This window comes from Nerophis ophidion, linkage group LG05 (genome assembly GCF_033978795.1).
Source record: "Nerophis ophidion isolate RoL-2023_Sa linkage group LG05, RoL_Noph_v1.0, whole genome shotgun sequence".
Classification (NCBI taxonomy): domain Eukaryota; kingdom Metazoa; phylum Chordata; class Actinopteri; order Syngnathiformes; family Syngnathidae; genus Nerophis; species Nerophis ophidion.
Window position 1 is genome coordinate 16,822,308 of NC_084615.1, and position 112,026 is coordinate 16,934,333.

Consider the following 112,026-nt stretch of genomic DNA (forward strand, 5'->3'; position numbering starts at 1 on the left):
ATTAGTATATTGATAGTCAAGGACTAGAAAAAAAAAAAAGCGACGGCTCCGGGCGGCGGCAGTGTGAGCGTTTCAGATGTAATTAGACACATTTACGAGGATAATTCTGGAAGATCCCTTATCTGCTTATTGTTTTAATAGTGTTTTAGTGAGATTGTAAAGACATACCTCGAGGTCGGATGGCTGCAGTGAACACGCAGTGTCTCAGAGAGAAGCCGAGGAGCCAAGCTCACAGCTGCCTTTTTTGACAGCTGCTGCAGGACGACGAATAATCCAATGATGTCTCCGGTAAGATATATATCACAATTTTCCCCTCCAAAAACATGCTGGTTGACCGCGCTGCTTCACAACAAACTAAGAAACACCGGCTGTGTTTTGGTTGCTAAAGTCAGCTGCAATCCACCGCTTTCCACCAACAGCATTCTTCTTTATAGTCTCCATTGTTAAATGAACAAATTGCAAAAGATTCAGCAACACAGATGTCCAAAATACTGTGTAAATATGCGATTAAAGCAGACGACTTTTAGCCGCGAGTGGTGCAGCGCTAATATTTCCTGACAATCCGTGACGTCACGCGTACGCGTCATCATTCCGCGCCGTTTTCAACAAGAAACTCACGGGGAATTTAAAATTGCAATTTAGTAAACTAAAGCGGCCGTATTGGCATGTGTTGCAATGTTAATATTTCATCATTGATATATAAACTATCAGACTGCGTGGTCGGTAGTAGTGGGTTTCAGTGGGGCTTTAATAGTCATTGAAAAAAAGAACGCATTTATAGAGGAAAAGATGTGTCTACCCGAATGCCTCCCGAGGGAGATTTTTAGGGTACATCCGACCGGTAGGTGGCCACGGGGAAGACTATGTCTCTCGGCTGGCCCGTGAACGCCTCGGTATCCTCTGGGAAGAGCTGGATGAAGTGGCTGGGGAGAGAAAAGTCGAGGCTTCCCTGCTTAGGCTGCTGCCCCCGTGACCCCACCTCGGTTAAGCGGAAGAAGATGGATGGATGGATGGAAGGTGTGTCCAAACTTGTGGCCTCTACTGTAGGTCTCTGAAAGCACCAGCAGGGGGTGTTCAACTCAGGTCTCCCAAAACCAAACATCATTTATAGCAGGGGTCACCAACCTTTTTGAAAGCAAGAGCTACTTCTTGGGTACTGATTAATGCAAAGGGCTACCAGTTTGATACACACTTAAATAAATTGCCAGAAATAGCCAATTTGCCCAATTTACCTTTAATATATATATATATATATATATATATATATATATATATATATATATATATATATAAAAAAATGGGTATTTCTGTCTTTCATTCCGTCTTACATTTTTTTTCCTTTTACGTAAGGTTTTTTGTATGGAATAAATGATGAAAAAAAACACTTAGATAAACGGTTTAAAAGAGGAGAAAACAGGAGAAAAATGACAATAAAATTTTGAAACAAAGTTTATCTTCAATTTAGACTCTTTGAAATTCAAATGTCAACCGAAAAAAAGAAGAGAAAAACTAGATAATTCGAATATTTTTGAAAAAATTTAAAAAATAATTTACGGAACATCATTAGTAATATTTCCTGATTAAGATTCATTTTAGAATTTTGATGACATGTTTTAAATACGTTAAAATCCAATCTCCACGTTGTTAGAATATATAACAAATTGGACCAAGCTATATTTCTAACAAAGACAAATCATTATTTCTTCTAGATTTTCCAGAACAAAAAAATTAAAATAAATTCAAAAGACTTTGAAATAAGATTAAAATTAGATTCTACCGATTTTCTAGATTTGCCAGAATATTTTTTTTGAATTTTAATCATAATAAGTTTGAAGAAATATTTCACAAATATTCTTCGTCGAAAAAACAGAAGCTAAAATGAAGAATTAAATTAAAATGTATTTATTATTCTTTACAATAAAAGTAAATACATTTACTTGAACATTGATTTAAATTGTCAGGAAAGGAAAGGAAGGAATTTAAAAGGTAAAAAGGTATGTGTTTAAAAATCCTAAAATCATTTCTAAGGCTGTATTTTTTTCTCCAAAATTGTCTTCCTAAAAGTTATAAGAAGCAAAGTAAAAAAAAAGAATTTATTTAAACAAGTGAAGACCAAGTCTTTAAAATATTTTCTTGGATTTTGAAATTTTATTTGAGTTTTGTCTCTCTTAGAATTAAAAATGTCAAGCAAAGCGAGACCAACTTGCTAGTAAATAAATAACATTTAAAAAATAGAGGCAGCTCACTGGTAAGTGCTGCTACTTGAGCTATTTTTAGAACAGACTCATTTGGTCCTTACGGGCACCGCGTTGGTGACCCCTGCTTTATAGACATCACGATGTCTAAAGTCTATCGATGACGCAACAGGCCAGCCGCCCCAGTTCAAAATCCAAACAAAAACACAAATATTTGAGCCAGAATAAAAAACATAACAAAACACCATTTTCAAGCAATACAAAGTTATCTGCATCGGCTCATTTTTTTTGGGTCCGACACTCTTGTTCCGGCAGCGCCAGGTGCTCTTACGCTGAAAGGGCGTATACGGGAAGTGCGTTAACAAGGCGGCAGCGTCACGTGACCGCCAATGCGCGCAAACAAGTATGTGACTTTCTTCCGCGCTCAAACGAGCTTACCAATAACCAAAAATGGGCACTATTATGTTTTCCAAACGCCATTTTTCAAGACGCTGAGAATTCGGAACTAACAGAAGTGGACTGGGTAGGTATATTTTTATATTTTCCACGGCGTTTTAACATCATTTAGCGAGCTATTCGAAAGTGGAAAATCCCCGTCTATGTTTTTTTCTATCCACCTGTGATGCGTTCAAGGCGGTCGTGACTTTCGCCTCTGCAACTGACGTTTCCGCGCCAACTCCTCCCTCGCCAGTATATCTCCTCCCTTTTCCCCTCATCTCCGTCCGTCTAATGTCCATTTTCATGTCTGCTGTCTGTCTCGCTGTCATCCATCGCTACGCAGCGGGAGAACTGTCAGCCACATCGCAGCTGCTCCACGTTTATTATTGTGTTGCTTATTTTCCTTGGCGTCATTGAAGGCGTGTCCGCCGCCCGTTGAAGACACAGAAAATGACACCTTCGCCCACGTTGACTTGTTGGATTTGATGAGGTAAGAGCTGGAGTATCATCACGTCATGCTGTTGTTGTTTAAATGCATGGAAGTCGCACTTGTTTTCAATAAGACAGCCATGTCAGTTGCTGGTTGGCGTTATTATTGTGCATTGCTACAGGTTTCTCTTCTTGTTTTAAGCCTGGGGTTGGCAACACAAAACATTGAAAGGGCCAAATTGAACCAAAAATACAAAAAAACCCCCCAAATTACATAAGTATTATTATATAAGTGTTGTATTCTTCTGCTTATCCAAAGTCGGGTCGCGGGGGCAGCAGCCTAAGCAGGGAAGCCCAGACTTTCCTCTCCCGAGGCGTTCCCAGGCCAGCCGGGAGACATAGTCTGCCCAACATGTCCTGGGTCTTCCCCGTGGCCTCCTACCGGTCGAAGGTGCCCTAAACACCTACGGTGTGTATATATTAGCCTACTATCAAAATGACTTAAAAAGTATTTTATACGTGTTATAAATAAGACAACACATGATGCAAGTATCTATGTTATCCTACGATCAAAATGACTTTAAAAGTCTTATATAAGTGTTATAATGAAGGCAACACATGAAATAAGTGTCTATATTAGCTATATACGCCTACTATCAAAATGACTTAAAAAGTCTTATATAAGTGTTATAATGAAAGCAACACATGATGTAAGTGTTTATATTAGCCTACTATCAAAATTACTTCAAAAGTCTTTTATAAGAGTTATAATGAAGACAACACATGATGCAAGTATCTATATTAGCCTACTATCAAAATGACTTTAAAAGTCTTTTATAAGTGTTATAATGAAGACAACACATGATGCAAGTATCTATATTAGCCTGCCATCAAAATGACTTTAAAAGTCTTATATAAGTGTTATAATGAAGGCAACACATGAAATAAGTGTCTATATTAGCTATGTACGCCTACTATCAAAATGACTTAAAAAGTCTTATATAAGTGTTATAATGAAAGCAACACATGAGGTAAGTGTTTATATTAGCCTACTATCAAAATTACTTCAAAAGTCTTTTATAAGTGTTATAATGAAGACAACACATGATGCAAGTATCTATATTAGCCTACTATCAAAATGACTTTAAAAGTCTTTTATAAGTGTTATAATGAAGACAACACATGATGCAAGTATAAATATTAGCCTACTATCCAAATGACTTTATAAGTCTTGTATAAGTGTTATAATGAAGACAACACATGATGCAAGTATTTATATTAGCCTGCCATCAAAATGACTTTAAAAGTCTTATATAAGTGTTATAATGAAGGCAACACATGATGTAAGTGTCTATTTTAGCCTACTATCAAAATGACTTTAAAAGTCTTATACAAGTGTTATAATGAAGACAACACATGATGTAAGTGTCTATATTAGTTATATTAGCCTACTATCAAAATTACTATGAAGGTATTTTATAAGTGTTATAATGAAGACAACACATGATGTAAGTGTCTATATTAACCTACTACCAAAATGACTTTAAAAGACTTATATAAGTGTTATAATGAAGGCAACACATGACATAAGTGTCTATATTAGCTATATTCGCCTACTATCAAAATGACTTAAAAAGTCTTGTATAAGTGTTATAATGAAAGCAACACATGATGTAAGTGTTCATATTAGCCTACTATCAAAATAACTTCAAAAGTCTTTTATAAGTGTTATAATGAAGACAACACATGATGCAAGTATCTATATTAGCCTACTATCAAAATGACTTTAAAAGTCTTTTATAAGTGTTATAATGAAGACAACACATGATGCAAGTATAAATATTAGCCTACTATCCAAATGACTTTAAAAGTCTTGTATAAGTGTTATAATGAAGACAACACATGATGCAAGTATCTATATTAGCCTGCCATCAAAATGACTTTCAAAGTCTTATATAAGTGTTATAATGAAGGCAACACATGATGTAAGTGTCTATATCAGCCTACTATCAAAATGACTTTAAAAGTCTTATATAAGTGTTATAATGAAGACAACACATGATGTAAGTGTCTATATTAGTTATATTAGCCTACTATCAAAATTACTATGAAGGTATTTTATAAGTGTTATAATGAAGACAACACATGATGTGTCTATATTAACCTACTACCAAAATGACTTTAAAAGACTTATATAAGTGTTATAATGAAGGCAACACATGACATAAGTGTCTATATTAGCTATATTCGCCTACTATCAAAATGACTTAAAAAGTCTTGTATAAGTGTTATAATGAAAGCAACACATGATGTAAGTGTTCATATTAGCCTACTATCAAAATAACTTCAAAAGTCTTTTATAAGTGTTATAATGAAGACAACACATGATGCAAGTATCTATATTATCCTACTTTCAAAATGACTTTAAAAGTCTTATCTAAGTGTTATAATGAAGACAATACATGATGCAAGTATCTATATTATCCTACTATCAAAATGACTTTAAAAGTCTTATATAAGTGTTATAATGAAGACAACACATGATGCAAGTATCTATATTAGCCTGCTATCAAACTTACTTTACAAAGTCATATATAAGTGTTATAATGAGGACAACACATGATGTGTCTATATTAGCTATATTAGCCTACTATCAAATTGACTTTAAAAGTATTTTATGTTATAATGAAGGCAACACATGACATAAGTGTCTATATTAGCTATATTCGCCTACTATCAAAATGACTTAAAAAGTCTTGTATAAGTGTTATAATGAAAGCAACACATGATGTAAGTGTTTATATTAGCCTACTATCAAAATGACTTTAAAAGTATTTTATAAGTGTTATAATGAAGACAAAACATGATGCAAGTATCTATATTAGCCTACTATCAAAATGACTTTAAAAGTCTTATATAAGTGTTATGATGAAGACAACACATGATGCAAGTATCTATATTAGCCTACTATCAAAATGACTTTAAAAGTCTTATATAAGTGTTATAATGAAGGCAACACATGATGTAAGTGTCTATATTAGTTATATTAGCCTACTATCAAAATTACTATGAAGGTATTTTATAAGTGTTATAAGGAAGACAACACATGGCGTAAGTGTTTACAGTAGATATATTAGCCTACTATCAATATGACTTTAAAGGCCTACTGAAATGAGATTTTCCTTTTCAAACGGGGATAGCAGGTCCATTCTATGTGTCATACTTGATCATTTCGCGATATTTCCATATTTTTGCTGAAAGGATTTAGTAGAGAACATCGACGATAAAGTTTGCAACTTTTGGTCGCTAGTAAAAAAAGCCCTGCCTGTACCGGAAGTAGCAGACGATGTGCGCGTGACATTACGGGTTGTGGAGCTCCTCACATCTGAACATTGTTTATAATCATAGCCACCAGCAACAAGAGCGATTCGGACCAAGAAAGCGAGGATTTCCCCATTAATTTGAGCGATGATGAAAGATTAGTGGATGAGAAAAGTGACAGTGAAGGACTAGGAAAAAAATGACTTTACAGTAGGAGCGATTCAGATGTGATTAGACAAATTTACTAGGATAATTCTGGAAAATCCCTTATCTGCTTATTGTGTCACTAGTGTTTTAGTGAGATTATAAAGTCATACCAGAAATTCGGAGGGGTGTGGTGGCCGCCAGTGTCTCTGATGGAATCCATGGAGGAGCCAAGAAAGTCGCAGCTGCCTCTTTGACAGCTGCAGGAGGACGCAAGCTCCGCTCATGTCGCCGGTAAGAGCTGACTTATTACCACAATTTTCTCACTGAAGCCTGCCGGTTGACATGTGGTAGAGAAACATTTCCGCTTGACCGCTCTGTTCCATGTTAAAGCTTCACAACAAACAAAGAAACACCGGCTCAGTTTGTGTTGCTAAAGGCAGCTGCAATCCACCGCTTTCCACCAACAGCATTCTTCTTTGACGTCTCCATTATTAATCGAACAAATTGCAAAAGATTCAGCAACACAGATGTCCAGAATACTGTGTAATTATGCGATGAAAACAGATTACTTTTAGCCATGAGTGGTGCTGAGATAAAATGTCCGCTCCAACCAATAACGTCACAAGCACGCGTCAACATAAGCGTGCGTCATTATTCCGCGACGTTTTCAACAGGATACTTCGCGGGAAATTCAAAATTGCAATTTAGTAAACTAAAAAGGCTGTATTGGCATGTGTTGCAATGTTAATATTTCATCATTGATATATAAACTATCAGACTGCGTGGTCGGTAGTAGTGGGTTTCAGTAGGCCTTTAAGCCAGGGGTCGGCAACACAAAACATTGAAAGGGCCAAATTGGACCAAAAATACAAAAAAAAACAAATCTGTCTGGAGCCGCAAAAAAATTCAAAACCGTATATAATTCTTATAATGAAGGCAACGCATGAAGTAAGTGTCTATGTTAGCTATGATAGCCTACTATCAAAATGACTCTAAAAGTATTATATAAGTGTTATAATGAAGACAACACATCCATCCATATTCTTCCGCCTATCCAAAGTCGGGTCGCGGGGGCAGCAGCCTAAGCAGGGAAACCCAGACTTTCCTCTCCCCAGCCACTTCGTCCAGCTCTTCCCGGGGGATCCTGAGGCGTTCGCAGGAAAGCCGGCAGACATAGTCTACCCAACGTGTCCTGGGTCTTCCCCGTGGCCTCCTTCCGGTTGGACGTGCCCTAAACACCTCCGATGTGTCTATATTAGTGATATTAGCCTATTATAAAAATGACTTTGAAAGTCTTTTATAAGTGTTATAACGAAGACAACACATGATGTACGTCAGTGTTTTTTTTTAATTAAATCAACATGAAAAACACAAGATACACTTACAATTAGTGTACCAACCCAAAAAACCTCCCTTTTTCATGACAAAAAAAAAAAAAAAAATCCCACCGCCGGGCCGCGGGACAAATTATCAAGCGTTGACCGGTCCGCAGCTACAAAAAGGTTGGGGACCACTAATGTACGTTTCTATATTAGCCTACAATCAAAATGACTTTAAAAGTCTTATGTAAGTATTATAATAAAGACAACACATGATGTAAGTGTCCATATTAGCCTACTATCAAAATTACTTAAAAGGTCTTTTATAAGTGTTATAATGAAGGCAACACATGACCTAAGTGTCCATATTAGCCTACTATCAAAATGACTATTAAAAAGTCATATATAAGTATTATAATGAAGACAAAACATAACTTGTCTATAGTAGATATCTTAGCCTACTATCAAAATGACTTTAAAAGTCCTATGCAAGTGTTATAATGGAGGCAGCGCATGACGTAAGTGTCTATATTAGCTATAAAAACCTACTATCAAAATTACTTTAAAAGTCTCATATAAATGTTATTATGAATTCAACACATGCTGTGTCTATATGAGCTATATTAGCCTAGTATTAAAAATACTTTAAAAGTCTTATATAAGTGTTATAATAAAAGCAACACATGATGTACAGTAAGTGTCTATATTAGCCTATTATCAAAATGATTTTAAAGGTCTTTTATAAGTGTTATAATAAAGGCAACACATGATGTAAGGGTCTATATTAGCCTACTATCAAAATGACTTTAAAAGTCTTATACAAGTGTTATAATAAAGGCAACACATGATGTCAGTGTCTCTATTAGCCTACTATCAAAATGACTATAAAAAGTCATATATAAGTGTTATAATGAAGACAAAACATGACGTGTCTATAGCAGATATATTAGCCTACTATCAAAATGACTTTAAAAGTCATATATAAGTGTTATAATGAAGGCAACACGTGACGTAAGTGTCTATATTAGCTATAAAAGCCTACTATCAAAATTACTTTAAAAGTCTCATATAAATGTTATGAATTCAACACATGATGTGTCTATATGAGCTATATTAGCCTACTATCAAAAAGACTTTAAAAGTCTTATATAAGTGTTATAATGAAGGCAACACATGATGTAAGTGTCTATATTAGCCTACTATCAAAATGATTTTAAAAGTCTTATATAAGTTTTATAATAAAGGCAACACATGATGTCAGTGTCTATATTAGCCTATTATCAAAATTACTTTAAAAGTCTTGTACAAGTGTTATAATGAAGGCAACACATGATGTAAGTGTCTATATTAGCCTACTATCAAAATGACTTTAAAAGTCCTATACAAGTGTTATAATGAAGCCAGCGCATGACGTAAGTGTCTACATTAGCTATAAAAGCCTACTATCAAAATTACTTTAAAAGTCTCATATAAATGTTATTATGAATTCAACACATGGTGTGTTTATATGAGCTATATTAGTCTAGTATTAAAAATACTTTAAGAGTCTTATATAAGTGTTATAATGAAGGCAACACATGACATAAGTGTCTATATTAGTTATATTAGCCTACTATCAAAATGACTTTAAGAGTCTTATACAAGTGTTATAATGAAGACAACACATGATGTAAGTGTCTCTATTAGCTATAATAGCCTACTTTCAAAATGACAGTGTGTCGCAAGCTGGAGCAAATCTTCGTTGACAGGAATGTTGAAATGTAATATTTATTCTATTCTAATCTATTTTTAAAACATCGGAAAACATTAGTAAGGTGAGATAACTCCTGGAATAAGTTACCGGCTTAGAATGACCAAAGGTATAGATGTGTGTGTCCAAGTTAATAGAAACGGCAGTCTTCTTGTAATGGATTTATTACAATCTTTGCAGGCAGGGTAATGTTTGCTGTGGTCTGGAACAACATGACAACTATATTACATACAGATACTGTGTCATTAAACATGCAAATATAAATTAAATACGCAGAGGACAAGTAAAGGAAATTAAATGAGCTCAAATATACCGACAAATGAGGCATAGTGATAAAATATGTACATACAGCTAAGCTAAATAGCATGTTAGCATTGATTAGCTTGCAGTCACCAAAAATGCCAGATTAGCACTCCAACAAGTCAACAAAGCTCACCTTTGTGCAATCACGCACAGTATAGAACGTTTGGTGGACAAAACGAGACAAAGGATGAGTGGAAGATTTTTAAATGTAAACAAACTGCTGTGTCAAAGTCCGCACTATGGTGAGTTCAAGATCTGGCAAAATGAGAAGGACTAAAGGCTGTTCGCCAAATAATGTCATCAGCACACACACACACACACACACACACACACACACACACACACACACACACGCACACACACACACACGTCAACAGTGGTACTTCTAACAATTGGCAAGGGTCATGTTTGTCCTCAAAACAAAAAAAATATTTTCAAGTATTTTTAAAAAGTGCTGCAGGGAGCCACTAAAGCAGTGGTAGCCGACAGCAGGAAAGAGGATCCATGTGAAATGACTTGACTGTAAATCTCCTGGCAGCCCTGCAGAGGTAAAGAACACCTGCAGCTCGCACATTCTTTATGTCCGGATTCTTTCCGTCGTCTCTTCGTTTCCCCGGGGTCACGACGCTCAAGCCACCGTGGCACGCCTGTGTTGCCACAACTTGCATACGCACATTTCCTAAGGACGTATCGCCATGCTCTTGGCTCAATAAAGTAAAAAAAAAAAAGACAGTCATGACAAGTTGAGGCCCCCCCCACGCCTCAGGCCTGTGGACTCTGCACCAGTCAATCTGGTTTTTTTGCTTGACTTAAAATTAGGTGAATGTTTATTCTCCCAGGGAGATTCACTTTGGGTCTTTAAGAGGATACACCCTCACCTTTTTTTGATGTCCCTCAGGGCTAAATATGAAGTAAGTGGACCAGACCCATATACGTTAAACCAGGGGTCTGCAACCCGCGGCTCCCTTTGGCTTTGAAACACAACGTCAACAAATAATGGCTACTTAATTCATGTAGTTATTTAGAATTTAAATTAAATGGGTTGTACTTGTATAGTGCTTTTCTACCTTCAAGGTACTCAAAGCGCTTTGACACTACTTCCACATTTACCCATTCACACACACATTCACACACTGATGGAGGGAGCTGCCATGCAAGGCCCCAACCAGCACCCATCAGGAGCAAGGGTGAAGTGTCTTGCTCAGGACACAACGGACGTGACGAGGTTGGTACTAGGTGGGATTTGAACCAGGGACCCTCGGGTTGCGCACGGCCACTCTCCCACTGCGCCACAGTTATTTTGATAGTCGAACATGGATTCTGGAGGAACAGTGTGGTTTTCGTCCTGATCGTGGAACTGTGGACCAGCTCTATACTCTGGGTAGGGTCCTTGAGGGTTCATGGGGGTTTGCCCAACCAGTCTACATGTGCTTTGTGGACTTGGAGAAGGCATCAGAGAGTATGGGGTATCAGACTGTGATTGTGGCGGTCCGCTCCCTGTATGATCAGTGTCAGGACTTGGTCCGCATTGTAAGTCGGACACGTTTCCAGTGAGGGTCGGACTCTGCCAAGGCTGCCCTTTGTTACCCATTCTGTTCATAACTTTTATGGACCGAATTTCTTGGCGCAAGAGGGCGTTGACGGGATCTGGTTTGGTGACTGAAGGATTAGGTCTCTGCTTTTTGCAGATGATGTGGTCCTGATGGCTTCATCTGGCCAGGATCTTCAGCTCTCACTGGATCGGTTCGCAGCCGAGTGTGAAGCGACTGGGATGAGAATCAGCACCTCCAAGTATGAGTCTATGGTTCTTGCCTGGAAAAAGGTGGCGTGCCATCTCCGGGTTGGGGAGGAGATCTTGCGCCAATTGGAGGAATTCAAGTACCTAGGAGTCTTGTTCACGAGTGTTGTAAGAGTGGATCGTAAGATCGACAGGCGGATCGGTGTGGCGTCTTCAGTAATGCGGACGCTGTTGTGGTGATGAAGGAGCTGAGCCGGAAGGGTAAACCTCTCAATTTACCGGTCGATCTACGTTCCCATCCTCACCTAAGGTCATGAACTTTGGGTTATGACCGAAAGGACAAGATCACGGGTACAAGCGGCCCAAATGAGTTTCCTCCGCCGGGTGGCGGGTCTCTCCCTTAGAGATAGGATGAGAAGCTCTGCCATCTGGGAGGAACTCAAAGTAAAGCCGCTGCTCATCCCCATGGAGAGGAGCCAGATGAGGTGGTACGGGCATCTGGTCAGGATGCCACTGGAACGCCTCCCTGGGGAGGTGTTTAGGGCACGTCCAACCGTCAGGAGGCCAAGGGGAAGACCCAGGACACTTTGGGATGACTGTGTCCCCCGGCTGGCCTGCGAACGCCTCGGGATCCCCCAGGAGGAGCTTGACCAAGTGGCTGTAGTGGAGGCCCTTAGGGATATTTTCGTTCACTTTTGTCTAAAAGCGCCAAATTTGGCACAGGTGTAGCTCAGGGCATACTTAAATGATTTAGCTAGGGCGCGCACGCTGGTGACCTTTGGGGTCGCCACTGCGGCCAATCAAATATGGCCGCCACTTGTAATAGCTTGTGTCTCTAACATTTGAAACAGATGAGCTACAAATGTAAACTTGGTGTCTATTTCATGTGTTTTGACAATTACAAATACGCTGGAATGCCCATTTTAATTTTTGGGTGTGTCTAGACCCCTAATTTGCATATTTCCAAGTGGCGTTTTGCTATTCTGAAGACATTGGACGTAACTTGGGCATTGTTATGAGTAAAACCTGCCGCAACATGGCTATGTTGTCAGTATGGTGTCAAGGCGTGGACTTTGGTGTGGTTTGTTTTCCCGAGGTGCAAAACGACTGGATCGGACACGATGTGAAGTTAACGACATATTTTAATCTTAACTCAAAAAAGGAACAAACAAAAGGCGCTTACAGAGGAGGTACAACAACTTGGCTATGAAACAAAACTATTGCTACAACATAAACTATGGACATAAAAAAAAAACTTGCAAACTGTGGCATGAATAACAAAACTAACGGGGAACAAGAAAAGAGCATGGATCATCAGCATGGAGCAAAGGTGTGTAGAGGATGATGTCGCCAGGCTGACTGCCTGGCAACTACAGGCTTAAATAGTGCTGTGGTGCTTGAAAACAGGTGCGTGAGTTATAATGAATCAGGTGCGTGAGTCGTGAGGACAGGTGAACTGATTGGGAGGCATGGAAACAAAACAATGGAATGAAAAAGCGGGAACTAATGGAGTCTTGAAGTAATGTAACACAACTAAACAAAACGTGATCACAAGGACATGACATATGGAAATTAAAGTGCTCTAATAAATAAATGATCATAAATCTGATCATTCCAGTGTGTTTCTAATGTTTAAAAATAGTTTGCCAAAAAGTATCAAAAGTTAAGGTACACCTAATTCTTACATAGCCGCCATCTTGGAAATATGCTAATTAGGTGTCCAACACACCCAATCATAAAGATGATTTTTCCATCATATTTGTAATTGTCAAAAAACATGAAATAGACACAGAGTTTGGATTTGCTCATCTGGTTCAACTGTAGAGGCAAAAGCGTGTTCAGGTGATGGCCATATTAGATCAGCCGCTGTGATGACCCCAAATGTCACCGGCGTGGGCGCCCTAGCCAAATCATTTAAGTATGCCCTGAGCTACACCTGTGCCAAATTTGGCGCTTTTAGACAAAAGTGAACGAACACACCCTAAAATCTCCCTAAGGGCCTCACTACTGGGGAGAGGAGCTTCTCTGCTTAGGCTGCTGCCCCCGCGACCCGACCTCGGATAAGCGGAAGAAGATGGATGGAGTTATTTTGGAGAGTTCTGGGATCTTGTCATATGAAAACAAAACATTTTAATATATTGTCGATCAAAATGTACCTCACAGCTCCTATGCCAGACCTGGGCAAAATAGGGCCTCACGTGGCTCGTTAAGATTTTCAATGCGGCCCGCCCGACGTTCTATATAATATTTTTGATAATAATGATAATAATAATAATATATTTTATTTCCCCCTCCTCCTGGGGGATCCCGAGGCGTTCCCAGGCCAGCCGGGAGACATAGTCTTCCTGACGTGTCCTGGATCTTCCCTGTGGCCTCCTACCGGGTGGACGTGCCCGAAACAACTCCCTCGGGAGGCGTTAGGGTGGCATTCTGACCAGATGCCCGAACCACCTCATCTGGCTCTTCTCCATGTGGAGGAGCAGCGGCTTTACTTCGTGCATTAAACAAATAAAAAAAATAAAAACTAGGATAGGATAGGTCTTTATTGTCTGTGCACAAGTGCAACAAAACTTTGTTTTCAGCACAAACACGTTCAAGATTAGACAAACAAACAGTGTACAGGGTTACAGGACAGGAACGCTGATGGGTCGCCACAAGCGCCCCGTAAAAGATGGGAAAAAGGTCAACGCTGGGGAAGGATGATATCCTAAAAATAAAAACTAGAACAGCCTAATAACTAGAACTAGCACACATTTTCTAAAAAATTAAAAAGGTATTTTTTTAAAAGAAGAGTTTCAAGCCTTTTTTTAAAAGCATCCACAGTCTGCGGTGCCCTCAGGTGGTCAGGGAGAGCGTTTCACAAACTCGGAGCGGCAGAGCAGAAACCCCGGTCTCCCATTGTTCGGAACTTTGTCCACGGAGGTCGGAGGATGTTAGCCAGTCCGGAGCGGAGGTGTCGTGTGGAGGATTTGGGGGTGAGGAGTTCTTTGAGATAGAGGGGACCATTTCCATGGAGTTAGTGGGGAGACTTTGTATTCAATCCTGGGGGAACAGGAAACCAGTGAAGGGATTGGAGAACCAGTGTGATGTGGTCGTATTACCGCACTCTCACCAGGATCCTAGCAGCACTATTCTGTAAGTCCTGCAGCTTGTGGATGTTGTGGCTGGGGATCACCACAAGAAGTCAGTTGCAGTAGTCTAGCAACTCTTTTTAGACCTTTAACATCAAAACTGTAATTTACATATTGGGTTCCACGATGTAGAAGTGTTTGGAGTTACCGGGGTGGTATAGCTCGGTTCGGTAGAGCGGATATGCCAGCAACTTGAGGGTTCCAGGTTCGATCCCTGCTTCCGCCATCCTAGTCACTGCCATTGTGTCCTTGGGCAAGACACTTTACCCACCTGCTCCCAGTGCCACCCACACTGGTTTAAAATGTTACTTAGATATTGTGTTTCACTATGTAAAAGCAGTTTGAGTCACTAGAGAAAAGCGCTATATAAATATAATTCAAACTAGGGCTGGGCGATATGGCCTTTTATTAATATCTGGATATCTGGATGACATATCAAAACAACACTAAATTAAAGTGCACTTTTTGTACAGAACGCCACTGAAATAGTTTGAAACAAATAAAGTGCACTGTTGTGCATGATGTCACACAAGATATTTCAATAAGTGTCAAATAAAAATGAGCTGCATAATAGGAAATCAAATAGTGTATGTCCTTCACTATGTGGTAGGTTCCTGCGGACGTTATCTCCTTCTGTTGTTGACTATTTTTTTTATACGGTGGAAATGGTTGGTTGGGCATTTTGTGGGTGTGACACCGAACGGAGATGTTGACATGCAGAGTTTCAAGCATTCTTCATTCTCTAGTGGGTGACTTTTCAAACGATGATACACATTAGCAGTGATGTTACTTTTTGGAGCAACGCTTTTGCCGCACACTCGACATATTACTGATGTCTGTTCAACATGTTCCTGCTTGAAGCCAAATTGTTACCAGATTCGCACCTTCTCTCTCTTGTATTACCACTCCGCTAGCACAATAGCTAACGTTACCTATGCTGCTACCTCTCTGCTCGGCGAGGGCGTATGGGCCTAAAAACATGAAGATACCGTATTTCTTGAATTGCCGCCGGGGCGCTAATTATTTTAAAACCTCTTCTCACTCCGGCGTTTACCAAAGGCATGCCGTAAATTTAGGCCTGGGCTTAAAAATTTGAGTGTGATGTAAGGATACCATCTTGAAAAGCACATTTAATAAAAAAAACGTTATTATGATCCTACATTTACTTATAAATGAAGTCCATGCGCAGCTCCTTCTGATCAAAAGCATCGATAACTTGTTTATAGAAGTCTTCCTTATCTTTCTCCAGTTTTAAAAGTCTCTCTATCTCGACGGAGATCTTCCTTTATTACCTCCTGCTTCGATTGAAAGTCCAGTTTAGAAAACTATTTTATTTTAGATATGTAATCCTCCATGTTAAAAGTGCAAGTGAGAGGAAAAAAATAAACACACGCTGCTCACTCTTGCTGCTTGTTGTCACTTCTTCTGCAGCTGAGTAGTCGCAAGAAGGATCACTAGCGCCCTCTACCACCAGGAGGCAGGGGTCATTTAATGACTCATATTTGACACACGCAGCTACGGTATATTAATAAAACATAGCTCCTTACTGTTCTTTTTAGCATATTCAATAGCTTGGACTTTAAATCCTACTGAATAGCTCTTAATCTTCTTCCTTTTATGCGATTTCAAATTATTGAAATCAGCCTCCTCCATTTTGAAAATGATGACAGGTGACGTGTCACTTGTGACGTGACGAGTTTGACCCGGCGGAAATTCTAGGCATATGCTAATTATTTGGCGAAACGAGTTTAACCCGGCGGAAATTCTAGACGTGCGCTAATAAAAATAATATTTTGCGAAACGAGTTTGACCCGGCAGTAATTCTAGGCAGGCGCATACTTTATACCCGGCGGCAATTCAAGGAAATACAGTACTACTGATGTCTGTTCGATATCTTCCTGCTTGAAGCCAAATCACCGCCAGACGATGGCGTCCTTCACTTGTTACCAGGTTCGCACCTTCTCTCTCTCGTATTAGCACTCCGCTAGCATAATAGCTAACGTTACCTATGCCGCTACCTCTCTGCCCGGCGAGGGCGTATGGGCCTAAAAACATGGTGATATTAATAAAAGGCCATATCGCCCAGTCCTAATTCAGTGTTTTATTGTTCATAGTTAATTCTGTCAATCCCACTTTCTTTATTTTCATGTACATTTTGGGTGTTTTGGGTGTCCATTCTGTGTTTTTGAGGTGGTCTGTCATAACTTTTTTAGAATTCTCTCGAAAAATTCTATCGGGGGGATCCCCGCACAGCCCGGAGACAGGAACAGACCCAACAAGGCAACCAAGAGAGCCGACTTCGTCCTAGGCTGCCCACTAGCCCCCAGCCAATGTCCAGTTATGCTCATTCAGCCCAAATAATTAAAATGAGAGGACCTAAAGTCGCCAAAAGGCATGTGAAATGTCAGCGAAAATGTGGAAATACACATTTCTTAACATTATTTTTGCCTCAAAATATTGTTTCCGTGTTTTTTTTCGTAGTTAAACATTGCCTACTGTTATAAGAAAGGGAGGAGTGTGAAGATTTGGAGCTAATCGATTTAATGACATTCAGACTTTGTTTTCTTATCAGCAGTCGAGCAGCATCTGTACATCCGTGGTTTCTCAGCACAACACCCAGCATGGGAAATGTGTATCGTGAAAACCCGTCCGACTGGAATTTCTGTGGATGGATTATGTAAACACTACAATATCAAAAAATAGCATCTAAAAAATATTTGTTGAACTCTCGCCTCAAAGTCGACTGCCTTCTATTTGCTGCTAACCATATTTGGATGATTACGATCCCAACGCTGTTAGTGTTGTCCCGATACCAATATTTTGGTACCGGTACCCGTACCAAAATGTATTTCCATACTTTTCGGTACTTTGCGATACTTTTCTAAATAAAATGGCACCACTAAAAATGTCATAAATGTCTTTATTTGAACAAAAAATCTTAGGGTACATGAAACATATTTTTATTATTGTCATTTAGTCCTTAAATAAAATGTTGAACAAACTAGACAACTTGTCTTTTAGTAGTAAGTAAACAAACAAAGACTCATAGTTAGTCTGATGATACCACACATTTAGGTATCGATCCGATACCAAGTAGTTACAGGATCATACATTGGTCGTATTCAGAGTCCTCATCTATCCAGGGACGTATTTACTGACTTTATAAAAATAATATACATTTAAAAAATGGACGGTAAAAATATCAATGTAATCATAGTAGTATCGACTAGATACACTGTTATACTTGGTATCATTACAGTGGATGTCAGTTGTAGATCCACCCATGGCGTTTGTTTACATTGTGACGCCGGTGTGTAGGGAAGCATGTTTAGCTATTCCTTATCCTCCAGTGATAATGATACTTGTAAGAAACCTACTTTATTTGTCGCCATTGAGACCAGGATTAGTGATTTAGAAAAGGACGATAAAAAATATCGATGTAATCATAGTAGTATCGACTAAATACACTGTTGTACTTGGTATCATTACAGTGGATGTCAGGTGTAGATCCACCCGTAGCGTTTGTTTACATTGTGACACCGGTGTGTAGTGAAGGATGTTTAGCTATTCCTTATCCTCCAGTGATAATGCTACTTGTAAGAAACCTACTTTATTTGTCGCCATTGAGGCCTGGATTAGTGATTTAAAAAAGGACGGTAAAAATATCGATGTAATCATAGTAGTATCGACTAGATACACTGTTGTACTTGGTATCATTACAGCGGATGTCAGGTGTGGATCCACCCGTGGCGTTTGTTTACATTGTGACGGCGGTGTTTAGTGAAGCATGTTTAGCTATTCCTTATCCTCCAGTGATAATGATACTTGTAAGAAACCTACTTTGTCGCCATTGAGGCCAGGATTAGTGATTTAAAAAAGGACGGTAAAAATATCGATGTAATCATAGTAGTATCGACTAGATACACTGTTGTACTTGGTATCATTACAGTGGATGTCAGGTGTAGATCCACCCGTGGCATTTGTTTACATTGTGACGCCGGTGTGTAGTGAAGCTTGTTTAGCTATTCCTTATCCTCCAGTGATAATGGTACTTGTAAGAAACCTACTTTATTTGTCGCCATTGAGGCCAGGATTAGTGATTTAAAAAAGGACGGTAAAAATATCGATGTAATCATAGTAGTATCGTCTAGATACACTGTTGTACTTGGTATCATTACAGTGGATGTCAGTTGTAGATCCACCCATGGCGTTTGTTTACATTGTGACGCCGGTGTGTAGTGAAGCATGTTTAGCTATTCCTTATCCTCCAGTGATAATGGTACTTGTAAGAAACCTACTTTATTTGTCGCCATTGAGACCAGGATTAGTGATTTAGAAAAGGACGATAAAAAATATCGATGTAATTATAGTAGTATCGACTAGATACACTGTTGAACTTGGTATCATTACAGTGGATGTCAGGTGTAGATCCACCTGTAGCGTTTGTTTACATTGTGACGCCGGTGTGTAGTGAAGCATGTTTAGCTATTCCTTATGCTCCAGTGATAATAGTACTTGTAAGAAACCTACTTTATTTGTCGCCATTGAGGCCAGGATTAGTGATTTAGAAAAGGACGATAAAAAATATCGATGTAATCATAGTAGTATCGAATAGATGCACTGTTGTACTTGGTATCATTACAGTGGATGTCAGGTGTAGATCCACCCTTGGCGTTTGTTTACATTGTGACGCCGGTGTGTAGTGAAGCTTGTTTAGCTATTCCTTATCCTCCAGTGATAATGGTACTTGTAAGAAACCTACTTTATTTGTCGCCATTGAGGCCAGGATTAGTGATTTAAAAAAGGACGGTAAAAATATCGATGTAATCATAGTAGTATCGACTAGATACACTGTTGTACTTGGTATCATTACAGTGGATGTCAGGTGTAGATCCACCCGTGGCGTTTGTTTACATTGTGACGCCGGTGTGTAGTGAAGCTTGTTTAGCTATTCCTTATCCTCCAGTGATAATGGTACTTGTAAGAAACCTACTTTATTTGTCGCCATTGAGGCCAGGATTAGTGATTTAAAAAAGGACGGTAAAAATATCGATGTAATCATAGTAGTATCGACTAGATACACTGTTGTACTTGGTATCATTACAGTGGATGTCAGGTGTGGATCCACCCGTGGCGTTTGTTTACATTGTGACGCCGGTGTGTAGTGAAGCTTGTTTAGCTATTCCTTATCTTCCAGTGATAATGGTACTTGTAAGAAACCTACTTTATTTGTCGCCATTGAGGCCAGGATTAGTGATATAGAAGTAGCGAAAACATTGTGGATGAACGCTAGCCGCTAGCTACCTAGCCATGTCTAAAAGCCGCTCTTCCTGAGGGTGTTTCAGTGTTATAACTTCACCTTTATCTTTACTTTTTACACCAAAATGCGTCCATTCTCCCTTCTCTGTCTACACACCGTGCCTGCTTGTAAGTACTCTGTGTGCGCGCTGCTGAACATGCTCCTCTGCTCGTACAACCAGAAATGTCACGACGTGATAACGACTGGGGTGTGCGGGACCTGTACTTTTTCGAGGCAGTATAGTACCGAATATGATTTAATTAGTATCGCGGTACTATACCAATACCTGTATACCGAACAACCCTATTCCGAACCTGTTCTAGTTGTCGTCTTAGTCAGCGAGAAGGTATATTTTTGAAAGGAAGTACACTATATTGCCACCTGCCTTTACTCAAAATGAACACTGCAGGTCAGAGTCATACCAAAGCCATTACCTCCCTGCTTGGCACTCAGGGCTTGGAATTGGGAGTTAAATCACTAAAAATTATTCCCGGGCGCAGCCACCGCTGCTGTTCACTGCTCCCCTCACCTCCCAGGGGGTGATCAAGGGTGATGGGTCAAATGCAGAGAATATTTTCGGCACACCTAGTGTGTGTGTGTGTGTGTGTGTGTGTGTGTGTGTGTGTGTGTGTGTGATAATCATTGCTACTTTATCTTTCCAAGTTACTACGGTCATTGTGAACGACTCACGCTGTCGTCGCTCGGGTTCCACTGACCACCAAGGAAGGACGTTTCTTTTTCAGGTTTCATTCTTGTTTATTTTTCAATAAAGTTTTCGTCGTCGCCGTCTTGCTCTCTCTCCCTTCTGCTGCTCGCTCTTTGGTCGCTTTTCTCTCTCGCTCTCCGGTCCGCTCTTCAGTCGGCCGCGTCGCCGTCTCTCGCGTCTTACTCTCCGTCTCTTTCGCTCCTCATCCACCGCTGCGGGCTCTCCAACTCCTTCTGCCACACCCTCCTCTGCTGCTGCCCCTATATACGCACCTGAAGTCGATCGTGGCGTCGCTCCCGGGACGCCCCGCCTCTCCGCTTGGGCGCATCCTCCGCCTCCTTGCCGCCATCTTGTTGCGTGCCATCGGACCGTCGGCTCCGCCTCTCCACAGTCATCTAATGAGTTACTATGGTAATATAATGAGCTACTATGGTAATCTAATCAGTTACTATAGTAATGTACGTCACAGCTGCTCAGACCAGGCACCAAGCAATGTGGGTGGGGAGCGTTTCCACAGAGTCGGAGCTTGAAATGCTTTTTTTTTTACCCTTTGCGTTGATATTTTGTTGTTTTTGTTGTGTTTCACTTGATTGTAAAACATGTGGATGGAGAGGGAGTGTGACGTTCAAATGTTGTCAATATTCAGTGTTTTATCCTTCATAGTTAATATTGTAACATTCTTTATTTTAATGTACATTCTGGATGTCTAATTCAGTACAAAAAAATTAAAATTCCATCAGTTTTCTATTCGGTCTGTCATAACGTTCTTAGCATTCAATCAGACATTATTGTGAGGTTTTGTATTAGTGTTGCTAAAAATAGACACATTTTTTTCTCTAAATTTGGCCTCCTGAGTCAATATAATTGCCCAGGCCTGTTATACGCCGAGATAGCTCCAATCAGATAAACACATTATCTGCGTATGAATGAAGTGAAGTGAATTATATTTATATAGCGCTTTTTCTCTAGTGACTCAAAGCGCTTTACATAGTGAATCCCAATATCTAAGTTACATTTAAACCAGTGTGGGTGGCACTGGAAGCAGGTGGGTAAAGTGTCTTGCCCAAGGACACAACGGCAGTGACTAGGATGGCGTGAGCGGGGATCGAACCTGCAACCCTCAAAGTGCTGGCACGGCCGCTCTACCAACCGAGCTATACCGCCATGAAGGGCACTTGTGCAAAATACCACTTCTTTATGGACTCACACATGTAGTTGTGTTGTTTTTGGCAGTCACTTAACTGAAATAACAAAAATAAAACAGCTTCCTTGGCAGAAGCTTGGAAATGCGGCCAGGCTAAAATATGATTTCTACCAAGTGAGGTCATTTATTAGTCCTGTCTTCTGTGGCCAAGTTGAGATGAGTCATGGCCGCAATCTCCGAGTCTTCATACTTTACTTGGTTCAACGCCCTGAGAGACAAGTGTGCCTTTGATTAGTTAGACCTGAGAGGATTACTTTGACTTAAAGTCCTACTGACATGAGATTTTCTTATTTAAACGGGGATAGCAGGTCCATTCTATGTGTCATACTTGATCATTTCGCGATATTGCCATATTTTTGCAGAAAGGATTTAGTAGAGAACATCGACGATAAAGTTCGCAACTTTTGGTCGCTAATAAAAAGGCCTTGTAGCAGACGATGTGCGCGTGACGTCACGGGTTGTAGAGCTCCTCACATCTGAACATTGTTTACAATCATAGCTACCAGCAGCTAGAGCTATTCGGACCGAGAAAGCGACGATTTCCGCATTAATTTGATCAAGGATGTAAGATTTGTGGATGAGGAAAGTGAGAGTGAAGGACTAGGGAAAAAAAGACTATATAGTAGGAGCGATTCAGATGTTATTACACAAATTTACTAGGATAATTCTGGAAAATCCCTTATTTGCTTATAGTGTTACTAGTGTTTTAGTGAGATTATATGGTACCTGAAAGTCGGAGGGCCGTAGCCAAGGGTGTGGTTACCGCCAGTGTCTCCAAGAGAAGCCACTTTTCTCGACTAGGCAAAAGCAGCCATACTCCACGGTGTAAGCATCCGACGGTCGGGGGCGGCCGGTGGGAGGAGGCAAAAGAGTCGCAGCTGCAGGAGGAACGACGACATCCGCTCATGTCTACGGTAAGAGCCGACTTAATACCACCATTCTCTCACCGAAACCTGCCGGTTGACACGTGGTAGGGAACCATGTTCACTTGACCGCTCTGTTCCATAGTAAAGCTTCATCAGCTTTCGGGAATGTAAAAAAGGAAACACCGGCTGTGTCTGTGTGGCTAAAGGCGGCCGCAATACACCGCTTCCCAGCTACATCTTTCTTCTTTAACGTCTCCATTATTAATTGAACAAATTGTTTTCAGCAGGATAATTTGCGCGAAATTTAAAATTGTAATTTAGTTAACTAAACCGGCCGTATTGGCATGTGTTGCAATGTTAATATTTCATCATTGATATATAAACTATCAGACTGTGTGGTCGGTAGTAGTGGGTTTCAGTAGGCCTTTAACCTGATTACTTTCTCCCAGACTGCTTTTAAGTTAAAGTTAAAGTAGCAATGGTTGTACATATACATCACTTAGCTAGGGTTGTACGGTATAGTAGTACTAGTATAGTATCGCGGTACTAATGAATTTAAAAAGGTACTATACTCTGTTTGAAAAGTACCGGGTAGCCATATTTTTTTCGTAACAGACGTGACGGCGCGTTGTCACGTCATGACATTGCCCGTTTCTACGAGCAGAGGAGCATGTTTGGCAGCGCACACGCACAGAGTACTTACAAGCAGAAACAGTGTAGACATTTTGGTGTAAAGAGTAAAGATAAAGGTGAAGTTGTAACTGTAGACAAGTCCATGCATTATAAATCACTAATCCCGGCCTCCATGGCGACAAAGTAAGTTTCTTACATGTAGCGTTATCACTGGAGGACGAGGAATAGCTAAACATGCTTCACTACATACCGTAGAAGGATACAATAGCTCACCGGTGTCACAATGTAAACAAACGCCATGGGCGGATCTACACCTGACATCCACTGTAATGATACCAAGTACAAGAGTGTATTTAGTCGATACTACAATGATTACATCAATATTTTTTATCGTGCTTTTTTTAAATATTTATTATTTTTATAAAGTCAGTAAATACGTCCCTGGATGCATGAAGACTCTGAATATGACCAATGTATGATCCTGTAACTACTTGGTATCGGATGGATACCTAAATGTGTGGTATCATCCAAAACTAATGTCAAGTATCAAAGAAGAGACGGTTGAGTGATGATTACGTTTTGACAGAAGTGTAGATAGAACATGTTGAAACACAAAATAAGCAGATATTAACAGTAAATGAACAAGTAGATTAATATTTAATTTTCACAGTTTGTCCCTCATAATGTGTACAAAATAATAGGTGTATAAATGACACAATATGTTACTGCAGACTAATTAGGAGTCTTTGTTTGTTTACTTACTACTAAAAGACAAGTTGTGTAGTATGTTCAACATTTTATTTAAGAACAATAATACACATATATTTTATGTACCCTAAGATTTTTTGTTCAAATAAAGACAATAATGATGTTTTTTTGTGGTCCCCTTTATTCAGAAACGCATCGAAATACATATATATTGGTATGGGGACAACCCATTATGTTCATAAATGCACATCATTTGAACAGCCCAGCCCAAAGTAATGTTATGATTAATATAATGTAAATAGCATCACACTAATAACTGTCAATTAAAAAAAAGGCCCCATATACAAACCCCGTTTCCATATGAGTTGGAAAATTGTGTTAAAAACGGAATACAATGATTTGCAAATCCTTTTCAACCCAAATTCAGTTGAATGCACTACAAAGACAAGATATTTGATGTTCAAACTCATAAACTTTATTTTTTTTTGGCAAATAATAATTAACTTAGAATTTCATGGCTCCAACACGTGCCAAAGTAGTTGGGAAAGGGCATGTTCACCACTGTGTTGCATCACCTTTTCTTTTAACAACACTCAATAAACGTTTGGGAACTGAGGAAACTAATTGTTGAAGCTTTGAAAGTGGAATTCTTTCCCATTCTTGTTTTATGTAGAGCTTCAGTCGTTCAACAGTCCGGGGTCTTGTTGTCGTATTTTACGCTTCATAATGCGCCACACATTTTCGATGGGAGACAGGTCTGGACTGCAGGCGGGCCAGGAAAGTACCCCCACTCTTTTTTTACGAAGCCACGCTGTTGTAACACGTGTCTTGGCATTGTCTTGCTGAAATAAGCAGGGTTAGGGTTAACCCTAACCCATGATAACATTTCTTGGATGACAACATATGTTGCTCCAAAACCTGTATGGACCTTTCAGCATTAATGGTGCCTTCACAGATGTGTAAGTTATCCATGCCTTGGGCACTAATGCACCCCCATACCATCACAGATGCTGTCTTTTGAACTTTGCGCCTATAACAATCCGAATGGTTATTTTCCTCTTTGTTCTGGAGGACACCACGTCTTCTGTTTCCAAATATAATTTGAAATGTGGACTCGTCAGACCACAGAACACTTTTCTACTTTGCATCAGTCCATTTTAGATGAGCTCGGGCCCAGCGAAGCCGGCGGCGTTTCAGGATATTGTTGATAAATGGGTTTGGCTTTGCATAGTAGAGTTTCAACTTGCACTTACAGATGTAGCGGGCAACTTCAGTTACTGACAGTGGTTTTCTGAAGTGTTCCTGAGCCAATGTGGTGATATCCTTTACACACCGATGTCTGTTTGTGATGCAGTACCGCCTGAGGGATCAAAGGTCCGTATTATCATCGCTTACGTGCAGTGATTTCTCCAGATTCGCTGAACTCTTTGATGATTTTACGGACCGTAGATGGTAAAATCCCTAAATTCCTTGCAATATCTTGTTGAGAAATGTTGTTCTAAAACTGTTCGACAATTTGCTTACAAATTGGTGACCCTCGCCCCATCCTTGTTTGTGAATTACTTAGCATTTCATGGAAGCTGCTTTTATACCCAATCATGGCACCCACCTGTTCCCAAATAGCCTGCACACCTGTGGGATGTTCCATATAAGTGTTTGATGAGCATTCCTCAACTTTATCAGTATTTATTGCCACCTTTCCCAGCTTCTCTGTCACGTGTTGCTGGCATCAAATTCCAAAGTTAATGATTATTTGCACAAAAAAAAAACGTTTATCAGTTTGAACATCAAATATGTTGTCTTTGTAGCATATTCAACTGAATTTGGGCTGAAAATTATTTGCATATCATTGTATTCCGTTTATATTTACATCTAACACAATTTCCCAACTCATATGGAAACGGGGTTTGTACTATTCTGCTAGTAGTTAGCTTGTGAACTTGATGCCATTAGACGACATTAAAACGGACAAAAAGTGTTGTATTACAGTTTTAAGCACATAGCAAGTTATATTAAAGTAACTACTATTATTATTAACTGCCAATGAAACAATTGACAACCAAGTTCAGTCACTTCCACAGCTTGGTGATGCAATGGTGCGTTCACGGCCCCCTCCAGTATCGTAAAAGTGAACCCCACCCAAGCAAGCCAATGCCACAGAAAGAAAACAAGCGTTACTGAGTCAGCAAATAAATGAATGAGCTCCACCTTCACTTGGGGGCGCAAATGCTGATTTTTGTTGCAAATTTACAGTTGTTATATACGACACGTTATTAATTAGACAAATAACGAGATGAAGGTATTCATTGTGAGTCAAGAAGGCACAAGGCTGTTTGTCAAGGTTGCACCCAGCAGGGAGATCACACTCTTGCTGCGGGAATGTTGAGGTTTGACGCAGGCTTTTAGCTTCATTTTGTCAAATGTTGGCTAATTCACGCCTTATCCAGTGTTTCCCACAGGACTGCAATCTATTTGTGGCAGTGGGTGTGCACATTATCATCTACTCTGCATGATTGGCCATGTCGTTTTTTTATGAAAATGAGATTTTCTTATTTAAACGGGGATAGCAGGTCCATTCTATGTGTCATACTTGATCATTTCGACATATTGCCATATTTTTGCTGAAAGGATTTAGTAGAGAACAACGACGATAAAGTTCGCAACTTTTGGTCGCTAATAAAAAAGCCTTGCCTGTACCGGAAATAGCAGACGATGTGCGCGTGACGTCACGGGTTGTGGAGCTCCTCACATCCTCACATTGTTTACAATCATGGCCACCAGCAGCGAGAGCGATTCGGACCGAGAAAGCGTCAATTTCGCTTTGAATTTGAGCGAGGATGAAAGATTCGTGGATGAGGAAAGTGAGAGTGAAGGACTAGGGAAAAAAACATTTAAAAAAAATAAATACACGGCAGAGCGATTCAGATGTTATTAGACAAATTTACTAGGATAGTTCTGGAAAATCCCTTATTTGCTTATTGTGTTACTAGTGTTTTAGTGAGATTATATGGTACCTGAAAGTTGGAGGGGTGTAGCCACGGGTGTGGTGACCGCCAGTTTCTCCATACTCCACGGTGTAAGCATCCGACGGTCGGGGGTGGCCGGTGGGAGGAGGCAAAAGAGTCGCAGCTGCAGGAGGAACGACGACATCCGCTCATGTCTACGGTAAGAGCCGACTTAATACCACAATTTTCTCATGTCGTTTTTATTATGAAAAGTATAATATTCGGCACCGTAATTTTTGGGACCCGAGGAACGTGTATATTTAGGTCTATTTTCATACATAAGGCGCACCGGATTATAAGGCACACTGATGAGTAGCGTGTCTATTTAGGTCTACTTTCCATACAAAAGGTGCACCAGGATTACAAACCCTGTTTCCATATGAGTTGGGAAATTGTGTTAAATGTAAATATGAACGGAATACAATGATTTGCAAATCATTTTCAACTCATATTCAGTTAAAAATGCTACAAAAACAAGATATTTGATGTTCAAACTTATAAACTTTTTTTTTTTTTTTTTGCAAATAATCATTAACTTTAGAATTTGATGCCAGCAACCCGTGACAAAGAAGTTGGGAAAGGTGGCAATGAATACTGATAAAGTTGAGGAGTGCTCATCAAACATTTATTAGGAACATCCCATATGTGTGCAGGCTAATTGGGAACAGGTGGGTGCCATGATTGGGTATAAAAACAGCTTCCCAAAAAATGCTCAGTCTTTCCCAAGAAAGGATGGGGCGAGGTACACCCCTTTGTCCACAACTGTGTGAGCAAATAGTCAAACAGTTTAAGAACAACGTTTCTCAAAGTGCAATTGTAAGAAATTTAGGGATTTCAACAACTACGGTCCATAATATCATCAAAAGGTTCAGAGAATCTGGAGAAATCACTCCACGTAGGCGACATGACCGGAAACTAACATTGAATGACCGTGACCTTCCATCCCTCAAGACGGCACTATATAAAAAAACAACATCAATCTCTAAAGGATATCACCACATGGCCTCCGTAACACTTCAGAAAACGACTGTCACTAAATACAGTTGGTCGCTGCATCTGTAAGTGCAAGTTAAAGCTCTACTATGCAAAGCGAAAGCCATTTATCAACAACATCCAGAAACGCCACCGGCTTCTCTGGGCCCGAGATCATCTAAGATGGACTGGTGCAAAGTGAGTGGAAAAGTGTTCTGTGGTCTGACGAGTCTGCTATGATCCGCCGCCCGGATCATATATTATTTTGGTTTTTGAGTCCTTTTGTGTTTTTTGATTGTTTTGGACTCTTCCAGTTCCGAGTTGTGCACTTCCTTGTTTTATTCTTGTTACCTTGGTTTCGTATTTGTTCCACCTGCTCTTCCTTTTGACGCGCACCTGGATTTCATTGATTGCCTTAGTATTTAAGCCTGCCTTCTACCTCAGTTCTTTCTTGATTCGTTGTTTGCCGTATGCAGCACTCACTTTGGTATTTTCTCTATCTATACTTTTGCTAAGTTTCGCCTTAGCTTCTCGTGCGCTCGGCACGCTCACTTTGGACTCCTGGACTCCATGCTAAGCTTAGCGTTAGCTTCCCGTACGTAGGCACGCTCTTTCTTTTGCCTTTTGTATCAGTGTTATTTTATTTTTGTATATTAAATCCAGTTCTAACCTGCTATTCCTGCCTGTCTGGTCCTCTTGCATCTTTGGGTGACAAAACGCGCATCACGATGCGAGCACCGCGTGACAGAGTCCACATTTCAAATAGTTTTTGGAAATATTCGACATTGTGTCAACCGGACCAAAGGGGAAGCGAACCATCCAGACTGTTATCGACGCAAAGTTGAAAAGCCAGCATCTGTGATGGTATGGGGGTGCATTAGTGCCCAAGGCATGGGTAACTTACACATCTGTGAAGGCACCATTAATGCTGAAAGGTACATACAGGTTTTGGAACAACATATGCTGCCATCTAAGCGTCGTCTTTTTCATGGACGCCCCTGCTTATTTCAGCAAGACAATGCAAAGCCACATTCAGCACGTGTTACAACAGCGTGGCTTTGTAAAAAAAGAGTGCGGGTACTTTTCTGGCCCGCCTGCAGTCCAGATCTGTCCCCCATCAAAAATGTGTGGTGCATTATGAAGCGTAAAATACGACAGCGGAGACCCCGGACTGTTGAACGACTGAAGCTCTACATAAAACAAGAATAGGAAAGATTTCCACTTTCAAAGCTTCAACAATTAGTTTCCTCAGTTCCCAAACATTTATTAAGTGTTGTTAAAAGAAAAGGTGATGTAACACAGTGGTGAACATGCCCTTTCCCAACTACTTTGGCACGTGTTGGAGCCATAAAATTCTAAGTTAATTATTATTTGCAAAATAAAATAAAGTTTATGAGTTTGAACATCAAATATCTTGTCTTTGTAGTGCATTCAACTGAATATGGGTTGAAAATGATTTGCAAATCATTGTATTCCGTTTATATTTACATCTAACACAATTTCCCAACTCATATGGAAACGGGGTTTGTAGGTCTATTTTCATACATAAGGTGCACCGGATTATAAAGTGCACTGCCGAGGAGCGGGTCTATTTAGGTCTAATTTCATACATAAGGCGCACCTGATTATAAAGCGCACTGCCGAGGAGCGTGTCTATTTAAGTCTATATTCATACATAAGGCGCACCTGATTATAAAGTGCACTGCCGAGGAGCGGGTCTATTCAGGTCTAATTTCATAATAAGGCGCACATGATTATAAAGTGCACTACCGAGGAGCGGGTTTATATAGGTCTAATTTCATACATAAGGCACACCTGATTATAAAGCGCACTGCCAAGGACTGGGTCTATTTAGGTCTACATTCATACATAAGGCGTACCTGATTATAAGGCGCACTGCAGAGAGTGTGTCTATTTAGGTCTATATTCACACATAATGCGCACCCGATTATAAGGCGCACTGCCGAGGAACGCGTGTATTGAAGTCTAATTTAATAGATAAGGCGCACCAGATTATAAGGCGCACTGACGAGGAGCGTGTCTATTTAGGTCTACTTTCATACATAAGGCGCACCCGACTATAAGACGCACTGCCGAGGAGCGGGTCTACGTTAGTCTAATTTCATACATAAGGCGCACCCGACTATAAGGCGCACGGCCGAGGAGCGTGTCTATTTAGGTCTACATTCATACATAAGGCGCACCTGATTATAAGGTGGACTGCCGAGGAGCGGGTCTACTTAGGTCTAATTTCATACATAAGGCGCACTGGATTATAAAGTGCACTGCCCAGGAGCGTGTCTATTTAGGTCTATATTCATACATAAGGCGCACTGCCGAGGAGCGTGTCTATTTAAGTCTATATTCATACATAAGGCGCACCTGATTATAAAGCGCACTGCCGAGGAGCGGGTCTATTTAGGTCTATATTCATACATAAGGCGCACCTGATTATAAGGCGCACTGCTGAGGAGCGGCTCTATGTAGGTCTAATTTCATACATAAGGCGCACCGGATTATAAAGCGCACTGCGGGTTTATGTAGGTGTACCACCTAAATGACCCTGCACCACCTGGCTCATTTTGCTGTCTTCTAGAAGAAGCGATGGGTGTCCAGCGGGTGGGGGCGATGGGGTCACGTGACCATGTGCAATGTGGACTTTGTGAATTCTTTGGGTAAAGTTTGTGTTCCTGTCACTTCCTCTGGAGGCTCAGTCGCTGTTTCCATGTTCACTTTCACTCCCATCCCCTCCTTACTACCACTGCAGTCTTCTTCTTCTTCTTCTGGCTTGTCTTATCTGCATGCTCACACACACACACACACGCACACACACACACACACACACACACACACACACACACACACACACACACACACACACACACACACACACACACACACACACACACACACACACACACTTCCCTCCGCAGCTTCCTCGTCTGTGTCTGCCGCCATCAGACTCCAGCGACTGATGGTATCTGTGCCCCGCCTCTCTTTGTCTGCACCATGTCTTCCATTCTCTTCCACTCCAGCATCACATGACCCATCCTCCACCTCCTCCTCCTCCTCCTCCTCCTCCTCCTCACCTGCTCTCCGGAGTCCTTGCGTGCACTTTGAAAATCAGCGTGTGCCTCAGCCATGACTCTGCTTTGCCGGTGTGTGTGTGTGTGTGTGTGTGTGTGTGTGTGTGTTCTTGTATTTCTACCCTTCTTGAGACACGAAGAAAGAAAAGTGTCTTCCACATGAGGAGGTGTGAAGAAGTGACGACATAAATCATGATCCCTATACAATTGCATCTAATACACGATGTCTCATTTGCACCCCTGCTGGTCAAAATGAGGGTGGTCCCAAAAAGAAGGGATTTTTCAAATGGACTGTATGTCACTTTTAAAAGTGCTCCCCCTCTGGTCAACATATGAAATAACAAGTGCGTGCAAGAAATTGAAATGCAGCCCCTTTTGGCCAAAATTAATAAAATGTATATAATATATGTATATAGAGACATACTGTTATAACTTGTAAGTAAATAATCAATACTAAGAACCAATTACAAATTAAAAAAAATCAAAACTTTTTTTTTTTTACTAAAATCTGTCTTTTTCCTCACAATGTGTCGACTTTTTTCTTATAAAATCAGGAACAATTTCTCAAATTCTTTCTGTTTCTGTAATATTGCAATATTTTATCGTAAAATTATTAGTTTTTAATGCAAAATGGTGACATTTGTCTTATGAAACTCTGACATGTATCACAATATTGACATATTTCTTGTTATTCTTATAAAAAAGTGAAATTTTCGGAGTAAAATGATGACTTTTGTCATCACTTTGCCAAGTAAAATTCCGATTATTATTATTATAATATTGCCAACATTTTCAAGTTTCCTTCTAAAATTGTGACTTTTGTCGCGTAAAATTACGACTCTTTTCATAAAATTGCCAACATTTTAAGCTTTTCTTTAAAATTGCGACTGTTATTGAGTATTACTTTTTAATGCAAAATGGTGACATTTGTCATATAAAACTCTGACTTTTAACACAAAATCGCCAATTTTTTTGTTGTTCTTGTAAAATAGTGAAATTTTTTCAGTAAAATGATGACTTTTGTCATCACTTTGCCAAGTAAAATTCCGATTATTATTGTAATATTGCCGACATTTTCAAGTTTTCTTCTAAAATTGGGACTTTGTCGAATAAAATTACACCTCTTTTCATTAAATTTCCCAAATTTTAAGTATTTTTTTTAAATTGCGACTGTTATTGAGTAAAATTATTACTTTTTAATGCAAAATGGGGACATTTGTCATATAAAACACTGACTTTCATCACAATATTGCCAGTTTTTTTGTTGTTCTTATAAAACAGTGACATTTTTAAAGTAAAAATTATAACTTTTGTCATCATTTTGCCAGGTAAAATTCCGATTATTATTATAATGCCAAAATGTTAAAGTTTTCTTCTAAAATTGTGACTTTTGTCGAGTAAAATTATGACTTTATTAACAACATTGCCAAAATGTTACGTTTTCATTTTAATATTGCGACTGTTATTATGTAAAATTATTACTTTTTAATGCAAAATGGTGACATTTGTCATATAAAACACTGACTTTTATCACAATATTGCCAATTTTTTTGTTGTTATTATAAAATAGTGAAATTTTTTGAGTAAAATTATGACTTTTATCATTATTTTGCCAGGTAAAATTCCGATTATTGTTCTAATATTGCCAAAATTGTAAAGTTTTTTTCTAAAATTGTGACTTTTGTCGAGAAAAATTATGACTCTTCATAAAATTGCCAAAATGTTAAGTTTTTATCTTAATATTGCGACTGTTATTGAGTAAAATTAATACTTTTTAATGCAAAATAGTGACATTTGTCATATAAAACACTGACTTTTATCACAATATTGCCAATTCTTTTGTTGTTCTTGTAAAATAGTGACATTTTTTGAGTAAAATTATGACTTTTGTCATCATTCGGCCAGGTAAAATTCCGATTATTGTTATGATTGCCAAAATTGTAAAGTTTTCTTCTAAAATTGTGACTTTTGTCGAGAAAAATTACAACTCTTTTCATAAAATTGCCAAAATGTTACGTTTTTATTTTAATATTGCGACTGTTATTATGTAAAATTATTACTTTTTTAATGCAAAATGGTGACATTTGTCATATAAAACACTGATATTTATCACAATATTGCTAGTTTTTCTGTTGTTCTTGTAAAATAATGACATTTTTTTAGTAAAATTATTACTTTTGTCATCATTTTGCCAAGTAAAATTCCGATTATTATTATAATGCCAAAATTTTAAAGTTTTCTTCTAAAATTGTGACTTTTGTCGAGAAAAATTACGACTCTTTTCATAAAATTGCCAAAATGTTAAGTTTTTATTTTAATATTGCGACTGTTATTAAGTAAAATTATTACTTTTTAATGCAAAATGGTGACATTTGTCATATAAAACACTGACTTGTATCACAATATTGCCAATTTTTTTGCTGTTTTTGTATAATAGTGACATTTTTTGAGTAAAATTATGACTTGTATCATTATTTTGCCAGGTAAAATTCCGATTATTGTTCTAATATTGCCAAAATTTAAAAGTTTTCTTCTAAAATTGTGACTTTTGTCGAGAAAAATTACGACTCTTTTCATAAAATTTCCAAAATGTTAAGTTTTTATTTTAATATTGCGACTGTTATTATGTAAAATTATTACTTTTTTAATGCAAAATGGGGACATTTGTCATATAAAACACTGACTTTAATCACAATATTGCCAGTTTTTTTGTTGTTCTTATAAAATAGTGACATTTTTTGAGTAAAATTATTACTTTTGTCATCAGTTTTGCCAAGTAAAATTCTGATTATTATTATAATGCCAAAATTTTAAAGTTTTCTTCTAAAATTGTGACTTTTGTCAAGAAAACTTGCGACTCTTCATAAAATTGCCAAAATGTTACGTTTTTATTTTAATATTGCGACTGTTATTATGTAAAATTATTACTTTTTAATGCAAAATGGTGACATTTGCCATATAAAACACTGACTTTTATCACATTATTGCCAATTTTTTTGTTGTTCTTGTAAAATAGTGACATTTTTTGAGTAAAATTATGACTTTTGTCACCTTTTTGCCAGGTAAAATTCCGATTATTATTATACTGGCAAAATTTTAAAGTTTTCTTCTAAAATTGTGACTTGTCGAGAAAAATTACGACTCTTCATAAAATTTCCAAAATGTTACGTTTTTATTTTAATATTGCGACTGTTATTATGTAAATTATTACTTTTTAATGCAAAATGGTGACATTTGTCATATAAAACACTGACTTTAATGACAATATTGCCAATTTTTCTGTTGTTCTTGTAAAATAGTGACATTTTTTAAGTAAAAATTATAACTTTTGTCATCATTTTGCCAGGTAAAATTCCGATTATTATTATAATGCCAAAATTTTAAAGTTTTCTTCTAAAATTGAGACTTTTGTCGAGAAAAATTACGACTCTTTTCATAAAATTTCCAAAATGTTAAGTTTTTATTTTAATATTGCGACTGTTGTTGAGTAAAATTACTACTTTTTAATGCAAAATTGTGACATTTGTCATATAAAACACTGACTTTTATCACAATATTGCCAATTTTTTTGTTGTTCTTGTAAAATAGTGACATTTTTTAAGTAAAAATTATAACTTTTGTCATCATTTTGCCAGGTAAAATTCCGACTATTATTGTAATGCCAAAATTTTAAAGTTTTCTTCTAAAATTGAGACTTTTGTCGAGAAAAATTACGACTCTTTTCATAAAATTTCCAAAATGTTAAGTTTTTATTTTAATATTGCGACTGTTGTTGAGTAAAATTATTACTTTTTAATGCAAAATTGTGACATTTGTCATATAAAACACTGACTTTTATCACAATATTGCCAATTTTTTTGTTGTTCTTGTAAAATAGTGACATTTTTTAAGTAAAAATTATAACTTTTGTCATCATTTTGCCAGGTAAAATTCCGACTATTATTGTAATGCCAAAATTTTAAAGTTTTCTTCTAAAATTGTGACTTTTTTCGAGAAAAATTACGACTCTTTTCATAAAATTGCCAAAATGTTAAGTTTTTATTTTAATATTGCGACTTTTATTGAGTAAAATTATTACTTTTTAATGCAAAATGGTGACATTTGTCATATAAAACACAGACTTTTATCACAACATTGCCAGTTTTTTGTTGTTCTTGTAAAATAGTGACATTTTTTAAGTAAAAATTATAACTTTTGTCATCATTTTGCCAGGTAAAATTCCGATTATTATTATAATGCCAAAATTGAAAAGTTTTCTTCTAAAATTGTGACTTTTGTCGAGTAAAATCACGACTTTTTTCACAACATTGCCGAAATGTTAAGCTCTTCTTGTAAAAATGTGACTGTTATTGAGTAAAATTCCAACTTTTATCATAATAATGCACACACGTTCAGTTTTTTTTTTGTCAAATTTTGACTTGCGTTGAGTAAAATGACGACTTTTATTATAATACTGCCAAAATTCAAAAATGTTCTTGTGAAATTCCAACTCATTTTCCACAACAATGTTTTTTTATATTTGCATAGTATGTATATATTATTCATGTTGTAAATACACTTTTTTTATACATCTAGAAAGGCTGCTCCTAAAGAGGGAGGCATTTTTCTCAAGTCTCAAGAAGGTAACTGATACAAGTGTGTGTGTGTGTGTGTGTGTGTGTGTGTGTGTAGAGCTGGCAAGGACGTGCTCCGAGCAGGGAGGAGCCGCCGTAAGAACGTCCGCATCCAATGTCCGTCCGCTCGCCGCTTCCGGCCGGCACCTGGCATCTGAAGCGGCTGCTGCAGCTTCCTCTCCTTTCCGCCCTTTTTAATTTTTCCACCCCCATGCTCTTCCGAGCGTCTCCCCGCGTGGCGTGGCGGCTGTTAATCACCGCCGTGTGGCCGTTTTCAAGGACGCCGCTTCTCGCAGCGTGATTCATGTCAAGTTAGTCCGCTCCAGGAAGTTGTCGTGACGCCTCCTCCTTCCCTCCCTCCTTCCCTCCCTCTCTCTCTCTCTGCTGTATCACTTCATCAAGACATCTCTCTCCTGCTCCATGCTGCCTCGCTCGCCCATGCTCCTTCGTCCTTCGCCCTCCTCCTCCTCCTCCTCCTCTTCCTCCTCCGCCGCCGCACTCGGTCCTGGTTGGATTTCAACGCCGCCTTTCTCATCAACAGGCTGCAAAATGTCTAAAGCAAGGTGTGTTTCCCCCAGCAGGGAGCAGGCGGCGTGCAAGGACACCCAGAGGAGAAGATGATGACCAGGGAGGAGTGACACAGGAAGTGGAACTGCCAGGAGTCATTGGACACTGTTTTTTTCCTGCTGCTGGATAAGTTTGACAGGCAAGATTAGAAGACTGAAGCTGAGTGTTATGATTTGAAGAAGGTGCTGGCACAGCATGGGTTTGTAGCGGGCACGTGGCGCTGCAGTGACCATGCTGACGTGATGGTGGCAGCGAGGCAGGGTCGCCGCGGCCTGGCAACAACACTCCTGACCACCATGCTTTTTCTTGTGGACAGACTCCAACATTGAACCCCGCTATCTGTCTCTGCCCGGTCAAACTTCAGCTGCCGCTTTTCCCAGCGAAAGCCAACAAAGCTTCAGGGCCGGAAATTGCTCCTTTTTTTTTTTCCCTCCAGCATTAGTCACCCCCGACCTGAGCTCGCCGTCCACTCCGGTTGCCGCGTTCCCCGGGCGATGGCGGTCAGCATGAGCATGGGGCGGGACACCAAATGGTTGACGCTGGAAGTGTGTCGGGAGTTCCAGCGAGGCACCTGCTCGCGCTCGGACGCCGACTGCAAGTTCGCCCACCCCTCCCGCAGCTGCCACGTGGACAACGGCAGGGTCATCGCCTGCTTCGACTCCCTCAAGGTGAGCCTCGTCGGTTTGGACGCACCACTGCCATGTATGCGTGTATACAGACATACTCTAACAACTTCAAGGAAATAATTCACATTAAAAAACAATTACAAACAAAAAATCCGCCCCCAAAAAATGAATTCAAAGCAGTCTTTTTCTCACAATGTGTCGACTTTTTTCTTATAAAATTGGGAACAATTTCTCATATTCTTTCTGTTTCTGTAATATTCCAAAATATAACTTTTTTCATGTAAAATTATTACTTTTTAATGCAAAATGGTGACATTTGTCATATAAAATTCTGCCTTTTATCACAATATTGCCAATGTTTTTGTTATTTCTTGTAGAACGGTGACATTTTTTGAGTAAAGGTATGATTTTTGTCATCATTTTGCCAAGTAAAATTCCGATTATTGTTATAATATTGCCAACATTTTAAAGTTGTCTCCTAAAATTGTGACTTTTGTCGAGTAAAATTACGACTCTTTTCATAAAATTGCAAAATGTGAAGCTTTTCTTGTAAAATTATGACTGTTATTGAGTAAAACTATTACTATTTAATGCAAAATGATGATATTTGTCGTATAAAATGGACTTTTATCAAAATACTGCCAATTTTTTAGTTTTTCTTGTAAAATAGTGACATTTATTGGGTAAAATTATGACTTTTATCATCATTTTGCCAAGTACAATTAAGATAATTATTATGATATTACCAACATTTTCAAGTTTTTTTCTAAAATTGTGACTTTTGTAGAGTAAAATTACGACTCTTTCATAAAATTGCCAAAATGTTAAGCTTTTTTTCATGTAAAATGATTACTTCTTAATGCAAAATGGGGACATTTGTCATGTAAAATTCTAAGTTATCACAATATTGCCAATTTTTTTGTTGTTCTTGTAAAATAGTGAAATTTTTGGAGTAAAATGATGACTTTTGTCATCATTTTGCCAAGTAAAATTCCGATTATTTTTATAATATTGCCAAAATGTTAAAGTTCTCTTTTAGAATTGTGACGTTTGGCGAGTAAAATTACGACTCTTTTTATAAAATTGCCAAAATGTTAAGCTTTTCTTGTAAAATTGCAACTGTTGTTGAGTAAAATTATAAAATGTATGCAAAATGGTGACATTTGTCATATAAAACTGACTTTTATCACAATATTACCATTTTTATTTTGTTCTTGTAAAATAGTGACATTTTTTGAGTAAAATTATGACTTTTGTCATCATTTTGCCAAGTAATATTTGGATTATTGTTATAATGCCAAAATGTTAAAGTTTTCTTCTAAAATTGTGACTTTTGTCAAGTAAAATTACGGCTCTTTTCATAAAATTGGCAAAATGTTAAGCTTTTCTTGTAAAATTACGACTGTTATTGAGTAAAAGTATTACTTTTTAATGCAAAATGGTGATATTTGTCTATAAAACTGACTTTTATCAAAATACTGCCAATTTTTTTGTCTTTTTTGTAAAATAGTGACATTTATTGGGTAAAATTATGACTTTTATCATCATTTTGCCGAGTAAAATTCAGATAATTATTATAATATTGCCCAAATTTTTAAGTTTTCTTACAAAATTGTGACTTTTGTTGAGCAAAGTCAAGACTCTTTTCATAAAATTGCCAAAATGTTAAGCTTTTTCTTGTAAAATTGCGACTGTTATTGAGACAAATTCCAACTTTTATCATAATATTGCACAGTTGTCCAGTTTGTCTTTTAAAATTTTGACTTGCGTTGAGTAAAATGAGGACTTTTATTATAATACTGCCAAAATTCTAAGTTTTTCATGTGAAATTGTGACATTTTTTCTTGTGTAATTTCAACTCAATTTTCATAACAAGCTTTTTTATATTTGCATCCTATGTATGTATTATTTATGTTGTAAAACACTTATTTATATATCTAGGGTGAGTAGGCAGTTTTTGGAGGTCTCAAGAAGGTAACAAATAAAAGAACGCATGTGCGTGCGTGCGTGCGTGTGTGTGTGTGTGTGTGTGTGTGTGTGTGTGTGTGTGTGTGTTTGTGTTTTTTTGTATTTCTACCCTTATTGAGACATGAAGAAGGAAAAGTATCTTCCTTATGAGGAGGTGTGAACATAAATCATGGTCCCAATAACATTGCATCTTATAGATAATGTCTCATTTGCTCAAAAAGTACTCATGCACACTTCTAACCAAGTCTCACTTAAAACATTAAATACAAAAATACCGGATTTTCCTGACTCAAAAATATTTTTTTCCCCCTCAAAACTCGACAGTGCGCCAGTTTGTCATATTCTTTCTGTTTCTGTAATATTGCTATATTTTCTCGTAAGATCATTACATTTATGTAAAATTATTACTTTTTAATGCAAAATGGTGACATTTGTCATATAAAACTCTGACTTTTATCACAATATTGCCAATGTTTTAGTTATAGTTATAGTTTAGTCTCCGCTTATTATAAGCGACTTGTTTACATAGGACTGGTTGCTTTGTTTCTCTGGTGGCATCTGGCGTGTTACAATCGGAACTAAGAAATTATTTCACGCAGATGTGTTCGAGTGACCGCCTAGAGAGGTCAGTGTTATGTACAGTATGTCCGTCTACTAAAGGTAAGCCTGGACTGTCCAGTTTGCTGAGTCAGGACTATACAGAACAAACTATAACACGTCAACAGCCTCTGCAGTTTCTCAATAGTCTTATGGATAAATGTGAGGGCGTTTGTGGCTTCAGCTTGTATGATGTGGACTGACTCGCCGGGTAGACTGCAAACAAAAAAGATATACCGTATTTCCTTGAATTGCTGCCGGGGCGCTAATTCATTTAAAACCTCTTCTCACTCCGGCGCTTACCAAAGGCATGCGGTAAATTTAGGCCTGCGCTTATAAATTTGAGTGTGATGTAAGGATACCATCATGAAAAGCACCTTTAATTAAAAAAAAATTTATTATGGTCTTATCTTTACTTATAAATGAAGTTCATGCGCAGCTCCTTCTGATCAAAAGCATCGATAACTTGTTTATAGAAGTCTTCCTTATCTTTCTTCAGTTTAAAAGTCTCTCTGTTTCGATGGAGATCTTCCATTATTACCTCCTGCTTCGATTGAAAGTCCAGTTTAGAAAACTGTTTTATTTTAGATCTGTAATCCTCCATGTTAAAAGTGCAGGCGAGAGGAAAAAATAAACAATCGCTGCTCACTCTTGCTGCTTGTTGTCACTTCTTCTGCAGCCGAGTAGTCGCAAGAAGGATCACTAGCGCCCTCTACCACCTGGAGGCGGGAGTCATTTAATGACTCATATTTGACACACAGCTACAGTATATTAATAAACATAGCTGCTTACTGTTCTTTTTAGCATTTTCAATAGCTTAGACCTTAAATCCTCCTGAATAGCTCTTAATCTTCTTCTCTTTATGCAATTCCAAATGATTGAAATCAGGCTCCTCCTTTTTGAAAATGATGACAGGTGAAGTGTCACTCGTGACGTGACGAGTTTGACCCTGCGGAAATTCTAGACATGCGCTAATAAAAATAATATTTTGCAAAACGAGTTTGACCCGGCGTTAATCCTGAGCCGGCGGTAATGCTAAAGCATGCGCTAATTATTTTGCGAAACGAGTTTGACCCGGCAGTAATTCTAGGCAGGCGCATACTATATACCTGGCGGCAATTCAAGGAAATACGGTAAACAAAAATGTACTTACAAACAGGCAGGACATATTTTTAGTGGTTTATTCATCTGATTTGCTCTTCCACTTCCTGGCCTTGTTACTTGCCAGGCTTGGCGGGCAGGATTGTGTCCATCTCTGAAACACGCACGTCATCCGTCAAACCGTCAAAACACTGTCCAACAACAAGAAATTAACTTGTTATCGTTCAAATATTTTAGTTTCTTGTGTAAAAGCAGGAGCAACAAGGCGTATTAACTCTTTATTGCACAACGTCGTCACACAGGGTGAGAATGCTTGCAGGTCAAGGTTTGCTCACAGCTTCAAGCGTAACAAAAAGCTGAAAGACGGCTCAAAATGACTCATGTGTTAAGGCAGTGGTCCCCAACCTTTTTGTACTGTAGCTGCGGACCGGTCAACGCTTGATAATTTGTCCCGCAGCCCGGCTTTTTTATTTTTTTATTTTTCTATTTTTTTTTTCATGAAAAAGGGATTTTTTGGGGGGTTGGTGCACTAATTGTAAGTGTATCTTGTGTTTTTTATGTTGAATTGATAATAACAAAAAAAAAAAATTATAATAAATTCTTCTGCGGCCCAGTGGTTGGGGACCACTGGTCTAAACCAATGCTTCCCAACATTTTAGTAGCTGCGGACCGGTCAACGCTTGATAATTTGTCCCGTGGCCCGGCTTTTTATTTTTTTTATTTTTTATTATTATTTTTTTTTTGTCATGAAAAAGGGAGTTTTTTTGGGGTTGGTGCTCTAAATGTAAGTGTATCTTGTGTTTTTTATGTTGAATTAAAAAAAATAAAAATAAAATTTTAAACAAAAATTTTTTTTGTAAAAAATTCTTCTGCGGCCCGGTGGTTGGGGACCATTGGTCTAAACCAATGGTCCCCAACTTTTTGTACTGTAGCTGCAGACCGGTCAACGCTTGATAATTTGTCCCGCGGCCCGGCTTTTAATTTTTTTGTCTTTTTATTTATTTTTTTTGTTATGAAAAAGGGAGTTTTTTTGGGGTTGGTGCAGTAATTGTAAGTGTATCTTGTGTTTTTTATGTTGAATTAATAAAAAAATAAAACATTAAAATTGAAACAAAAAATTATTTTTATAAAAAGTTCTTCTGCGGCCCGGTGGTTGGGGACCACTGGTCTAGACCAGTGGTCCCCAACCTTTTTGTAGCGGCGGACCGGTCAACGCTTGATAATTTGTCCCGCGGCCCGGCTTTTTATTTTTTTATTTTTTTATTTTTTTGTCATGAAAAAGGGAGTTTTTTTGGGTTGGTGCACTAATTGTAAGTGTATTTTGTGTTTTTTATGTTGAATTAATAAAAAAATAAAACATTAAAATTAAAACAAACATTTTTTTCATAAAAAGTTCTTCTGCGGCCCGGTGGTTGGGGACCACTGGTCAAAACCAGTGGTCCCCAACCTTTTTGTTGCGGCGGACCGGTCAACGCTTGATAATTTGTCCCGCGGCCCGGCTTTTTATTTTTTTAATTTTTTTATTTTTTTGTCATGAAAAAGGGAGTTTTTTGGTTTGGTGCACTAATTGTAAGTGTATTTTGTGTTTTTTATGTTGAATTAATAAAAAAATAAAACATTAAAATTAAAATAAATTTTTTTTTAATAAAAAGTTCTTCTGCGGCCCGGTGGTTGCCCAACCTTTTAGTAGCTGCGGACCGGTCAACGCTTGATAATTTGTCCCGCGGCCCGGCATTTAATTTTTTAATTTTTTTCTCATGAAAAAGGGAGGTTTTTTTGGGTTGGTGCACTAATTGTAATTGTGTTTTTTATGTTGAATTTAAAAAAATAAAATAAAATAAAATTTAACAAAAAAAAAAATTATAAAAAATTCTTCTGCAGCCTGGTGGTTGGGGACCACTGGTCTAAACCAGTGGTCCCCAACCTTTTAGTAGCTGCGTACCGGTCAACGCTTGATAATTTGTCCCGCGGCCCGGCATTTTATTTGTTTTATTTTTTTGTCATGAAAAAGGGAGTTTTTTTGGTTGGTGCACTAATTGTAAGTGTATCTTTTGTTTTTTATGTTGAATTAAGAAAAAAATAAAACATTAAAATAAAAACAAACATTTTTTTTATAAAAAGTTCTTCTGCGGCCCGGTGGTTGGGGACCACTGGTTTAGACCAGTGGTCCCCATCCTTTTAGTAGCTGCGTACTGGTCAATGCTTGATAATTTGTCCTGTGGCCCGGCTTTTTATTTTTATTTTTTTAATTTTTTTGTCATGAAAAAGGGATTTTTTGGGGGGGGTTGGTGCACTAATTGTAAGTGTATCTTGTGTTTTTTATGTTGAATTAATAAAAAATAAAAACATTTTAACAATAAAAAAAATCTATAAAAAATTCTTCTGCGGCCAACTTTTTAGTAGCTACGGACCGGTCAACGCTTGATAATTTGTCCCGCGGCCCGGCTTTTTATTTTTTTTATTTTTTTGTCATGAAAAAGGGAGTTTTTTTGGGTTGGTGCACTAATTGTAAATGTATCTTGTGTTTTTTATGTTGAATTAATAAAAAAATAAAACATTAAAATTAAAATAAATTTTTTTTTAATAAAAAATTATTCTGCGGCCCGGTGGTTGGGGACCACTGGTCTAAACCGATGGTCCCCAACCTTTTTAGTAGCTGCGGACCGGACAACGCTTGATAATTTGTCCCGCGGCCCGGCTTTTTATTTTTATTTTTATTTTTATTTTTTTTATTTTTTTGTCATGAAAAAGGGAGGTTTTTTTGGGTTGGTGCAATAATTGTAAGTGTATCTTGTGTTTTTTATGTTGATTTAATAAAAATTAAAAAAAATTAAAACAAACAAAAAAAAAAATTAATAAAAATTCTTCTGCGGCCCGGTAGTTGGGGACCACTGGTCTAAACCAGTGAATTATTTTATTTATTTATTTTTAATTTTTTTTATTTTTTGTCATGAAAAAGGGATGTTTTTTGGGTTGGTGCACTAATTGTAAGTGTATCTTGTGTTTTTTATGTTGATTTAATTAAAAAAAAAAATACAATAAAAAATAAATAAATACAAATTTATAAAAAATTCTTCTGCGGCCCGGTACCAATCGAGCCGCGGCCCAGTGGTTGGGGACCACTGTGTTAAGGTATTTGTAAGTTGAGGTAACACCGCAGTAGGGTTGTACGGTATACCGGTACTAGTATAGTACTGCTATACTAATGAATCATATTCAGTACTATAAAAAGTACCGGACCCCGCCCCACCGTCGTCGTCACTTTGCTGGTTTTACGAGCAGAGGAGCATGTTCGGCAGCGCACACACACAGAGTACTTACAAGCAGACACAGTGTGTGGACAGAAAAGGGAGAACGGACGCATTTTGGTGTAAAAAGTAAAGATAAAGTTGAAGTTATAACACTGAAACACCCTCAGGAAGAGCTGTTTTAAGACATGGCTAGCTAGCCAGCGGCTAACATCCACCCGCAGTGTTTTAGCTACTTCTAAGTCACTAATCCTCGCCTCCAAAGCGACAAATAAAGTACGTTTCTTACAAGTATCGTTATCACTGGAGGACGAGGAATAGCTAAACATGCTTCACTACACATTGTAGCTCACCGGCGTCACAGTGTAAACAAACGCCACGGGGGGATCTACACCTGACATCCACTGTAATGATACCAAGTACAATAGCGTATGGAGTCGATACAATTATGATTACATTGATATTCACAAAATCTTTTTTCCTTTTTAAAAAAATTCATGTTATGTTTATAAAGTCAATAAATACGTCCCTGGACACATGAGGACTTTAAATATGACAAATGTATGATCCTGTAACTACTTGGTATCGCATCCATACCTAAATGTGGGGTATCATCCAAAAATAATGTAAAGTATGAAAGAAGAATAAGTGATTATTACATTTTCACAGAAATGTAGATAGAACATGTTCAAACAGAAAATAAGCAAATATTAACAAGTAAATTAATAATATATTTTTTACAGTTTGTCCCTCATAAAATGTACAAAATAATAGGTGTATAAATGACACAATATGTTACTGCATACGTCAGCAGACTAATTAGGAGTCTTTGTTTGTTTACTTACTACTAAAAGACAAGTTGTCTAGTATGTTCAACATTTTATTTAAGGACTAAATTGCAATAATAAACATATGTTTCATGTACCCTAATTTTTGGGGGGTAAAATAAAGCCAATAATGACATTGTTTGTGGTCCCATTTATTTAGAAAAGTATCAAAGTATCAACAAGTATTGAAATACATTTTGGTAGTGGCACAGGTACCAATATATATTGGTATCGGGACAACACTATACTGCAGCTTTACTTTGTTTTACTTTTATTTGACAGTGGTTGACTTCCACCTCAAAAAGGAGGACAAAAGTTAAGTTAAAAGTGTCCTCTATTATGCCAAACTTACTTTATTTTAGCCTGTTGGCACCTGTTTTGTGTACAAGTTATATACAAGTATATAAGTGCCAACAATTGTAATTCAAACCATGTTGCTGAGATATTTATTAAACAATGTTCGCCTTGTTCTAAATGAGCTGTTTGATATCTGCTCAGCCTTGTGATGAATGCCAACTTATGACATCAGTGGATATCTCCATACACGGCCAGTGTTTCCTCCACCATTTTTATTTCGCTTAAGCCACACTTTTTCTGCAGGCCAGCTACTTTTCAAGAGACCAAGTGGAGGGGATCATTCATCATTTATTTATATTGATTTATTTATGAAAGAGAGGTTAACAATGTGTTTAATGATAATACAAGCATGTTTAACATTCCTTTTTTTCATGAAGACAATAATATAAGTTGATTGTGATATAATAATAATAATAATAACAATGGATTTTATTTGTAAAAAACAACCTCAAAGTGCTAGTGTATTAAAAAATAAAAAACAATAAAAACTAGAACAGCTTAATAGCTAGAACAGGCACACATATATCTAAATAAAGGCTTTTTTAAAAAGAAGGGTTTTTAAGCCTTTTTAAAAAGCATTCACAGTCTGTGGTGCCCTCAGGTGGTCAGGGAGAGCGTTCTACGGACTGTGAGCGGCGAAGCAGAAAGCCCGGTCTCCCATTGTTCGTAGCTTTGTCCTCAGAGGAGGTTAGCCTGTCTGGAGCGGAGGTGTCGTGTGGAGGATTTGGGGGGGAGCAGTTCTTTGAGGTAGAGGGGGGGGGGGCATTTCCATGGAATGATGACTTGCATTGTTGGAATCAGACAGTAGTGATGACAACCTCCAAATTTTCAAATGGAGGAGAAAAATAAAATTCCTCCTTTCTGTCCAATACCACATGAAAGTCCAGATTCCATACTCCTTTTTATATACTCTTTACTGTTATGATTGCTAAGTGGAGATGACGGCTCAGACACCGGGGGGCTAGTGATGTTCAATGATTTATTGTATATATAGTAAATATATATATATATATATATATATATATATATATGTATGTGTGTGTGTGTGTGTCTATATATATATGTGTGTGTGTGTGTGTGTGTATGTATGTGTGTGTGTGTGTATATATATGTATGTATGTGTATATATATATATATATATATATATATATGTAATAATAATACTACTAAACTATTTTGTGACCAAAATCCAAGAGTGTGTAGTGTAAGACTATGTGTGTAATTATTTGTTGTGTATTACCGAGTATTGAGGAGAGAGAGGGCGAGAGAGGCGGCAAGGTCCGTGTCCAGGCGAGGGTCGAAGAAAGGGGCGAGGCAGCGTAGTCCGTGTCCGAGCATGGGTTGAGGAACGAGGGAGGCAGTCAGAATCCAGAGGGGAACGACAGGAGATGACGACGAGAAAGCACTGTTTGAGATCAACAAAGGACATCAGACACGGAGGGAAACGCAGAGAGCAAACGAGAGCGTAAAGTTTGTATCGGTTTACGGTGCACAATACAGAACTAAGTTCCCGCATGGATCCTTGGGTCCACTGGTCCTTTATACAGCTCCTCTCATCAGTACCAGGTGCGCAGATTGGTGATTGTCCGCAGGCTTGCTGGCACGTGGGCATGGCACGTCCAGAGGCGCGGCAAGAAATACATTTACAAGAAATACATTGGCGGAAAACTCCACAGCTCGCTAGCTTGTGTGCGCGGCAGCTTTATGAGACTCTTATTTTGTTAGCGCAGGCAGGATGAAGCAGGGCTTATACTGTGAAGACCGGAACCGTGCTGTCGGTCTTTAGAGTTTTGACGGAATCTGTTGAAATAAAAAGTGTTTCTCGCCTTCCTGTCGGTCGTTTTTTCTTAATAATGATCTGGCAGCAAGGCAAGGCAACTTTATTCACATAGCACTTTAACAACAATTTTTAAATTGGACTTACAGGTTAAAAAGCATAGAGCAAAAAAAAAAAAAAACATAAACAAGATAGTGAAAAGGTTTGGATAAAAAGTAAAATTGCAAGATAAAAATAATGCAGTAATAAAAGTGTGACAAATTGAAAAAAATAATAAATAAATAAAATATAGCGAAGGATAGGGGGGTTAGAAATGTTGGCCTAGTGGGCGGGCTTAGCTCAGGTTAAAGGCCAGCTAGAAGAGAGAGGTCTTCAGAAGGGTTTTGAAGACCACCAGGCTCATCTCACAAGACCCTCGGGTGTCGTGAATGTCAATCAAGTGACGTCATAGTGAAGACTGATGATCCATCATTTTTAGCTCTATTTTTTTAATGCCTTGCTGGCGACCGACTGACGCTGCCTCCGCCATCGACGTAATGGGCTCCCCTGCTCTAAGACAATCAAATACATGTCTAAGGTGCGACTTGATGATTCAAAAAATGCCAATTTTTTCAGCACGGGTCACTACTCAAATATACAGAATGATTTTCCCAGAAACTACATTCAGTGACGTTGTCACATTGTCGCTGTGGGGTATTGTGTGTAGAATTTTGAGGACAAAAATGAACGTACTCCATTTTGGAATGGGGCTGAGACGTAACAAAAGGGAGGAAGTCGACATGTCCTGTTTGATGCTCTGAGCCAATCAGTGATTGAGTCGTGGTGACATCCACACTTCTCCAATTCCACGTAAAAAAAAAAAAAAAGGATCAAGGCGTTTTCTCAGCCTCAAGGATGTGGATGCAGTGTTTCCTTCTTGTTTCTTTCAGGCCGACATTTACTGACCAATCAAAGTCGAATGACTAAGAAAATCATCCCTGACTGTAAGATACGCTATATTGCCAAAAGTATTAGGCCACCTGCCTTGACTCACATATGAACTCGAAGTGCCATCCCATACCTAACCCATTGGGTTCAATATGATGTTGCAGCTATTACAGCTTCAACTCTGCTGGGAAAGATGTCCACAAGGTTGCGTAGTGTCTTTATAGCAATTTTCCCAAAAGGGTCACACACTGATGTTGGTGGAGAAGGCCTTGCTCTCAGTCTCCGTTCTAATTCATCCCAAAGGTGTTCTATCGGGTTCAGGTCAGGACTCTGTGCAGGCCAGTCAAGTTCATCCACACCAGACTCTGGAATCCATGTCTTTATGGACCTAGCTTTTTGTACAAGTGCATATTCACGTTAGAAAAGGAAGAGGCCCGCTCCAAACTGTTCCCACAAGGTTGGGAGCATGGAATTGTCCAAAATGTTTCGGTATGCAGGAACATTCAAAGTTCCTTTCACTGGAACTAAGGGGCCAAGCCCAACTCCTGAAAAACAACCCCACTGTCAGAGTTAGTTTTTGACGAACCTCAAGATGCAGAGAAAGAGGTAGGCATTTTGCAGGAAAACATGATTTAATATAACACTAACACAGGAACAAACAAAAAGCGCGCACGAGGCGGTTACAAACTAAAAGAGCTAGCATGGGAGCTAGAAGATAACGAGCCCAGCGTGGAAGCTAGCAGGTATCGATCAGGAAACGGAATTCGTACTTGTAATATGAAAACAAACTGGAAGCAGGGAACAAAAGACAGTAAGCTACAAACATCTAACGAATATAGCTTACCGCTACGCTGCAATGACAAGCCCAGTAGGAAGGACAAGTAGAACTGATATTGACACGACACGGCACAACACGACAGGAGCGACAATATAGAAGCGACAATACAATCCAGTAATCAAGCACTCGACTGGAGGACAAAACAGGTTCAAATAGGAGCGGGCTGATTGACACCAGGTGTGGCCAGGTGCCAATGAATGAATTAATGGTTTATTTTGAGCCATGCAAACAAAACAAGAGAATGACATAAAATACAAAAGAAATATATAAATACATTATTTATACACCTACATTGAAAACATTACATGTGACTAATCTTTTGTAGATGTCAAGATTGGCTCAAAAGGGAGTGGGAAGAATTAAACTTATTAGGTCCCACCCCTATATATATACAATATATATTTACAATATATAATACAATAATATATATAATATAATTCAGTTCAGTGGTTGCTGCGTAGATGCTATATATTATCAATCAGCTGACTCTGAGGGGAAACAGCGCTCAGGGAAAAAAAAACAGGAAACAGACAAAATAAGAGCGCTGGCAGGAAACAGACAGGAAAAAACAAAACATGGCCACACTGTCACGGACAAGCCTGACACCCACACCATAATTTCTCCTCCACCAAATTCCACATTCTGCACAATGCAGTCCGAAATGTAGCGTTCTCCTGGCAACCTCCAAACCCAGACTGGTCCATCAGATCGCCAGATGGAAAAGCGTGATTCATCAGTCCAGAGAAGACGTCTCTATGCTCTAGAGTCCAGTGGTGATGTCCTTTACATCACTGCATCCCACGCTTTGCGTACTGTACGTGGGCTAATTGGAACAGTCACATGAAGTTTGGGGCTCTGTAGCAACTGACTGTGCTGACCCTTCTCTGTCAGATTACGTGGCCTACCACTTGGTGGCTGAGTTGCTGTTGTTCCCAAACTCTTCACTTTTCTTACAATAAAGTTGTCACAACAAGGCTTGGACGAGGATTGTTTCTTCGATGCAGATGAGGGTCAACACGAGCGAGGCGTGGACGTGAGTACATAGTTGTTTATTATATAATATATACAAAACAGGGAAAACAAAAACACTTGCTCAATGGCATGAAATACAATTTAACTATAAACTTAAACAGCACAATGGCAAGACTAAAGACATGAAACAAAAGAGTGCACTGTGGCATGAATACATAAACTTACACGGCATGGAACTGTGGACGAGGACGTGAAGGTTTGAACAGCATGGGTAGGGTGCGTGCGAGTGTGAAGATCCCAGAATGATGAACAGAAAAAGAGTGACTTAAGTAGCTGTGATGATTAGTGAAAACAGGTGAGGCTGAGAACAGGGACGTGACATGACAGGTGAAAAGTAATGAGTTGGCATGGAAACAAACAAAACCAGGAAGTGCAAAACGTGACTGAATGTCCAAAATCAAAACATAACATGACAAAACAAAACATGGTCCATAGGTGTGACAAAAGTTAACTTTGGAATATTTAGGAGCGAGGAAATTTGTTGCATCCTATGACAGTTCCACGCTGGAAATCACTGAGAGTGACCCATTCTTTCACAAATGTTTATAAAAACAGTCTCCATGCCTAAGTGCTTGATTTGATACACCGGGCCAAGTGATTAGGACACCTGATTCTCATCATTTGGATGGGTGACCAAATACTTTTGGCAATATTGTGTATTTTGGGTAAACCTCATTCCCTGACTATCGGGATCGATAGCTCAGGCTTTTAGCTCGGTGGCTAGCACGCTCGTCTCTCATGCTGGCAACCCAGGTTCAAACCCTGTGCGGAAGGGAAAAAGCCGACGGTGAACACGTGCTTGGGAGTTACACGCCTGGTGTGGCGACACACCTCACCTCAAAGCCAACAATATGAAAGATTTGCTCCATGTGGTCCACACATGTTTGAATTCCCACAGTAACACAAATTGTGTACTCTGACCAAAATACAGACCCCAAAAGCAGTGAAGTTGTCATGTTGTGTAAATGGTAAATAAAGAGAGAATACAAAGATTTGCAAATCCTTTTCAACTTATATTCAATTGAACAGACTGCAAAGACAAGATACTTAATGTTCACATTATTTTGCAAAGGAATTTAATAGCAGAAACACATTGCAAAAAAGGCATTTTTACCAGTGTGTTACATGGCCTTTCCTTTTAACAACACTCAGTAAAGGTTTGGGAACTGAGGAGACACATTTTTGAAGTGGACTTCTTTCCCATTCTCGCTTGATGTACAGCTTAAGTTGTTCAACAGTCTCCTTTCTCATATTTTAGCCTTTACACATTTTCAATATCTGGACTACAGGCAGGCCAGTCTAGTACCCGCACTCTTTTACTATGAAGCTACGCCGTTGTAACACGTGGCTTGGCATTGTCTTGCTGAAATAAGCAGGGGCGCCCATTGCCTGGATGGCAACTTATGTTGCTCCAAAAGCTGTATGTACCTTCCAGCATTAATGGTGCCTTCACAGATGTGTAAGTTACCCATGCACTTTGTGCCTAGAACAGTCTGGAAGGTTATTTTCCTCTTTGGTCCACAGTTTCCCAAAAACTATTTGAAATGTGGACTCGTCAGACCACTGAACACTTTTCCACTTTGCATCAGTCCGTCTTAGATGAGCTCGGGCCCAGCGAAGCCGGCAGCGTTTCTGGGTGTTGTTGACAAATGGCTTTCGCTTTGCATAGTAGAGTTTTAACTTGCACTTACAGTTGTAGCGACCAGTTGTAGTTACTGGCAGTGGTTTTCTGAAGTGTTCCTGAGCCCTTGTGGTGATATCCTTTACACACCGATGTCGCTTTTTGATGCAGAGTGATCCAAGGTGCGTAATATCATGGCTTACGTGCAGATTCTCTGAACCTTTTGATGATATTACGGAGCATAGATGGTGAAATCCCTAAATTCCTTGCAATAGCTGCTTGAGAAATGTTGTTCTTAAACAATTTGCTCAGGCATTTCTTGACAAAATGGTGACCCTCGCCCCGTCCTTGTTTGTGAATGACTGAGCATTTCATGGAAGCTGCTCTTATACCCAATCATGGGACCCACCTGTTCACCTGTGGGATGTTCCACATTGGAGTTTGATGAGCATTCCTCAACTTTCTCACTCTTTTTTGCCACTTGTGCCAGCTTTTTTGAAACACGTCACAGGCATCAAATTCCAAATGAGCTCATATTTGCAAAAAATAACAAAGTTTACCACTTTGAATGTTAAATATCTTGTCTTTGCAGTGTCATGTCTTGTGATCATGTTTTGTTTAGTTATGTTCGGTTTTGCTTAAGACCACATTGTTTCCTGTTTTTGCACTTCCTTGTCTGCCTCGTTTCCATGCCAACCCATTAGTTTTCACCAGTCCTCATGCCACGCACCTGTCTCACGTTTTGCACTCGCACACCTGTCACTCATCATGTCTATTGTTTAAACCGAAAGTTGCCAGGAAGTCAGCCTGTCGACTTTACCTCTACTCACTTCATGCCATGCCATGCTTGTTACTCATACTGTCCATAGTTTCCCTCCTGCCCATGCCACATAAGTTTTAATTTTTTATGTCACAGTTAAAGAGTTTTGTTTTTTGTCCATAGTTCTGCCTTTATGTTAGTTTTTGTTTTTACAGCCACGTTTTGTACTTCCGCCCTTTTGCGCGCCTTTTGTTTATTCCTTTTATTAGTGTCAAAATAAAGATGTCTTTACCTTCACGCCTCGCCCGCTCCAACTTTCCTTTGCATCCCGGAAAAACAAACCCCAAAGTCCACATATTGACATGCAGTCTATTAAATTTAATATTACAAACCCTGTTTCCATATGAGTTGGGAAATTGTGTTAGATGTAAATATAAACGGAATACAATTATTTGCAAATCCTTTTCAACCCATATTCAGTTGAATATGCTACAAAGACAACATATTTGATGTTCAAACTGATAAATATTTTTCTTTTGAAAATAATCATTAACTTTAGAATTTGATGCCAACAACACGTACCAAAGAAGTTGGGAAAGGTGGCAATAAATACAGATAAAGTTGAGGAATGCTCATCAAACACTTATTTGGAACATCCCACAGGTGTGCAGGCTAATTGGGAACAGGTGGGTGCCATGATTGGGTATAAAAGCAGCTTCCATGAAAGGCTAAGTAATTCACAAACAAGGATGGGGCGAGGGTCACCACTTTGTAAGCAAATTGTCAAACAGTTTTAGAACAACATTTCTCAACGAGCAATTGCAAGGAATTTAGGGATTTTACCATCTACAGTGTCACGGGTGGGTCGCATTTTAATGCGGGATCGTTCCTCCAAGGCAAACAGACACTCCGGACAACAACGTAAAGGTAAGAATGATTTAATAACAAAAACACTGGTACAAAAACAGACGAAAAGAAATGCGTGGCGAAAGCACAGAAGCTAATGCTAACACTAGCACAGGATCAGGTAACAAGAAATCTAGTAAATACCAACGAAACAGTTGCATACCGCAAACGAGGGACCAAGACCGACTGACGGGACAAGGCAGGCTTAAATAGGAAAGTAATTAACAAAAACAGGTGTGCATCTGGAACCCGCAGCAGGTGAAATTAATACGTTACCATGGTGACCAAACTAACTCACAAGGTACACAAACAACAAAGGGAGTCCAAACTAACAGAAAATAACCGAACTAAACATAATCCGGACTACGGATCATAACATACGGTCCGTAAAATCATCAAAAGGTTCAGAGAATTTGGGGAAATCACTGCACGTAAGCGATGATATTACGGACCTTTGATCCCTCAGGCGGTACTGCATCAAAAACCTACATCAGTGTGTAAAGGATATCACCACATGGGCTCAGGAACACTTCATAAAACCACTGTCAGTAACTACAGTTGGTTGCTACATCTGTAAGTGCAAGTTAAAACTCTACAATGCAATGCGAAAGCCATTCATCAACAACACCCAGGAACGCCGCCGGCTTCGCTGGGCCCGAGCTCATCTAAGATGGACTGATGCAAAGTGGAAAAGTGTTCTGTGGTCTGACGAGTCCACATTTCAAATTATATTTGGAAACTGTGGACGTGGTGTCCTCCAGAACAAAGAGGAAAATAGCCATCCGGATTGTTATAGGCGCAAAGTTCAAAAGCCAGCATCTGTGATGGTATGGGGGTGTATTAGTGCCCAAGGCATGGGTAACTTACACATCTGTGAAGGCACCATTAATGCTGAATGGTCCATTCAGGTTTTGGAGCAACATATGTTGTCATCCAAGCAACGTTACCATGGACGCCCCTGCTTATTTCAGTAAGACAATGCCAAGCCATGTGTTACAACAGCGTAGTAAGAGAGTGCGGGTACTTTCCTGGCCCGCCTGCAGTCCAGACCTGTCTCCCATGGAAAATGTGTGGCGCATTGTGAAGCGTAAAATACGACAACATGACCCCGGACTGTTGAACAACTTAAGCTGTACATCATGTCACGCCTATGGTTCATGTTTTGTTTTGGTCATGCTATGTTTAGTTTTTTGGACATTTAGTTCTGTTTTGCATTTCCTTGTTTGTCTTACCATGCCAACTGATTTAGTTTTCTGTCATGTCAGATCATGAGTTTTGTATGGCCATATTACCCTGAGCATCCCCAATCTCATCTGTTTTCAAGCTAAGCAGTGTCTAGCCGGGTTAGTACTTGGATGGGAGACTGCCTAGGAATACCAAGTGCTTTTGACCTTTGGACTCTAAGTTCCTTTTTTTTTTCACTCCCTGTTTTGTTACCATGACGACCAATCAGTTCACCTGTCTTGTCTCACACCTGTTTTCCCTTATCATGTTCATTATTTAAGCCACAGTTACCAGGTAGTCTGGCGACATCACCTCATTCACGCCCTCGATTATCTGCTTCATGCCTTGCGATGCTGTCCATTTTGTCCACGTAAGTTTTTGTTATTTATGCCACTGCGCAAGTGTTTTTGTTTCATGTTTGTAGTTTATAGCCTCTGTGCTAGTCTTTTGTTTCATAGCCCAGTTTTTTGTACCGCCATTGTGCGCGCTTTTTGTTGGTTCCTGTTTTTAGTTTTAGTGTTAAAATAAAGATGTCTTTACCTTCACGCCGTTTCCACTCCCTTAGCTTTGGACCTCGGGTAAACAAACCAAGACCAAGTCCAAGCCTGACACATCAAGCAATAATGGTAAAGAATTCCACTTTCAAAGCTTCAACAATTAGTTTCCTCAGTTCCCAAACGTTTATTGAGTATTGTTAAAAGAAAAGGTGATGTAACACAGTGGTGAACATGCCCTTTCCCAACTACTTTGGCACGTGTTGCAGCCATGGAATTCTAAGTGAATTATTATTTGCAAAAAATAAATACAGTTTATGAGTTTGAACATCAAATATGTTGTCTTTGTAGCATATTTCAACTGAATATGGGTTGAAAAGGATTTGCAAATCATTGTATTCCGTTTATATTTACATCTAAAACAATTTCCCAACTCATATGGAAACGTGGTTTGTAAGTTGAAAAGGATTTGCAAGTCATTGTATTGTCTTTTTATTCACCGTTTACACAACGTGACAACTTCACTGCTCTTTCTGAAAATGCCTCCTCAAAAATGCTGTGGTGGTCCTTGCGAGTCACACACACACACACACACACACACACACACACACACACACACACACACACACACACACACACACACACACACACACACACACACACACACACACACGTCGTACAGAACCAGAACACAAATGCGGGCCAAGTGGTGCTTCGCTGCCACCGAGCAGGTTTCGGGGCTTTCAATGAAGCATTGTGCTAAAAATGACAGTGGACTATTGTCACGTTGCTCCGCGAGACATTTCGCTCCAGCGGCTTTACGACGACGGGGGAAAAAAAGAAAGCCGGGGCGAGCCAGCCAGACAAGTGTCTTTGTGTACCAGCCCAGCCCGTGGCCGCGCTCTCTCTTCTTTATTGGATTTATTACCCGGCCATGTTTCTGTGCTCCACAGCAGCAGCAGGGGGAGGAAGTGCAAGGGAGGCCTAGCAACAGCTCAGGATTGGATCGTTTGGATGTCTGTTTTTAGCTCAGACCGACAGTCTGCATCAGTTTGGATGGCACTGACCGCAGGAAGCCAAGGCCAGAAGGATGCTCGAACCTGTTTGTTGTCTGACAGGTGAAGGTCACCAGCAGGATAAAAGTATATGAGTCTCCAGCAGGCGGCTGACATGAGCCACCACCCTCCTCTTTGCAGCCTCGCCCTTCTTTCTTCATTTTATGGATCCACCTCCTAATGGCCGCCCCCCCCCACCGTATCTGCCATCTTGTGCCCAGTCTAAGCCGACTGCTGTCACGTCGTGCTCCTGCTCCTTCTGCGAGGTTCTTAGTACCTTGTTAGGTGGAGTGCTGTTGTGGCCACACCGTTCCACACGGAGCAGGACCCAGAACCATAGACACATTTTTTTAGTCCAATTGGAAGAGCTCTCATTGTATTCACGCATCATTCGTGCCAACAATAAGCATAGAAATACATTATTTGGTGTTTGGTTTTGTTTAGGGATGCATAACAAAGGAAAATTGAACTAGGGATGCACCGAAATGAAAATTTGTGGCCGAAGCCGAATAAAATTTAAACGCTTGGCCGAATACCGAATGCAGTTTTTCACAATTTTTTTCAATATTGCATAAATAGCCTAGAATAAATGTTTAGACATGTTTTTCAAATAAAGTAATTTTTTATTGAATATCGACATTTTTTTAATATTCCAGTAGTCTTTGCTTTTCCAAAAAAGCACAGTTTTTCATTTATATTAGGCCTTCAAACAAAACATGCATTCCAAAAAAAAATGAAGTGCATTAAAGTGGATAAACCCACAACGTATGAATTGTTGTCCTTTTGGCAAAAGTCTGCTTAGCCACAGTAGATATGCTAATAATGTAAACAGAAGGCTTAAGTAAATCTCAATTAAGTGTGTGCTTGTAACCTCTTACACTTATACAGGTAGCCTACACAACAGGCTAATAATGTAAACAGAGGCCCCACTAGATCTCAATTAAGTGTGTGCTTGTAACCTCTTACACTTATACAGGTAGCCTTCACAACAGGCTAATAATGTAAACAGAGGCCCCACTAAATCTCAATTAAGTGTGTGCTTGTAACCTCTTACACTTATACAGGTAGCCTACACAACAGGCTAATAATGTAAACAGAGGCCCCACTAGATCTCAATTAAGTGTGTGCTTGTAACCTCTTACACTTATACAGGTAGCCTTCACAACAGGCTAATAATGTAAACAGAGGCCCCACTAAATCTCAATTAAGTGTGTGCTTGTAACCTCATACACTTATACAGGTACACAACATATCCCAACGTCACCACGTCACTGCACGTTGATTGATTGCGTCACCGCGTCAGAAAATTGCGTCACACGCCACTATTCAGCCTTGTTTTAACTCATTCCACCGAAGGCCGAATGTGGCTTTTTTTTGCCATATTCGGCCGAATATATTCGGTTACCGATTAATCGGTGCATCCCTAATTTGAACCAATAACAGAGGTGGGTAGAGTAGCCAGAAATTGTACTCAAGTAAGAGTACTGTTACTTTAGAGATGTATTACTCAAGTAAAAGTAAGCAGTAGTCACTCAAATATTTACCTGAGTAAAAGTAAAAAGTATGTTGTGAAAAAACTACTCAAGTACTGAGTAACTGATGAGTAACCTGATTTTGGCAACAAATAATGCACAAAAACATAAAAATAGCAATGAGCAAATTCAGAGCCAGGAATATCTCTTAAGCAACTAAAACAATAATATATATTAAATAATAGTACATTAAAACAAAAAAAAATTAAGGCACATTGAGCCACAATAACTTAACAGTACTATAGGCTCAGTAGGCATTGATTGATTGATTTATTGATTGATTGAAACTTGTATTAGTAGATTGCACAGTACAGTACATATTCCGTACAATTGACCCCTAAATGGTTACACCCCAATAAGTTTTTCAACGTTTATCAATTACTTAATAAATGACCAAGTCGAGGTGATCTACCTCATATATACATACACATACACACATATCATATATACACATACATTTATATATACAGTATATAATTTATATTTATTTATTTTGCCGTTTTTCTTGACATGTTAAAGGTGTTTTAATGAATATACATGCATGTTTAACATATAGATTCCTATCTTTCATGAAGACAAGAATATAAGTTGGTGTATTACCTGATTCTGATGACTTGCATTGATTGGAATCAGACATTATATCTGATAACGTCCACGTTTTCAAATGGAGGGGAAAAAAAGTTCCTCTTTTCTGTCTAATACCACATGAAAGTCGTTGGTTTTTGGCATCTTATTTGTCCAGCTTCCATATTTGTTTTGATATACTTCACAAGAAATACATTGGCGGCAAACTCCGTAGCTTGCTCGCTTGTTTGCGCTGGCTTTTGGACTCTTATTTTGTTAGCGCAGGCGCGATGGAGCGGCACTTTTATTGTGAAGACAGGAACTGTGCGATCAGTCTTTAGGCTTATGACGGGAAGTACGGTTGAAATAAAAAGTGTCTATTTTCCTTTACACTTTTGATTGATTGATTGAAACTTTTATTATTAGATTGCACAGTACAGTACATATTCCGTACAGTTGACCACTAAATGGTAACACCACAATAAGTTTTTCCACTTGTTTAAGTCGGGTCATGTGACCACCTGGCTCTGTTTGATTGGTCCAACGTCACCAGTGACTGCATGTGATTGGTGAAACGCAGGCATGCGTAGATTCTACTTTGAAGCTCTGTCATTAACCAAAACAAACATTAACAGATCGATAAACAAAAGTAGCGAGTAGCGAGCCGAATGTGGATAAATGGAGCGGAGTAAAAGTAGCTTTTCTTCTCCTTAAATATACTCAAGTAAAAGTAAAAGTATGTTGCATAAAAACTACTCGTAGAAGTACAATTTATCCCAAAAGTTACTCAAGTAAATGTAACGGAGTAAATGTAGCGCGTTACTACCCACCTCTGACCAATAACCCATGATTTCCAGAACGTATTTTCAAACCCCGTTTCCATATGAGTTGGGAAATTGTGTTGGATGTAAATATAAACGGAATACAATGATTTGCAAATCCTTTTCAACCCATATTCAGTTGAATGCACTACAAAGACAACATATTTGATTTTCCAACTCATAAACTTTATTTATTTTTTGCAAATAATAATTAACTTAGAATTTCATGGCTGCAACACGTGCCAAAGTAGTTGGGAAAGGGCATCTTCACCACTGTGTTGCATTACTGTGAACGACTCCTGCCGTCGTCGTGTGGATTGCGTGGACCACCCAGGAAGAACATCTGGTTGATCAGGTTTGACTCTTATTTTTTCAAATACCGAAGTGTCAGTGTCGATCGGGTCGCTTTTCAGCTCCTCCTCCGCTGCTCGTCTCGGTCTGCTTTTCAGCTGCCGTTGACGTCGTCCTCCTTTGGGGCTCATTCTCAGATCGTTCGTTGCTTCTCGTTCTCCTGCAGTGCTGCAGACACTCAACCTCCTCTCTCTCGATCTTTCCTCCTCCTCCCCTTTTATACACTGCGAGGAGATAGGCATGTGTGAGCCACGCACCTGATCTCGATTGCTGCGGCGTCGCTCCCAGCACACCCTGCCTCTTCGTTTCGCCGCCTTCTCCGCCTCCTGGCCGCCATCCTGAACAGGGCCAAAGCGTGTCGTGCCCCGCCGTCAGCTCCGCCTCTCCACAATCACCTTTTCTTTCAACAACACTCAATAAACGTTTCGGAACTGAGGAAACTAATTTTTAAATGCTTTGAAAGTGGAATTCTTTCCCATTCTTGTTTTATGTAGAGCTTCAGTCGTATTTTAAGCTTCATAATGTGCCACACATTTTTGATGGGAGACAGGTCTGGACTGCAGGCGGGTCAGGAAAGTACCCGCACTCTTTTTTTACGAAGCCATGCTGTTGTAACACATGTCTTGCTGAAATAAGCAGGGGCGTCCATGATAAAGTTGCTTGGATGATAACATATGTTGCCCCAAAACCTGTATGGACCATTCAGTATTAATGGTGCCTTCACAGATGTGTAAGTTACCCATGCCTTGGGCATTAATGCACCTCCATACCATCACAGATGCTTGCTTTTGAACTTATGTCAATAACAGTCTGGATGGTTCGCTTCCCCTTTGGGCCGGATGACACCATGTCGAATATTTCCAAAAACAATTTTAAATGTGGACTCATCAGAAAACTTTTCCACTTTGCATCAGTCCATCTTAGATGATCTCGAGCCCAGAGAAGCCGGCGTAGTTTCTGGATGTCGTTGATAAATGGCTTTCGCTTTGCATAGTATAGTTTTTACTTGCACTTACAGATGTAGCAACCAACTTTAGTTACTGACAGTGGTTTTCTGAAGTGTCCCTGAGCCCATGGGGTGATATCTGGCGGCATGGCGTAGTGGGTAGAGCGGCCGTGCCAGAAACCTGAGGGTTGCAGGTTCGCTTCCCACCTATTGACATTCAAAAAATCGCTGCCGTTGTGTCCTTGGGCAGGACACTTCACCCTTTGCCCCCGGTGCCGCTCACACTGGTGAATGAATGATGAATGAATGGATAGGTGGTGGTCGGAGGGGCCGTGGGCGCAAACTGGCAGCCACGCTTCCGTCAGTCTACCCCAGCGCAGCTGTGGCTACAGATGTAGCTTACCACCACAAGGTGTGAATGAATGATGGGTTCCCACATCTCTGTGAGCGCTTTGAGTATCTAACAATAGAAAAGCGCGATATAAATCTAATCCATTATTATTATTATTATTATTATTATTATCATTTACACACTGATGTCAGTTTTTGATGCAGTACAGCCTGAGGGATCAAAGGTCTGTAATATCATGGCTTACGTGCAGTGATTTCTCCAGATTCTCTGAACTCTTTGATGATTTTACGGACCGTAGATGGTAAAATCCCTAAATTCCTTGCAATAGCTTGTTGAGAAATGTTGCTCTAAAACTGTTCAACAATTTGCTTACAAATTGGTGACCCTCACCCCATCCTTGTTTGTGAATCACTTAGCATTTCATGGAAGCTGCTTTTACACCCACTCATGGCACCCACCTGTTCCCAATTAGCATGCACACCTGTGGGATGTTCCAAATAGCAGCGGCGGCGATGACCAAGAAGAACGCGGAGTTGGAATATAATTACAAAACTTTATGTACATATTTATATACATATTTATATAATATTTACATATTTATGTAATATGTAACTACAAGCTCCATTCACAGACAGAGTCCCATTGCTTTTATGAGCGGTCAAGCAAGTCAAAAGCCCCTCAAAAAAATCAACTATTTTTTTTATTTTTTATTTTTTTTTTATTTGTGGCGGCCGTAATTCTTTTGTGGCGGGCCGCCATAAATAAATGAATGTGTGGGAAACCCTGAAATATGTTGTCTTTGTAGCATATTCAACTGAATATGGGTTGAAAAGGATTTGCAAATCATTGTATGAGATAGGCACCAGCGCCCCCCCGTGACCCCAAAGGGAATAAGTGGTGGGAAATGGATGGATGGATGTATTATGTTTTTATATACATTAACACAATTTCCCAACTCATATGGAAACGGGGTTTGTAAACAAACGCCACGGGTCGATCTACACCTGACATCCACTGTAATGATACCAGGTACATCAGTGTATCAAGTCGATACTACTATAATTACATCGATAGGGTTTAGCGTCACATGATGGACAAATATAAGATAATAAATAAATCGATATTTGATACAGTAATAAAATAGTGCAATAAGTGTCTGTTCTTTAGCAATACGACATTCAATTGTTGACCATTAAGGAAACGGGCTTCAAACGATAAAATGCGTTTTTTTTTCACTAAGAAATCATAAAAGATAACTAATCATGAAGTTAAACATAAACAATGACTTATTTTGTCATCAAGTTATTTTGCCCTAAGCCAGTGTTTGTCAATCTTTTTTGAGCCACAGCACACCACCAATAAAAAAACATAAAAAATGGGACTTTTATTGACAGTAAAAAGTCGTTGTGGCAATTGTTGGATATGACTTTAAAGCATAAGCAAGCATGCCTCACTATAGCTCTTGTCTCAAAGCAGGTGTACTGTCACCACCTGTCATTTTAATTTTCCTGAGGGAGCTCTCCTGAAGTAATCAATAAGGTTCTATCTATCTATCTATCTATCTATCTATCTATCTATCTATCTATCTATCTATCTATCTATCTATCTATCTATCTATCTATCTATCTATCTATCTATCCATCCATCCATCTATCTGTCACACCCTGACTTATTTGGACTTGTTTGCTAATTTCCCATGCGTATAGTTTTAGTTCTTGTCTTGCGCTCCTATTTTGGTGGCTTTTCCTGTTTTGGTGATGTTTTCCTGTAGTAGTTTCATGTCTTCCTTTGAGTGACATTCTCAGCAATCAAGAATATTTCAGTTGTTTTTATCCTCCTTTGTGGGGACATTGTTGATTGATATGTAATGTTCGGATGTACTTTGTGGACGCCATCTTTGCTCCACAGTAAGTCTTTGCTGTCGTCCAGCATTCTGTTTTTGTTGACTTTGTAGCCAGTGCAGTTTGAGTTTCGTTCTGCATAGCCTTCCCTAAGCTTCAATGTCTTCTGTTTATTTTTGGTTTAAGCGTCAGATAGCTTTTTACCTGCACCCTGCCTCCCGCTGTCATCTGCATACTGTGATCACGACAAAGCAATTAGCTACCCGCTGCCACCTACGGATATGGAAGAGTATTACACGGTTACCCACTTAGTACCAACCTCGTCACGTGTCCTGAGCAAGACACTTCACCCTTGCTCCTGATGGGTGCTGGTTGGCGCCTTGCATGGCAGCTCCCTCCATCAGTGTGTGAAAGTGTGTGTGAATGGGTAAATGTGGAAGTAGTGTCAAAGCGCTTTGAGTACCTTGAAGGTAGAAAAGCGCTATGCAAGTACAACCCATTTATCATTTATTTACTCTGCTCAGCTCTAGACAGCACCGACACTCAACAACAACACATCTTGCAGTCTATCAGTACTGGTTCGCAAAAAATATTTTTCCACTTAGACTTCCTATTATTGTCGTTCAAATTTGAACTTTACAGTACAGATAAGAACACAATTTTTTTGCATTAGCTCATGGTAGTGCAGGATAGAAGAGCAAAAAGGTGCAGATATAAATAAATAGATTACTGTACAGATAAATATATTGCACTTTCGCATGTGTATCCACGGTTATGGATGTATGTTATTGTGATGGTCTCAAGCCGTCGTGTGGGTTCCATGGACCACCAAGCACAGACATTTGCGAGCAGGTGTAGACTTCTTTATTTTTCAATCAAGAGAATCTTCCGCGGGTTGCTTTTCAGCTTCCGTCGCTCTCACTGCTCGCTCCTCCGTGTAGCTTTTCAGCCGTCCACGTCGTTTGCCTCTCGCTCTCGCTCTCTTCTGGGGGTGCATGCGCTTCCTTTCGTTCCGTCGTTGTTTCTCCACCTCTCTCCTCGACGTTCACGGCTGCCGCCCTTTTTAACAGTGCGAGAGGATTCATTAATTGTATCCAGGTGCGCTATCCACGCACCTGATCTCAATTGTGGCGTCGCTCCCGGCACGCCCCGCCTCGCCGCTCCCTCGCCATCCCCGCCTCCTCACCGCCAGCCCGTCGACTCCGCCTCTCCACAGTTATCCTATCTTTATATTCCAGCCACTTAATCCGCTTTGGGGGAAATTGGGGGGATTATTATGATGTGTTCAAGAGTGTTACGGCCTGAGGGAAGAAGCTGTTACAGAACCTGGAGGTTCTGCTACGGAGGCTGTGGAACCTCTTTCTAAAGTCCAGCAGTGGAAACAGTCCTTGGTGGGGGTGGGAGGAGTCTCTGCAGATTTTCTGAGCCCTGGTCAGGCAGCGGCTTTTTGCTATCTCCCAAATAGGAGGAAGAGGAGTCCTTATGATCTTTTCCGCCGTCCTCACCACTCTCTGCAGAGACTTCCAGGTGAAAATAGTGGTTAAAAAACACTGCCCTAGGGTCTCCCTTTTTCATAAATGTCGCCTCTTATCAGACAGCAGCAGCTTTGTTTTGTCCGTTCTTAATATGCACAAGACACATAAGAACTGAAATTACATTTTCGGCACAGTCCCACTAAGAGCAGACATTCCTTACAGGGGGACAAGACGGGACCGCCAACGGATCAGCCACTTACGGCGTTCCTTAAAAAAGGTGAGAAAAAGGTGACATTGGGAAAGGGGGAAGAGTAAAAAAAATATCAGTCTAAGGCTGGACCATCAGGAGGGGTCCAAACTGAGTCCGACAAAAAAACCTTACATAGCATGGCACACATAAACATTGTACATGTAACTTGCAACAGAGGGGGGGTGGGCCGCTATAAAGCGCTACTCAGCCATCTACAACCCCAGAGGAATTAAGCAGTGGTGAAGGCGTTGATTTGGGGAGGGGCGTGTGCGTCCATGTATGCCCAATTAACTTGGGTGAGATGTTGAAATGTTTTTGTGGACTGGGGGCGATCTCAAGCTGGACACCAGGTGTTGTTGAAAAAACGCTCTCTCATTATTCTTTTGCTGCGGTCGCCGCTATTAACTCTGCAGCTTCTACAAATCTTGTCCTTTTGAAGCTGATCTTTAACCCTCCCTGTGTAGTTTCTGCAGAACACGTTTGGTAAACCACAAGTAAAATGTCTTCTGCCACTCTAAAGAAAGGCCACACCGCTGACAGGGAGCGGTAGAGGATGAGCCTTTATTATCGTCAGCTCCTTTGTCGTAATGGGAATTGTGGAGGTGACATGATGATTGGGTGGATAATATCGTGCATCGCTGTTCTGACACTCATGCTTACAACGTGTAGCGTTTGTGCCTTTGAAGCATGTTAGCATGCTTGAAGTCTGAGTCAGCTTTCATACGGCTCTTCTGCGGCTTTGACATCATCCGTCAAGTCTCTTTGTCCTTCTGCTGGCCCAGACCGTTCTAGATGCTTCCGTCTGCAGCGAGCGCGGGTCTGGGTGTGGTTGGTGAGAGGTGTACGCAGACGTAATGTTTAACAGCCCCTCTGCAGGGGGGCGCTTTAATGGCGACTGCAGTTCCTGACCTGCAGTGCTCCTGCAGCAACATCTTCCCTCCCACAGCAGCCAGGAGTGCACACTCCTGTACACCTTCAGCTGTGCAGCCAGGACACTCCTGTCTTTCTTTCATGGGTCGTCCTGGTGATCACATACCGTACACTTGTAGGGTCTGCTCTTTCATATCAACTTCTTGCTTTAAAGGCCTACTGATATGAGATTTTCTTATTCAAACGGGGATAGCAGGTCCATTCTATGTGTCATACTTGATCATTTCGCGATATTGCCATATTTTTGCTGAAAGGATTTAGTAGAGAACATCGACGATAAAGTTCGCAACTTTTGGTAGCTAATAAAAAAGCCTTGCCTTTACCGGAATTGGCAGACGATGTGCGTGTGACATCATGGGTTGTGGAGCTCCTCACATCTGAACATTGTTTACAATCATTGCCACCAGCAGCTTGAGCGATTCGGACCGAGAAAGCGACAATTTCCCCATTAATTTGAGTGAGGATGAAAGATTTGTGGACGGGGAAATTTAGAGTGAAGGACTCGAAGAAAAAAGGAAAAAAAAGGCGATTGCAGTGAGAGCGATTCAGATGTTTTTAGACGCATTTACTAGGATAATTCTGGGAAATCCCTTATCTGCCGATTGTGTTGCTAGTATTTTAGTGAGTTGAATAGTACCTGATAGTCGGAGGGGTGTGGCCACAGGTGTGTTGACAGGTGTGTTGAGGGAAGTGTTAAAGGAAGTCACGAAGCTGCAGCTAATCATCTGTAAGAGGCGACTTATTACCACAATTTTCGCACCGAAAACTGCCGGTTGACATGTAGTCGGGATCCATGTTCGCTTGATCGCTCTGATCCATAGTAAAGCTTCACCTGCGGGATTTTTAAACTAGGAAACACCGACTTTGTTTGTGTGGCTAAAGGCTAAAAGCTTCCCACCTCCATCTTTCTACTTTGACTTCTCCATTATTAATTAAACAAATTGCAAAAGATTCAGCAACACAGATGTCCAGAATACTATGTAATTGCGCGATGAAGAGAGACGACTTTTAGCCGTAAGTGGTGCTGGACTAATATGTCCCCTCCAACCAATAACGTAACAAACACGCGTCATCATGCGCGTCGTCATTCTGCGACGTTTTCAACAGGAAACTCCGCGGGAAATTTAAAATTGCAATTTAGCAAACTAAACCGGCCGTATTGGCATGTGTTGCAATGTTAATATTTCATCATTGATATATAAACTATCAGACTGCGTGGTCGGTAGTAGTGGCTTTCAGTAAGCCTTTAATGATTTCCATCCATACATTTTTTACCGCTTGTCCCTTTTGGGTTCGCGGGGGGTGCTCGAGCCTATCTCAGCTACATTCTATTCAACTTAATCCACATGCTTTGTTTACACACATACACCATACACTCATACACTAGACACACATTGTTTACAAACATACATTACACACATAGAGTAAACACACATTTTTTACACACATCCAGTACAAACACACACACACACACACACACACACACACACACACACACACACACACACACACACACACTGTTTACACACATGCAGTACACACACACTTTTTACACACATCCAGAACACACACATACTCTACACCCACATTATTTACACAAATGTAAACGCACATTGTTTACACACATCGAGTACACACACATTGTTTACACACATGTAGTACACACACATTGGTTACACAAATGCTGTACACACACATTGTTTACACACATCAAGTACACACACATTGTTTCCACACAGTATACACGTTGTTTACGCACACAGTACAAACGCATTGTTTACACACACACACACACACACACACACACACATTGTTTACACACATCCAGTACACACATTCACACACACACACAATACACACATTGTTTACACACACACAATACTCACACATTGTTTACACACATACAGTACACACACATTGTTTACATACATCCTGTAGACACACATTCTTTACACACACTCACACAAAACACACACAGTTTACACACATCTAGTAGACACACATTGTTTACACACGAACACTGTACATACACACACTGTTACACACACATCCAGTACACACACACACACACAGTACACACTCATTGTTTACAGACACACACGCAGCACACACACATTGTTTACGACATACAGTACACACATTTTTTACCGACACACACAGTACACACACATTGTTTACACACACAGACACAGTACACACATTGTTTACACATTAAGTACACACACATTGTTATATACACAGTACACACACATTTTTTATGCACACAGTACACACAGATTGTTTACACTTTAAGTACTCACAAATTGTTTACACACAGACACAGTACACACATTGTTTACACTTTAAATACACACCATTGTTTATACACACAGTACACACACATTGTTTACACATTAGGTACTCACACATTGTTTACACACACAGTACACACACATTGTTTACACATTAAGTACACACACATTGTTTACACACAGTACACACATTTTTTACACATTAGGTTCTCACACATTGTTTGCACACATTGTTTACACAAAGTACACACACATTGTTTACACACGCAGCACACACACACATTGCTTACACACACACAGTACAAACACATTGTTTACACACAGTACACACATTGTTTACACATTAGGTACTCACACATTGTTCACACACACACAGTATACACACATTGTTTACACATTAAGTACACACACACTGTTTACACACAGTACACACATTGTTTACACATTAGGTACTCACACATTGTTTACACACACAGTACACACACATTGTTTACACATTAAGTACACACAATGTTTACACACAGTACACACATTGTTTACACATTAGGTACTCACACATTGTTTACACATTAGGTACTCACACATTGTTTACACACACACATTGTTTACACATTAAGTACACACACATTGTTTATCCACACAGTACACACACATTGTTTACGCACACAGTACACACACATTGTTTACACACATTGTTTACACATTAGGTACTCACACATTGTTCACACACACACAGTATACTCACATTGTTTACACATTAAGTACACACACTGTTTACACACAGTACACACATTGTTTACACATTAGGTACTCACACATTGTTTACACATTAGGTACTCACACATTGTTTACACACACACATTGTTTACACATTAAGTACACACACATTGTTTATCCACACAGTACTCACACATTGTTTACGCACACAGTACACACACATTGTTTACACATTAGGTACTCACACATTGTTCACACACACACAGTATACACACATTGTTTACACATTAAGTACACACTGTTTACAAACAGTACACACATTGTTTACACATTAGGTACTCACACATTGTTTACACACACAGTACACACACATTGTTTACACATTAAGTACACACAATGTATACACACAGTACACACATTGTTTACACATTAGGTACTCACACATTGTTTACACCCACACATTGTTTACATATTAAGTACACACACATTGTTTATCCACACAGTACACACACATTGTTTACGCACACAGTACACACATTGTTTACACATTAGGTACTCACACATTGTTCACACACACACACAGTATACACACATTGTTTACACATTAAGTACACACACACTGTTTACACACAGTACACACATTGTTTACACATTAGGTACTCACACATTGTTTACACATTAGGTACTCACACATTGTTTACACACACACATTGTTTACACATTAAGTACACACACATTGTTTATCCACACAGTACTCACACATTGTTTACGCACACAGTACACACACATTGTTTACACACAGTACACACATTGTTTACACATTAGGTACTCACACATTGTTCACACACACACAGTATACACACATTTTTTACACATTAAGTACACACACACTGTTTACACACAGTACACACATTGTTTACACATTAGGTACTCACACATTGTTTACACACACACATTGTTTACACATGAAGTACACACATTGTTTATCCACACAGTACTCACACATTGTTTACGCACACAGTACACACACATTGTTTACACACAGTACACACATTGTTTACACATTAGGTACTCACACATTGTCTACACACACAGACACAGTACACACATTGTTTACACTTTAAGTACACACCATTGTTTATACACACAGTACACACACATTGTTTATACACAGTACACACATTTTTTACACATTAGGTACTCACACATTGTTTACACACACACACACACACATTGTTTACACATAAAGTACACACACATTGTTCACACACACAGCACACACAAAGTACACACATTGTTTCCACTCACACATTGTTTGAGATGAAGATACACAACAGGAACTAATATAGTTTGTTATGCAAAGTAAAAACAAAAGTGTTGTATTGACCAAGTTGAGATGAAGACTGTGAGAGTTTCCACTCTGCACCTTTTCTCACCTCCACCTTCCACCTTCCACCTTCCACCTTCCTTCTCATTACAATCCTGGAACGCAAATCAAGAAACAACATTAAGTCTTTTTTTTTTTTCATTTTTCACTATGTATGGCAGATTTTAAAACAAACAAAAAAGGATTGATTGTCATTCAAATATTATTGTGTGTTTTCCTTTTATGGATTTTAATTTTTTTCCAGATTTAACTGTTAAAAGAATCAATGGTACAGTTTGTCCAGGAAGAACCCGGCTGTAAAAACATTGTGATGACTGAGCTGCCAGCCTGCAGATGTTTTAACGCAAAAAAAAAAAAAAATCAAATCTTATAAATGAATGTATAATTTACTGTCACATGTATTATTTAGCGTTACACGTGGCCCTCTGAGGGCAGCCAGAACTGGAATGTGGCCCTCAGTGAAAAAAACACTTTGACAACCCATTTTAGCATCCACAGGTTTTCTTCTAGTAATATTCATAACAAATTATGTTTGATGGAATTGGATTCATAATTCCTTTAGAGTCTTTTAATGGAGGTAATTCCGTTCATTTCCTTCAGCGCACTATTCCACAAGTTAATTCTTTTAACAGGAATACACATGTTTTTTTGGAGTAGTCCCTATTTGAGTGTTTTTGGACGGTAGCAGCACCTCTGAAAGTGTCCTCTCTCTCTTGGCCGGAACATTCCTTGGGAAGCACCTGACTGTGTGACTTCCACTGCAGCCGCAAACTATTCACTTTTTCCACAAGTTGCTATGTCACAGCCTTTCATTCCAAAATGGAATAAATGCATTTTTGTCCTCAAAATTCTACACACAATACCCCATTACGACAATGTGAAAATGTTTTCTTTTTCATTTTTTTTGTGAAAATCTATCAAAAACATAAAACCACGGAATCACATGAAGTTTTGACAGCTTTTGATGTTGTCAACGTGATGTTGACCAGCAGCATCTTGTCTTATATTCTCATCCCGCGTGATGTTGACCAGCAGCAACATGTCCTATATTCTCATCCCGCGTGATATTGACCAGCAGCAACATGTCCTATATTCACATCCCAAGTGATGTTGACCAGCAGCATCTTGTCTTATATTCTCATCCCGCGTGATGTTGACCAGCAGTAACATGTCCTATATTCTCATCCCGGGTGATGTTGACCAGCAGCAACATGTCCTATATTCACATCCCAAGTGATGTTGACCAGTAGCATCTTGTCTTATATTCTCATCCCGCGTGATGTTGACCAGCAGCAAAATGTCCTATATTCTCATCCCGCGTGATGTTGACCAGCAGCAACATGTCCTATATTCTCATCCCGCGTGATGTTGACCAGCAGCAACATGTCCTATATTCACATCCCAAGTGATGTTGATCAGCAGCATCTTGTCCTATATTCTCATCCCACGTGATGTTCACCAGCAGCATCTTGTCGTATAGTCACATCCCACGTGATGTTGACCAGCAGCATCATGTCCTATATTCTCATCCCACGTGATGTTGACCAGCAGCATCTTGTCCTATATTCACATCCCACATGATGTTGACCAGCAGCATCTTCTCCTATATTCACATCCCACGTGATGTTGACCAGCATCATCTTGTCCTATATTCACATCCCACATGATGTTGAGCAGCAGCATCTTGTCCTATATTCACATCCCACGTGATGTTCACCAGCAGCATCTTGTCCTATAGTCACATCCCACGTGATGTTCACCAGCAGCATCTTGTCCTATATTCTCATCCCACTTGATGTTGACCAGCAGCATCTTGTCCTATATTCACATCCCACATGATGTTGACCAGCAGCATCTTGTCTTATATTCTCATCCCGTGCGATGTTGACCAGCAGTAACATGTCCTATATTCACATCCCATGTGATGTTCACCAGCAGCATCTTGTCCTATATTCACATCCCACGTGATGTTGACCAACAGCATCTTGTCTTATATTCTCATCCCGCGTGATGTTGACCAGCAGCAACATGTCCTATATTCACACCCCACTTGATGTTGACTAGCAGCATCTTGTCCTATAGTCACATCCCACGTGATGTTGACCAGCAGCATCTTGTCCTATAGTCACATCCCACATGATGTTGAGCAGCAGCATCTTGTCCTATATTCACATCCTACGTGATGCCGACCAGCAGGATCCTATATCTTATATATTGTGTCCTATATTCACATCGCACGTGATGTTGACCAGCAGCATCTTGTCCTATATTCTCATCCCAAGTGATGTTGAGCAGCAGCATCTTGTCCTATATTCACATCCAACGTCATCTTGTCCTATATTCACATCCCACGTGAAGTTGAGCAGCAGCATCTTGTCCTATAGTCACATCCCACGTGATGTTGACCAGCAGCAACATGTCCTATATTCACATCCCACGTGATGTTGACCAGCAGCAACATGTCCTGTATTCACATCCCACGTGATGTTGACCACCAGCATCTTGTCCTATATTCACATCCCGCGTGATGTCGAGCAGCAGCATCTTGTCATATATTCACGTCTTCTCCTCAGGGCCGCTGCACGCGAGAGAACTGCAAGTACCTGCACCCGCCTCCACACCTGAAGACCCAGCTGGAGATTAACGGCAGGAACAACCTGATCCAGCAGAAGGCAGCGGCGGCCATGTTGGCTCAACAGATGCAGTTCATAATGCCTGGAGCCCAGCTGCAGCCCATTGTGAGTAATCATCATCTGCTGCTTAGTACTAAGTCAGTGTTCACATCATCATCTGCTGCTTAGTACTAAGTCAGTGTTCACATCATCATCTGCTGCTTAGTACTAAGTCAGTGTTCACATCATCATCTGCTGCTTAGTACTAAGTCAGTGTTCACATCATCATCTGCTGCTTAGTACTAAGTCAGTGTTCACATCATCATCTGCTGCTTAGTACTAAGTCAGTGTTCACATCATCATCTGCTGCTTAGTACTAAGTCTTTTTTAAGGAATAATTTACAATAATAAACATGTTTCATGTGTTTTTTTGTTCAAATAAATACAATAATTACATTTTTTTGTGGTCCCCTTTATTTTGAAAAGCATGGAAATACATAATATGACCAACTAACCACATTCTCATCAAGTTTATATACAGTTTTTGCAGTATGTTACTGTATATTATTTGATACTTATAATATAGTTGAAGGTAAGGTATGTTACTGTATATTATGTGATACATATAATATAGTTGAAGGAAGGGTATGTACTGTATACTATGTGATACTTATAATACAGTTGAAGGTAGGGTTTGTACTGTATATTATGTGGTACTTATAATATAGTTGAAGGTAGGTTATGTACTGTATATTATGTGATACATATAATGTAGTTGAAGGTAGGGTATGTACTATATATTATGTGATACTTACAATACAGTTGGAGGTAGAAAATGTTACTGTATATTATGTGATACATATAGTTGAAGGTAGGGTATGTACTGTATATTATGTGATACTTATACAGTTGAAAGTAGGGTATGTACTGTATATTATGTGATACCTGTAATATAGTTGAAGGTAAGGTATGTACTGTATATTATGTGATACTTATAATAGAGTCGAAGGTAGGGTATGTACTGTATATTGTGTTTTACTCATAATATAGTCGAAGGTAGGGTATGTACTGTATATTATGTGATACTTATTATATAGTTGAAGGTAAGGTATGTACTGTATAGTATGTTATACTTATAATATTGTCAAAGGTAGGGTATGTACTGTATATTATGTGATACTTATAATAGAGTCGAAGGTAGGGTATGTACTGTGCATTATGTGATACTTATAATATAGTCGAAGGTAGGGTATGTATTGTATATTATGTGATACTTATTATATATTTGAAGGTAGGGTATGTACTGTATATTATGTGGTACTTATAATATAGTTGAAGGTAGGGTATGTACTGTATATTATGTGGGACTTATAGTATAGTTGAAGGAAGGGTATGTACTGTATATTATGTGATACTTATAATACAGTTGAAGGTAGGGTTTGTACTGTATATTATGTGGTACTTATAATATAGTTGAAGGTAGGTTATACACTGTATATTATGTGATACATATGTAGTTGAAGGTAGGGTATGTACTATATATTATGTGATACTTATAATACAGTTGGAGATAGGGTATGTTACTGTATATTATGTGATACATATAGTTGAAGGTAAGGTATGTAGTGTATATTATGTTGTACTTATGCAGTTGAAGGTTGTGTATGTACTGTATATTTTGTGATATTTATAATATAGTCCAAGGTAGGGTATGGACTGTATATTATGTGATACTTATAATACAGTTGGAGGTAGGGTATGTTACTGTATATTATGTGATACATATAGTTGAAGGTACGTATGTAGTGTATATTATGTGATACTTATACAGTTGAAGGTTGTGTATGTACTGTATATAATGTGATACTTATGATATAGTTGAAGGAAGGGTATGTACTGTATATTATGTGATACTTATAATACAGTTGAAGGTAGGGTTTGTACTGTATATTATGTGGTACTTATAATATAGTTGAAGGTAGGTTATGTACTGTATATCATGTGATACATATAATGTAGTTGAAGGTAGGGTATGTACTATATATTATGTGATACTTATAATATAGTTTGAGGTAGAGAATGTTACCGTATATTATGTGATACATATAGTTGAAGGTACGGTATGTACTGTATATTATGTGATACTTATACAGTTGAAGGTAGGGTATGTACTGTATATTATGTGATACCTATAATATAGTTGAAGGTAAGGTATGTTACTGTATAATATGTGATACTTAGAATACAGTTGAAGGTAGGGTATGTACTGTATTTTATGTGATACATATAATGTAGTTGAAAGTAGGGTATGTTACTGTATATTATTTGATACAAATAATGTAGTTGAAGGTAGGGTATGTACTATATACTATGTGATACTTATAATACAGTTGGAGGTAGAGTATGTTACTGTATATTATGTGATACATATAGTTGAAGGTAGGGTATGTACTGTATTTTATATGATACATATAATGTAGTTGAAGGAAGGGTATGTTACTGTATATTATGTGATACATATAATGTAGTTGAAGGTACGGTATGTACTATATATTATGTGATACTTTTAATACAGTTGACGGTAGGGTTTGTACTGTATATTATGTGATACTTATAATATAGTCAAAGGTAGGGTATGTACTGTATAGTATGTGATACTTATAGTCGAAGGTAGGGTATGTACTGTATATTATGTGATACTTATAATATAGTTGAAGTTAAGGTATGTACTGTATATTATGTGATACATATAATATAGTTGAAGGTAGGGTATGTACTGTATATTATGTGATACCTATGATATAGTTGAATGTAAGGTATGTACTGTATATAATGTGACACTTATGATAGAGTTGAAGGTAGGGTATGTTACTGTATATTATGTGATACATATACTATAGTTGAAGTTAGAGACATGCAATATCTGCATAGTGTACCTCAGATTTTGTGACCCAGGCCACCTTGTTGACCCCCCAGACTACATTCCCACTCACACCCTCCCTGGCAAGCAGTCCCAGTATGGCCTTCAGTCCCTACCTGAGCCACATGGGCCCCGGCATGGGCTTGATGCCCGAGATGTTGCCCTGCACGCCCCTGCTGGTCCCTGGAAGTCCCACCGGCCTGGCGTCCATGGGGAACGGCACGGCCGGACCCAAGCACGCACGCACAGACAAGCTGGAGGTATGCCACGATTATTTTGCTTTTGTTTTTGGCGAAAGGTTAGTCGCTGATCGGCGTTCTCGCTGGCTTGCCAGGTTTGTCGAGAGTTCCAGCGCGGGAACTGCACGCGGGGGGAGAGCGACTGTCGCTACGCTCACCCCCTGGAGGCGGGCATGGTGGACTGCAACGAGAACTCGGTCATCGTCTGCATGGACTACATCAAGGGGCGGTGCAGCAGGGACAAGTGCAAGTACTTCCACCCTCCCACTCACCTGCAGGCCAGGATCAAGGCGGGCCAGCACCAAGCTGGACCAAACACCGCTTCTGCCGCCTTGGTGAGTGCACTTGAACACACCACTGCTGCTCATCCACAGTTAAAACACTGCTTCTGCAGCCGTGGTGAGTGCACTTGAACACACCACTGCTGCTCATCCACAGTTAAAACACTGCTTCTGCGGCCTTGGTGAGTGCACTTGAACACACCACTGCTGCTCATCCACAGTTAAAACACTGCTTCTGCAGCCCTGGTGAGTGCACTTGAACACACCACTGCTGCTCATCCACAGTTAAAACACTGCTTCTGCGGCCTTGGTGAGTGCACTTGAACACACCACTGCTGCTCATCCACTGTTAAAACACTGCTTCTGCAGCCTTGGTGAGTGCACTTGAACACACCACTGCTGCTCATCCACTGTTAAAACACTGCTTCTGCAGCCTTGGTGAGTGCACCTGAACACACCACTGCTGCTCATCCACAGTTAAAGCACTGCTTCTGCAGCCCTGGTGAATGCACTTGAACACACCACTGCTGCTCATCCACTGTTAAAACACTGCTTCTGCGGCCTTGGTGAGTGCACTTGAACACACCACTGCTGCTCACCCACTGTTAAAACACTGCTTCTGCGGCCTTGGTGAGTGCACTTGAACACACCACTGCTGCTCATCTACTGTTAAAACACTGCTTCTGCAGCCTTGGTGAGTGCACTTGAACACAGCACTGCTGCTCATCCACAGTTAAAACACTGCTTCTTCAGTCGTGGTGAGTGCACTTGAACACACCACTGCTGCTCATCCACAGTTAAAACACTGCTTCTGCAGCCTTGGTGAGTGCACTTGAACACACCACTGCTGCTCATCCACAGTTAAAACACTACTTCTGCAGCCTTGGTGAGTGCACTTGAACACACCACTGCTGCTCATCTACTGTTAAAACACTGCTTCTGCAGCCTTGGTGAGTGCACTTGAACACAGCACTGCTGCTCATCCACAGTTAAAACACTGCTTCTTCAGTCGTGGTGAGTGCACTTGAACACACCACTGCTGCTCATCCACTGTTAAAACACTGCTTCTGCAGCCGTGATGAGTGCAATTGAACACACCACTGCTGCTCATCCACAGTTAAAACACTGCTTCTGCAGCCTTGGTGAGTGCACTTGAACACACCACTGCTGCTCATCCACAGTTAAAACACTGCTTCTGCAGTCGTGGTGAGTGCACTTGAACACACCACTGCTGCTCATCCACTGTTAAAACACTGCTTCCGCAGCCTTGATGAGTGCACTTGAACACACCACTGCTGCTCATCCACTGTTAAAACACTGCTTCTGCAGCCTTGGTGAGTGCACTTGAACACACCACTGCTGCTCATCCACAGTTAAAACACTGCTTCTGCGGCCTTGGTGAGTGCACTTGAACACACCACTGCTTCTGCAGCCGTGGTGAGTGCACTTGAACACACCACTGCTGCTCATCCACAGTTAAAACACTGCTTCTGCAGCCTTGGTGAGTGCACTTGAACACACCACTGCTGCTCATCCACTGTTAAAACACTGCTTCTGCGGCCTTGGTGAGTGCACTTGAACACACCACTGCTGCTCATCCACTGTTAAAACGTTGCTTCTGCGGCCTTGGTGAGTGCACTTGAACACACCACTGCTGCTCATCCACAGTTAAAACACTGCTTCCGCAGCCGTGGTGAGTGCACTTGAACACACCACTGCTGCTCATCCACAGTTAAAACACTGCTTCTGCAGCCGTGGTGAGTGCACTTGAACACACCACTGCTGCTCATCCACAGTTAAAACACTGCTTCTGCAGCCTTGGTGAGTGCACTTGAACACACCACTGCTGCTCATCCACGGTTAAAACACTGCTTCTGCAGCCTTGGTGGTCTGAACCAAACCCCGCCCACCACAGGTTGCCTCAGCTCAAAGCCTCAGTCCTGACATTAAAGGCCCACTGAGATGAGATGTTCTTATTTAAACGGGGATAGCAGGTCCATTCTATGTGTCATACTTGATAATTTCGCGATATTGCCATATTTTTGCTGAAAGGATTTAGTAGAGAACATCGACGATAAAGTTTGCAACTTTTGGTCGCTAATAAAAAAGCCTTGCCTGTACCGGAAGTAGCAGACGATGTGCGCGTGACGTCACGGGTTGTGGAACTCCTCACATCTGAACATTGTTTACAATCATGGCCACCAGCAGCGCGAGCGATTCGGACCGAGAAAGCGACGATTTCCCCATTAATTTGAGCGAGGGTGAAAGATTTGTGGATGAGGATAGTGAGAGTGAAGGACTAGAAAAAAAAAAAAAGACAGGGCAGTGGGAGCGATTCAGATGTTATTAGACACATTTACTAGGATAATTCTGGGAAAATCCCTTGTCTGCGTATTGTGTTACTAGTGTTTTAGTGAGATTATATAGTTGTACTGGAGGGGTGTGGTAACCGCCAGTGTCTCTGAGGGAAGCCACGTTTCTCAACGAGGTGAAGCAAAGGCAGCCGGCTGGGCCGGGCTGAGATTTTTTTCCCCCTCCTCCTCGGTGGAAGCATCCCACGTTCGGGGGCGGCTGGTCGGAGGAGGCAAGAGAGTCTGCAGCTGCCTCTTTGACAGGTGCACAAGGAACGACGCAATCTCCGCTCATGTCTACGGTAAGAGCCGACTTATTACCACAATTTTCTCACCGAAACCTGCCGGTTGACATGTGGTAGAGAACCATGTTCGCTTGACCGCTCTGTTCCATAGTAAAGCTTCACCTTCGGGAATGTAAACAAGGAAACACCAGCTGTGTTTGTGTTGCTAAAGGAAGCTGCAATACACCGCTTCCCACCTACATCTTTCTTCTTTGACGTCTCCATTATTAATTGAACAAATTGCAAAAGATTCGGCAACACAGATGTCCAGAATACTGTGTAATTATGCGATTAATATAGCTGGGATCGGGCCGGAACAAAATGTCCGCTACAATCCGTGACGTCACGTGCACGCGTCATCATACGGCGACGTTTTCAACAGGATACTTCGCGCAAAATTTAAAATTGCAATATAGTAAACTAAAAAGCATGTGTTGCAATGTTAATATTTCATCTTTGATATATAAACTATCAGACTGCGTGGTCGGTAGTAGTGGGTTTCAGTAGGCCTTTAATGAACTAGCATCCAAGAAAAGATGTCAGGTATCTGGCTTGGGCACATCAGATTAGATCAGTGTGTCACAAACTGAGCAGTAAAAAGGGCTGAATGGTTGACTTATTCCTTATTTTATTTTCAAATGTATTAGCCCGTGGAAAAAGTTTAATTTGATATTTACCTCAGAAGGCTGCACATTGAAAAGAGGCATTCCATTTTTATTAAAATTTCATTTGATATGCCATTGATATTTTTTTATTATTTTTATTATTATTATTTACAATTAATTTTTGCATGTCATTATAAAGTTATATAAGCCTTGCTTGTTCAATATTCATTGCAAAACTTGTTTGGGTCCCTATTAAAAGGTTAATTTGTTCTGCCTTGCCCCGCGGTTCTGTTCCGTTTTAAATTTTGGCCCACTCTGTATTTGAGTTTGACAACCCTGCTCTCACCACCACTGAGTTTTTTTTGAGGTGTGCCTTTTAAATTGGGGACCGCTTTGGGCTTTTGTAAAGTAACAATATATATATAGCTTATACATAAACTGTATATGTGTACATACAAACCCCGTTCCCATTTGAGTTGGGAAATTGTGTTAGATGTAAATATAAACGGAATACAAAGATTTGCAAATCATTTTCAACCCATATTCAGTTGAATATGCTACAAATCCAAGATATTTGATGTTCAAACTCATAAACAGTGTGTAAAGGATATCACCACATGGGCTCAGGAACACTTCATAAAACCACTGTCGGTAACTACAGTTGGTTGCTACATGTGTAAGTGCAAGTTAAAACTACTATGCAAAGCAAAACCAACAACACCAAGGAACGCAGCTGGCTTCGCTGGGCCCGAGCTCATCTAAGATGGACTGATGCAAAGTGGAAAAGTGTTCTGTGGTCTGACGAGTGGTGTCCTCCGGAACAAAGAGGAAAATAACCATCCGGAATGTTATAGGCGCAAAGTTCAAAAGCCAGCATCTGTGATGGTATGGGGGTGTATTAGTGCCCAAGGCATGGGTAACTTACACATCTGTGAAGGCACCATTAATGCTGAAAGGTCCATACAGGTTTTGGAACAACATATGTTGTCATCCAAGCAACATTATCATGGACGCCCCTGCTTATTTCAGCAAGACAATGCCAAGTCACGTGTTACAACAGCGTGGTTTCGTAGTAAAAGAGTGCGGGTACTTTCCTGGCCCGCCTGCAGTCCAGACCTGTCTCCCATGGAAAATGTGTGGCGCATTATGAAGCGTAAAATACGACAGCGGAGACCCCAGACTGTTGAACGACTGAAGCTCTACATAAAACAAGAATGGGAAAGAATTCCACTTTCAAAGCTTCAACAATTAGTTTCCTCAGTTCCCAAACCTTTATTGAGTGTTGTTAAAAGAAAAGGTGATGTAACACAGTGGTGAACATGCCCTTTCCCAACTACTTCGGCACATGTTGCAGCCATGAAATTCAAAGTTAATTATTATTTGCAAAAAAAAAAATGTTTATCAGTTTGAACATCAAATATGTTGTCTTTGTAGCATATTCAACTGAGTATGGGTTGAAAATTATTTGCAAATCATTGTATTCTGTTTATATTTACATCTAACACAATTTCCCAACTCATATGGAAACGGGGTTTTTATTATGTTGATATCATAGTTGTATTGTTAACAGGGATTTGAGTAGTGGTTAAAATGAGTCTTGATTAGTTCCAACTGAAGTAACACTCCCCTTCTCACTTTAATTGCAAATACCGTATTTCCTTGAATTGCCGCTGGGGCGATAATTAATTTAAAACCTCTTCTCACTCCGGCACTTACCAAAGGCATGCGGTAAAGGCAAGCATGCGCTAGTTATTTTAAAACCTCTTCTCACTCTGGCGCTTACCAAAGGCATGCGGTAAATTTAGGCCTGCGCTTATAAATTTGAGTGTGATGTAAGGATACCATCATGAAAAGCACATTTAATAAAAAAAACGTTATTACGGTCTTACCTTTACTTATAAATGAAGTCCATCCTTCTGATCAAAAGCATCGATAACTTGTTTATAGAAGTCCTCCTTATCTTTCTTCAGTTTTAAAAGTCTCTCTGTCTCAATGGAGATCTTCCGTTATTACCTCCTGCTTGGATTGAAAGTCCAGTTTAGAAAACTGTGTTATTTTAGATATGTAATCCTCCATGTTAAAAGTGCAAGCGAGAGGAAAAAATAAACGATCGCTGCTCACTCTTGCTGCTTGTTGTCACTTCTTCTGCAGCCGAGTAGTCGCAAGAAGGATCACTAGCGCCCTCTACCACTAGGATGCGGGAGTCATTTAATGACTCATATTTGACACACGCAGCTACGGTATACTAATAAAACATAGCTGCTTACTGTGCTTTTTAGCATATTCAATATCTTGGACCTTAAATCCTACTGAATAGCTCTTAATCTTCTTCCCTTTATGCAATTTCAAATGATTGAAATCAGCCTCCTCCATTTTTTAAAATGATGACAGGTGAAGTGTCACTCGTGACGTGACGAGTTTGACCCGGCGGAAATTCTAGGCATATGCTAAATATTTTGCGAAACGAGTTTGACCCGGCGGAAATTCTAGACATGCGCTAATAAAAATAATATTTTGCAAAACGAGTTTGACCCGGCAGTAATTCTAGGCAGGCGCATACTATATACCCGGCGGCCATTCAAGGAAATACGGTATTTGCAGGCTAGAAAAGAAGCTAACAAGCTCAATAGTTGATAATTGTGCTGGAAGACAGAGGCGACGCCGCTAAAGAAGGGCTTTTAAAGCAATGGTGTGGGCCACCATTTTTATACAAATTTAATTTTACAAAAAAAAGTGTGCAGAATTGTGCAAAAGTCTTAAGGAAACAAGAACAAGCTGAAGTGGTGATACTAATAACTAATAATAACACAAAACTTTGTCTTTATATATGTATTTGAGGCTCTTCACAACATTAAGAATACATAGTAATTTAGATACAGCACACAACACAACCTATGTATTCTTATATTGATATGATTATTAACAAAATATACAAAAACACACAAATAAATGACATTTTTTCATAAGCCCCGCCTATTTTGCTTTTTCTGGCTGACCTCTGGGATGTGAGCTCATTTTGTGCACGGCAGGGACCTCTAGTGGCCACAAACATCTACAGCAGAGATTTTGATGTCACTACTGTATTTCATCAATGATGACGCCACATCCATCCATCCATTTTCTACCGCTTATTCCCTTTTGGGGTCACGGGGGGCGCTGGCGCCTATCTCAGCTACAATCGGGCGGAAGGCGGGGTACACCCTGGACAAGTCGCCACCTCATCGCAGGGCTAACACAGATAGCCACATACAAATCATTTTTCTGTGAACACACAGGAAAGTCTGATTATTATTGCAATAATCCTCCAATGCAAACATATGTACAGTAAGTAGTGCATCAATTTGGGAGCTCATAACTCAAAACATTTGTATCTTAAATCAGCCACGCCAATTGAAAATAATTAAAATCTATTTAATCCGTGCTTGGTCCCCTTAAAGCACCACAGTTATGTCTAGTAACACACTTTTCAACAAGAAACTGTTTTTTAGGTAATAAATTGGGATTAAATAACACTGTATAGCATGGATCAGGGTTGTATGGTATAGAATATCCCTGTGATGAGGTGGCGACTTGTCCAGGGTGTACACCGCCTTCCGCCCAAATGCTGCTGAGATAGGCGCCAGCGACCCCGAAAGAGACAAGCGGTAGGAAAATGAATGGATGGTATAGAATAGAAAGTACTTTATTGATCCCTGGGGTAAATTCAGCACCACAGTTCGCTCACAATAGACAATAATAATAATAAATAATATAATATATATTATATATATATATAATATATGAATAATATAAATATATTCTACATATATTCTACATTTAGGGGCAGTCAAGAAGGTACTAGTATAGTACCGCGATACTAATGAATCATATTCGGTACTATACCGCCTCCAAAAAGTAGCTCACCGGCGTCACAGTGTAAACAAACGCCACTGGTGGATCTACACCTGACATCCACTGTAATGATACCAAGTACAGGAGCGCATACTACTATGGTTACATATATATTTTTTAGCATCACAACATATACTTAGTTTTTTGTTTAATTCATTATCAATCAAAGTTTATTTATATAACCTCAATCACGAGTGTCTCAACAACATCCTTGGTTCAGATCCCACATCAGGGCAAGGAAAAACTCAACCCAATGGGATGACAATGAGAAACCTTGCAGGGGACTGCAGATGTGGGGGTTTTTTCATTTATTATATTTGTTTTAAGTACTGTAAAACCACACATTTTATAAACTTTTCTCAGACAGGCATTAATATTTTCTCACATTTCTCTCGTTTACACAGTCTCAAAGTGCAAACCTAAGTGAATTTAAAAAAATAAATACGGAACTGTGGAGGTTGCCCTCTAGTGGGTTATTTGGATCACCACACACTTGCACGAGAGCCCGGTGTTTAGGGTTCAACAATGTCTTTTATTGTGAGCGCACACACTATAGTCTCTGCTCTGTGACTTTTCGGTCCTTTTGGCGCGTCATCTTTCTGGCCAGCTCCAACTCCAATAATGTGTCTCGGCCTGGCTGCTGCTAAAAAAAGGCGACAGGTGATTAGAAAACCATCCACAGCTGGGCAATCTACTCACCTGCCGCTGGCTTCGAGGCCGGTCCTATCACACCCCGCTCCGCGGCAGTTCCGCAGACCACGCCACCCTCCACAAGTCCACTACTGTATTAAAGAATGAAACCAAAGATCAAAACCTGTTTTTTTAGGGCTGGATAATTCTTTTACCTATAAATAAGCCGGGGTTTTATCATAAATCCCGCAGCATTTCCACACATAACTAGAATCACACCATCTTTTAGGGCCTTAAATCCTGCGCTTTTGGCGTGGTCCCGCATTATAAACGCAAAGAGGGCATTTGTTTCCAAAATAAGTCTGTCTCATCCATATTAAAACCTTCTTCAGGATTATTTCCCCCACCACAGCTGGGCAATCTACTCACCTGCCGCTGGCTTTGAAGCCGGTCCTTACACATCCTGCTCACCGGCAGGCCCACAGACCACGCCCCCCTCCACAAGTACACTACTGTAATAAGGAATGAAATCAAAGATCAAAACCTGTTTTTTAATGCTGCAGAATGTTTTTCCCTATAAATATATAAGCCCTGGTTTTATCATAAAGCCCGCAGCATTTCCACACATAACCAGAGTCACACCATCTTTTTGGGCCTTAAATCCTGCGCTTTTGGCGTGGTCCTGCATTATAAAGGCGGACAGGGCATTCATTTCCAAAATAAGTCTGTCTCATCCATATTAAAACCTTCTTCAGGATTATTTCCCCCACCACAGTATACATTCTGTAGTGCACAGGACACATGGCGTCAAGAAGATTGATTGACTACAGTCTCTTATCCAATCAGGATGCAGAACACAATGGGTATTCATACGAGCCGTGTAAAGTGAACCGTGTGGTAGTGAGGGAAAACTGCACTGCTGCTGCTAATAAAGGCGACAGGTGATTAGATAACCAGTCCCAGCTGGGCAATCTACTCACCTGCCGCTGGCTTTGAAGCCGGTCCTTACACATCCTGCTCACCGGCAGGCCCGCAGACCACGCCCCCCTCCACAAGTACACTACTGTAATAAGGAATGAAACCAAAGATCAAAACCTGTTTTTTTAGTGCTGGAGAATGTTTTTACCCATAAATGAATAAGCCCGGGTTTTATCACACCATCTTTTTGGGCCTTAATTCCTGTGCTTTTGGTGTGATCCTGCATTATAAAAGTGTGAGATGGCATTCGTTTCCAAAATAAGTCTCTCATCCATATTAAAACCTTCTGCAGGATTATTTCCCCCACCACAGTATACATTCTGTAGTGCACAGGACACATGGCGTCAAGAAGATTGATTGACTACAGTCCCTTATCCAATCAGGATGCAGAACACAATGCGTATTCATACGAGCCGTATAAAGTGAACCGTGTGGTAGTGAGGGAAAACTCCACTGCTGCTGCTAATAAAGGCGACAGGTGATTAGATAACCAGTCCCAGCAGGGCAATCTACTCACCAGTCGCTGGCTTCGAGGCCGGTCCTTACACACCCCACTCCGCGGCAGGCCCGCAGACCACGCCCTCCTCCACGAGTCCACTACTGTATTAAAGAATGAAACCAAAGATAACACCTGTTCTTTTAGGGCTGGAGAATTTTTTTTAACCTAGAAATAAGCCCGGTTTTATCATAAAGCCCGCAGCATTTCCTCACATGACCAGAGTCACACCATCTTGTTAGCTTTAAATCCTGCGCTTTTGGCTTAGTCCTGCATTATAAAGGCGGAGAGGGCATTAGTTTCCAAAATAAGTATGTCTCATCCATATTAGCATCTTCTTCAGGATTATTTCCCCCACCACAGTATACATTCTGTAGTGCACAGGACACATGGCGTCAAGAAGATTGATTGACTACAGTCTCTTATCCAATCAGGATGCAGAACACAATGGGTATTCATACGAGCCGTGTAAAGTGAACCATTGTGTAGTGAAGGAAAACTGCACTGCTGCTGCTAATAAAGGCGACAGGTGATTTGATAACCAGTCCCAGCTGGGCAATCTACTCACCTGCTGCTGGCTTTGTAGCCGGTCCTTACACATCCTGCTCACCGGCAGGCCCGCAGACCAAGCCCCACTCCACAAGTACACTACTGTAATAAGGAATGAAATCAAAGATCAAAACCTGTTTTTAGTGCTGGAGAATGTTTTTACCTCTAAATAAATAAACCCGGGTTTTATCATAAAGCCCGCAGCATTTCCACACATAACCAAAGTCACACCATCTTTTTGACCTTAAATCCTGGTGTTTTTGGCTTAGTCCTGCATTATAAAGGCGGAGAGGGCATTCGTTTCCAAAATAAGTATGTATCATCCATATTAGCATCTTCTTCAGGATTATTTCCCCCATCACAGTATACATTCTGTATTGCACAGGACACATTAGATAGATAGTACTTTATTTATTCCGTCAGGAAAATTTTAATTTTCAGCACAATCCCATTCAAGTTTAGACAAACATTACATGGCGTGAAGAAGATTGATTGACTACAGTCCCTGCGTATTCAATGCGTATTCATACAGTAAACAGCGTGGCGCAGTGGGAGAGTGGCCGTGCGCAACCCGAGGGTCACTGGTTCAAATCCCACCTAGAACCAACCTCGTCACGTCCGTTGTGTCCTGAGCAAGACACTTCACCCTTGCTCCTGATGGGTGCTGGTTGGCGCCTTGCATGGCAGCTCCCTCCATCAGTGTGTGAATGTGTGTGTGAATGGGTAAATGTGGAAATAGTGTCAAAGTGCTTTGAGTACCTTGAAGGTAGAAAAGCGCTATACAAGTACAACTCATTAATTTAATTATTTAAACAATGACACACACAAAAAATCTGTGTAACAGGGAGGCTGTGGTAAGTGTACCGTGTTGTATTGAGGGACTACTTGGTTTTTTGCCATGTAATACCTTCTCTGACTTCAGCATGTGGTCAAATGCCCAACAACTTGTTTTCTCCCCAGCCGTGTGGTCAGGGTCTGCCACCAGGAGGCGTGCAGTCGCTACCCAAGAGGACCATGATGGACAAGAGCAACGATGTCGGTGCCACGGTCTTCAACCCAAACATGTTCCACTACCAGCAGGCCCTGACCAGCATGCAACTCCAGCAGCCCGCCTTCATCCCCACTGGTGAGTGTCTGCACTTCGTCTGACTAACTACACAATACATTGAATTATACTAACTACACTTTCTATTTAATTATACTAACTACACATTAAATTGAATTATGCACTGGAAATAGCTCCCTTTATTTACTATACTTACTGCTAATGTTTTAATTAACGTTGTAATGAGGGCTGGAATGCATTACAATAACACATGTGATTAATCAATATAACCATGTATATACGCAGATTATTCATGCAAATTATTTTGACCGAATTGCTCTTTTAATTTACCCCTGGATTAAAGGGGAACATTATCACAATTTCAAAAGGGTTAAAAACAATAAAAATCAGTTCCCAGTGGCTTGTTGTATTTTTTTAAGTTTTTTTAAAAATTCTACCTGTCCGGAATATCCCTAAATAAAGCTTTAAAGTCCCTTATTTTCGCTCTCCGCGAAGACACTGGCCATTTCCCTGTGACGTCATACAGTGCTGCTAATGTAAACAAACAATGGGAATAGCACAGCAAGATATAGCGACATTAGCTCGGATTCAGACTCGGATTTCAGCGATTTAAGCGATTCAACAGATTACGCATGTATTGAAACAGATGGTTGGAGTAGGAAAGTATTGGAGAAGAAACTGAAGCTATTGAGCGAATAGCTATTGACGCTATTCATAGCCATAGCATGGCCGAATAGCTGCGTTAGCATCGCCGGTAAAATGTGCGGACCAAACGATCAGGACTTTCGCATCTTTTGACACTGGAGCAACTTAAATCCGTCGATTGGTAAGTGTTTGTTTCGCATTAAATGTGGGTGGAAGGAAACGTAATATAGTTGCAAATGCATCTGCAGGTTATCCATACATCTCTGTGCCATGTCTGCTTTAGCACCGCCGGTAAATAGCATGTTAGCATCGATTAGCTGGCAGTCAACATCAACAAAACTCCCCTTTGTGATTTCGTTGACTTTATAGTTGCAAATGTCTCTGCAGGTTATCCATACATCTCTGTGCCATGTCTGCCTTAGCATCGCCGGTCAAATGTGGAGACACTCTGGCACATTCAATGGGGGTCTGGCGGCAGACACTTTCGCATCTTCGGGCCAGTGGTGCAACTTGAATCCCTCCCTGTTAGTGTTGTTACACCCTCCGACAACACACCGACGAGGCATGATGTCTCCAAGGTTCCGAAAAATAGTCAAAAAAACTGAAAATAACAGAGCTGAGACCCGGTGTTTGTAATGTGTTGAAAATGAAAATGGCGGGTGTGTTACCTCGGCGACGTCACATTCTGACGTCATCGCCTCCAGCGCGATAAACAGAAAGGCGTTTAATTCGCCAAAATTCACCCATTTAGAGTTCGGAAATCGGTTAAAAAAAATAGATGGAGATGGTCTTTTTTCTGCACCATCAAGGTATATATTGACGCTTGCATAGGTCTGGTGATAATGTTCCCCTTTAACTTAACCTCAGACTGGCAACTTTCACTCCAAAATAGACTGCGGTGGGACTTGAGATAATACTGTCACCTCGGTCTGTGACTCTTTGGGCCGCCACACCATTCCATTTCATCCTTGGGGGGCAACGAGTCGATTCAGAATCGATTCTCGATTAAAAATGACAAAAAAATTTCAACAAGATAGGGCGCCAGTTCTATGATTCACTATATTACTCTATAAAAATAGAGAAACAGCTCTGATAAATGTTTATTTTACTTATAATAAAAATGATTTTGTTGATAAAATTTTAGCCAAACATTTAATAAAGTCAAATACAAATAAGACAACAAGAGAAGTATACAATACTTCTCTTTTCTAATGTAAATGTGTACAGTAGATATACATAATCTACATTAATTATATGATTTGTCTGAGTGGATGGACAGGACTGATTTATATATATATATATATATATATATATATATTACTGCCAGGTCAAACTCACTTCGCAAAATAATTAGCGCATGCTTAGTATTACCGCCTAGTCAAACTCGTGACGTCACCAGTGACACTTCCCCTGTCATCATTTTCAAAATGGAGGAGGCTGATTTCAATACCGGTAATTTGAAATCGCATAAAGGGAAGAAGATTAGGAGCTATTCAGTAGGATTTAAGGTCCAAGCTTACATCACACCCAAATTTTTACTGCGTGGCTTTGGTAAGTGCCGGAGTGAGAAGAGGTTTTAAATTAATTAGCGCCCCGGCGGCAATTCAAGGAAGTACGGTGTGTATATATATATATATATATATATATATATATATATATATATATATATATATATATATATACACATCATCATTTGATCAAAACATGTTTTTAAATCAATTTAAAAGAAAAAAATTATATTAAAAAAAATTGAAAAATTAATAATAATAAAAAATATATATATTTTTTTTAAATTATTATTAATATTATTTTTATTATTTTTTATTTGAAATTGATTTAAAAACATTTTGGGATCAAATGATGTCACGGTTTTGAATTAGTGTACCTTAGGTGGTCATTTGACAAATTTAAACCCGTGACGTCTGTTACGCCTGTGCGGCATTGTGATGCCAGGTTCGATTCCCTCGAGGATGCGTCGAAAATTGAACACAGCAAAAGGTATGAACTAATGATTTATTTAACAGAAGGTGCTAGAGAACAAAAATACCGGCGCTAAGAAAAGGCAAACAAAAGACGCTAGCATGAAAGCTACGATAAACATATAGTAAACTAAACTGGCACATAGGCACACAAAGGGGAAAACAAAACATTTAGCATGAGAGCTAAGAATGAATAAAATTGCGCAGCATGAGAGCTCGCGAGAATGATACAGAAATTGCATGGAAGCAAAAGTGCAAAGCAGACGTACCGTTGTGTAAGAACAAATTTGGATCCCAGACTGAACAACAAAAGATGCAGGCTTAAATAAGGCAGGTGATTACTCAGGACAGGTGTGCAGGGCCGTGAGTAACAGGTGAAACTGATAAGCTACCATGGTGACTGACTAAACAGGAAATAATAGGATCAGACGGAGATTAAAAATAAAAATGGAACAATGAACAATAATATGAGGAGGATCCAAAAAGCGGATCTCAACAACGTCATCCCATCAAAATTTCTTATTGGGGTCCAAATTAAAATAAACAGTACATTTTTGTATTATTTTTCCTTAAAACTGAGGTCTTTTGAGAAATTTCAGCAATAAATGTAAAAATGTATTAAATTATCCATCCATCCATTTATTACCGCTTATTCCCTTTGGGGTCGCGGGGGGCGCTGGTGCCTATCTCAGCTACAATCGGACAGAAGGCGGGGTACACCCCGGACAAGTCGCTACCTCATCGCAGTAAATTAATTTACTCTCTTCAAAAGCTTACGGACTTTTAACGTCCTTTTTGGCTTTGAACATAATTTAAAGGGTTAAAGTTTATTTAACCATTTTTGGGATGACACATAGATATAATAGAATAGGAAGTATTTTTAAATATTTCCCTAATTCTGAGGTCTCAAGGTTGGCAAGTATGAATCTGACTTTTCGGCAAAAAAAGGAACAACCAAAAAACAAACAACGCTAAACAACCAAAAATCATTCCGAAAGGAGGAAACAAAAAATATCAATAGCGAACTATGCCTTAGCATAGGATATAATCACTGAAAATTATCAATAACAAAAGACGCTATAAAACTTGTCCATGAAACTGCACTGTTTCTTATTTACAAAAATAGCTAGCAAAAAATATCACTGAAAAAAATTGAGGAAAAGGAAGAAAAAAACTGAAACTCAAGCAGAGAGGTAGCGGGATAAGTAACATTAGCTGTGACGCTAACTGTGTGGTGCGAGTGGTAATACGAGAGAAAGAAGGTGCAAATCTGCTAACAAATGAAGGAAGAAGATTTAATTCCCAAGAAAAACAGCAGGGGGTCCATCGCCTGGCGGTGGTTCGACTTCAAGCGGGAAGATGTTGAACAGACAACCTTAATATGTCAAGTATGTGGCAAAAGCGTTGCTACAAAAAGTAGCAGCACTGCTGCGTCGCATCGTTTGAAAAGTCACTTGCTAGAGAATAAGGAGTGCTTGAAACTCCGCATGTCAACATCTCCGTTCGGTGCCACACCAACAAAATACTCTTGAGTTTGTTGCTCTAAAACCGTGACTCAATGTCACAATAATAGTTGCCGTCTCAACCAGCTGTTTTATTCACGGCCTTACTAAGTGCTAACTGTTATCCTCAGGGCAGGCACGTACACAGAACAAGTAGCGTATTTTCCAGACCACAGGGCGCACCGGATTATAAGGCACACTGCCGATGAGCAGGTCTAGTCAGGTCTGTTTTCATACAAAAGGCGCATTAAAGGAGTCATTATTATGATTTTTTTTCTAAATGTAAATGATTTCCTAGTGTACCTTGCCGCGTGTTTCATGATCAACATTAAATTGACTCGCTTGATGGACAGTGGTGCGTTTAGTCCAGCTGTTCCCATTTGATTTTGGGTAAGCGCTCCATTTCTGTCGGCACAGCTTGGCTCCAAGTTTCATATTTACAGTGTCAAGTCACGCCGAACCTCACTCTCTCAGCTTCCGTCTCCTCCCAATGTCTCACCCTCTCTTTGTGCTCGCTTCTATAAGCAGCAGTTCATCCTCTCTATATTCAGCTTCAAAAAGATGAGGTTGTGAATCCTCATTTGTCCATTCGTCTTCGTTGTCTGTTACCAAGTCTGCCATGATTAGAACACACTCGTGTTTGTTTTTCGGACTTAGGACCACACATTTGTTGTAGGAAGTTGTGCTCGGAAGTGTGCTGCTATGGAAACAAAAATAAATTCACCGAGAAAATATTTACGGCAATGCTTAAAATGACCAAAATGCAATAAATATTGCACATATTACATATTGTTACGAAAGTGTCTGTTACTACTTTATATATATACTTGCAGTGTGTATATTGTACATATTACATATTGTTATGAAGATGTCTGTTACTACTTTATATATATATATTTGCAGTGTGTATATTGTACATATTACATATTGTTACGAAGGTGTCTGTTACTACTTTATATATATACTTGCAGTGTGTATATTGTATATATTACATATTGTTACGAAAGTGTCTGTTACTACTTTATATATATATATATATATACATATATATATGTATATATACTTGCAGTGTGTATATTGTACATATTACATATTGTTATGAAGATGTATGTTACTACTTTATGTATATATATTTGCAGTGTGTATATTTTACATATTACATATTGTTACGAAGGTGTCTGTTACTACTTTATATATATACTTGCAGTGTGTATATTGTACATATTACGTATTGTTATGAAGGTGTCTGTTACTACTTTACATATATACTTGCAGTGTGTATATTGTACATATTACATATTGTTACGAAGGTGTCTGTTACTACTTTATATATATACTTGCAGTGAGTATATTGTACATATTACATATTGTTAGGAAAGTGTCTGTTACTACTTTATATATATATACTTGCAGTGTGTATATTGTACATATTACATATTGTTATGAAGGTGTCTGTTACTACTTTATATATATACTTGCAGTGTGTATATTGTACATATTACATATTGTTACGAAAGTGTCTGTTACTAATTTATATATATATATACTTGCAGTGTGTATATTGTACATATTACATATTGTTACGAAGGTGTCTGTTACTACTTTGTATATATATATATATACTTGCAGTGTGTATATTACACATATTACATATTGTTATGAAGATGTCTGTTACTACATTATATATATACTTGCAGTCCGGTGTGCCGTGGTAGATTATGCAGTTTCACCTATTTGGGTTAAAAATATTTTTTGCAAACCTGTACTTATAGCCTGCAAATGATGTGTTGTTGTTGAGTGTCTGTACTATCTACAGCTCGGCAGAGTAACCGTGTAATACTCTTCCATATCAATAGGTGTCAGCCGGTAGCTAATTGCTTTGTAGAATTCAAGAACATGGTTTGTCGTGATACAATATGCAGATGACAGCGGGAGGCAGCGTGCAGGTAAAAAGGTGACTAATGCTTAAACCAAAAATATACAAAAGGTGAGTGCCCCTAAGAAAAGGCATTGAAGATTAGGGAAGGCTATGCAGAACGAAACCAAAACTGAACTGGCTGTAAAGTAAACAAAAACAGAATGCTGGACGACAGCAAAGACTTACTGTGGAGCAAAGACGGCGTCCACAAAGTACATTCGAACATGACATGACAATCAACCATGTCCCCACAAAAAGAGATCGCAACAACTTAAATATTCTTGATTGCTAAAACAAAATAGATGCAGGGAATAGCGCACAAAGGAAGACATCAAACTGCCACAGGAAAATAGCAACAAAACAGGGAAAGCCACCAAAATAGGAGCACAAGACAAGAAGTGAAACACTACACACAGGAAAACAACAAATAAGTCCGGGTGTGATGTGACAGGTGGTGACAGTACACCTACTTTGAGACAAAAGCTATAGTGATGCATGCTTGGTCATGCTTTAAAGTCATATCCAAAAATTGCAACAACAACTTTGTATTGTCTACTGAGTTTCATTTTTTAATTGTAGCTGAGATAGGCGCCAGCGCCCCCCGCAACCCCAAAAGGGAATAAGCGGTAGAAAATGGATGGATGGATGGATGATTTCTACCTCCAGATTTTTTTCATCCATTTTCTACCGCTTGTCCCTTTCGGGGTCGCGGGGGGAGGCAGGAGCCTATCTCAGCTGCATTCGGGTGGAAGAGTGATTTATTTTTCAACTCACATGTAAATAAATACACCACCAGCTCAATTCCGGTCTTTCAACAATGGCTGTTTCTTCAGAATCTAAATATATAATCATATATTACATATAGACTAATATATTGACTAGTGATGCAGCGAAAATGTGGCCGCCTTAAATAGAAAGTTGTGATGAAGTATCCATTTCCACTGGCGACTGCGTCTTTTCAGGCGCACACGAGTGACATAGCCCGCTTAAAGCAGGCGAAAAAGTGGCATTGGGTGTTGCATTCTGGTCGCTTTGCGCTTCGACATTTGGACTGAATCTGATGCGAAGAGATCCAATTTGAAGCACTTTGGAGCGTTTAGACTGGCAAAAAAAAACTATGGAGGGCTCCATTTCAAAAAGAGAGGTAAAACAAAAGTAGTGAACAGAAGGAAAAATTTGTAATTAAATAACGTGAAATGTTGGACAAGCAGAAATGCACAGACCACTGCAGTTTACAGTACGTGCTGCGAAAAGATCAAATTTGAAGCACTTCGGAGCGTGTAGACTGGCAAAAAAACAACAACCATAGAGGGCTCCATTTCAAAAAGAGAGGTAAAACAAAAGTAGCGAACAGAAGGAAACATTTGTAATTAAATAGCGTGACAACGTTGGACAAGCAGAAATGCACAGACCACTGCCGTTTATAGTACGTGCTGCGAAAAGATCAAATTTGAAGCACTTTGGAGTGTTTAGACTGGCAAAAAAAAAAACATGGAGGGCCCCATCTCAAAAAGAGAGGTAAAACAAAGGTAGCGAACAGAAGGAAACATTTGTAATTAAATAACGTGACAACGTTGGACAAGCAGAAATGCACAGACCACTGCCGTTTATGGTTGGTGCTGCGAAAAGATCTAATTTGAAGCACTTTAGCGTTTTTAGACTGGAAAAAAAAAACATGGAGGGCTCCATTTCAAAAAGAGAGGTAAAACAAAAGTAGCGAAAAGAAGGAAACATTTTTGATTAAATAACGTAACAACGTTAGACAGGCAGAAATGCACATACCTCTGCCATTTACGGTACGTGCTGTGCGTGTCAAAATAAAGTATTCCAATTTAAGGTGTGACGCAGGGAAACGCACGTCATAATTTAATCATTTTTTTCCAGGGCTTGTGTACACGGTAACATTCGAATCCAAATTATGACCAGATTAAATCAAGTGTGTCCTTGTACACGTGGCTGATGAAGCGTGTTAGAAAGTATCAACATGTACTGTATCGTTGAATGGAAAAATGGAAAACTATGGATGTAAAGGGTAGGTGCTGAAAGGGTACACAGGAAGTGTTTCTTTTCACAAATTTCTGTCATTAAGTTGGAAACAGGACTACTACTACTGTACATTATGTTACTAGTACTGTACATTATGTAACTAGTACTGTACATGATGTTACTAGTTGTCAGGGTCAAACACTGATGACATCTATTAAACAGACAAGAAGCAAGAAATCATGCAGACACAGAGTTAAACTTAGCTCAATGAGGAGAGACGTTTTGGGCTGTACTCTTAGTTACAGAACCAACCTACGCTCTAAGGTACTGTCCCACGTTCTCCTCTATTTATTTGGGAGGTCCCTGGTTACATCACTGAGGCTGCCTCTGAAGAAAGGGGGTCATCTCAGCAGCCCAGTTAGACACAATATATGACTAATTTATGCAAATATGCTGACGCTCAAGATATCAACCTGTCCCTGCTTTGTTTGCGTCACGGCACTCGATGTTCGCCCTTGGCAGTCAGCAGGCCGGTTCTGGACACAAACACTGATACGAGACGATGTCCCTTTGCACTGATAGAAAAGTAAAACATCAGCACAATTGATAATAACTATAGCAACGGCCTTTAAGCATAAGAGTTGTGTGATAACACTAGTACTGTCCATGTTGTTACTAGTCCTGCACATGATGTTACTAGTACTGCACATGATGTCACCAGTAATAACACAGAGGCCAGCAGGTGGCTAAATACATCAATCCTGTTGATTTAATGTCGGCCTTTCTTCATGCTCACGTCCATTTTTATATACAATTGTCAGACATTGCAGTCTGGTCACATTCTATGACGTGTTTCCTTCCGTTTATCCTACATTCTTCAAACAAAATGTGCCTTCCTTTGCCTTTTACTTAATTTGCGTGTGTTGTGGTACAAACTCACCCTGCCGACAGTGCTAGACCTGTGCCGTTGCCATGGTAACCATATCATTCCTGTCCCCCATCAACCCCCCCCACCCCTCCTCCTGTCCCTCTTCCTGCATCTTCGTCCTCTTGTCTGACCCGCCTGAATAAAAGTTCCCATGATGCACGGCGCCGTCGCTGTTTCGTCGGCCTCGGGCGCAGTCACCAATGTTCCTTTCGCCGAATCCGCCGCCGCCGATCAGGTTTGCACTTTTTTTCATTGAGTTCTGTGGACGTTTCCAGTTGTCATGTTGTGTGTGATGCGTGCTCGCGGTCCATCTTTGCATCGCACATGTGAGCAATATTGAGATAAATGATAATCTGAGTGTTACTGTGGGATTCGTTCCCCCGGGATGTAGGAACATGATTTATTTCTGAAAATCAAAGATGTACTAAAACAGAAAACAAGCGGAGGAAAAATGTGCCGATCGCCCTGGAAACTAAGGCTAACATTTAGCATAGACAAGAAGACAAGGAATACTCACGTAACTGTAGCATAAGCAGACAAAGAATCCAGGCCGACTGACCGGCAAAGGCAGGCTTAAATAATGCCTCTGATTAGTGCTCAGAGGCAGGGGAAAATAATAGGTAACCATGGTAACAAAAACAAACTCAAGAGTGCACAAAACCGGAACTAAGGGAGTCTAAAACTAACAGAACATAACAAAAACACGATCCGGGCCACAGATCATGACAGTGCTTCCCCCTTAAGGACAGATTCCAGAGTCACGGGAGGGCGTAGGGAGGACTTGGCAGTGGGTCGCCAAACCAAGTGTCCCCGCAACCAGCGAGGGAGAGCCTCGCCGCCGCACTTGGCTGGGCGGGCGACCACGGAACGGCCATATCAGTGGCCGACGAGAAGGTGGGCGTGGGTGACGCCAGAACCTCAGCAGCCTAAGAGTCTTAAGCCCAATGCGTGGGCATCCATGAATTGACCCCTGAGAGGGCTGCATGCTGGCGTCTGATGACGAGAGCGGCGCCGTGGGAAGGCCCGCCGGAGACGAGGAAGGTGGCACCTCAGGAAGGAAGAAAAGAACGAAGGAAGCAGCCGTGGAGCAGGAACCGGAACTGGAACTTGCCTCGGTGCAGGAACAAGTACTGGAGCTCGCCTTGGCGCAGGAACTATAGCAAAGATAATGCACAAAGATAAGTTCTGTGGTCAGTGTCAGATATTGTTTGTGACGAACCCCAAGATGCAGAGATGGAGGCAGGCATTGGATAGGAAAACGTGATTTAATAAAGATACTAAAACAAGAACAAACCAAAGGGGTACAACAAAAAGCACGCACGAGGCGGGTAACCAACAAAAAGAGCTAACATGGGAGCTAGAAAACAAAAGGAACTTAGCATGGAAGCTAGCAAAAACTAGCGGGCAGGAAAACAGAAGTCGTACTTATAATATGAAAACAAACTGGAAGCAGGGAACAGAAAACAGTAAGCTCCAAACATCTAACGAATATAGCTTACCGCTACGCTGCAAAGACACGACACGGCACGACAAGACAGGAGCGACAGTACATGACAATAATCCAGCACTCGACTGGAAGACAAAACAGGTTCAAATAGGAGCGGGCTGATTGACACCAGGTGTGGCCAGGTTCCAATCAGCCGCAGCTGAGGGGAAACAGCGCACAGGAAGAAAGTTAGGAAATGACCAAAATAAAAGCGCTGACAGGAAACAAAGAAATACACAGAGGAAAAACTAAAACAAAACCAAACTGTCAGGGGCGAACCTGACAGTCAGATGAAACAAAAATGGAGCTGTTTGGCCACAATACCCAGCAATATGTTTGGAGGAGAAAATGTGAGGCCTTTAATCCCAGGAACATCCTTCCTACCATCAAGCATGGTGGCGGTAGTATTATGCTCTGGGCCTGTTTTGCTGCCAATGGAACTGCTGCTTTACAGAGAGTAAGTAAGTGGGACGATGAGAAAGGAGGATTACCTCCAAATTCTTCGTGACAATCTAAAATCATCGGCCCGGAGGTTGGGTCTTGGGCACAGTTGGGTGTTCCAACAGGACAATGAACCCTAAAAACACATACAAAGTGGTAAAGGAATGGCTAAATCAGGCTAGAATGAATGTTTTTGTCACGTGTGGGTCGCCACTTACTGCGGGGTTGTTCCTCCCAGATGCAGACAGACAACTCAGCGTGAGGTAGGAGATGATTTATTTCTCATGAATCATACACCGAAGATGCAAACAGGCAAAAGCAATACAAAAGGGATCCGTGCCGATCGCACCGGAAGCTAAGGTATTACTTAGCACAGGAATCATAGAAGCTAGGAGACAAGAAACACCAACGTAGCATGTTGCGTGTAAAGAAACCAGACCGAGTGTGGCGAGCAGCGCGAATAAATAGCTCTCTGATTCGTGGTCGACAGCAGGTGAGCGTGCCGACCACTAACCAGAGGCAGATGAACCCAATTAATCCTCATGGAAACCAAAACAAACTCAGAGGTGCAGAGAACAGGAACTAAGGGAGTCCAAAACTAACAGAACTGTCAAAGTTAGTTTGTGACGAACCCCAAGATGCAGAGATGGAGGCAGGCATTGGATAGGAAAACATGATTTCATTAAAATACCAAGACAAAACCAAACAAAAGGGGCAAAACAAAAAGCGCGCACGAGGCGCATAACAAGCAAAAAGGCCTTAGCATGGAAGCTAGCAAAAACAAAAGGAGCTTAGCATGGAAGCTAGCAAAAACAAAAGGCTTAGCATGGAGGCTAGCATAAACAAAAGGCTTAGCATGGAGGCTAGCATAAACAGAATCGATAACAGAAGTCGTTACGTGTTGTACAAAGACAAATAGGAAGCAGGGAACAAAAAACCGTAAGCTATAAACATCTAACAAATTATAGCTTACCGCTACGCTGCAAAGACACGACACAACACGACAGGAGCGAGAATACAGAAGCGACATGCAGTACATAATCCTTTTGTGTTTACTAAATGGAGGTTGTAAGGACTGGTTGGCTGGTTTGTCCCTCCGTGGATGCGTCGACCAGTACACAGCAATGGTAAGTTTAAATTATTTATTAAACTTAAAAGCAGGCTACAAACAAAAAGACTGGAGCTAACAGACAAAATAAACCAAGGGCGCTAGCAAAAAAGCTAGGAATAGAAAACGGAAAAACTAAGACTGGCACGAAGGCACACAAAAAGGAAAAACAATTCATCTGCATGAGAGCTGGAATAAAACAAAGGCTTAGCGTGAAAAGCTAGCGAAAATATACGTACGTGAGGTCACTCGATACTTGTTGCTCAAAGGCAAATTTATGGACCCAGACTGAACAAAAAGAAAAGAGGAAAGCTTATATAGGGAGAAATCAAGGAGAACCAGGTGTGTGTAGAAAACGAGGAGCAGGTGAAATCAATGTGTAACCATGGTAACGGACTAAACAGGAAGTAAGTGGGTCGGAAGAGAATGAAACAAAGATGGAAAAATAAACATGTGAAGATCTGAGTCACGGATTGCAACAGAGGTGACGGCAAACAGACACCAGGTGGCAGTAGTGTACAGAGATTTCATATATATATATATATATATGAATAAGTGGTAGAAAATGGATGGATGGATATATATATATATATATATATATATATATATATATATATATATATATATATATATGTATATATATATATATATATATATATATATATATATATATATATATATATATATGAATAAGCGGTAGAAAATGGATGGATGGATATATATATATATATATATATATATATATAGTAAATATATAGTCTGAATCCGAGCTAATGTCGCTATATCTTTCTGTTCTATCCGCCATGTTTGTTTCAATCAATCAATCAATCAATGTTTATTTATATAGCCCTAAATCACAAATGTCTCAAAGGACTGTACAAATCATTACGACTACGACATCCTCGGAAGAACCCACAAAAGGTCAAGGAAAACTCACAACCAGTGGGACGCCAGTGACAATGCTGACTTTGAGAAACCTTGGAGAGGACCTCAGAAGTGGGCAACCCCCCCCCCCCCTCTAGTGGACCGAAATCAATGGATGTCGAGCGGGTCTAACATGATACTGTGAAAGTTCAATCCATAGTGGCTCCAACACAGCCGCGAGAGTTCAGTTCAAAGCGGATCCAAGACAGCAGCGAGAGTCCCGTCCACAGGAAACCATCCCAAGCGGAGGCGGATGAGCAGCGTAGAGATGTCCCCAACCGATACACAGGCGAGCGGTCCATCCTGGGTCTCGACTCTGGACAGCCAGTACTTCATCCATGGTCATCGGACCGGACCCCCTCCACAAGGGAAGGGGGGACATAGGAGAAAAAAGAAAAGAAGCGGCAGATCAACTGGTCTAAAAAGGAGGTCTATTTAAAGGCTAGAGTATACAGATGAGTTTTAAGGTGAGACTTAAATGCTTCTACTGAGGTAGCATCTCGAACTGTTTGTTTGTATTGGCGTCACACAGTGACGTCACAGGAAAATGGATGGGTAGATTTAAACATAACGAAAATCAGGAGCTTTAAAGCCTTTTTCGGGATATTCCATGATGGGTAAAATTTTGAAAAAAACTTGGAAAAATAAAATAAGCCACTGGGAACTGATTTTTAATGGTTTTAACCCTTCTGAAATTGTGATAATGTTCCCCTTTAAAGGTGTGGACAATGCTGAAGAAACAAGTTGTAGAAATAGGATAAGCTCCAGTTAACTCGTCCAGCATTGAGGACAAGCGGTATGGAAAATTGAACAACTGCGATGGTGGCTCACCCATCTTGTCTTCTCCTTTTGTCTTCCAGTAGAACCTTCCGAGCTCCTGACGCCGGAGCCAGTGGAGCTACAGTGCGTGCCCATGGAAACACACCTCTGCCCGGTCCCCAAACTGCTGATGGCGGCTCCGGTGGCGCTCAATTCAGTAAGCCTTTCCCGACACGCCAGTTAAGCTCCCCAAAGTCAGGTGCGGAGCAGCGAGGCGAGGCGAGCGCTCCGTGCTTGTAAGGGCGCCGGTCCGGGAGGCTCTCCAGCCGCCATGTTCCTACAGCCATACATACCAACACCTTAAAGTGCACACACCACATGCACGCAAACAAGACTAATGAAGACACACCAAGAAAAGACCCTTTATGGGTTGGACTCATCTCATAAGGCAGCCCAACCTTTGACTGTTCAAAGTCAGAAGCTAGTTCTGGAAGAAGAAGAAGGGGAATAGTCGAATGGCTTCACCACCATGACATGTTTACAGGTGGATCCTCCTTCAACTTTTGCTTTGTCCTACGCGGGCGACTTGGTTGCGCCTTGGTTTTAGCTGCGGAGGAAACTTGAAAGCAACATAAAAAAGTCCAAAAGGATTTGATAAAGGCAAACAATATTTGTATTGTCAGTCTTCAAAATCCAAACTACCGTATTTCCTTGAATTGCCGCCGGCGCGCTAATTAATTTAAAACCTCTTCTCACTCCGGCGCTTACCAAAGGCATGCGGTAAATTTAGGCCTGCGCTTATAAATTTGAGTGTGATGTAAGGATACCATCAAGAAAAGCACATTTAATAAAAAAAACATTATTATGGTCTTACCTTCACTTATAAATGAAGTCCATGTGCAGCTCCTTCTGATCAAAAGCCTTGATAACTTGTTTATAGAAGTCTTCCTTATCTTTCTTCAGTTTTGAAAGTCTCTCTGTCTCGATGGAGATCTTCCTTTATTACCTCCTGCTTCGATCTAAAGTCCAGTTTAGAAAAACGTTTTATTTTAGATATGTAATCGTCCATGTTAAAAGTGCAAGCGAGAGGAAAAAATAAACGCTTGTTGTCACTTCTTCTGCAGCCGAGTAGTCGCAAGAAGGATCACTAGAGCCCTCTACCACCAGGAGGCGGGAGTCATTTAATGACTCATATTTGACACACGCAGCTATGGTATATTAATAAAACATAGCTGCTTACTGTTCTTTTTAGCATATTCAATAGCTTGGACCTTAAATCCTACTGAATAGCTTCTAATCTTCTTCACTTTATGCAATTTCAAATGATTGAAATCAGCCTCCTCCATTTTGAAAAGGATTACAGGTGAAGTGTCACTCGTAACGTGACGAGTTTGACCCGGTGGATAGTTTAGGCATATGCTAATTATTTTGCGAAACGAGTTAGAAACGGCGCTAATCCTGAGCCGGCGGTAATGCTAAGCATGCGCTAATTATTTTGCGAAACGAGTTTGACCCGGCAGTAATTCTAGGCAGGGCCATACTATATACCCGGCGGTAATTCAATGATATACGGTAATTGAATCCCAACTCAAAAACAAATAATGCTGATATCAGTTTGAACTTAAAACCTGGTCTCTATTTCCTGTAACAGTTCCAGTGCAACCTCCAAATCAAGACTGTACAAAGTAAACAAAGTTTTACTTTCACTGATATCTTCTTTTTTACCACAGCTGTATGGCAGTTAAGAATGTTACAATATCACTGAACACATCACCTGTGCAGTTCATACATACTTTTAAGACCTGGGAACAGATTTATTATACAGTGGTACCTCGCTTTTCAGCCCAAATTGTGCAAAAATCGAACCAGTTGTTCCTATAACCACCGACGTGTTGTATTTCCTGTTGGTGACGATGTTGAATGATACATGCAGGGTTTCCCCAAACATATTTGATTGTGACGCTGCGCCACAGCTGCATCGGTGGTGGTCAAGCCAGCTAAGATTTCAATAGTCGTTTTCCAACTGTAGGGACTTTTTGGAGTTCCTATAACCGTTTTCGTCCCCGGGCCGTTTTTCTTCGTGCTCCGATGTACAGGAGCCTTGAAAATGAGGGTTTCGTACGTGAAAACAAAATAAATTAATATAATGTCTTGAAGCATCCAGAAAACGACACAGTCTGGCGCTCTTTTTATCTTTTATTGCCAATTTTAGCTAACAGCGGGCCAATTTCCTTTGTTGACGCACGTCTGCGTGTTTCATTCTCAGACACACAACAACACTTTCTCATTCTCCGCCAACGCGGTATGTTCACAGACCGTGGGAGAAATCAACATCATAACACACTAACATACACATTAAACTCAGCAAGTAGTTACAGTTGAAATGTATATATATATATATATATATATATATATATATATATATATATATATATATATATATACATATATATATATATATATATATATATATATATATATATATATATATATATATATATATATATATATATATATATATACACACACTTATATATGTAAAAACAATAGCATAATATTGTTTTTAACATGGCTGTGCAGCACTTTGGAAACGTTATTGTTGTTTAAATGTGCTATATAAATAAATTGGATTGGATTAAATGTGTGTGTGTGTGTGTATATATATATATATGTATACATATATATGTGTATATATGTATATGTATGTATATATATATATATATATGTATATATACATACATATACATATATACACATATATATGTATACATGTATATATATATATATACACACACACACACACATTAAAACCGGAAATATATAGATGTGTTGCCAGTCGTTTTTGTAAGAAGAGATAGAAATAAAATAAAAGTGTGACTAAAAGGATTAGAGGAATCTGTAGGAAAAAAGGTCATCAATGTACATTCTACAATAACACCAGAAATATATAGTACATGTGTTGCCAGTTGTTTTAAAAAAAAAAAAAGATATAAATGAATAAAAGTGTCACTAAAACGATTGGAGGTATCTCTAGGAAAAAAAGTCAACAAAGTACATTCTACAATAACACCAGAAATACATAGTACATGTGTTGCCAGTCATTTTTTGATAAAAGAGATAGAAGCAAAATAAATATGTGACTAAAAGTATTGGAGGAATCTCTAGGGGAAAAAATGTCAACAAAGTACATGCTACAATAACACCAAAAATATATAGTACAAGTGTTGCCAGTTGTTTTTTGATAAAAGAGATAGAAGTAAAATAAAAATGTGACTAAAAGTATTGGAGGAATCTCTAGGGGTATAAAATGTCAACAAAGTACATGCTACAATAACACCAAAAATATATAGTACAAGTGTTGCCAGTGGGTTTTTTTTTAATGAAAGAGATAGAAATTAAATGAAAGTGTGACTAAAAGCGTTAGAGGAATCTCTAGGTAAAAAAATGTCAACAATGTACATTCTACAATAACACCAGAAATATATAGTACATGTGTTGCTAGTTGTTTTTTGATAAAAGAGATATAAATAAAATAAAAGTGTGACTGAAAGAATTGAAGGAATCTCTCGGGAAAAAAAGTCAACAAAGTACATTCTACAATAACACCAGAAATATGTAGTTCATGTGTTGCCAGTCGTTTTTTGGTAAAAGAGATAGAGGTAAAATAAAAATGTGTGTGTATTGGACAAATCTCTAGGGGGAAAAAATGTCAACAGAGTACATGCTACAATAACACCATAAATATATAGTACATGTGTTGCCAGTGTTTTTTTTTTATTAAATGGATAGAAATTAAATGAAAGTGTGACTAAAAGCATTAGAGGAATCTCTAGGGAAAAAAATGTCAACAATGTACATTCGACAATAACACCAGAAATAAATAGTGCATGTGTTGCCAGTTGTTTTTTGATAAAAGAGATATAAATAAAATAAAAGTGTGACTAAAAGAATTGAAGGAATCTCTAGGGAAAAAAAGTAAACAAAGTACATCCTACAATAACACCAGAAATATATAGTACAAGTGTTGCCAGTGTTTTTTTTTTATGAAATAGATAGAAATTAAATGAAAGTCTGACTAAAAGCATTAGAGGAATCTCTAGGGGAAAAAATGTCAACAATGTACATTCTACAATAACACCAGAAATATATAGTACATGTGTTGCCAGTTGTTTTTTGATAAAAGAGATATAAATAAAATAAAAGTTTGACTATAAGGATTAGAGGAATTTGTAGGAAAAAAAGTATACAATGTACATTCTACAATAACACCAGAAATATATAGTACGTGTGTTGCCAGTTGTTTTTAAAAAAAAAATTGATATAAATAAATAAAAGTGTGACTAAAAGGATTGGAGGTATCTCTAGAAAAAAAAGTTAACAAAGTACATTCTACAATAACACCAGAAATATATAGTACATGTGTTGCCAGTCGTTTTTTGATAAAAGAGATAGAAGTAAAATAAAAATGTGACTAAAAGCATTGGAGGAATCTCTAGGGGGCGAAAATGTCAACAAAGTACATGCTACAATAACACCAGAAATATATAGTACAAGTGTTGCCAGTGTTTTCTTTTTTTAATGAAAGAGATAGAAATCAAATGAAAGTGTGACTAAAAGCATTAGAGGAAACTCTAGGGAAAAAATGTCAACAATGTACATTCTAGAATAACACCAGAAATATATAGTACATTGTTTTTTGATAAAAGAGATATAAATAAAATAAAAGTGTGACTAAAAGGATTAGAGGAATCTGTAGGAAAAAAAGTCAACAACAATGTACATCCTACAATAACACCAGAAATATATAGTACAGGTGTTGCCAGTCGTTTTTTGGATAAAAGATAGACATAAAATAAAAGTGTGACTAAAAGGATTAGAGGAATCTCTGGGGAAAAAATGTCAACAATGTGCATTCTACATAAACACCAGAAATATATAGTACGTGTGTTGCCAGTTGTTTTTTTTAAAAAATGGATATAAATAAATAAAAGTGTGACTACAAGAATTGGAGGAATCTCTAGCAAAAAAAGTAATCAAAGTACATTCTACAATAACACCAGAAATATATAGTACAAGTGTTGCCAGTCTTTTTTTTCTATCTATAAAACAAATATAAATTAAATGAAAGTGTGACTAAAGGAATTAGAAGAATCTCTAGGGAAAAAAATTTAAACAATGTACATTCTACAATAACACCAGAAATATATAGTACATGTGTTGCAAGTTGTTTTTTGATAAAAGAGATAGAAATAAAACAAAAGTGTGACTAAAAATATTAGAGGAATCTCTAGGAAAAAAAGTACATTCTGCAATAACACCAGAAATATATAGTACATGTGTTGCCAGTTTTTTTTGTTTTTTTTTATAAAAGAGATAGAAGTAAAATAAAAGTGTGACTAAAAGGATTACAGGAATGTGTAGGGAAAAAAGTACATTCTACAATAACACCAGAAATATATAGTACGTGTGTTGCCAGTTGTTTTTTGATAAAAGAGAAATAAAATAAAAGTGTGACTAAACAGATTGGAGGAATTTTTGGGGAAAAAAGTACATTCTACAATAAGCAGCAACAATTCAATAAAAAATAGAAGTTACAATAATTAATAATAACGGATTTGTTTGAATTGTAAGTTTACTTCTTGTTGCCCTTTTTAAGGAAAAATTATGCGTTATAGCAAATAATGGACCTTAGCAATCCCGGGGAAACCCTGATACCCACGCCGTACAATAAAGGAAGATGTTTGTCAAAAAGCTGGGCGGAAGAAAAACGGGGCACCGCTGTATTGTCACTATCTCCCACGGGGGAAATAATCCCCCCACTCCCACAGGCTGAACCACTGAACTGTGTCATGAACCACGGAGTCAACTGTGTCATGAACCACTGAGTCAACGATGTCATGAACCACGGATTTAATTGTGTCATGAACCACGGATTCAATTGTGTCATGAACCACTGAGTCAATTGTGTCATGAACCACTGAGTCTACTGTGTCATGAACCACTGAGTCAAATGTGTCATGGACCACTGAGCCAACTGTGTCATGAACCACTGAGTCAACTGTGTCATGAACCACTGAGTCAACTGTGTCATGAACCACTGAGTCAACTGTGTCATGAACCACTGAGTCTACTGTGTCATGGACCACTGAGTCAAATGTGTCATGAACCACTGAGCCAACTGTGTCATGAACCACTGAGTCAACTGTGTCATGAACCACTGAGTCAACTGTGTCATGAACCACTGAGTCAACTGTGTCATGAACCACTGAGTCAACTGTGTCATGAACCACTGAGTCAAGTGTGTCATGAACCACTGAGTCAAGTGTGTCATGAACCACTGAGTCAACTGTGTCATGAACCACTGAGTCAATTGTGTCATGAACCACTGAGTCAATTGTGTCATGAACCACTGAGTCAAGTGTGTCATGAACCACTGAGTCAACTGTGTCTTGAACCACTGAGTCAACTGTGTCATGAACCACTGAGTCAACTGTGTCATGAACCACTGAGTCAACTGTGTCATGAACCACTGAGTCAACTGTGTCATGAACCACTGAGTCAACGGTGTCATGAACCACTGAGTCAACTGTGTCATGAACCACTGAGTCAACTGTGTCATGAACCCTTTGAGTCAACTGTGTCATGAACCACTGAGTCAACGATGTCATGAACCACTGAGTCAAATGTGTCATGAACCACTGAGTCAACTGTGTCATGAACCACTGAGTCAACGGTGTCATGAACCACTGAGTCAACTGTGTCATGAACCACTGAGTCAACGGTGTCATGAACCACTGAGTCAACTGTGTCATGAACCACTGACTCAACTGTGTCATGAACCACTGAGTCAACTGTGTCATGAAGCACTGAGTCAACTGTGTCATGAAGCACTGAGTCAACTGTGTCATGAACCACTGAGTTAACTGTGTCATGAACCACTGAGTCAATTGTGTCATGAACCACTGAGTCAAGTGTGTCATGAGCCACTGAGTCAACTGTGTCATGAACCACTGAGTCAAGTGTGTCATGAACCACTGAGTCAAGTGTGTCATGAACCACTGAGTCAACGGTGTCATGAACCAATGAGTCAAGTCAAATATGCACTATATTGCCAAAAGTATTTGGCCACCTGCCTTTACTCACATATGAACTTAAAGTGGCAACCCATGGAATTGTCCAAAATGTTTTGGTATCCAGGGGCATTCAAAGTTCCTTTCGTTGCAACTGACTCCTGAAAAACAACCCCACACCATAATTCCTCCTCCACCAAATTTCACATTCTGCACAATGCAGTCCGGAATGTAGCGTTCCCCTGCCTACCTCCAAACCCAGACTGGTCCATCAGATCGCCAGATGGAAAAGCGTGACTCATCAGTCCAGAGAAGACGTCTCTATGCTCTAGAGTCCAGTGGTGATGTCCTTTACACCACTGCATCCCACGCTTCGCATTGGACTTGGTGCTGCATGGCTTGGATTCAGCCGCATAGCCATGGAAAGCCATTCCATGAAGCTCTCTGCGTACTGTACATGGGCTAATTGGAAGGGTCACATGAAGTTTGGAGCTCTGTAGCAACTGACTGTGCAGAAAGTCTTTGCACTATGCGTTTCAGCATCCGCCGACCCCTCTCTGTCAGTTTCGGTGGCCTACCACTTGGTGGCTGAGTTGCTGTTGTTCCCAAAACTCTTCCATTTTCTTATAATAAAGTCGACTTTGGAGTATTGAGGAGTGAGGACATTTCACGACTGGATTGGTTGCACAGGTGGCATCCTAAGTCCATTCTCTCACAAATGTTTTAGAAACAGTCTCCATGCTTATGTGCTTGATTTGATACACCGGGCCAAGTGATTAGTCTCATCAGTTGGATGGCTGGCTTAAATACTTTTGGCAATGTAGTGTATTTAGGGATATCCCAAAGTTCTCCTGGGAAGGTGTGGAGTTTGAGGAGTGAGTGAGTGATTGTTTTTGATTGTAAAAAAAAAAAGCATCTGCACTATTTACTATATACTAATATCATGTTGGCCTGGAAGTGTTGAAACGTTTAGTTGTCATCATCCAACATCTATATGCAAGCAGGTCAAACTTTTTCATGCAGAATGTCATTTCATTCTACCTGAAGAGGCTCCGTCGTAAGTTTTATTGCTCTCCAAGAGCACCCGGGTGTGTGTCGTTAACGAGCTGTCTTTGAACAAGAAAGTCGAAAAGATGCTAAAACAAAAACTGGCGATCAGTTGCAGAAATGAAAGGTGCCTCAATACTTTGCGAACTACTTTTAGTATTGTTTGCTGCATGAGTCACAAACATGTTGATGGCGTACAACAGGGGTGTCCAAACTACTGACTTCTAGTCAAGAAGTGACGTAAATTATTTTTATGTAGCGCTTTTCTCTGCTCTGCCGTGGTTAGAGTTTCCGCCCTAAGATGTGGAGGTTGTGAGTTCTAACCCTGGCCGAGTCATACCAAAGACTATAAAAATGTGACCCATTACCTCCCTGCTTTGCACTCAGCATCAAGGGTTGGAATTGGGGGTTAAATCAACAAAAAATATTCCTGGGCGTGGCCACCGGTTTATTTGGGTAGGCACTCCATTTATGTCGAAATACCATGGGTCATGTTGCTACTAATGATAATAATGGATTAGATTTAGGCAGCACGGTGGAAGGGGGGTTAGTGCGTCTGCCTCACAATACGAAGGTCCTGAGTAGTCCTGGGTTCAATCCCGGGCTCGGGATCTTTTTGTGTGGAGTTTACATGTTCTCCCCGTGAATGCATGGGTTTCCTCCGGGTACTCCGGCTTCATCCCACCTCCAAAGACATGCTCCTGGGGATAGGCTCCTCCCACCTCTAAAGACATGCACCTGGGGATAGGCTCCTCCCACCTCCAAAGACATGCACCTGGGGATAGGTTCCTCCCACCTCCAAAGACATGCACCTGGGGATAGGTTGATTGGCAACACTAAATGGTTCCAAGTGTGTGAATGTTGTCTGTCTATCTGTGTTGGCCCTGTGATGAAGTGGCGACTTGTCCAGGGTGTACCCTGCCTTCTGACCGAATGCAGCTGAGACAGGCTCCAGCGACCCCCCGCGACCCCGAACGGGACAAGCGGTAGAAAATGGAAATGGATAGCGCTTTTCTCTGCTCAGTGGCCTCGTGGTTCGAGTTTCCGCCCTGAAATGGGTAGGTTGTGAGTTCAATCCCTGGCCGAGTCATACCAAAGACTATAAAAATGTGACCCATTACCTCCCTGCTTGGCACTCAGCATCAAGGGTTGGAATTGGGGGTTAAATCAACAAAAAATATTCCTGGGTGTGGCCACCGGTTTATTTGGGTAAGCACTCCATTTATGTCGAAATACCATGGGTCATGTTGCTACTAATGATAATAATGGATTAGATGTAGGCAGCATGGTGGAAGGGGGGTTAGTGCGTCTGCCTCACAATACGAAGGTCCTGAGTAGTCCTGGGTTCAATCCCGGGCTCGGGATCTTTCTGTTTGGAGTTTACATGTTCTCCCTGTGACTGCGTAGGTTCCCTGCGGGTCCTCCGGCTTCATCCCACCCCAAAAGACATGCACCTGGGGATAGGCTCCTCCCACTTCCAAAGTGATGCACCTGGATATAGGCTCCTCCCACCTCCAAAGTGATGCACCTGGGGATAGGTTGATTGGCAACATTAAATGGTTCCTAGTGTGTGAATGTTTTCTGTCTATATGTGTTGGCCCTGTGATGAGGTGGCGACTTGTCCAGGGTGTACCCCGCTGTGACAGTCGCTCGCTGTCGTGCGGGTTCAATGGACCATCAAGGAAGGACAGCAGGTTTGACTCGCTTTATTTTTCGATCAAAGCTTGTCTTCAGGTCGGGTCGCTTTTCAGCTCCTTCTCTGCTGCTCGCCCCTCGGTTGCTTCAGTCGGCCGCGTCGTCGTCGTCTTGCTCTCTGTTGCTTTCGGTACTCAGGTTCTGCTGCGGGCTCTCCTCCTCCTTCCCCCTCACCCTCCTCCGCTGCCGCCCTTTTATACAGCCAGAGGAGATTCATTGAATGTGTCCCGGTGTGCGAGCCACGCACCTGATCTCGCTTGTAGCGTCACTCCCCGGCATGCCCCGCCTCTCCACTCAGCCGCATTCTCCGCCTCCTTGCCACCATCTTGGGCCGTTGCTCGTTCCCCGGCTGCACCTCTCCACACCCGCCTTCCGCCCGAATGCAGCTGAGATAGGCTACAGCGACCCTGAACGGGACAAGTGGTAGAAAATGGAAATGGATAGCGCTTTTCTCTGCTCAGTGGCCTTGTGGTTAGATTGTCCGCCCTGAGATGGGTTGGTTGTGAGTTCAAACCCCGCCCGAGTCATACCAAAGACTATAAAATGGGAGCCATTACCTCCCTGCTTGGCACTCAGCATCAAGGGTTGGAGTTGGGGGTTGAATCACCAAAAATGAGTCCCGGGTGCGGCCACTGCTGCTGCTCACTGCTCCCCTCACCTCCCAGAGGGTAAACAAGGGGATGGGTCAAATGCAGACGACACATTTCACCACACCTAGTGTGTGTGTGACAATCATTGCTACTTTAACTTAACTTCTCTAGTGACTCAAGGCACTTTTACATAGTGAAAGCCAATATCTAAGTGACTTTTAAACCAGTGTAGGTAAAGTGGTCTTGCCCAAGGACACAACGGCAGTGACTAGGATGAAGCGGGGATCGAACCCGGAACCCTCAAGTTGCTGGCACGGCCACCCTACCAACCGAGCTATACCGCCCCCGGGTGCAGGAAGGAACTGCGTCACACTTAAAGGGGAACTGACACTTTATTTTGGGGGGATTTTGCTTTGATTTTGATCATTCACACCGAAAGAGACAAGCGGTAGGAAATGGATGGATGGGTTCACAATCATCATGAGAGACAAGAAGACAAAAGTATTTTTTTTTTATTTTGCATTCTAACTTGTAAAAAATGGTCTCGTTCTAGGCGGCTAGCAATGCAGCTAATGTTAGCAATCATTTTTACCATGGAATCACTTACGAAATATATTAAAAAAAGCACCAACAATACTTAGTTTACGTCGCGTAACCTGTATAAGAACAAACTGTATCAACATTGTTATTGTAAGAGCGAACCATGCTACGGTATTAGCCGCGGAAGCTAACTAGGGCACGAGATAAGCTAGCTTCCACGCCAACACGAAACACGTTTGAATTTGTAACACACATAACCTGAATAAGAACAAACTGTAGCAACATTCTTATTGTAAGAGCGAACACGGAGGAATTACTTTTCTAATGCTTTCTAGTCTATGTAATTTGTACAATATTTACCGTATTTTGGTCATTTTAATCATTGTTGGAACTAATTCCTCTGCGCTTTAAAATATGGCTAGCTAGCAGCTAACATCCATTTGCAGTGTTTTAGCTACTTCGACAAACAAAGTAAGTTTCTTACAAGTAACATTATCACTGGAGGACGAGGAATAGCTAAACATGCTTCACCACACACCTTAGCTCACCGGCGTCACAATGTAAACAAACGCCATGGGTGGATCTACACCTGACATCCACTGTAATGATACCAAGTACAGGAGCGTATCTAGTCGATAACCAATGTATGATCTTGTAACTACTTGATATCAGATCCATACCTAAATGTGTGGTATCATCCAAAACTAATGTAAAGTATCAAAGAAGAGAAAAATAAGTGATTATTACATTTTAACAGAAGTGTAGATAGAACATGCTAAAACAGAAAATCAGCAGATATTAACAGTAAATGAACAAGTAGATTAATAATTTGTTTTTTACAGTTTGTCCTTTATAATGTGTAGGTGTATAAATGACACAATATGTTACTGCATAAGTCAGCAGACTAATTAGAAGTCTTTGTTTGTTTACTTACTACTAAAAGACAAGTTGTCTAGTATGTTCACTACTTTATTTAAGGACTAAATTACAATAATAAACATATGTTTCATGTCCCCTAAGATTTTTTTTTTCAAATAAAGACAATAATACAATTATTTTGCAGTCCCGTTTACTTAAAAAAGTACCGAAAAGTCTCAAAATACATTTTAGTCGCACACTAGTACACTTATATCAGGGTTTCCCGCAGCGCTTTGTTGTTAAGGTGGCCGCCTTAACAACAAAGAGCCACTGTCTAAACTAAAGTCTTAAAATAAATAAATATATAAAATTTTTATTTTTTTCTCTGTAAATTAAGCATGAT

General features: G+C 39.9%; 1 protein-coding gene across 11 annotated transcripts; it reads left to right on the top strand.

Annotated features, from left to right (window-relative positions):
• The first annotated feature begins 2,557 nt into the window (after nt 1–2,557).
• On the top strand, nt 2,558–101,529 carry mbnl3 (muscleblind-like splicing regulator 3). Of its 11 annotated transcripts, none has more exons than XM_061900229.1 (9): nt 2,558–2,718; nt 2,977–3,123; nt 3,382–3,531; nt 36,445–37,098; nt 71,819–71,983; nt 74,834–75,037; nt 75,112–75,351; nt 86,042–86,207; nt 99,925–101,529. In XM_061900229.1, exons 4-9 carry the CDS (start codon nt 36,925–36,927, stop codon nt 100,065–100,067), a joined length of 1,092 nt encoding a protein of 363 aa, XP_061756213.1. In that variant the 5' UTR covers nt 2,558–2,718; nt 2,977–3,123; nt 3,382–3,531; nt 36,445–36,924; the 3' UTR covers nt 100,068–101,529. The 11 variants fall into 11 exon arrangements, with proteins under 11 accessions (XP_061756213.1, XP_061756211.1, XP_061756212.1 ...); XM_061900227.1 differs by lacking the exon at nt 3,382–3,531 and adding an exon at nt 20,734–20,813 and having other exon boundaries at nt 36,442–37,098; XM_061900228.1 differs by lacking the exon at nt 3,382–3,531 and adding an exon at nt 20,734–20,813.
• Nucleotides 101,530–112,026: the final 10,497 nt, after the last annotated feature.

Bases quoted from the DNA above. Each gene is read 5' to 3' on its own strand.
- mbnl3 (XM_061900229.1), top strand. From the start codon at position 36,925: ATGGCGGTCAGCATGAGCATGGGGCGGGACACCAAATGGTTGACGCTG. The intron at 71,984-74,833 runs GTGAGTAATCAT...TTGACCCCCCAG, and splicing joins GAGCCCAGCTGCAGCCCATT to ACTACATTCCCACTCACACC. The intron at 86,208-99,924 runs GTGAGTGTCTGC...TTTGTCTTCCAG, and splicing joins GCCCGCCTTCATCCCCACTG to TAGAACCTTCCGAGCTCCTG.